Source organism: Amblyomma mixtum, chromosome 10, assembly GCF_055824585.1.
Source record: "Amblyomma mixtum isolate Tamu chromosome 10, ASM5582458v1, whole genome shotgun sequence".
In the NCBI taxonomy this organism is placed as follows: Eukaryota; Metazoa; Arthropoda; class Arachnida; order Ixodida; family Ixodidae; genus Amblyomma; species Amblyomma mixtum.
In genome coordinates, this window is record NC_143021.1 from 17,692,274 (window position 1) to 17,814,169 (window position 121,896).

Sequence of the window (121,896 nt, forward strand, 5' to 3'; positions counted from 1 at the left end):
GTGTTTTTTTCAGGAAAACAGTTATCTACACTAGAATCCTTCGCGAACACCTGGCTACATGAGCTTTCATGCTGGCTCCGGATAAACCAAATGCAATTGAACGTTCGGAAAACAAAGTACGTAATGTTTAAGCCGCGAAATAAACCTGAAGATTTTAATATCCAGGTCAAGTACCAAGACTCAGCCCTTGAACGCGTTTCCATTTATAAGTTCCTAGGTGTCTTATTTGAGGAAAACTTAAGCTGGACTTCTCATATAAATAAGGTTCACACAAATATCTCTAGATCTCTAGGCATTTTGTATAAAGTGAGATATTTGGTTCCCAGCTCTATTAAACGTCAGTTGTATTTTGCTTTAGTACAGTCTCATTTACATTACTGTCTGTTAATCTGGGGCACCACTACCAAGACAAACTTGCACAGGCTTGAGATATTGCAAAAACGAGCTCTGCGTTGCATAGAAGATGTAGGTCCGCTAGAACATACATACCCATTATTCTTAAAACATAATTTACTCAAGATAAACGAACTATTTCAACTAAAGCTTGCATATCATGTTTATCATGAAGTCACCCGTGACCCAGTTTCCTTTTATGCTTTATACTTCCCTAACAATAAACCTTATGATTTCAGGTATAGTCATTTTCAAATGCCTCTGATGAGAACGAATTATGGTATGCAGCACATTGATTACTTAATTCCTGATTTACTTAATAAACACCCACGTATTATGGAACTTCTGCAGCAGCCTCGTTCCCCCCGTAACTTCAAGAACAATGTTAAAATGTACCTTCTGTCCCTATCTCCTCCATAAAATGTCCAGTTTCTAGTTTTTTTTTTTTTTTTTTACTCGCTGGGTGTATGTCCAGGTTCGCTATTTTTGGTTTTGTTGTCCTAAAGACGTAGGAGGCATCCAATGCGGTTTTCATTTTTTTGGTTTGCGTGCTATTTCTCCCCTTGCCTGTATGTTAATTCTATGCATCTCATTGTTTGCTATTTCAATTTTTTTGTTTTGTCCTAGCTACATTTTAGCTATGCGTTGTTTTTTCCTTTATTTTTCATTGCATCTGTGTTAATTATGTGTAAGTCATTGATCGTTACATATAATTCATGTAGTACGTATGCGATGTTGTTACTTTTCTTGTTTTTGCTTTGTGTACTTTACTGTGTAATTTGCCACCCCCCTGAGCAATGTAACGGGTGACGGGGCCACGTCAGGCAAAAAATGAATTGCCTTTTGTCCCGTCACCTCTGACAAATCGATGTCAAAATAAACTTCACTTCACTTCACTTCACTTCACAAACAACGCCCATTCTTGCCCATTTTGACGAGGAGGCGGACACAGAACTTCACACCGATGCCAGCAACGTTGGCCTCGGTGCAGTCCTCGTCCAGTGGCAAGATGGTGTTGAGCGCGTGATTGCTTACGGCAGCCGCACGCTGTCTCGGTCCGAGGCGAATTACTCAACCACTGAAAAGGAGTGCCTAGCTGTTGTGTGGGCGATAACGAAGTTCCGGCCTTACTTGTATGGTCGCCCGTTTCGGGTGGTGAGTGACCACCACTCACTGTGTTGGCTTGCGAATCTTAAAGACCCCTCGGGCCGGCTAGCTCGGGTGAGCCTTCACTTGCAAGAATTTGATGTAACAGTTGTCTACAAGTCGGGCAACAAACACAGCGATGCAGACTGCTTGTCCCGTGCTCCTATCCCGTCCAGCTCTGATGACCTCGAAGATGACCCTCTATTTATTGGTGCTCTGACCACGTCCGCCCTCGCTCAACAACAGAGGGACGACACGGAATTGCGGCCACTCATCGATTATCTTGAGGGTACCGCCTCGTTACCGCCTCGTCTATTCGCGCGTGGCTTGTCGTCGTTTTGCTTGCGAGATGGCGTCCTCTACAAACGAAATTACAGCCCGACGGACTCTGGTTACCTGCTCGTGGTTCCAACTGCGCTCCGCTCTGACGTTTTGCAGGCATGCCACGACGAGCTTCCTTCCGGCCACCCGGGATTTTCTCGAACGATGGCACGAGTTCGTCACCGTTATTACTGGCCCAGGCTTTCTGCGGCTGCCAACCGTTATGTACGCACTTGACGCAAGTGTCAAGGTCGGAAGAAACCACCTTTCAAGCCGGCTGGCTTGCTCCAACCCATTGCTCCGCCGAGAATTTCTTTCCACCAAGTCGACATGGACATACTGGGCCCATTTCCCACGTCATCATTGGGTAACCGGTATATTGTGGTTGCCACCGACTACCTCACCCGGTATTGTGAGACGAAAGCCCTTCCCCGCGGCACTGCTGCTGAAATTGCTGACTTTTTCACCATCAGCATAGTCCTCCGCCATGGCGCCCCTTATGTTGTTTTAACTGACCGAGGCACAGCGTTCACGTCCACGCTTACTCAGGAAGTTATGCGGCTCAATGGCACAAGGCATTGTAAGACCACAGCTTACCATCCTCAAACCAACGGCCTAACCGAGCGCCTCAATAAGACTATCGCTGATATGATTTCTATGTACGTCGACGATGACCATAAGAACTGGGACGAAATACTTCCGTACGTCACGTTTGCCTATAATACTGCCCTTCAAGAGACGACGGGGTTCACGCTATTTCGTTTGGTACACGGTCGTGAAGTCGTGATTATGTTGGACACGATGTTGTTGCCCGATATTGCGCGCCCATCCGTTGCCGACGCTGATGCATTCGTTCACCATGCAGAGGCTGCCCGCCGGCTGGCTCGGCAACGAACCTGCGTGCAGCAAGAAGTCGATGCTCACCGCTATAACCTTCGTCACCGCGAAGTCATTTTCCAGCCTGGTGATCAAGTGTGGGTTTGGAGCCCCATCCGTCTGCGCGGTCGCTCCAAGAAGCTTTGGCGCCGTTATTTCGGCCCCTACGAGGTACTCCGCAAACTCAGCGACGTTACGTATGAAGTGCGCCCGCAAGGGAGTGTTCGTTCTTCCAGACGCCCGCCGACATCCTAAATTGTGCATGTCACAATAATCAAGCCATACCATGCCCGCTAGGACAACTCTCAACACGTTCAGTGCCTGGGATTGTGTTAACGCCCACACGTGGCTCCCCCTCACTTTCAGGCATCGAGTCGATGCCTTTCCAGAGGGGAGGGGCAATGCCGCACTTAGTTTAGACATCACTCTACCGGCCCTCCGTGCGGTCTGTCTTCGACCTTTGTCGCGCGCCGGACTTCGTCCTCTTCTGCTCGGTGCTAGGGCCTGCCGGCTGCGCTCTGCCCAGTGTGCTCGCCAGGTACTGTTCTGCCAGGGATAGAACATCCTACCGGCGACCGTGACAATATCATCGAGATGATCGATTAGCCGCTGTTGTGAACGTGAATTTCTAACACCGGAACGCTCCCAGTGTTGCGCGTTCGGCCGGTGAGCTACATAGACGCTCCTCAAGGACGGCGTCCAAGCCGGCGTCTCTCCGAGCCTGCGCGTCGTCATCGTGGAGCGCGTTGTGCGTTCGGGCCAGACAGCTACGGGAACGCTACCCGGGTTGGCGTTCAAGCCTTGCCGGCCAATCAGCCAACAGGACGCTCCTGATTGGACGAAAAGGGGCGGGAGTCTGTGCCGACTCTATTTAAGGGCTCCCGTCTCCTGTGTCTGTGTCTTTTTCCTGTTCAGATACATCGTGCCATGTATCGTGCTTCTCGCTACTTGTAAATATGTAAATACATATACCTTTTTTTTTTCACGCTGCTCCTTAACCCCCCGTCTCTTCATTGCTCCGGCTGGTCGGCGACAGCGGACCCGCGTCCCGACGGCAACTGAGAGCCCGCGTCTCAACACCGCTAAAGCGAGGGACATCAAAGGCCACTCGAACTACTAATATAATCAATGCATCCATGGCATATACTGGTAAGAGTGGGCTTAGATGGGAAAGAATGAACTGGGATGATGAATGCTATAATGTCAGCCACTTGATCTAAGCGCGGCATACCACTACAGCTGTTGAAAAGCATCTGGGAAGAGTAAGCATGGAAGTCCAAATCGAGAACATCGGCTAAATGTAAGGTCACCTTGAGTGAGGGTGGATGAAAGTTAAGTGTTCATTTGTGAACTGCTCTCTCCAATACTATTGCCCTCATATGCAATTTGTCTATAAGACAGCAGGCGGTGGTACTTTCTTTCTCGCCGTTAAAATGTCCGCCACCGCTTAGACAAGGACGAAATTATTGTAATGCTGTAATTTCCTCAGCGACCTGGAGATAAGCGTGCAGTGATTGGCGCCGTGTGGAGTTAATTGACTTTGGCATGGTTAATTTTTTGTTGATAACGTTTAGGATGTGCACTTCTTTTATGGCTTCGAAAAATTAATCGGCATCATAACTTTCCCTACCATTTGCAATGTACCTCTCAAGTAGATCCGACTGTAACCCCAATTATTCAATCTGGGCAAGGACAAGTTTTTGTGCAGTGGCTTCTTTCTATTTCAAATTTTCCATATCCTGGTAGATTCGCATGTTCCGGTTTAAACAACCTCTCTATTTTCCCAATTACATTTTCTGTAATGGAATTTTTGTGATTTTGGCCGTCGCTCGATGACTACAAAGGCAAGCTCTTATCAAGCTCTTGTATTCATTAGAACACTTCCACTGCTTTGTCTAATTTCAGAGCGAACTACGTTTGCGATGCCTGATGTTACGATATATTGCAACTGGAAAAAGCTACTGCCGCATACTGAAGCGAAAATCTTGATCTTCTACCCCAAATGTGCTACACTGTGCCTTAAATGCCAAAGTGATAGCTCATATGTATCGATATTACTTGAGTACACCGAAAATTAAGAAAATCGCCCTCTCAAAGCAGTTTTGCGCTGGGCACGAATAACTCCCCACGTGACCCTTTTCCGTGCAGCCCATTTATTTCCTCAGAATGAGAGTATCGGTAATTGCGATAAAATACTCTCGTGTTGAGTTCAGCAAGGCGATTGTTTATTTAGCATCATGATGGAGGCCGCGTGCATCATGTTGGTGCCCACCTACAATATTTTGATTACATTTATATTCTGTTACCTTTATGTTAACAAATTTGAGACAAAAACTTCACGAATATTTTAAGTATGACACATTAATTATCAGACAGTACACACCAAATCGACGATCCATGTCACCTTTTTCAATTGGGGTAAAATATGACCATGGAGAGCCGCACTTTCATGCGAGGAATTTTATTTTCCAATCTTGCCTTGTTGAAAAATTGCGAGGAAGGCATCTCCTCCAAAACTTCACTGTTGAAAAATAATTGCCGTGGTTCTCAGGGATTCTCTAATTGCTGAAAGCGTAACCTTACACACCTCAGCCTGAGAACGTGCATCGGGACGTCGTTTATTATGCGTAATTCTTTCGGAATTTACATACGAAGCCAATAGTTTCCTATCAGACGGATATCCGAGTGACGTAGCAGTTGAATGCTAAGCCATCAGATTTCATACGCGGCCACTGCACGTCTCAAGAGACACCTGTGCCCTGCCCTCCAGCTCCCTAAATATGGGAGCTGTACACAGCTGGCGCATTTCGTCAGCCGGTGGCCAACCTGGGCTGCCACAGACAACGGCAGAACTCTTTTGAGTATGCTGACTGCCATTCGCTTCGAGCTGCTCTTAACAACTCTGATATGCCATGGTTGCTTTAGCATATGTTTACAGCTAAATATACGTGCAAGTTGGCTTGGTGTTAGATAAAGAAAAGACAAAATTTGGCCTGATATTTACTACTCATGGCGTAAATACATCAACGCGCCATAAGTAAATAGAATGCTCGCGCATAAAATGCAGTCCTTTGAAACTAGTCTTAGAATGTGGGTACCTTTTTCAGGAGCCCCTCAGTTTGCACTACTCGGTGCGATAACTTGGCTCAGTGTGCGACGACATGTATTAGGACGGCGGCCAAATAATGCTGCTTATGCAGACGGTGATTCCTGTCAAGTATATATAAGACGATCATATCGGAAGACCGAAGATTGGTATGGTTAAGATATTATTATTATTTTTACAAATTTTCAGAGCGCACTTACGCTACACCTTAAGTGTATGATGCTGACGTTTAATGGGTTTAGTCAATCCCAGAAGACACTTTCATAACCTCTGGATGTCCTCGTACAACTCCGGGCGCTATGGTGCAGCGGTTAATCGGTGCGCCACTGACCTGCGGTGGCAGGCACTGCCGTAAGGTATGCCTTTGTGACCCAGGTTGCCTTTGCCAAGCAGCCTCCTGCGAAGTGTCATGAATTTAACCGTGTACAGAGGGCGACGCGGTCACCGTCATGTGTCTAACATTTATGCGCCACACTTTTGTGCGATCAAGGCTGCCTATCTGACTTTTAGGTTGCTTGTCTGGGGGTGTTTGTGGATATTTTTTGCTCTGCACCTAGGAGCTAGCACAGTACTTTTGCGACATGAGCTTCCTAATTTGTTGACCTCAAATTCATTGCGCTATGCACAAAATAAGTGGGTGGGGTTCACAGAAGGAAATAGAATCCTCGCAAACTATGTCGTTACAAGAACGACGAGGTCATGAGGTGCTAAAGTATGAAAGTTCGAAAAAGGGTAGATATAAGTTAAACGTCGCACCTATCTGAACTGGCAATGAGAAGAATGGTTTGGTTTTGTTTATTGCGGTTTACCGTACCAAAGCGACTCAGGCTATTATCGACGCCGTAGTGAAGGGCTCCGGAAGTTTCGACCACCTGGGGTTCTTTAACACGCCCTCACATCGCACAGTAAACAAGCCTCTTGAATTTCGCCTCCATCAAAATTCGAAGAATGGAAATGATGTAAATATATCATCGAGATGATCGATTAACCTGTAAAGCGAGGGACATCAGAGGCCACTCGAACTACTAATCTAATCAACGCATCCATGGCATATACTAGTAAGAGTGGGCTTAGATGGGAAAGAATGAACTAGGATGATGCATGCTATATTGTCGGCCACTTGATCTAAGCGCGGCATACCACTTCCGCTTTTGAAAAGAATCTAGAATGAGTAAGCATGGAACTCCAAATCTAGAACATCGGTTCAATGTAAGGTCACCTTGAGTGAGGTCGGATGAAAGTTAATTGCTCATTTGTGAACTGCTCTCTCAAATACTATTGCCCTCATATGCAATTTTTCTATAAGACAGCAGGTGTGGTGCTTTCTTTCTCGCCCTTAAAATGTCTGCCACCGCATAGATAAGGAGGAAATTATTGGAATGCTGTAATATCCTCAGTGACCTGGAGATAAGCGTGCAGTGATCGGCGCCGTGTGGAGTTAAATGACTTTGGCATGGTTAATTTGTTGTTGATTACGTTTAGGATGTTGTTGTGCCTTAACCCTCATTCCACTGGCCTGTCGGGGAACCAGAGCTGTGCGCCCGCCGTCGCGCAAAGCAGGCACGGACTCGCCGCCAAGGCACGGCGTCATCCTGGCTGGCCGGCTGACCCTTCCTCCTCCTCCTCCTCCTCCTCCTCACTAGCGTCGGATCAAGCCAATCTGAGCGGTGGCCTGTGGCGTGACCTTATCGGAGCAGAGGAACCCCAGGTGCAGAGGAACGCAACGGTCACCGGCGGTTATAAGAGGAGAGCCGCACTGAGACGTGGTAGCAGACGGGCAGCAGACACGCCATCGTGCCAGAGAGATGCTCTCCGCAGGGCCTCGTCCAAGCCCGTTGTGCTCATGGCCCTTGTACATATCTTGCAAAAAACCTTGTGAATATTGTGCATAAACTTCAGTTCACTAACCGTCGCATCGACCGTTCTTCGCTCAGGTGTGCTCAACAGAGGCAGCAGACTGAGACGCACCAAGTCGTAACAGTGGATGGCAGCTGCGGGATCGACCGGCGTCAGCTACCTCGGCGCGGTGAATGCCTGATGTTTTCCCCTCAATTCGCCAGACTGCTCTAGCACACGTGATTGTAGTCTAAAGTAGGGCTTTGTGTGTTGCACTTCAGAGAGCTTTGCTGTTTCGAGCCCAGTCGGAGCGCTTTGAAACGAAAGCTAGTGCACAGGTAGTTAACAAGGCTTTCTTGTAAAGAATTGCTTGCGCGTTTTATTCTTGTAGGGCTATAGTATTGAACGGCAAGAGAATTCAAATAAAGCGCGAACAGCAAGAGGCCATTGTGTGTGATGGAGGACCTTAGAGTGAAGGAACTCATCGAAATTTGCGAAGAGTTGGGCATTGATTTGGGCCCCACGAAACGAAAACAGGCGATCCTTGAGATCATGCGGGCACAGGAAGTAACGGCTGAGGAATCCAACGAGGCCTGGGATGAGATCAAAGAACGCCGTGAGCGCGAAGACGCAGCAAAACGGAAGCAGCCTGAGATAAAACGGCGTGCTCGCGTCAGGAAACTTATGGACCTAGAGCTTGAAGCGCATCGGATAAGTTGCGAGAGAATTGAAGCACTGTCCGTTCTGCATGAGTCCAACGGCCGGCCGCCGAGAGACAGGCCACGGCCCTTCGTGATCGGCGAAGATATGGCGAAGTATCTGGCGGAGTTTGAGCGCGTCTGCGAGAGAAAGCGCGTTGAGTGGAATAGTTGGGCACAGGAGTTGGTAGGCCTTCTTTCCAGCGAAGCGTATGAAGTTATCAAGCGCTTGTTGGATGGCGGCTTGGCAGACTACGATGGGCTGAAAGGTTGTTTACTGATGAGATATGACGTGTCACCGGCGGACCTTCGCCAAAGGTACCAGCGAGAGGAAAATAGTACCAAATCGTTTTACGATTTTCCTTACCAGCTAAAAGCCGACATTTTAGAATGGCTGGAAAATGCGGAAGGTTCGGACGATTGTGACACAGAGGTGGAGTGCGTAGCTGTGGAGCAGCCCTGCCAGTGCGGCGCAGAGGAAGGTAGTCCGTACGTGGCAGATGTAACTGCTGCTTTAACAGTGGTAGATTCCCCGCATTCGCGAACTGAGGAAACCTTTCTATCCTCGGATAAGGTAGCCACAGTGTCGGACGATGCGGTTACAGAGGTCTCGCCTATTGTGATTGAGGCGGAGTTGAAGGAAATTCGATCTCCTGGCGTTTCAAAAGCAGGAGCAGTTGCAGGGAATGGCAGAGAGGATGTTCGGCTGGACATTAATAAAAACGCCAGTGCCAGTTCTAGCGAAGTCAAACAGGATGACGCTCTGTGTTGTGCATCGCGTTCGGCAGAAACGCAGGCCAGTGCCAGTTCTAGCAAAGTCAAAGAGGATGACACACTGCATTGTGCATCGCGTTCGGCAGAAACGCAGGCCAGTGCCAGTTCTAGCGAAGTCAAACGCGATGAAACACTGTGTTGTGCATTGCGTTCGGCAGAAAAGCAGGAACGTAACACTTTCGGTCAACGGATTCGGATGCATATAGAGTTTGCGGACGCTAAGTTGGACGCTAGTGTTACGGCGATCGATGAAAAACGAGTCTCGAGCGTTCGCAGCGCTGTGAGCTTAGTCAGACTCCGAAAAGCAGCCGCAGTAGCGGAAACGCCGTATCTGATTGCAAGGCAGACCGTCATCTGCATTCGGCTGGAACGCGTCAGGAGCGTGGCGAGAGCTGCGTGCCAGCACTCATGTCGAGAGAGAACGCTAGTTCGTCTGCGCCTGAAGTAGCTAAGGTGCGGGACGGCAGTGGACTTCAGAACCTTCCAGACGACGTGGAGGTTCTAGGCGTCATTGTATCAGAGAAAGATGAGGACGGATGTCCACTAAGGGACGCTCAGGAAGAAGAGCAGTGAATTGAGGAATTAAGTGCAGGCGCCATAGATAGACGTGAGCCAGGTAGCGCACGTGAATCGGCCGAGAATTAGAGTGAGATTATGAGAGAGAAGCAACCTAGGCGACAGAAGCAGCATGCGCTTCCAGAAGAGAAAATTAAAGGAAAGCTCAAAATAGAAAGCTGCAACCTGGAGGAAAGGAACCGCCAGTTAGGGAAAGTGAACTTTCACACACAAGGTGGTAGACAAACAGGAGGAACAGTGGTGCTGCCGAAATGAGAGGAAAGCCACGCACAAGAAAGAGAGTTGCCGCCGAAAGATGAAAGGCAGGCATAAGAAAGAGTGGTGCCTTCGAAAAGAGAGAAAGGGCACGCGCGCAGAAACGCGTTGCCGCCATCGGAGGCAGCAGCGCCTCCGGCAAAATGTCTGCAGCAAAGCCCGTCACTTTGTCAACCCAGAAACTATCGTTAGAATCGGAGCTAAAAAATGTTCGAGGGCACAGGCTGTCCTGCAGGCTATCATTTTCCACTGCGGTCACGGGAGAAACCACGGTCCCACAGAACACGGCACGCGCGCGCAGTGAAAACGCATGTGTGGCTCATGAAGCGAAAGATTGTACGGGGCCGTAGTGCCAAAGATAAGTTAACTGGCCAGAAGGAAGCGTCGAAGCGCTTCGCCAAGCATAGTTATCGCGTTGGACAGCCGCGAGCTGAGAAGCCGCCATTTAATAGGCGGAAAATCAAAAGGCCGGGTAGATGCGGACCTCGTATCTAGCGAAAACGGCGGGTGCGCGTGAAATTGAAGATTCGTGAAAGGTCGCACTTGCCGTCACGAAAAAATGGCTGAGGCTTAGCTTGGTTAAGCCTGGAGAATGCGAAACATCATCGTGTCGCGTAATTTGGAGGCGCACAACCACAGCGACGGCGCGAGGTGGGCCAATACCTCCTAGAAAGACTTGAGGCCTGCGCGCTCCCAAATGTCACGTGAGCAACGTCATTTTCGGTAGGCGATCGCCTCTTCGAGGGTCGGGAGGCGCGCGCGCACGAAACGAACCGACGAACCCCGCAGTCGGCGCGCGGACCAGCGGCAGGAAGCCTGCCGTTGCGTGCATCGTTCTGGTGTTGTTCTGTGTTTCGGCACTGGGTGCGCGTTCCTGCGCATGATCGGCGCGCGTGGTGGTTGTCAAGGAGTGAAGTGCGGCTATCAGCATGCCTTACAAGTGCTGTGTGCCGAAATGCCGGGGAAACTACGACGAAGACTCGAAAATTCAAGTCTTCTCATTTCCGAAGGACGATGCCCAGCGGCACAAGTGGCTGCGTGCAATACCACGCAAGGACTACCAAGTTACAGCTTCTTCAAGGGTAAGAACTGCTTTAATTAGCTTGTTGTGTACCTTCATGCCCGCTTTTACGCTGCGCAAAGTTCATTGTCAGTGCGAGCATATTGAGCGTTAGGCCTAGAATTCTTTCGTGTTCATATTAAGGCGAAAGCCTTTAATACCTCATACTATCGTTAGTTGCGCGTCTGCAGGAGTGTCGACAGACGCATCGGCAGGAGTATCGACAGACGCATCGGCAGGAATTTCGACAGACGCGTCGGCAGGAATTGCGACAGACGCGTCGGCAGAAATGTCGACAGACGCGTCTGCAGGAATTTCGACAGACGCGTCGGCAGGAATTTCGACAGACGCGCCGGCAGGAATTTCGACAGACGCGTCGGCAGAAGTGTCGACAGACGCGTCGGCAGGAGTGTCGACAGACGCGTCGGCAGGAATTTCGACAGACGCGTCGGCAGAAGTGTCGACAGACGCGTCGGCAGGAGTGTCGACAGACGCGTCGGCAGGAATTTCGACAGACGCGTCGGCAGACGCATCGGCAGGAGTGTCGACAGGCGCGTCGGCAGGAATTTCGACAGACGCGTCGGCAGAAGTGTCGACAGACGCGTCGGCAGGAGTGTCGACAGACGCGTCGGCAGGAATTTCGACAGACGCATCATACCATGTGTTTTCTGCGAAAAGTGTTCGTTCAGCCTGTGCTTGCATCAGGAAAGAATCTGCCAATACCAAAAATACCTTGAGCACGTATACATAATTAATGTCCTTTCGGAGATACTGTGATATCTTTTTGTGGTACAGTCCCCTGTTTTCGTTTTTGCAGGTCTGTGCGCTGCACTTCCATGAGAGCTTTATTAAAAAAAAAACAGTCTATCATAACCCAAGGACTGGAAAGGTTATCGAGACCACTTTGCCGGTGCCACGACTGGACCCTAGCGCTGTGCCTTCAATATTCAAGGACTGCCCATCGTACCTGTCCACACCACAATGTTCCAAAACAAGAGAGGAGCCACACGATCGACGGCAGCGACTGGAGTCCTCCCACCTTGCAAAGGCATTGGCGGACTCATTGTCGTCATATACGACGGAAGCTGGCAGATATCAGTTCCAGACAATAACGGAGCTAAAGGCATGTATGCAGGGAACCTCTTTGCCAGAGAAGTGGTCAGTAGTGCATACCTCAACAAGTGTAATGTTCCTGTTGATAACCGGAGGCACCATGCCAAGCATTGAAGCTTCTGTTGTGATCAGTGACAGTATGGACATAACTGTGTGCCATCAGAAGGTCAAACTTACAAAAGTAAATAACTGTCCTGTCCCCAGTAAAGTTTCGGATATCAGATGCATCGTAGAAATTCTAGAGAATTTGTCAAGTTTTGAAACACAGTGTATTATTTCTGAGGATGTGGTAAAAGCTATCGAAACCCTCCTCCATGTTTTGAAACAGCAGCTACCAGTGGAAACTCGAAGTGTCCTTAAAGCGCTGAAAGAACAGCTGGAAATAATCACTACGAAAATGCCCAGGTATTCACCACATTTGATGGTTATTGCTAGTCTGCTCTTTACAATATCGCCACACGCTTACAAATTCCTGCGACACGCAGGTGTTATTGCACTTCCTCACCCTGCAACTATCAGAAAGCTTTGTGCGTCATGTGAGCTGTCGCCGCAAGTAGAGGAAGGTGAAAATTTTTTGTCTTACATGAAGAAGCGTGTGAAGTGTCTCCAGCCTTACGAGCGCATAGTGACTTTGATGATTGATGAAATTCACTTGAAACCATTCTTCGATTATAAAGGTGGCAATGTTTGCGGAACTGCCTTTAACTCGTCTGACGCTGCCACGACGGCCCATGTTTTTATGGTACAAAGTTTGGCTTCGTCTTTCAAAGAAGTCGCTCACATCCTTCCTGTTAAAACCATTGATGCTGCTATGTTGCATAGCATCACCCAAAAAGTGGTGACTGGTTTAGAGTCGCACGGATACAAAGTAGTATGTGTTGTTACTGACAACAATGCTATTAATAGAAAGACAATGTCGATCTTCTGTAGTCCTCCAAAGCTGCAGTTTGTGTATCCTCATCCCTGTGACCCTACGAGACCCCTGTTTTACATTATTGACACAGTCCACCTCTTGAAATGTGTGCGAAATAACTGGATAAACCAAAAAAATCACGGCACCAATTTCTATTACCCGAAGTTTGAGATCACTAGTTATACAATTGACAGTGGTCACATCATGTGGGCTTCGTTTGAAGCTCTGCGAAGATTACACAAACTGGAAGAAGGGTGTTTGCTGAAGTATGGGCACCAGTTAACCTCTAAAGCTCTGAATCCGTCAAAGTTAGAGCGGCAAAATGTCAAGATCGCACTGCAAGTATTCAATCAATTTACTGCAGAAGGGCTTCTGGTACATGCCAATGAAATTGACAGAGCAGCAGAAACTGCGAACTTTATCAACATTATCGTTCGCTGGTGGTCAGTGGTCAATGTCAAAACACCTTCGAAGGGCTTCCAAAAACGTGACCCTTTTCAAGAGCCAGTGAAAGGAATGGAAAATGACGAAAGAATCCAATTTCTTGAGAAGTTCGCGGACTGGTTAGACATATGGATTGCACTACGTTTTGACAATGGCGTTTTCACTCGTGAAACGATTAGTGCCTTGCGTCTTACGTCCTGTGGGCTTATGGAATTCTCTCGCTACTGCCTTGAGGAGCTTAAGATGCACTACGTGCTTCTAGGAAAGGTTCAGACCGACCCACTTGAGGCGAAGTTCGGTCAATACAGACAACTTGCGGGCGGCCAGTTCCATGTTTCTATTCGACAGGTGTACGAGTGCGAGGCAAAACTTCGTTTGCAAAATTCGCTGCCAGTTCTACCAACTGAAGAACTCAGGCTCCCTCAACCGAGGACACGACAAAAGCAGAACTTTGATAAAGCCTTCAGCATTGAAGTCACAGATTCTGACCTAGATGCTTTGTCTTCAAAAATCCCAGTGATTACATATGTAGCTGGGTATTGCGCTCATGCTGCTTGTAAGGCACTGAAATGTGAAGAATGCAAAAGAAACCTTGTAGTGGCAAGGAACATGGAGGAATCCCATGAAGAAAATAGCCTCATCGACGCCCTTAATAGAGGTGGCCTTTGTTTTCCAGCACCAGTTGTTGTAAATGCTGTGATGTATGCGCATGCAGTGATAGAACAACTTCTGTCTAAAGAACACTGCCTTAAGTTCTTCAAGTTAGAAGACCAGCGAACGGCTCTGATATGCTTAACAACAGAGGTTTTACCAGAATGTGAAGACTTTGACACATGCCTAAATGGCCACAGACCTGAACAAGTCATGGACCTATTAAGGCGGAAGCCTTTAATGCCTCATCGTTGTAAGCAGGAGTTGTCGACAGAAAATGTCACGCTTTTCAATTGGTCGAAATGCTCGTGACGTCACAGTGCGCGAAATTCAAATGGGGCCAATTGTACTTTGGCTAGTAACCATGCAACCAATCAAAGGGATCTTATAGTGATGCTCCAACTAAGTAGGACTGAGTTTAGTTAATTGCTTAATTAATAAATTAGCCTAATTAAGATAGAGGAGAATGAAGAGGTCAGAAGACAGAGGAAAAGAAAATAAAGACGCGCGTCGCAGCGACAACAGCGTCCGCGGAAGGAGACGCTGCTGAAAAAACAGATGAGTACGATGAGGCATTAAGTACGAAGCCGCGTTCGCTCCACCACCACGCACTTCCCCACTCAGTTCGACGTTGCTCGTTTGATATACGTTGTGTCGAACATCCTAGACAGTTCCGACATTTGACAGGTGAATGACAGAACACGATGGATCGAAATACAATGATATAAATATGAAATAGCCTAATTAACCTTTCTAGTTAGACCGCATAAATCAATAAAACCGAGAACGAAATTGGTCAGCCGCCGCGGTGGCTCAGTGGCTATGGTGCTCGGCTGCTGTCCCGAAAGACGCGGGTTCGATCCCGGCCGCGGCGGTTGAATTTCTTTGGAGGAGAAATTCGAGGCCCGTGTACTGTGCGACGTCAGTGCATGTTAAAGAACCCCAGGTGGTCGAAATTTCCGGAGCCCTTCACTACGGCGTCTCTCATAGCCTTAGTCGCTTTGGGACGTTAAACCCCATAAACCAAACCAAACCAAATTGGTCGAGTTGGGGAATCGAACCAGGGTCTCCGGAGTGCGATACGAGCACGCTAGCCACTCCGTAATGCCAGCTGAATGGTTTGGAATGATCAAAGGCGCGTCTAGCTAATACGGCGTCTTCGTTCACTCCCATCTTCCCCCTTTCCCTTACGGCGAGGTGCAGGTGTCCACCCAGATATGCGAGAGAGATACATTTCCTTTCCTCAAAAAATAAATTTACCGTCCAGCAAGGCGTACAGCCGAATTGGCGATGGCGTTCTGTGGACTCCCTGGCAGCGTTGCAAGACGCTGTCGCGTTCCACGAGTGCTTACAGGCGAAGCTTAACATGTTAACCACACATCAGTAACACACGCAGACAGCCAATGGACGCGTCATTCGCTGGTAGCACTTGAATCATCATTCACAACCACATTCGTGGCAGAATGCTGTACTCAGGCTTTCGCCTTGCACCACTTTAGTCGCCAAAGTGACTCCTACATTTTTTGCTGCATTCAGCAGCAAACATTCTTCTAAACAACATGTGTAAAAGAAAAAACGACCTTCTCTCGGCGTCATCTCATGATGCAGAATCAAAAAAAAAAAAGGAAACTAACTGTCTTTTCGAAAAGCTAGGTTGTTTCATGTCTTTCTGCACCTTTGTGTTTGCAATTTGTTGTGCTTGTTGCGGTTTTTGGATAATTTTATATTTGCAGTTTAATACATTGATAGTTAGTATGTTGTTTGTATTTCACTGTGCATGTGCTTGTTTGTATGTGGAGTGCTTATTGCTTCGATTTGTTCTCGCAGTGCCATATTATGTGAAGTAACCAAGTTTCTCATTCGAGTCGATTGCAATTGTTTTTCATCACATATGTTTTGTGCTTAACCGTATGTTGCTAATAGTTTTGTGTTATTTTGGACTGCAAACCGTGACTGCCTTCGTTTCCTTGATGTTTGTTGCAGTGACCTGTTCTACTGTATGTGACCAAAATTGATGTGACATGGTCTAAGTCTTAATTGTGACCATGAGTAGAATTTATGTTTTCATATTTAAAGGGTATGTTTGTTTTAAAAATCTGTGATTACTACCTGCCAGTTCAATTTTGTTACCTTGATGCTTCATTAGTTCTGTTTACTGTATGTATATTATGTTCTCTTATATTTATTTATAGCGCCTTTGCATGCCCATGACCAATAAACCGAAATTTGTCTTTTGGTTGACGACTAAATTTTGCCTCATTCTTGAATTTTCAGCAAACAATAAACATCCCCATGGGAGCAGTAATTGTAGAAAGCTGCAATAGGCACCATTACACAGTTTGCGTGAAGGTGACGATCGAGTTGCTGTTGCCTCCATCATCCCGAATTCACGTGACGCACGCCGCTAAAGCCGAAGCCAGCGAAGCGAAACAACTGCACTGCAGAATTCTCCTCGCGTTTTGTATCAGTTATTCACTCACCTAGAGTAGTTTGTCAATCTTACTTCTCTAAAAAGTGCACTGCAGCTGACCAGGCCCCTAGTTATTTCACAGCAGACTCTTCCTTTCTTTATAAATGAGCGCACGCCTATCTTTTTGTACGCTTGTAAAGCGGTCGCACTCGCGCTTAATACAGCGGTTGATAGAGAGCGACTAACGGTCGGACCCCATTGGCTGTTCTGGTCAGCGGCACGGGAAAAATAGCGCCCGGACCCATCGCTTTGCGGGACGGCACAGCAGCCTGTCCGCGGGAGAAAAACCGGCTTGTGCGGGAAGCGGCGCGCGGAAAACGTCCTGCGTTGCGCGAGCGACGCGGCCATCCGCCTACAGGATGTGACGTCACTCGCGCAGCGCGCAGGCCTCAAGTCTTTCTAGGAGGTATTGGGTGGGCCCCCGTTTCTCCACTATCGTGACGTCATCGTGTCACGTGGTGTGACGTCATGTATCACGTGATTTGGAGGCGCATAACCATGGTGAAGGGCTGAAGTGGTAGCTAAAGTAGTATGCTTCGCATAAAAGGAAAGAATGGTCCCATCGGAGGCGTTGCGCACTCGGAATTGAACGCCGCGACTGGCGTGAGAAGCGTAACGAAAGGGACAAGTTGTCAGTGAGGGAAAATAACTCGTTCTGGTCTTCTTTCCGTAGAAACTGGAACGACAAGTATGGAGAGAGAGGAAACCGCAGCTACAGCGAAAGAGGCAGGGACATTAGTTTGCACGGTAGTGAGTATTGTCTGACGTCCGTTAGAAGCGAGTTAAACGCTGACGTAGACGCACTAAGCCGTGCGTTCTGAGCAAGGCTGCCTTCGACCTCCTTGTGACTTAACATTTTGTCACTTTGCGAACAGCTGTCAAGTTCGCTCGTAGATCGGGGCAAAATTGATGTCCTCATTTGCGGCCTCAGCTGAGCGTTTTCTGAACCAAGTGATCTCAAGGGACCAAATTTATTTTGCATACATTTCATTCAGTGTGTTACGTGTATTTGACACTTGTTTGAGTTGTTACTTTAGAGTTCTGGTATCCCACATGTGCCTCTTGTTGAAGAGGGTGCAGAAAGGGGACAGAACTATAGCTAGCAGAGTTTTTGTGGCATTGAAGTCTCGCATTTTGGCGGGTCGCAGAGGGCACTTGCTCGTGTCGTGTGTTGCCTGTTTTCGGTCGGTTCTTGCCAAGATGCAGAAGATCAACGACAGGTGCTAAGAGGCAAGCTATTCAGATGGACCAAGCGACAAGGGCAGTAAACAAGCCTCTTGAATTTCGCCTCCATCAAAATTCGAAGAATGGAAATGATGTAAACATATCATCGAGATGATCGATTAGCCGCTAAAGCGAGGGACATCAGAGGCCACTCGAACTAATAATCTAATCAAGGCATCCATGGCATATCCTGGTAAGAGTGGGCTTAGATCGGGAAGAATGAACTGGGATGATGCATGCTATAATGTCGGCCACCTGATCTAAGCGCGGCATACCACTACCGCTGTTGAAAAGCATCTGGAATGAGTAAGCATGGAAGTCCAAATCTAGAACATCGGTTAAATGTAAGGTCACCTTGAGTGAGGGTGGATGAAAGTTAAGTGCTCATTTGTGAACTGCTCTCTCCAATACTATTGCCCTCATATGCAATTTGTCTATAAGACAGAAGGCGGTGGTGCTTTCGTTATCGACCTTAAAATGTCCGCCACCGCTTAGACAAGGCCGAAATTATTGGAATGCTGTAATTTCCTCAGCGACCTGGAGATAAGCGTGCAGTGATCGGCGCCGTGTGGAGTTAATTGACTTTGGCATGGTTAATATTTTGTTGATTACGTTTAGGATGTGCACTTCTTTTATGGCATCAAAAATTAATCGGCATCATAAATTTTCCTACCATTTGCAATGTACCTCTCAAGTAGATTCGACTGTAACCCCGATTATTCTATCTGGGCAAGGACTAGTTTTTGTGCAGTGGCTTCTTTGTGTTTCAAATGTTCCATATCCTGGTAGATTCGCATGTTCCGGTTTAACAACCTCTCCATTTTCCCAATGACATTTCCTGTAATGGAATTTTTGTGAGTTTGGCCGTCGCTCGATGACTACCAAAGTCAAGCTGTTATCAAGCTCTTGTATTCATTAGAACACTTCCACTGCTTTGTCTAATTTGAGAGCGAACTAAGTTTGCGATGCCTGATGTTACGATATATTGCAACTGGAAAAAGTTACTGGGGTATACTGAAGCGGAATTCTTGATCTTCTACCCCACATCTGCTACACTGGGCCTTAAATGCCAAAGTGATAGATCATATGTATCGATTTTACTTGAGTACACCGAAAATTAAGAAAATCGCCCTCTCAAAGCAGTTTTGCGCTGGGCACGAATAACTCCCCACGTGACCCTTTTCCGTGCAGCTCATTTATTTCCTCAGGATGAGAGTACCGGTAATTGCGATAAAATACTCTCGAGATGAGTTCAGCAAGGCGATTCTTTATTTAGCATCATGATCGAGGCCACGTGCATCATGTTGCTGCCCACCTACAATATGTTGACTTCATTTATATTCTATTACCTTTATCTTAACAAATTTGAGACAAAAATTCACGAATATATTCAGTATCGCACATTAATTATCAGACAGTACGCACCAAATCGACGTTCCATGTCACCTTTTTCAATTGGGGTAAAATATGTCTATGGAGAGCCGCACTTTTATGCGAGGAATTTTATCTTGCCTTGTTTAAAAATTCCGAGGAAGGCATCTCTTCCAAAACTTCACTGTTGAAAAACAATTGCCGTGGTTCTCAGGGATTCTCTAATTGCTGAAAGCGTAACCTTATACGCCTCAGTCTGAGAACGTGCATTGGGACGTCGTTTATTATGCGCAATTCTGTCGTAATTTGCATACGAAGCCAATAGTTTCCTATCAGACGGATATCCGAGTGACGTAGCAGTTAAATGCTAGGCCATCATATTTCATACGCGGCCACTGCACGTCTCAAGAGACACCTGTGCCCTGCCCTCCAGCTCCCTAAAATGGGAGCTGTACACAGCTGGCGCATTTCGTCAGCCGGTAGCCAACCTAGGCTTCCACAGACAACGGCAGCACTCTTTTGAGCATGCTTCCTGCCATTGGCTTCGAGCTGCTCTTAACAACTCTGATATGTCATGGTTGCTTTAGCACATGTTTACAGCTAAATATACGTGCAAGTTGGCTTAGTGTTAGATAAAGAAAAGACAAAATTTCACCTGATATTTACTACTCATGGCGTAAATACTTCAACGCGACATAAGTAAATAGTATGCTCACGCAAAAAATGCAGTCCTTTGAAACTAGAGTTAGAATGTGGGTACCTTTTTCAGGAGCCGCTCAGTTTGCACTACTCGGTGCGATAACTAGGCCAAATTTTCGGTGCGATAACTAGGCCAATAACTCGACCGGCCAAATTTTTCGCCATTCACGACGACATATAATAGGACGGCGGCCAAATAATGCTGCTTATGCAGACGGTGATTCCTGTCAAGTATATATAAGACGATCATGTGGGAAGGCCGAAAATTGGTATGGTTAAGAGATTATTATTATTCTTACAAATTTTCAGAGCGCACTTACGCTACACCTTAAGTGTATGATGCTGATGTTTAATGGGTTTAGTCAATCTCTGCTTTACTTTCATAAGCTCTGGATGTCCTCGTACAACTCCTGGCGCTATGGTGCAGCGGTTAATCCGTGCGCCACTGACCTGCGGTGGCAGGCGCTGCCGAAGGTATGCCTTTGTGACCCAGGTTGCCCTTTCCGAGCAGCCTCCTGCGATGTGTCATGAATTTAACCGTGTACAGTGGGCGGCGCGGTCACCGTCATGTGGCCAACATTTATGCGCCATACTTGTGTGCTACCTAGGCGGCCTATCTTACTCCTAGGTTGCTTGTCTGGGGGTGTTTCTTGATATTGATTGCTCCCGCATCAAGGAGCGGGCACAGTACTTTTGCGACATGAGCTTCCTAGTTTGCTCACCTCAAAATCATTGCGCTGTGCACACAAGAAGCGGGTTGTATTCAGAGAAGGAAATAGAATCCTGGCAAACTATTTCGTTGCAAGAACGACGAAGAAGAAAAGGGTATATAGGTTAAAATTCGCAACTATCTCAACTGGGAATTAGAAGAATGGTTTGCTTTTGTTTATTGTGGTTTACCGTCCCAAAGCGACTCAGGCTATGAGAGACGCCGTAGTGAAGGGCTCCGGAAGTTTCGTCCACCTGGGGTTCTTTAACGCGCACTGACATCGCACAGTAAACAGTCCTCTTGAATTTCGCCTCCATCAAAATTCGAAGAATGGAAATGATGTAAACATATCATCGAGATGATCGATAAGCCTCTAAAGCGAGGGACATCAGAGGTCACTCCAACTACTCATCTAATCGAGACATCCATGGCATATGCTGGTAAGAATGGCCTTACATGGGAAACAAGGAACTGGGATGATGCATGCTATAATGTCGCCCACTTGATCTAAGCTTGACATACCACTACCGCTGTTGAAAAGCATCTGGAATGAGTAAGCATGCAAGTCCAAATCTAGAACATCGGTTCAATTTGAAGGTCACCTTGATTGAGGGTGGATGAATGTTAACTGTTCTTTTGTGAACAACTTTTCCAATAATATTGCTCTTACACGGAATTTTTCTACGAAATTAGCAGGCGTGGTGCTTTCTTTCTCGCCCTTAAAACGTCCACCACAGCTTACATAAGTGAAAATTACTGGACTGCTGAAATTTGCTCAGCGAGTTGGAGATAAGCATGCAGCGATCGACGCCGTGTGGGGGTAAATGGCTTTGGCATGGCTAATTTTTTGGTGATTACGTTTAGGATGTGCACTTTATTGTGGCATCAAAAATTAATCGGCATTATAAATTTTCCTACCATTTGCAATGTATCTCTCGAGTAGATTTGACTGTAACCCCAATTATTCTATCTGGGCATGATCTAGTTTTTTGTACCGGCTACTTTGTATTTCAAATTTTCCATAACGTGCTAGATTGCCATGCTGCGGGTAAAACGAGCTCTCCATTTTTCTAATTACGTTTCCTGTAATAGAATTTTTGTAATTTTGGGCCTCGCTCGAAGGCTACCACAGGCTCTTGTATTCATTAGAACACTTTCCACTACTTTGTCTAATTTCTGGGCGGACTACCTTTACGATGCCTGATAATACACTTGACTGCAAGTGTAAAAAGCTACTCCAATATACTGAAGCGGAAATCTTGATCCTCTACCCCAAATCCGCTACACTGTGCCTAAAATTCCAAAGTGATAGCTCATATGAGCTATCAATATATATGCACCGTCTTTACTTGAGTACACCGAAAATTTAGAAAAGTGTCAACTCAAAGCAGTATTGCGCTGGGCACGAACAACTCTCCTTATGACCCTTTAACGTGAGGCCCATTTCTTTCCTCAGAATGAGAGGATGAGTAATTGCGATAAAATACTGTCCAGATGAGGGCAGTAATGCGATTCTTTATTTAGCATCACGATCGAGGCCGCGTACATCATGTTGCTGTCAACCTACAATATGTTGATTTCATTTATGTTCTTTTACCTTTATCTCAACAGATGTGACCAAAAGAATTCACGCACATATTCAATATCGCATATTAAATATCAGACCGTAAGCACCAAATCGACGTTCCATCTGAATTCTTTCAATTGGGGTAAAATATGACCATGGACAGCCGCACTTTTATGCGAGGAATTTTATGTACCAATCTGGCCTTGTTGAATCATTGGTGAAAGCCATCTCTTCCAAAACTTCACTGTTGAAAAATAATTGCCGTGGTTCTCAGGGATTCTTTAAGTGCTGAGAGCGTAACCTTGGACACCTCAGCCTGAGAACGTGCATTGGGACGTCGTTTAGTATGCGCTATTCTTTCGGAATTTACATAAGCAGCCAATAGTTTCCTATCAGACGGATATCCGTGTGACGTAGCAGATGAATGCTAAGCCATCAGATTTCATACGCGGCCTCTGCACGTCTCAAGAGACACCTGTGCCCTGCCCTTCAGCTCCCTAAATATGGGAGCTGTACACAGCTGGCGCATTTAGTCAGGAGGTGGCCAAGCTGGGGTTCCACAGACAACGGCAGCACTCTTTTGAGTATGCCGCCTGCCATTCGCTTCGAGCTGCTGATAACAACTCTGAAACTTTACAGCTGAATATACGTGCAAGTTGGCTTGCTGTTCACAAAAGAGGACATAAACAAAATTCAAATTTGGCGTGATATTTACTACTTATGGCGTAAATAATTTAACGCGACAAAGGTAAGTGGAATGCTCACTAAAGAATGCAGTCCTTTGAAACTAGCGCTAGAATGTGGGTACCTTTTTTTTCTGGAGCCCCTCACTTTGCACTACTCGGTGCGATAACTAGGCTCAGGTTGCGACGACAGGAAGTAGGACGGCGGCCAAATAATGCTGGTTGCGCAGACGTTGATTCCTGTCAAGTATATATAAGGCGATCATAAGGGAAGGCCCAAGATTGGTATGCTTAAATGATTATTATTATTCTTGCAAATTTTCAGAGCTCACTTAAGCTACACCTTAAACAGAGCTAAACCACTGCCTTTTTTTGTACTAATCGTGTCTTTATTTTTTGCTGCGGGCATGTAGGATTATTTAATTTTTCTGCCGCTCCTGCCATCCCCGTTTGCCGCACAACCGGACAACGGCAGAAGCTTTTGCGAGGAATGTACGAGCATAGTTTGCCTATTTGCCTGCTGTACATTCTGCATCAGAGCACAGATGTGCACCACTTCAACCACGGTATTTTGGTGCAGCTCTTTACGGTTTCAGAATTGAGTCCTGCTTGCGGACACTCACATCTGGAGTAGTAAGTTTCGGCTTCTGTGGAAATTCCGATGCTCCTCGTGAATACGGTATTATGCGGAAAAATGTCGTTGAGAAAGAACAAAATATGCAGGTTCTAGTGCAAGCTGGTCTGTGTTGCTGCAGTCTTTCGCAGGGACCCTCAGATAACTCTCTGTATTAATATTCTATGACTGTGTGTCACAAACTTATTTAAAACAAACAGTGATTTTTTTGCCTGAAACAGTGAATGTTGATGATGATGATGATGTCCTCGGGCTGAATGGCACATACCCACGGCGGGGGATTGACCAGGGTGCATAGCGGATACAAACGCACTCATGTACAGGGAATGGAGTATAATTAAATCTAAAATTTGGGACACAGAGCTAGAATTTGTACAATACAAAAAATACGGAGAAAGAAAAGTTGTGAATTCACATTCTAGCAGAGGAATCTACCACATGAAATTATATAATTTTGAATAGAATCGAACACAATGTTGCCACATTGTTGCAGTTTTCCTTTTCTTCAGTTGAATCGTAATTTCAGCCTAAGATAAACAAAGTCAAAGCAATAGATGAAGTGGTACCAAAATCTAGACCTTCCAAAATTATCGCCTTTCCGTAATCAAGCTCCCGTACTTCTGCGTGAGCCTCACCTAGTCACATTCTGACGCATCGCGAACCGGAGGCGCGTGAACTCGTGAAGGACTCCCGTGCCTTGCGCAGTGACGGAGGCTATGCGTATCCATAAACACGACCAGGCATCGACTGTTGCGTCTTTCTATAGCCCAAGGCACTAAAAAAGAAGACAGCTACTAATGCTGGCGCGGCTTTCGAGGTGTCTCGCCTGCACCCAGTAACGACGCTGGGGTCCGCAAAAGCGCCATAAGTCTTTCCAGACTCCGGTCGATCAGGAGCAGCGTAAGCATGTAACAGCTACTCATTAAGCAGCCTTTCTTTCGCTCCTACATCGAAAGCAACAAGAAAACAAGAAGGCGCGCTGCAAATTCCATGCTCTCAGGGACATACAGCCCACGCACGCGAGTCCTACCATTTATCTGGAGCCAAACTGCAAGACCCTATGAAGCAACACCATGGCGTAATTTATTTAGTGTAGTCGTCCGTAGAAGTAGCACGTAGTGCAAGTTCTCCCACTAGCTCACTGACCGCAAACGCTTACCTGGAAGTTTCATGAATACAATGAGAAGCAGCGAGATAACCAAAATGCTGTGAAGCAGTGGTAAAAGGGGGATGCATTTGTTTGTCTAGTGGCATTAGTTTGGCATCCACGCGGTAGAAGCCTCACAAGCTATTGTGTTAATACGTGAAGGAAGACAGGACGTGGAAGGATAGTCACGGAGGTAAGCAGCACTTCTTGCTTTGATAGCTGCACCTGAGCTGCACTCTAACACGATCGAAATACAAAGTCGCTGTTCGGACCTGTTCCCACCATAATCGCTACACTGTTCCGTCCCCGTCAAAAGCTCGTGCGTCATGAATGCGCGTGAACAGGCAAGCACCTACAAATAGCATTCGCTTACCCTCTCCTTTATAGCGGGCACGCCAAATAGACTACCCTCTATTGAACAACAAACGCGAGGTACTGCTCTTCGAAGTAACATAAAAGCACCAACATGATAGCTACTTTTTCCTGTTAAAGATCAGCACAGAACAATGATTTCTGTGGTAAGCTAGAAGAACAAGTTTTTCTTCTTTTTTTTTTCATTTCAACTGCGTTATCTTTAGCCGCTTAAGTAATTTGAACACTACCCATGATCTTTGATCAACCAGCGCAAAAAGACAACTAGAGTAGAAAGCAATGAGCCGTCAAGTTTATTTCAGGCGAAATGGGGACATTTTTGTGGAGTTTTCTAACAAGACCAATAAAGCATAAAGCTAGGGAAAAACCACTTTGATATGAAAACTTAATAGATGATACCAAAACAGGCAAAACACTTAGTTATAACTTGGATCAAGTTTCTTTAACCGAGAAAAGAGAGAGAGGCACATGCCACAAAAATCTGCAAAGCTCTTTTGTATCGCGCATCAAGCAAAAAAAAAAACTAAAGGTTGCGAAGAAGAAAGGCCGAAACAGCTCCAGCAGCGCTTTCCTCGGAGCCGTTCTGGTTATTGTCCAGTCTGCTGTATTTTGACGCTGATTGGTCAAAGATCATGGAAGACCAACTAGCTCAACAGCAAGTGTTGCTCAAATATACAACCCGTACCAGGTAACTACGATGCTTGCACCTTAAGTATTGAAAATGTTGTCGTAGCTTTATTACCTCACTTATGCTCTTCAAATTGTAAGTTATTGTAGCTTAACCCATTAGGGACCAAGAAAAATCTAACAGAGGGATTTTCTTCATTTTTAGCGCATAATACTCTCATATAAAGAAAAAGAGATTGCTGAAATTTCGTCACGATTGCTTTATTCCTTCCAGAGGTTACACAGGTGTACTTTTTATAGTACACTGGGTCTTCCCCATAGCACATGTGGCTACTTCACTGCATTCCTATTGGTGGCGTGAATTTTGTTATGTCTACGATTTTTACGCAGGGTGATATAACACTTCTTGCAGGCCCTCATGAATATTTTCTGGCTATACTGGCAACGAAGTTATCCTACTTTGGACGGAAAGCTTCCTCCTTTTCAAAGCAGCATCATATACGATTGAGCCAGAGTGTCTGCGAACCGCTGGTTACTGCATGTCAAGGTATAGATAGTAATGAATAACGTTCTTACCAAAGCAAAAATAGTCAGCAGGCTCGTCTCTAGCAATTTGGAAAATTGTTCAGGCTTTCACAATTGCAAAGTTGAGCTTCGGTGTCAACAACCACTATCACTTTTTGTCCCTGATGCTGATATACTAGCAGTAGATGGATTGATGCGGAAGGTTAGCACCTGCCATACCACTGTTGTAAAAGGAAAGAAATTTTGGCTTTAAAAAAATCTGTTTTTCTTGTGCTATAGGCAACCACCACTCTACAAAACACGTAGGCTCACTGCTGTTATAGTTGCAAGCCATAGTTACTATACTGTAGATCGTAGACTTCAATAAAAGCATGTAACCTATACTACTGAAGCAAGAATCGATGTTTCATAGCTGCTATTTCATCGCTTTCTTTGGCCCGAGTGGACACTTCCTAAACCCGTTTTGGCGAACGCTTCCTCTAGCCCTAGACTCCTCCCAGTGGAGCGCTACAAGAATGTCTTGAGAGGTAAAAAAATTCCAAAAAAAAGATGAAATGGTCACTAAGCGTTGAAATCACCTCAGGTGACGACAGGACAACAAGCGCTACCAAAAGTTTCATTTCTGATCTCAAGTACTTTCCGCAGACTGTGTGAATGGCATAACAGTAACTGTCTGCTCTGCAGAACCTTCAGTTCTTATAACCAAACTTTATTACAACCAATTAAAATCATACCATCATCATACTGAAGACTGCTAGCGGCAAGTACAGCAGCCTCCGAGGCCTTGCTGAGCAGACAAAGTGATTTTTTCCAAAAAATTGGAAGGAACCATAAGATCTATGAACTGGAATAAATAGGCGCCGTTCTGCACACAGGAAGACCCAGTGTACTATAGAAAGTACAGCAGTATATAAATCATCACAGAGCAAAAAACGCCAAAGGTGCGGGACATTCAAAACATCCGTTGTTTACTTTCGTCTTTCGTGCTGCTCTATACTTGAAACTAGCGTAATATGTACATAAATGCGGCCGTGAGAAAATTATAAGCAAGCAACTACCGGTGCAGTTCGTGGGAAACAAACATCCTGAAGTTTCACCACGGAAAGCTGACATACCGAGCAGAGGAAGTGCGCCAAATTAGTTAAGGGTGGTTGGCCAATCCCCTGTTGACAAAAGCATGCCCTACTTGAAAAGAAAATTCCAGTCTTTGGTGGTGAAATTATAAAAAAGTTAACTGTACTTTTAAAAGTACGCTGGGCGCTAATGGGTTAACTCTAATTTTATAATTACTAACATTTCGTTCTTGCAGGTAACTAAAGCAGTTTTTGCTGGTAAGAAATCCACTTTTGCACTTAATGTGACAGATGTGAACGATTCCAGGAGAAAGAGAAGACCATCACTGAGCTTTTCAAGAAGGAATGATGCAAGCTGTCTCACATACACAAAAAGCTTCGGAATGCTTACGAACATGACAATATATAGATAAGAACAATGCGATTCGATGGATTAAGAAGTTAAAGGAAATGGTACCAGGGTTCACGGCCTACCATGCAGTAGGCGAGCTTCAGAAGGAACCGCTTACATAAATCATCTCCGAGTAGACGAATTGACGGCCGCCGAAATGCGCTGGTTGCGCTGGAGAACAGATTGATTAGTATCTTTCTATTTCGGAAGAGTTCATCTACAGGCTACTAGAATTTGGCCGATATATGTCATTACCAAAAAAAAAAAAAAAGGTTGTGCCAAGTTTTCTATTACGTTCTGTACAACCGTCGTACAAATCCAAAGCATAAGCAACTTTATTTCGTTTCTCTTCGTACCCTGCTGAGTACCGCACCAGGTAAATTTTGGCGACCTTGTGACTACAAATCGCGGTTTAATGTGCCGGAAAATTAAAGCGCACGAGATAGTCTATTTCCCATCGTCGGAATGAGCCATGGGTTGAATGCCGAGCTTCGGCAGGTAACCGGAATTCTTGCTCGTGAAAGGCGACCAACCCTGTGTACAATTATTCCTGCTGCACGTTAAAGATGTGTTTTTTTTTGTGTGTGGAAACTTAGTGTTAGCACTCCAGCAAGTAGTTTATAAATTTCCTCGAAGTGCTTTACTACTTGTATTCACCGTTATTTCACAGTCTACTATCAATATCATTAGGTGTTCCTCATGCCCGTCAGGCGCTAAATCTTTAGAGGGAAGGAAATTCAATTCTATTCAAGTATCACGAAAGGATGATGTATTTTACACTCATTTTGACTGATTACAATGATAAGAAGGTGTGATGTAAACGAACACATGTTAAGCGTTTTAAACATGTCTACAAAGGAAAGCTATACAGCTTTCTCAGAAACTTCGCAGTTAAAGAAAAATTGGTCCTGGTCCGGGATTCGAACACAGGACCACCGCTTCACCGGAGCAGTCGCTCTACCAATTTAGCTAACCAGGACGGCCAGCTTATGGTAGGGCGAGAGCGAATTGATCAATAACTCGAAGTGGGAACTGTGTTGGTCAAATGTTTAGGGGAATCCCCCAAGGTGGAGTAGATTTGCAATAAGGGAGTAATTACCAATTGGCATCCACCCGAGCGCAGCCATACGGCTACAAAGGAAAGCTATACAGCTTTCTCAGAAACTTCGCAGTTAAAGAAAAATTGGTCCTGGTCCGGGATTCGAACCCAGGACCACCGCTTCACCGGAGCAGTCGCTACCAACTGAGCTAACCAGGACGGCAAGCTTATGGAAGGGAGAGAGCGAATAGATCAATAACTCGAAGTGGGAACTGTGTTGGTCAAATGTTTAGGGTGTTGAGGATTTTGCGGGGTCGCAGCGGAGCACCAGACAGAGACGACCAGCGTGGCAGGCTTCTAGTTCCGGACTGCGCGTGCCGGGCGTGCGCGCCCAGCACGCGCTGTTCATCTTTATTTTTCTCTAGCGCGGGAACGCCGATGTCAGCGCCAGTGCCGCCGGGCGCTACAGGGCCCCCCGCCTAGACGGAACGTCGGAAGTGTCCAGTAAGTTCATGTCAGGGGCCGGGAAGAGCTGTCGGGTGGAGTGCGCGGGCTCAGGTGGACGAGCCTGGCTGCTGCGCAATGGGCGAAGGATGCAGGGTGTCGAGCTGACAATGGACATCGGGGCAGGGGAGGCCATGATTGGGCCGTCACCGACTGTAGTGCTGCCCGCGGACACAAGTGTCGTCGGTGTGGGGACGTTGGAGCTGGTGTCGGTGGGAATCCGGCGCGCCGAGTACGTCGGCACAAGCGCTGGAGTGGGCGAAACGGCTCCGTGGCCTGACAGCAGCTGTGTTTTGACCATCGACATAGCGGCGACAGCTGTGACGATGCCGGAGCAAGTTGCTGGGCTCAATGCCAGGTGCTTGGGCGAAGCGGGAGTGACAGTCCGGAGCGACTGGCCAGTGCTGATGTGCGTGTGGGCACGGTTGGCTGTAGGGGGCTGCCAGGAGGTTGTGGCAGTGACATGCCGTGGAGCGGAGACTGCTACATCAGACGGCTGGCGGACAGCAAGAGACACAGCTGGTGGATGGACAGTTGCCGCACTACTCGGTGTGGGTAACGTGATCATTCGGTGCTGAAGGTTGCTCAAGTCAGGCACCAAAAGAGGCGCCTGCTGCGACAGTGTCGAGTTGCCAGGGTCAGACGCCGAGAAGTGGGTGACAGTACCGAGGGTTTGGAGCGTGGCCCTTTGGGCAGGCGGTGTGGCTGCCTGGGTAGTGGAATTGGTATCTGACAGATGCTGTGGTGGCGGCTTCAACCTCACAGCAGAGGTCTGCAGAGCTGTTGACGGTAGTGACGAGGTAGGTGGAGATGCCGGAAGCCTCGGCACGGCTGCTGCCGCAGAGTTGTCCTTGGCTGCAGGAGGCTCTGGCGACAATGCCACTGAAGCGCAAGGAGGCAGAGCTAGAGACGCGGGTCGGATAGTAGTGGGAGCAGGGCGCGAGGCGGAGCTCGTGCGGATCCCACCTGGTGTGGCGTCGAGAGAGACAGCCGGGCTGGAGACGCTGGACGGGAGTGGCGGCGATGCGGCGAGGGGCTGCTGAGGCGGGCCGGGTTCTGATGAAGGCTGCGTGGGCGCGAGCGAGGCCGGTGCAGGGCCAGAGGCTGGCGGCGGCGAAAACGGGTCCGCTGCGTCGTAGAGCGGCGGCGGAACGTAGTAGGCGCCGAAGTACGCCAAGACGGCCGCACGCAGCTCATCGTATGGCCGGCCGCCGAAAGCAGAGTAGGTGAGCCGACGCAGGAGGTCGGCCGGGAGGATGTCACAAAGGACTTCGTGTTTGAACGGCTGGATGGTGATGCCGTTCAGGTACATCGCAGCCTCCAGTTGGGCGAACCACCCGCCGACGCCTGCAGGCCGGAACGCCGGGAGCGGTGGGTCGAAACTTGGGTGCTGCCAGTACGCCATGCTGGAACACCGCTGCGATAGAAGGCACGGTTCGCCAGGTCACCACTGTTGAGGATTTTGCGGGGTCGCAGCGGAGCACCAGAGACGACCAGCGTGGCAGGCTTCTAGTTCCGGACTGCGCGTGCCGGGCGTGCGCGCCCAGCACGCGCTGTTCATCTTTATTTTTCTCTAGCGCGGGAACGCCGATGTCAGCGCCAGTGCCGCCGGGCGCTACAAGGGGAATCCCCCAAGGTGGAGTAGATTTGTAATAAGGGAGTAATTACTCATTGGCATCCACCCGAGCGCAGCCATATGGCTACAAAGGAAAGCTATACAGCTTTCTTAGAAACTTCGTAGTTAAAGAAAAATTCGTCCAGGTCCGGGGATCGAACCCGGGACCACCGCTTCACCGGAGCAGCTTTCCTTTCTAGCTTTCCTTTGTAGCCGTATGGCTGCGCTTGGGTGGATGCAATGAGTAATTACTCCCTTATTACAAATCTACTCCACCTTGAGGGATTCCCCTAAACATTTGACTAAACATGCCTTGTTTGAAAAAGAAGGGACACTAATATACAATCATTTAGTTGTATCGGCAGATATCAAGAACGGAAAGAAGCAGGCTTGTGTCAAGTTCGAAGAGTGTTTAATGGGAGATATCACAATGTTCCACAGAATGCAATTCGGTGGCGGCAACAACAGGAAGCGCGCTTGACGCATTTCGGGATAAAGAATAGATGTCGCCTTCAGCTGCGAAAAATTTAATATGACTGAGAGGCAAGATAAGCTTCACACATAACCCATTAAAATCTCGAGCATAACACTAAGAGATGAGTGCGGTTTTAGTATTATGAGGGAGACTGGGGGCAGCATTTCTAGCTATTTTCTTTCCATTTCATTTTACACGCACGTAAATTGCGACACCGCCAACAGCAGGTAGGGAAGCAAATGACCGGGCCTAATTTTGCATGCGTGAGAGAGGTGGCTGATATTTCTGCATAAAAATACCTGTTTTTGAAATTTTTAAACATTGAGCCTTGTATAGGACCTTTCCATAGCGTGGAGTTCGCGCCAACCAGTGCAGTGTCGGAAGAGTTTAGTATGAAATGGAGAGCTCTAAAGCAGAAATTTGTCCAGTGGGATTATGTAAGCGGCAAGCATGTATTTGGTTCACTTAAAGGGAAACTGCGTAGGTTTTAAGAAACCAACGAGCTTAAGAGGGTCGAATGTGTGAAACTTGGAGGTAAAGCATGCGAAGTCTTTTTGGGCTAGCACTTCAAATAGGGAAGTAATCGCCGATTAAAATCCGGAAGTCCTTCAAGCTTCTCCACAGCGCACAACGCCAAGTGTGGTGTGCATGACGACGTCATCGAAGGTATCGGTACATTTCCAACGCACAAACGACTGCTTTGAAGGAAAAAAAAAACAGCGCCATCGAAGGCGAACCCTGCCGAGAGTTGTTTGGCAGCGTCCAACGCGTCAAGGCAGGGTGTGGCTGACGACAGCGGTAATTTGAAATCATCGGTCATTCTCTTCAAGTTTTGCATCCACGTGGCCGTACCACTGTTTTTGCCAACTCATTTTTTTCTCGTGCAGCAGCTGACTGGAACGGCCTTCCCCATCATATTGCTGCCATAACATGTTCATCATCATTTTCAAGCACTGTTGATTCCTGCATTTTGTAAGCCCCACCCCTTATGTAACACCCTGGAAAAGGGTCTTTAAGGAAAATAAAGTGATGTGATGTGATGTGATGTGACACCTTCCGTGACGTCACGCTGAGTTTTCCTGCACTCCCCGGGTGCACTGAGGAGAAGCTCAAATTTCAATCGTCGATTACTGAACTATTTTAAATGTTTAGTTTAGTTTATGGGGTTTAACGTCCCAAAGCGACTGAGGCTATGAGAGACGCCGTAGTGAAGGGCTCCGGAAATTTCGACCACCTGGGGTTCTTTAACGTGCACTGACATCGCCAGTACACGGGCCTCTAGAATTTCTCCTCCAAAGAAATTCCAGCCGCCGCGGCCGGGATCGAACCCGCGTCTTTTGGGACAGCAGCCGAGCACCATAGCCACTGAGCCACCGCAGCGGCCTATTTTAAATGCTAGTGCAAGAACACTTGGCATGCATTACCTCCAGCCTACATAGATTTTTATCCTTGAATATCGCGAAATTCTCAAAAAAGTGCTGCAGCTGCCCTTTAAGCGTATACGGGTTTCTACATTCGTGTAAGGAACTGAGAACTGCAACGAAACCACAGCCAAAGTTATTACGGCTTCAGCTTCTTATGAACTTATTCCCGTACATATCAAGGCATGCACTAAAAAGGTGCTGACTCATCGCAATGATTCAGAAAGCTCGAAATAATGATTTTATTTTTTCTGCGCGAAATTAAAATGCTATTAAAGCCTTGCTCGAGCCTTTGATCGTGCTATCGTCCTTCTCGTCTTCAATAGAGTCCCTAACTCCGGCGCTCATTATTTAAATGGCGGAATGTTGACTCGTTCGGCTGCTGATCTGCTTTGAACTAAGTCTCGAGAGATGCGTCCTCCTTGCGTCAATACTGTACATTTTATGCTTAAATGAATGATTTCAAGCTTGCCTTGATGGGCCTTTCTATAAAATTGTTTGCGTTGAGATTTTGAAATCTAAGCATTTCGATAGTGCCACCAAAATATTGTCAGACACTGGTTTCGAAGCTATATATTTGTGTGCGTTTTTGTAGTCACTTTAATGTCCCACATCATTAGATAGGGCGTACTTCAACAAACATAGCCTGGTTTGAATGCGAAATGTCACGCCCGCTATGTTCAATGCGCTGGAAGTTGATCGCAGATCAAAGGATTTACCCGGTGAATGGAACATTGTTAGGCTGCCAAGACACACTCGAATTTCAGGCTCTAGTTCCGGGCTTCCTAATGGCAAAACGTCCGTTCGCAAATGACATCAGCCGCCTTCAAAGCTCACTAAAGAAGCCACAAGGGCTCCTGCTTCTGCTCAACCGTATCTGCTATGGCGATGTTTTATCGAACGCCGTGGCACCAACTTATACAAAGGCGCGCATTCCTGGTTTCAATGCGAGAACAGATCACGCCGGCTACGTCCAATGCGCGGCAAGTTAATCATTAAAGCATTTTGCCACTGGACATAACATTTTTAGGCAGCGAAGACACACTCGAATTTTAAGCTCTCATTGTTGGCTTCTGAACGGTAAAACGTACATCCTCAAAGAGGGCATAGTCGCCTTCAACGCTCATTGCATTTGTCACAAGCGTTTTGCCTTAGGGGGAACCGCATCCGCTGTGCCGAAAGTTTGCCAAGCGCAGTGGCACCAACTTACACAAAAGCGGTCATTCAGCTTTGTGCCGACATTTGGATTCCCCCCTTTCCTTCGTGTGCGTGCAATCGATGCGAATGAATTCGTTCTATCGCTCTACAGCAGCGTAAACTTCGGGACAGCCGCCACCCATTCATTTCACTACAGGCACTCTTTCACTGTATGTCAACGGCCGGCACCACTGTTCAAGGGTTCACAGAGTGGCTAGCTGCATTACCCATTCGCTGAAACATTCGCAGCCTGCGATGGTCGCTCTGAGCGTGAAGAAATGAGATCCGTATGCCACCGTTGGGTAAGCACGCTCAATGTACACAGGTTGCATACGGTCATACGGACGGATGGATATATGAAAGGCTGTGCGCTAAAAAGACATTCACAGGAAAAAGGATAGAGATGACAGGAAAGAAGCGCTTTCTTTCCTGCCGTCTGTATCCTTTTTCCAGTGAACGTCTTTTTAGCGCACAGCCTGAAAAATATGAATATGTAAAAACTAGCCCGTCAAAAAGGCTTCTTAAGCGTGGATGGATGCATGGATAGATGGATGGACGGGTGGACAGATGGACGGAAGGACGGACGGACGGACAGACGGACGGAAGGAAGGACGGATGGATGGATTGCCACCATTGTCGCATTTTTTTGTTTTTATTTCTACAACGACGCTCTAAAAACTCGCTCTGGAAGAGGCTGTCCAATGTTTTGCTTTCGAGTGTATTTTTGTTAGATGTAATTCAACCTTGGGAGTATTTACCAGCTCGACCCTCGACTATAATGGCAGACGTAAAGCCATCTATAACACCGTAAGTCCCACGCTCTCATTGTTCTAATTTTTAAAACTTATCTTTCAAGCAAAAAATGATGAAACTGCTAATTTTCTATTCATCAACACCACTAACAAAAAGTAAAAGTCGCTTACGTGTCTACTCATTCAACGACTATTGCCTTTCGTCATATCTAATAATCCACTCCTCTTTATCACTGCCCTTGTCTCCTCAATTCCTCAATGAGGGTACAATCTCTCCATTTTCCCAATTACATTTCGTGTAATGAAATTTTTGTGATTTTGGCCGTCGCTCGACGACTACCAAAGGCAAGCTCTTATCAAGCTCTTGTATTCATTAGAACACTTCCAATGCTTTGTCTATTTTCAGAGCGAACTACGTTTGCGATGCCTGATGTTACGATATATTGCAACTGGAAAAAGCTACTGCGGTATACTGAAGCGGAAATCTTGATCTTCTACCCCAAATCTGCTACACTGGGCCTTAAACGCCAAAGTGATAGCTCATATGCATCGATTTTACTTGAGTACACCGAAAATTAAGAAAATCGCCCTCTCAAAGCAGTTTTGCGCTGGGCACGAATAACTCTCCACATGACCCTTTTCCGTGCAGCCCATTTATTTCCTCTGAATGAGAGTATCGGTAATTGCGATAAAATACTCCAAATATGTACCACTCATGTTGTAAATACTTCAACGCGACATAAGTAAATAGAATGCTCACGCAAAACATGGAGTCTGAAACTAGAGTTAGAATTTGGGTACCTTTTTCAGGAGCCCCTCAGTTTGCACTACTCGGTGCGACAACTAGGCTCAGCGTGCGACGACATGTATTAGGACGGCGGCCAAATAATGCTGCTTATGCAGACGGTGATTCCTGTCAAGTATATATAAGACGATCATATTAGAGGGCCGAAGATTGGTATGGTTATGAGATTATTATTATGCATACAAATTTTCAGAGCGCTATTCAGCCACATCTTAAGTGTATGATGCTGACGTTTAATGGGTTTAGTCAATCTCTGCTTTACTTTCATAAGCTCTGGATGTCCTCGTACAAGTCCTGGCGCTAAGGTGAAGCGGTTAATCGGTGCGCCACTGACCTGCGGTGGCAGGCGCTGCCGTAAGGTATGCCTTTGTGACCCAGGTTGCCCTTGCCGAGCAGCCTCCTACGAAGTGTCATGAATTTAACCGTGTACAGTGGGCGACGCGGTCACCGTCATGTGTCTAACATTTATGCGCTACACTCTTGTGCGATCAAGGCGGCCTATCTGACTTTTAGGTTGCTTGTCTGGGGGTGTTTTGTGGATATTTTTTGCTCCCGCAACAAGGAGCTGGCGCAGTATACTTTTGCGACATGAGCTTCCTAATTTTCTGACCTCAAATTCATTGCGCTATGCACAAAAGTAGTGGGTGGGGTTCAGAGAAGGAAATAGAATCCTGGCAAACTATTTCATTACAAGAACGACGATGTCATGTGGTGCTAAAGTATGAAACCTCGAAAAAGGGTAGAGAGGTTAAAAGTCGCAGCTATCTTAACTGGTAATTATAAGAATGGTTTGGTTTTGTTTATATTGGTTTACCGTACCAAAGCGACTCAGGCTATTATCGACGCCTTAGTGAAGGGCGCCGGAAGTTTCGACCACCTGGGGTTCTTTAACGCGCACTGACATCGCACAGTAATTTCGCCCTTGAATTTCGCCTCCATCAAAATTCGAAGAATGGAAATGATGTAAACATATCATCGAGATGATCGATTAGCCGCTAAAGCGAGGGACATCAGAGGCCACTCGAACTACTAATCTAATCAAGGCATCCATGGCATATCCTGGTAAGAGTGGGCTTAGATCGGGAAGAATGAACTGGGATGATTCATGCTATTGTGGAGGCCAGTGTTGAGGTCGCCCAGGAGGCGACCACGGCCACGTTTATTTGAGGCTGCCTGGTAAGAGGTAGCGACAGAGCAGCGGCGGCAGCGTCCGGCGAGGCCGAAGTCCAGAGCGTTCTCTTCTGCGCGAGCCGGCGTTCTCCTGCGCGTGCACCCACCGCTTCGTCGTCTTCCGCGTGCCGAAGCGGTGGCGCTACAGAGGCCCCCACCCAGCACGAACGTCCGGTTTGTGCGAAAGGACAGAAAACACGAGAGGAGAGGGTGGAACACAAGAAAAATGTAAACTGGGAACGAAAGGCCGGTTAGTTCAGGTCGGTAGTCCGGGAAGGCAGTCAGGCTGGAGAACAAAGCTCAGGCGGTCGAGCCTGGCTGCTTCGCAACGGGCGAGGGAGGCAGAAAGGGGAAGGCGAGGACAGGGGCAGCAGACATGAAAAGTCACCCACTAAGCGTCGGCGAGATGGTCGTAAAGCAGTCTTCAGAGAAACTAGTAGTGGTGGCAGTGGGCTCGAGGATGGCCTGAACATCAACCAACGTACAGATGTCCGAGCGTGTGAAGTGCGTTGCCCCAGCCGGCGGGGCAGTAGGTGCCGCCTGATACAGCAGCAGTGGTAGAAGCGGAGGCGATGGCGCAGTCGCTCGTGGCAGCGAAGCAACGGCATGGCAGGCGAAGGCGGAGCGAGCAACGGGCGGCTGCCATCTGATTGGAAAGCCGGGACTGCTTGGGTAGTGGCAGCGGTGGATGCAGGAGTAGGGCGCACATCCGGCACGTGAACGTCGGAAGAAACGGGGTGCGCTGGTGCTGCTACGACAGGCAGTGCTGGAGGGGGCCCGCTGAGGCGCGTCCATGTCGCATGCATGCCATCTTCGGTGACTGTCTCGTTTGGCGCAGAGGCAGAGTCACTTGCGAAGCCGCCAGATGACCAGGGAGCCGTGGGAAGCAGTGCGGGTTGCGCATTAGCAGTGACAGGGTCCTGGTGTGGCGTGCATGCGTGCCCCGCGACAGGAAGGACAGATTGGCTCACCGGAGAGAGGCATGAGGGGACAGGCGAACATGTGACGAGGAGCGGGGCTGCGCCGCAGGTCGGGTTACTTTCCGAAGAGGTGGGGCACGGGTCGAGAGAGACCTCTTCGGGTGGTGGGCCCAAGGTAGACACCACAGCTGGCAAGCAGGGCTGGGCAGGAGCCGTGGGACGGGTGCTCGCACGTGGATCGGCGTCTAGAGCCGAAGCTTGTTGTACCGCGTGGGACGCAGGACGGGGAAGGTTTGAGCCGAAAAACTTGAAGAAGGCGTCCTTCAAGTCATCGTAAGGGTGTTCACCCGGCGGCGGAAGGTCAAGCTGGGTAAAGAGATCGGCGGGCAACTCCCTTTTCACGAGGAGGTACCGCCAGATCTGTGATCGGACGCCGTTCACGTATAGCTGAGCGTCCACTTGCAGAAACCAAACGATAGGGCTGTGGGGGCGGAACGGCCACAGCTGCAGACGTGAAGGGTCGAGAAGCTCGGGTGGCTGCCACTCGTCTTGAGCCAGGTCCTTGGCGAGAGGGCAGGAATTCGAGGGTGCGGTCGTTGTTAAAGCAACCGGGCCGGAGACGCTGGACTGGGGCGAAAGAGGACTGGCCAGTGACGGTTGCGGAGTGCTGTTTCTCGAGGATGCAGCCGGAGACGAGTGCGATGCTGGTGCGGGCGCAGGCGCTGGCGGTGGCGAAAGCGAGTCCGCCTCATCATTAAGCGGCAGCGGGTAGTATGATGCGCCGTAGTAGACGAGGACGGCAGCGCGCAACTCGTCGTAGGGCCGGCATCCCGAGGCAGGGCAGGCGAGTCGGCAGAGGAGGTCAGGCGGGAGAATGTCGCAAAGGACTGCGTGTTTAAACGGCTGGATGGTAATGCCGTTCAAGTACATCGCAGCCTCCAGTTGGGCGAACCACCCGCCGACGCCTGCAGGCCGGAACGCTGGGAGCGGGGGATCGAAATCCAGGTCTTGCCAGCTTGCCATGCTGGGACGCCGCTGGGATAGAAGGCGCGGCTCTCCGGGTCACCACGATGAGGAGGCCAGTGTTGAGGTCGCCCAGGAGGCGACCATGGCCACGTTTATTTGAGGCTGCCTGATAAGAGGTAGCGACAGAGCAGCGGCGGCAGCGTCCGGCGAGGCCGAAGTCCAGAGCGTTCTCTTCTGCGCGAGCCGGCGTTCTCCTGCGCGTGCACCCACCGCTTCGTCGTCTTCCGCGTGCCGAAGCGGTGGCGCTACACTATAATGTCGGCCACCTGATCTAAGCGCGGCATACCACTACCGCTGTTGAAAAGCATCTGGAATGAGTAAGCATGGAAGTCCAAATCTAGAACATCGGTTAAATGTAAGGTCACCTTGAGTGAGGGTGGATGAAAGTTAAGTGTTCATTTGTGAACTGCTCTCTCTCCAATACTTATTGCCCTCATATGCAATTTGTCTATAAGACAGCAGGCGGTGGCGCTTTCTTTCTCGCCCTTAAAATTTCCGCCACCGCTTAGACAAGGACGAAATTAGTGGAATGCTGTAATTTCCTCAGCGACCTGGAGATACGCGTGCAGTGATCGGCGCCATGTGGAGTTAAATGACTTGAGCATGGTTAATGTTTTGTTGATTACGTTTAGGATGTTGTGTCATGAGTTAAAAAGACACAGGCTCCGGTTGCAGCAAGGTGCTACGCCGACCCACGACCATCTGTCCTCGGCGGTTTATTTCGGGCCTTTTATCAAGACCACGGAACGAAAGGAGGGAAAGGGATTGGGAGGAGGAAAGGGGCAAGTTGCTTTGATAAACTGCTGATAAACTGCAATCTGATGCATCTTCTCTTACCAATAAAAAAAATTATGAAACTTGGTGAAAGTTGCTGTCATAATGAAGCCTGCGATGCTCCGCACGTTGCCTAGTTGTTCTTCGTAGGCTGGGCGAGTAGACTGAATGATCTGTGCCAGGCGTCGGAGTAGTGTGATCTACCGTGCTTGGTCCTGGCCTTTGCGATTGTTGAGGGCTGGCGGCATCCCGGCTTGATCCGTGAATTACGGGTGTCGGTTCCACCATATGTTTTTGGTCCGTGTCCGCGTGTCCCCCACGGCTGTCGATAATCTGGTCTTCACTTCCTTGAGACCGTTTTGCAGGGCTGCCGACGTTTTCGGGATTGGGTAGTAGGTGTTGCCTGCTCCGTCGCAGGAGCCGCTGGTCCTCCGTTTCCACCACGTACGACCTCGGTGCTGCTTTCCCGACTATCGTCGCCGTGCGTGCCCAGTTGTCGCCTTGGAGACAAACTGAAATTCCTTCTTTGAGTGGTGACAGTACCTTGCCTATCGACGACTGGCGATGCTTGAGCACTGCGACACTTGGCTGCTCGTTGTAAAGAGGCAGGGAACTACGGAGGTGCCTGCCTTGTAGGAGTTCGCCAGGAGAACGGCCATCTTCCAGGGGAGAAGAGCGATACTTTAACAAACCCAACCAAAAGTCACTGCGCGACTCATTGGTCTTCTTAAGGATGCGCTTGACTATTGGGAGCCACTTTTCTGCTAACCCATTAGACCTCGGGAATTCAGGACTCGACGTGATGTGGTGAAAGTCATACTTTTGCGCAAAGAGACGAAACTCTCTCGATGCGAACTGGGGCCCATTGTCTGTCCAAACTTCTACAGGGAGTCCGTGGCGCGAGAAAATAGCAAATATTTTCCCTATGACCTCTATTGCCGTTGTGCCTCTTAGCTGCTCCACTTCAGGGAAATTCGAGTGGGCGCCACATAGGAGGCGCCTCCGAACTGAAAGAGGTCAATTCCTACGCGATGCCACGGGCTATCGGGGGGTAGGCTGCATGAGGAGAGGTTCATTCTGCTGCTTGTATGCATACTTTTGGCAAGTACCACACCCCCGAACGAGCGCATCAATAGCACTGTTCAGCCCAGGCCAGAATACCAATCTGCGTGCTCTGGCCTTGCATTTGTTCAATCCGAGCTGCCCCTCCTGAACTCGTTGAAGGATTTCTTCTCTCATAGCTTTAGGTATGACGGCTTTACAGCCCTTCAGCAGTATTCCGTCCACAACTGACAGCTCTCCTGCAAATGGCTTGAGCTCACCGTCGATGGCCGCACCCTGCGAAATTCGCTTTCTCACCTCGCTTAAGTACGGGTCTTTGCAGCACTTCTTTTCCAGCCGCACTTTCATCGGTGTGCTTACGATGCTGGAAACGACCTGCACTGCATGCACGTCGCCGTCTGTTTCCCATGACGCACTCGGCAACTGGGTTGCCACCGGTGCACGCGACAGCATATCCGCCAGCAACAAGTCCTTGATAGGCAGGAACTGCAAAGTATAGTCATACTGTAGAAGCCTAATAAAGAAACGCTGCAATCGTGGTGGCATGTCTCCAATGCTCTTCTGTGAATTGGCAAGCAGGGGTCTATGCTCAGTTTCGATCAGGATCTTTCGGCCACAAACATAATGGTGGAACTTTTCGCATGCGAACACTATCCCAAGCGTTTCCTTTTCAATTTGAGAGTAGCGTGTTTCGCAATCTGTTAGGGTCCTAGATGCGTACGTCACTGGGCGCCAGTCACTGCCATGTCTTTGAAGTAGCGCAGCGCCTAAAGCAGTCCCCGAAGCGTCCGCCGTAATCTTTGTTTCGCTTCGTCAAAAAGAGCGAGTAACGGAGGGCTTGTTAATGCGTTGCAGATCTCTGCCCACTCCCGCTCATGCGCGGCCGTCCATTCAAAAATGACGTTTTCTTTTGCGAGGCTCCGCAGCAGGACTGTCTTATCACTAAGGGACGGGACGTACTTTCTGAAGTAGGTGTTTGCAGCGCACACGAAACACTGACGGACAGAAAAGGGAACGAAACACAGCGCTGACTTTCAACTGAGATTTATTAGAAAAATAAGCGACTTTTATACAAAAAATTTTTAACATCTGACTCAGAAGATGTCAAAACGTCCTACTACATGTGCCATCTAAAATCACTGATACTCTAGATAAAAACCCTGAAAAAACATGAATGGAAAACACTGACAGACATGTGCCGCTTAAACCAACTAAAGGGTGTCATGGGTGTCATGGTGTCATGGTATGCATAGGGTCCTAAAACTAAAGGGTGTCATGGTGTCATGGTATGCATAGGGTCCTGCTTGGCACCCATCCTCAGTGACATTTTTTAGGCCATCTTAACAACATGTTGATGTGTCACCTGGCAGAGTTCAACGCCGTAGAAGTGTTTAGATATGTAGATGATTATTTAATTCTTTTTGATGATAGCAATGATTCTTTCCAGGCAGATGTAACGCAAGCATTGTTAGTCTTTCAGAGATTGTTCGAACCACTCGAGTTAACGCATGAGCTGCCGACTAACGACACAATCCGGTTCCTAGTTTTAAGTATCACATGTACGAGAGATCATATCTTCTGGACATACGATCCACGAGGCAAAAAAAATTGTCCTCCCGTTCAACTTGGCACATTCTAAACTAGTAAAACGTTCTATTATTAACCTGTGTTTGACAAATGCTTTGCAAAAATCCTGTCCACATACCATGGAGCGCAGTTTTTATCAACAGACTGCAAGGTTGAAAGAAAGTGGTTATCCGGAGCAGATCATCATCTCGGTGGCTGAACGAATTTATTTATTTATTTATTCAAAATACCCCCAAAGGCCCTGACTCTACAGGGAAGTTAAGAGTAAAAGCAAGGGAAGTGTGAAAGCTTCGGCTGAGAGTCAACAAAAACGAAACCTGGTTGTAGTACCCTATTTGCACAGCATCTCCCACAATTTGAAACGAATAGGCAAAAAAGTGAAGTTGAGCGTATTGTTTTCAGCCCCGGAAAAGCTGTCAAAGCTTTGCAAGCTTACTCAGACGTGTGGTACACCACGTGTACAGTGCTCCAAAAAACACCGGTCTCCGTTTGTACCTTGTACCAAAGGTGTGGTGTATCAGATTCCGCTAAGCTGCGGGAAAGTCTATGTAGGACAAACGGGCCGATGCCTTAACGACCGACTCCGAGAACACAACAATAATTATGACAATCTGCGGAAGAGAAACATACGACAAGGAAATCTCGCTGTGCACTGCAGCGAATGCAATAAGTGCATACCACGGTTCCAGGACACTACGATTTTAGGTAGAAGCAGCGATTTGACCACGAGAGAGATTATCGAGGCAAAATCCATCCAACAGAAAGGGGACATGTGCGTCAGCGCTGTGTCCTTAGTGCTCCTGGATAAAGAACTTGGATTCTTGCAGGCCGCAGGCGCACCCCTAAATTTCGACACTCTATAAATAATGGGTTTTATGCTGTTTTAGTTAATGTGTTTTTATACCGTTTCAGTCCTGTTTTTTTGCCAATTTGTTTTCTTTTCCTTTTACTTTTTGTGACAACGGGAGCCCATATACAGCTTCACCCTGCTTTCGCTTTTCGGTATCATAGTTTTTGTTAGTTTTTTTCGATTGTTGTTCCTTCACCGTTGTTGATCATGACACCCTTTAGTTGGTTTAAGCGGCACGTGTCTGTCAGTGTTTTCCATTCATGTTTTCTCAGGGTTTTTATCTAGAGTATCAGTGATTTTAGATGGCACATGTAGTAGGACATTTTGACATCTTCTGAGTCACATGTTAAAAAGTTTTTGTATAAAAGTCGCTTATTTTTCCAATAAAGCTCAGTTGAAAGTCAGCGCTGTGTTTCGTTCCCTTTTCTGTCCGTCCGTGTTTCGTGTGCGCTGCAAACACCTACAGCATGAAAATCCAACTAGCCCAAGAAAATACGTTTCTGAAGTAGTTTACAACGCCCATCATTCTGCGCACCGCATGCTTATCTCTCGGGGCCGACAGCGACAGGACACTGTCAACAAAGCTGCGATTCGGGCGTATGCCATGCTCACCTATGACGTCGCCCAAAAATTCAATTTCCTTCGATCCAAAAACACACTTCTGCAGGTTAAATGTCAGCCCCGCTTGTTCTGCCCGCTTCAGTACGGCATGCAAGCGCTTGTTATGCTGCTGCTCACTGTCACCCCGCACTAGAATGTCGTCACTGTATATGCGGACGCCTGCCAATCCCTCGAAAATGTCTGTTAACGTTTTTTGAAAAACTTCGCTTGCTGATGAAACTCCAAAGCGAAGACGAAGAAAGCGGTATCGTCCGAACGGGGTCGCAAACGTGCACACTCGAGATGTAGCTTCGTCCACTGGGATTTGATGGAAGCCTGCGTTCGCATCCAGGCGGGAGAGATACCTCGCACCCGAAAGCTCTGCCTCAATCTCTTCCCTTGTTGGCATGGTGTAGTGCTCGCACTTTATGTTTTTGTTGATCTCTTTCGGATCCATGCAGACTCGAAGCGCTCCATTCTTTTTACTTGCCATAACCAAAGGACTCACCCATTCTGTGGGTTCATCCACCTTCTTGATGATGGAAGACGTTTCCATCCGCTCCAGCTCTTGTCTGAGAGGCTCCTTGAGAGCCAGAGGTACTCTCCGTGCCAGATGCACGACTGGAACAGCATCCGCTCGTAGAACCATCCGGTACCGCCTTTCGACACAACCCGTGCCCCGGAACAAGTCTGGAAAAACCTTTTCCGGTGCCTGCTTAGTCCGCTTCACTGAGTCCACAGCTTTTGGAATTAACCCAAACTGCTTACATGCCTGCAGTCCTAATATGGCCTGACGGCCTTTCTTCACCACGAAGAACGTCACCGCCTGCGCCACACCGTTCAGAAAAAGAACCTCTGTGTCGAGACCGACATGCTTGATGGCACTGCCATTGTAAGCTTTCAGCACAGCATTACTTTGTTCGAGGCTCGCAGTTTTCTTGAGATGGCGGTAAACAGTCGCAGGAATTACGTTCGCTTGCGAACCTGTGTCCACCTTGAACCTGATTTCGTGGCCACATATGTTTCCGCTAACCGTCCATTCTGCACCGGCCCCTTTTTCGATGCCACAAACACCGATACCTAAAATGTCGAAGCCGTCCTCTGCCTTATCTTCTTGAACCTGATCTATCTGTCGGCTCGGGCGACGCTTGCAGCATACCGCAAAGTGGTTTGGCTTCTTGCAGGTATAGCATGTCTTTCATACGCCGGGCACTCTTTCTCTGCATGCATTCTGTTGCATTGCCGACAACAAAAAGCTATCCGCTTCTGCTCAGATTTTTGGGTGTAGTCTACCTGCAGGGTATCTTTCGACCAAACGGCATTCTGCCGTGCTGAAACCTCGGCCGCTTTACACATTTGCTCTGCCTTCTGTAACGTTAGGTCTTTTTCTCGCAGCATTTTTTCCCTCATCTTCGGATCGTTAGTACCAAAAACAACCTGATCTCGTATCATGGATTCTTCCAGCACGCCAAATTCACACAGCTTCGCCTGCTTCTTTAAATGCCGCAGAAATTGCTCAAATGGCTCTCCTTCATCCTGCATACGAAGGCGAAAAACGTATCTTTCATACACCTTGTTCCCGTCATCAGCACAGTACTCCTCAAACCTTCGCAGTACGGTCCGGTAGTTTCCATTACTCTCACCTTGTGCAAATGAGAAGTTGTTATAGACGTCGAGGGCCTCTTCTCCAGCGACACTGAGAAGGATTGCGGTCTTGGCAGCTTCCGTCCTGGGTGGCGTGGTAGGCGTTGCCGTGAAGAAAAGCTCCAGTTTTTGCTTGAACACTTGCGAGTTTCTTCGTAAGTTTCCTGCCAGGTGTAGCGGTTCTGGAGGCTTGACAACATCCATTCTGGCGCGGTTTCTATCCCACTTCTGGCACCATGTATCATGAGTTAAAAAGACACAGGCTCCGGTTGCAGCAAGGTGCTACGCCGACCCACGACCATCTGTCCTCGGCGGTTTATTTCGGGCCTTTTATCAAGACCACGGAACGAAAGGAGGGAAAGGGATTGGGAGGAGGAAAGGGGCAAGTTGCTTTGATAAACTGCTGATAAACTGCAATCTGATACAGATGTGCACTTCTTTTATGGCATCAAAAAATTAATGGGCATCATAACTTTTCCTACCATTTGCAATGTACCTCTCAAGTAGATTCGACTGTAACCCCAATTATTCTATACGGACAAGGACTAGTTTTTGTGCACTGGCTTCTTTCTATTTCAAATTTTCCATATCCTGGTAGATTGTTATGTTCCGGTTTAAACAACCTCTCCATTTTCCCACTTACATTTCCTGTAATGGAATTTTTGTGATTTTGGCCATCGCTCGACGACTATCAAAGGCAAGCTCTTATCAAGCTCTGGTATTCATTAGAAAACTTCCACTGCTTTGTCTAATTTGAGAGCGAACTAAGTTTGCGATGCCTGATGTTACGATATATTGCAACTTGAAAAAGCTACTGCGGTATACTGAAGCGGAAATCTTGATCTTCTACCCCAAATCTGCTACACTGGGCCTTAAACGCCAAAGTGATAGCTCATATGTATCGATTTTACTTGAGTACACCGAAATTTAGGAAAATCGCCCTGTCAAAGCAGTTTTGCGCTAGGCACGAATAACTCACCACATGACCCTTTTCCGTGCAGCCCATTTATTTCCTCTGAATGAGAGTATCGGTAATTGCGATAAAATACTCTCGAGATGAGTTCAGCAATGCGATTCTTTATTTAGCATCATGATCGAGACCGCGTGCATCATGTTGCTGCCCACCTACAATATGTTGATTTCATTTATATTCTACTATCTTTATCTTAACAAATTTGAGACAAAAAATTCACAAATATATTCAGTATGGCACATTAAATATCAGACAGTACGCAACAAATCGACGTTCCATGTCACCTTTTTCAATTGTGATAAAATATGGCCATGGAGAACCGCACTTTTATGCGAGGAATTTTATCTTGCCTTGTTGAAAAATTGCGCGGAAGGCATCTCTTCCAAAACTTCACTGTTGGAAAGTAATTGTCGTGGTTCTCACGGATTCTCTAATTGCTGAAAGCGTAACCTTATACGCCTCAGCCTGAGAACGTGAATTGGGACGTCGTTTATTATGCGTAATTCTTTCGGAATTTGCACACGAAGCGAATAGTTTCCTATCAGACGGATATCCTTGTGGCGTAGCAGTTGAATGCTAAGCCATCAGATTTCATACGCGGCCACTGCACGTCTCAAGAGACACCTGTGCCCTGCCCTCCAGCTCCCTAAATATGGTAGCTGTACACAGCTGGCGCATTTCGTCAGCCGGTGGCCAACCTGGGCTTCCACAGACAACGGCAGCACACTTTTGAATATGCTGCCTGCCATTCGCTTCGAGCTGCTCTTAACAACTCTGATATGTCATGGTTGCTTTACCACATGTTTACAGGTAATTATACGTGCAAGTTGGCTTGCTGTTAGATAAAGAAAAGACAAAGTTGCGCCTGATATTTACTACTCATGGCGTAAATACTTCAACGCGACATAAGTAAATAGAATGCTCACACAAAAAATGCAGTCCTTTGAAACTAGAGTTAAAATGTGGGTACCTTTTTCAGGAGTCCCTCAGTTTGCACTACTCGGTGCGATAACTAGGCTCAGTGTTCGACGACATGTAATAGGACGGCGACCAAATAATGCTGCTTATGCAGACGGTGATTCCTGTCAAGTATATATAATACGATCATATGGGAAGGCCGAAGATTGGTATGGTTAAGAGATTATTATTATTCTTACAAATTTTCGGAGCGCACTTACGCTACACCTTAAGTGTATGATGCTGACGTTTAATGGGTTTAGTCAATCTCTGCTTTACTTTCATAAGCTCTGGATGTCCTCGTACAACTCCTGGCGCTATGGTGCAGCGGTTAATCGGTGAGCCACTGAACTGCAGTGGCAGGCGCTGCCGTAAGGTATGCCTTTGTGACCCAGGTTGCCCTTGCCGAGCAGCCTCCTGCGAAGTGTCATGAACTTAACCGTGTATAGTGGGCTACGCGGTCACCGTCATGTGTCTAACATTTATGCGCCACACTTTTGTGCGATCAAGGCGGCCTATCTGATTTTAGGTTGCTTGTCTGGGGGTGTTTGTGGATATTTTTTGCTCCCGCACCAAGGAGCTGGCACAGTACTTTTGCGTAATGAGCTTCCTAATTTGCTGACCTCAAATTCATTGCGCTATGCACAAAAGAAGTGGGTGGGGTTCACAGAAGGAACTAGAATCCTGGCAAACTATTTCATTACAAGAACGACGAGGTCATGAGGTGCTAAAGTATGAAAGCTCGAAAAAGGGTAGACAGGTTAAAAGTCGCAGCTATCTGAACAGGTAATTATAAGAATGGTTTGGTTTTGTTTATATTGGTTTACCGTACCAAAGCGACTCAGGCTATTATCAAGGCCGTAGTGAAGGGCGCCGGAAATTTCGACCACCTTGGGTGTCTTTAGCGCGCACTGACATCGCACAGTAAACAAGCCTCTTGAATTTCGCCTCCATCAAAATTCGAGGAATGGAAATGATCAAAACATATCATCGAGATGATCGTTTAGCCGCTAAAGCGAGGGACATCAGAGGCCACTCGAACTACTAATCTAATCAAGGCATCCATGGCATATGCTGGTAAGAGTGGGCTTAGATGGGGAAGAATGAACTGGGATGATGCATGCTATAATGTCGGCCACTCGATCTAAGCGCGGCATACCACTACCGTTGTCGAAAAGCATCTGGAATGAGTAAGCATGGAAGTCCAAATCCCATCTTCCTCCTTTCCCTTACAGCGCGGTTCAGGTGTCTACCGAGAGATGCGAGACAAATACATTTCTTTTCCCCCAAAACCAATCTGCCGACGAGCAAGGCGTTGAGCCGAACAAGTGCTGGCGTTCTGTGGACTCCTTGGCAGCGTTGCTAGGAGCCGGCGCGTTCCACTCTTAAATTCAAAGCTTAAGCGTTCTCCAAATTATTTTGGTTCTTGCGACTGAACGAAAATTTAATGGGCCTGCCGACTGGGTCGAGCTGGGCTACCACCGCTCCCACGTGCATATAGAGGAGAGCTGAAAGATATCAAAAGAAAGAGTGAAAGAACGGATGTGCATCTCAACAAACGTGTCCGCCGAAGCGATGAGCCGGCTGTAGCAGATACCCCGGTGCCTCCTTCTGTTTCTAAAGCGAAAAGCTTCCCTATTCTAGTCAACACCGAGGCTAGCGTGGGCCCCGCCGTCAGAAAAAGCCACAGGTGCGCATGCGCGAAGTGTGTGACGTCACGGTGGACACCCGAACCGCGCCGTAAGAGAAGGACAATGAAAAGAAAATATAAAGAAAACGTAAGGAAAGCAAACGAAGCCTGTCCCTCCCATATCTCGGAGGATACCTTGAACCGTGCCGTAAGGGCCTTAAGGAAAATGAAATGAAATGAAAATTGGTGTTAAGGAAATGAAATGCCATTCGCTCATATCTTGGTGGACACCCAAAAGGAGTGACGTCACACGCTGTACAAATAAAAAAAAAATAAAGAAAAGACAAGCAGTGCGTGAAGAACCTCTCATATCTCAGTGGACACCCGAACCTCGCCGTAAGGAAGGGAAAATGAAAACAGGATTGGTTTTAAGGAAAGGAAACAACTCCTGCCTCTCTCATATCTATGGCTACCCGAACCACGCCGTTAGGGCCTTAAGAATAATGAAATGAAAGGAAAATTGGTGTTAACGAAAGGAAATGCCTGTCTCTCATATCTTGGTGTACACCCGAGAGAAGTGCACTCCAAGTACATATCTCTAGAGCAACCTTCTAAGAAAGCACCGTATTCACTACACCCGCGGCTCAACCTCCGTCTTGCCGCAGCTTTTCGCTTCGATATATCCAGGCTTCTTAACCTTAGCTAAGCCACAGCCAATTTTTTTTAGAGCTCCGCTCTTTGGCACCCGTTTCTGCGTTTCGCAGCGTCGCCGTCGCTGTTGGCCGTTGTAACCAGGAGTGGACACAGCCGTGCATTAAAGGGGTAGAGACACCACATTTTTGTGTTGTACCTCAGGGTCGCAAATAATGCGTAGTGATTCAGTGAGCATGGAACATCATCTTAGAAGCATGAACTCCCATTATATAATTAATAATCGTATTATTTGTACCCAGCAGTTTCGGTTTCGGTTCGTAGTTGCCAGGTTTTGCCAGGCTTTTACATGACGCAAAAAACCAGACAATGCGTTGTCACGTGGGTCCGGAAAGCCGTGACGTCGTTGTAGGCTTGTCGTCTGCTTGACACGCACGTGGTGCGCGTAAACACGGAGAGCCCGGCGGAGGGCAAGTCGCAATGCCGAATAGCTCCGAGTCGGACGCTGAATAAAAGTTTTATTTCGGCGAAGACACCGATTATGAGGAATCGCGGGATGACGCAGACGAGGAAGAAGGCGCCGCGGTTCGAACCCCGACAGCCACTTCATTTCTGATCCGCTGGCCAGCGATTCGGAAGAGGAGGCAGGCGTCAGGCCCGACGATCTTGCTCGCTCCGGCGAGAGGGAGTATCTGCTCTCGCTTCGGCGAGCGCGGCTTCGGCCGCTTATCTGCTTTTTGAGCAGCGTCCGCTCCGGCGGACGCAGTTGTTGCTGCGACGCGGGTCTTTTCTTTCCTTTTTCTTTTTCCTCTGCTCTTTTAACTAGGGGTGTGCGAATATTCGAAATTTTCGAATATATTTCGAATATTATATTTTTAGTATTCGAATTCGATTCGAAATACAAGTATTCGTGTTATAAGGGAGTAATTACTCATTGGCATCCACCCAAGCGCAGCCATACGGCTACAAAGGAAAGCTATACAGCTTTCTCAGAAACTTCGTAGTTAAAGAAAAATTCGTCCTGGTCCACCTTGGGGGATTCCCCTAAACATTTGACCAAGTATTCGTGTTGTTTCGAATATTCCACCCGACGCGAAAATTCGTATCTAGCCGAATATTCATTGAGAGCACCGGCGTTCATTTCGGTCCGGAAGCCCTATCGACAGATATATAACAACATGGCGGCGCCTACACGGAAGGAAAATTCTTTCTTCCTCCGAGGGCCATGCCGTAGCTGACTGCGCTGGTGAGCTTTTTTGTGGCTATACCTGCGAAGCTGGTACTGTCAGAGCTGTGCACGAAGTACCTCGAAATACGTGCCAGGTCAGTGCCAAGTGAGAGAGCATTTTCTGAAGCTGGTATAGTCAGAGCTGTGCACGAAGTACCTCGAAATACGTGCCAGGTCAGTGCCAAGTGAGAGGACATTTTCTGTGGCTGGAGGAGTCGTTTCAGTTAGAAGGGAACTACTTCTGTCTGACCATGTGGTGCAGCTGGTTTTCTTTCACGACAACCTTTTACGTCATCCCAGCAACGCGCTTTTGTGGTGATGGCAAGCTAGCCTTAATCAATGCTGTGTACTAGCCATCTTCTCTGATATTTCCACTCTTCTAAGAATAATGTTCGAGACTTTGATACTTTTTGTGCAGCCACACACACCTTTTGTGTTCATTTAATCATCGATAGTTGAACTGTGATGTTCTTAGGTGCCCAAATAAATGTTTTGTAGTGATTAAATGCGTCTGTCCTTGATTATTCGATATTCGATTCGATATTCGGAACTAAGTATTCGTATTCGATTCGTATTCGAAAAATTTGATATTCGCACACCCCTACTTTTAACTCTCCTCTATCTGCATGTGGGAGCGGTGGTGGCTTGGCTCGAGCCAGTAGCAGGCCTGTGCAATTTCCTTTCCATCCTTCTCTCAGTCACAACAACAACAGCCGCCGCGGTGGCTCAGCGGTTATGGTGCTCGGCTGCTGACCCAAAAGACGCGGGTTCGATCCCGGCCGCGGCGGCTAGAATTTCTTTGGAGGAGAAATTCTAGAGGCCTGTGTGCTGTGCGATGTCAGTGCACGTTAAAGAACCCCAGGTGGTCGAAATTTCCGGAGCCCTCCACTACGGCGTCTCTCATAGCCTTAGTCGCTTTGGGACGTTAAATCACATAAACCAAACCAACAACAACAACAACAACACGCAGCTCAGATTGTGCCAGAGAACGCCGAGCGTGTAGGCAACGTTCACACTAGGCCGACGGGACCCCGATGCCGACGCGACAGCGACGCCGACGGTCGCGTCGGCCAACCTGGTCGTTGCCCGACTAGCCAGTCACACTGCACCGACGACGACGACGACGCCCCAACGATCAAGCGTCGTCGTAGTGTGACAACGCCGACGACCAAAGATGCCGACGAGACCCGTCGGCCGACGTGTCTTGGGCAGATCAGTGGCCGAGCGAAAACATTCGCCGACCAAAAGCAAGTAACGAGCTTAGAGCGCGAAGTGCAGTCATTATTTAGACAAATAATGCACGCGCATCAACATTCATCAAGCCATATGGCCACTCGGCCGACGCGCCGCACCGATCGTCGCTTGCGAACTGCCGCCCCACTGTAAGCAGGGACACACGGAGCGGTGAGCATCGCTGCGCCGCTCTACCCAAGCTCCGCCCACAACCGGCGTCGCACTTCGCCGCCGTGCAGCAGTGCCTGAGCGCTGCTTGGGATGGTGTACAAATCTCATAAGAAAAGACAAAATCGCCTTGTTATCAGAAAAACTGCTCGAGCAGCGACAAAGCATGCCTGCTTATGTTTCGAGCTTTCGGCAACGGCATCGCTCGCGGGCGCTCCGGGCGACGAGCACTTCTGGTGCCTTGTTGCCGTGGTCGTCGCTAGGCCTATAGCCTCTTTCGCATCTAAGCCGCAGCGGCCGGAGCTTCGGAAGTCGCTGCGCTGTAACAAAAGGCCTACTCTACACATCGCTTTACTGTCAACAGCATCATCTCACAATAAAATAGTAGTATGGTAAATCTCCGCGACGCCTTCAGCAGCGAAGCGAGCGGGCGCCAGGCGAGCCGGACCCCAACGTCGGGCCAGCGGCAGCTGCGAGGCGGTTGTGGCAAGAAGTTTGCTCGTATCACAGTCGTTACCTTTGCCAGCAGCTCAGTATTGGTCAGCGATCCTCAAAAATGACACATTTTTCACATTTCTTATCCCAGGGTTTCTTATTTACGTCAAGAACACACCTTAGCTCGTTTTTATGACCCGGCAGACGGGATCCAAGCTGGCCGGCCGGCAGGCATGCTCGGCGTACTTCACGTTCGCACAAGAAAATACGTAACATCCATGATACCAGAGAGGACGCTTCCTAGATTAGAGCACCGGCAATATGCCTGTGCAAAAGTGGATCTTCCGGCAACGACATCGCCTGCAGCAACGCCGGGCGTAAAGCACCGTCGCACTCGCGAGCGTGCAGAAAAAAAAGACTCGTGAGCACTCGTAACCAAGGTTGCTAGGCCGCGAAACCGCAAAACTTGGTCCCGTACGTCAGAAAACTGTGCAATGACGTAGGAAATACTTGCTTGTGTTTTCTTCTCTGCTCCTACGTCACATTGATGCACTAGCGATGGCTCAGACTTCAAGAGTGAGCATTTTCACAAACTTTAAAATGAAATTAAAATATGTTCTAGACCTCCCTTCAATTTATTACTTCGCTCCTATGGTCTTCACATACAAAGGAAACGTACGGCAGTCTTTTGTAGAATCTTGGAATTTGATGTCTCTACCCCTTTAAGCTGCGAGACCAATGGAGCGGGAGCTTGGAAAGCAAAAGAAAGGCGCATAACTGCCCTCTTGGAACAGTGGACTCCCCATTCGTTCTTTAAGCTGCGTGGCGGTAGTCGCACACGTGCGCTGCATGCATTGGCACTGACATTGTCATGCCCTTTTAAGGAAACAAAATGTGCAAAACTGGCTCCCTGGGTCAGTGGACGCACGCTGACAGCGGTGAGCAAATTGTCGCGATCAACCATGAACTCCCACCTACCAGGGTGGCAGGGTGGGTGGGGACGTTAATCTACATATAAAGACAAACAGGAATTTCTTAGAACTTATGCGGGATAACATCCCGTTCCTTTTTCTCGTAACACCCCCCAAGGTTGTTCCAACCTCGCGATATACTGCATAGAGCAATGCGACTAGTTGTGCAGCGCAGTCGATGGCCAACTACACAATGAGAAATCGTGGAACCTGCTCATGTATGTGTTGGACGAAACAAAGACCAAGTCCCACCAGAGGAACTGCCTCGCACGTCTATTACACAGGAAGCTCGAGAACTACGTTGAAGATGCAGTGACGGTCCAGTTACGAGCCAAGTATTTGCCGCATACATGGACTGCACAACACGGCCTCCATGAGGGGGTTCCGAATGTGGAATTGGATAAGAGATCAGGACGGCGCTGCACAACCGCCACATCAGATTGGCGCGAGGCCCCAACGGGGTGTCGAATCGGGCCCTCAAGAAACTCGACGACAAATCCGTGCAACAGTTAACGGCTTTCATCAATGACTGCTGGCAGTGCGGCACCCTCCCGAAATTATGGAAAACTGCGAGAATGATACTAATCCCGAAACCCGAGAAAGCCCGCCGAACCTCGACAACATTCGCCCCATATCGCTAACGTCGTGCGTCGGCAAGACCCTGGAGCACGCACTGCTTAACCGCTGGCAAGCCCACTTAGAGCATAAAGGAGCATACCCACCATCCATCTCAGGATTCCGCCCAGAATTGTCCACGCAAGAGGCAGTGATGCAACTGATGGACCATATGCTTGACGGCAAGACGAGAGTAAATTGATAAATTAGTTCTTCAGATAAGGAAATGGCGCAGTATCTGTCTCGCATATTTCGGTGGACACCAGAGCCTTGCCGTAAGGAAAGGGAGGAAGGTAGGAATAAAAAAGGAAAGAGAGAAAGAGGAGCCGTAGTGGAGGTCTCCTGAATAATTTCGACCACCTGGGGATCTTTAACGTGCACTGACATCGCACAGCACATGAGCGCCTCCTGAGTTTCGCCTCTATCGAAACTCGGCCGCCGTGGTCGGGTCCGAAACCGGGTACTCCGTCTCGGTAGGCGAGCGCCTGACCCCTGAGCCACCGCGGCGGGCGGCGTCGACCTTTTAAGTGCGCGTTCCAAAGAATAGCGCACTCGGCGATCTTACACCAGATATCGCGGCATAACCTAGGTGTACGCACGTACAACTGCCACTCAAACAGCTCGCCTGTCTGTCAGGAAATCTTTAACGTATACGTTAAAGATTTCCTGACAGACAGGCGAGCTGTTTGAGTGGCAGGGGACCTCTAGCTAGAAGAGCAAACACTGGGGAGCACTGACACTCCGCAGGGCTCCGTCATCTCGCCCACGCTCTTCAACCTGGTCATGATCGGGCTTGCCGAGAAGCTAGAACTGAAAGACGTACGGCACACCATATACGCCGACGATATAACCATTTGGCTGCACAAAGGCTGCGACGGTCACATCGAAACGACACTGCAACTAGCAATCGAGAGAATGCAGGAATACCTTGTGCGCACGGGATTACGATGTTCGCCGAAAAAGTCGGAACTCCTGCTCTATCGCTCCACGCAGTGGGTCACGCCACCCATGTGTAGTCGCAATGCGGCAACGGCCAAGCGCGATAAGGAAGACATCAGACTACGCGCGAGAAATGGGGCAACCATGACGATAGTACAAAAAATTAGGGTCCTCCGCATGATAATTGAGGCCAAGGGCGTCAACGGCGAAACGATCCCTAAATTAAAACACAAGACAGCTAACGCCATGCGAAGCCTCAAGAGGGTCACTAGCAGAAGAAACAGAATGAGGAAGAAGAGTCTCACACGACTCATACACTTTCGTCATTAGTCTTATTGCGTACGTTGCGGCATTCCACAACTGGTTCAAGCGAGAAGAAGCCAAGATCAATGTCCTCATCCGCAGGGTGTACAAGATAGCACTGGGTCTACCCGAGCACACCAGTACGCAACGCTTGCTCCAGCGAGCACTTCACAACACGCTTGGCGAAGTCGCCGAGGCGCAGCGCACTTCATAACGAGAAAGATTAACGGGAACGACAGCAGGCCGCCAGATAATGCAAAGTCTATGCATCAGTGACCACGCACAACAAGGCCAGAAAGTCGCCATTCTGGACGCGATCAGACAAACGCTATGAGTGGACCCGATTCTATGGAACGTCCACCCGCAACACAACCGGGGAAGAAGAGTGGCCAGGGCGAGAGCTCTCCTACACAGCCACGGAGACGATATAGGGACAAGGTTTGTTGACGCCGCGGATAACGCAGAATGCTCGCGATTCGCGGTTGCGGTCGTCGATTCGTGTGGGAAAACGCGCATAGCCGCAAGTGTAGCGTGCGAACTCGCAGAAGAGGTGGAAGAACCGGCCTGAGCCCTGAGCGGCCCGCGGCCGAGAGCGCCAGAAAGGGGCACGAGCCCTGAGCAATCGAGAAGTCCAGCAGGAGGCACAATTTCGAACCAGAATTCGGTGGATCCGACCATCGCTATCGAGACGCATCGCTATCGAAACAAGATGGCACACGCCAAGGCGCGCGAGCTCGCGAACCGCGCCGGTGACCGTCGTCCATGGAAAAGCACCAAAGACTGCTTGACCAGCTACAACGAAATTACCAAGGCCCTCGCCTGCCCCGCCGAACCGACAGCCTCATGTGAAGCCGTCCCACAGCAGTGGCTGCCGGCTCCAGTGCCGCGGGGGGGTGGGCGGGGGGGAGGGGAATAATGTCGAAGGACTGAAGTAGTCGACCTATTCGGAGAGGACCTAGCTAGCATGCTTATCGAAGACGTTGTTGGCACCGTCCGTGTTGGCGCCGTCTGGATAGAATGCAGTTCCAACACCGATAGAGTCCTCTAGCTCGTGCTTCGCTGTGCAGGCTGCAATCAGACCAGCTAGCTGCTCCTTGAGCGCGGTCGCGTTCTCGGCGAAATTGATGGGGATCACATCGCTCGCAACGTATTGTCTAGCACCTGCATGTCCGGTGTCAGGGGTGAGCGATGTTCGCAATGTCAGAAAAGATATCACCGCCTGATAGGGACGAGGATGCCTGCGAAGAATCGTGTGGGCTAGCCGACACCGCGCTGGTGTCTCTTGCGACGGCGTCCGATGGGGAAGGGGACGGTGAGCCACTGTTGCGAGGAACGCCCTGCGGTTCCTTTTTTTGCGGCGCTTCCGTAATGGGGTTGCAGTCTTTGAGAAAGGCATCGAACTCGTACCGATGAGCCAGGGTTAAGGTGCTTCTCATCAGCGCAGCTTCATTTGCAGTAGGCGTCATCACACTGTGATGACGAAGTGTCTTCTGACACCAAACTGTCTCGGTAAATTTCGAGGCTGCCTGTAGGCGGTTTCTGACCATACGACAACAGCGAGGGTGCTTGCTCGCCGTCGGAATGTGGTTCCAGTAAGCCGGTAATCTCAAGCTTAGCCCGTCTTTCGGTTCCCGAGGCACAGTCAGGCGACGGCGCTTTTATTTGCTTTTGCGTCTCCGTGTTAGCTTTTCGATGCGCATTGCCGTGCTTGCCCTCGCCTAGTTTTCCAGTGGGCGACGGGTTTGGTTCCATGCGCGCAGTCTAGACGACCACACCTCGAAACTTGTGATTGCGCCCATAGCACAGCGCTCCACTTAAAGGGACACTGAGGAGAAATTGAAGTTGGCTTGTATCGACAGAATACCAGCTCCTGATTACAAAAACGCCACTCATACTGACAACAAAGCTCTTGTAACGTAGAAAAGAGCAAGAACCAAAATACAGGTATCGCCGCCACAGGCCAAACTCGCAAGTACAAGCGTCATGACGTCATATAACAAAACAGTGTTGCTGGAAGCAATGGTTCTAGCAACGCTAGGACACGAGAAGCACAAATCACTGAGGCGCAGCCAATGCATGCGCAAATCTCCTTGACGTCGCCAGATGGCGCCACGTGCCGGGCAGCTACGCGCTCGCCTGAAGCATCGGGACCAATCAGCGCCTGCTCGCCGGCGTTAGGCGCGCTCCCGGTATTCCGCTAGCGGTATCAAGGTACACGGTATGCTAAAGGTGTCTATTTGCGAGAACTTCGTTGACGACTTCGAGAACGAGATCCATCGTAACGCTCGCAAAACGCCGGTGCAAATGTAAGCGAAGCGACTGTAGCGACGGCCGCAATAGCCGATAGATGCCTTCAACGTGCGGCCGGCGGTAGCTTTCTTTTCGGCTGCTGCTAGGCCGCACTGCTGGCAGCCATAAATCACGGAGTCTGCATCACGTCATGTTCCACGTCACTTAGTCCTCTGTCGTCATAGCCGAATCCCAAGTTTGAATCACAGCGGCGGGAAAAACCTTTTCAACTTCGAATCCAAATTTCTTAGAAATAAATGCATTTTTCGCTGCCGGCCAAGTGGCAACAAAGCCATGACATGCCGAACTATCGGATTTTGCTATAAAAAATATATTAATAGTGCTCTCCTCAGTGTCCCTTTAAGGGGCGGCATTCTGGGAGGGAGGCGTGGAGCCAGCAGGCGGCGGCGGCATTGGTGAGGGGGTGGGAGCCAATAAGCGTGTTCCGGTAGTGAAGTCGGGATCACTGCGGGTGCCGGAGACATATCTCTTCATGTTCGAAATATTTTGAGGGAAAATGTGTGCACACAGCGTCGGCGATGCTCATGCAGATCTTCGAGTCGGTACGTCACGGGGCCGAGCCGGGCAACAACACGGTAAGGCTCGCGGTACCGGGGCAAGAACTTTGCTGCACAGCCAGCAGCGCGGATGGTGCGTCCTGACGAGGACCAAGTCGTCAGGTCGGAACGAGCGGGGTGGCGTAGCTGCCCCATTGGCCGCCTGTCACGCTCATGGGCCCAGAGAAGGTTGCGTTGGGCGTCGAGGCGGGCGTGACGAAGTCGTTGGGCGGAGTCAGATGGTGACGCAGTAGGATGGGGAAGGCCCAGCTGCGCGTCGAGAGGGGTGGAGGGCTTTCTGCCATAGACGACTGAGAACGGCGTGACATGCGTTGTTTCTTGCGCCGCAGTGTTGAGTGCAAAAGCTGCAGCAGAATCAAAACGATCCCAGTTTGTGTGGGACGGAGCGACGTAGGAGGCGAGTATATCCGTGAGGGTGCGGTTAAAACGCTCCACGAGGCCATTGCACTGGGGATGATTGACGGATGTAGTGGAATGCGCAATGCCTAAGGAGCGGACGGCGCGATCAAATTCATCGGACATAAAGCAGCTCCCACGGTCCGTGATGAGGCGTCCGGGCACACCGTGCCGAAGAACATGTTGTTCCACAAACAAGACGTCATAAGCGGACGACGCGTCTGGAACGGGCAGTGCTTCGACCCGCTTGGAAAAGTAGTCGATCGCAACCAGAATATGCCGGCGCTCGTCTTCGGAAACGGGCCCAAATGGTTCACTCCAACCAGTTCGAAAGGTGAACTCGGCGGCGAAAACGCCTCCGGGTGGTACCTGGGTTACTCGTTCGGACGACTTCCTGAATTCGAACGTCTGGCAGGACGCCGCGTGTTCTTTGACGCCTCTGGACATATTAGGCCACCAAAAGCGCTCCGATACTCGTGCGTAGGTCTTGCCGCGACCAAAGTTACCAGCCGTGGGAGCGTCGTGTAGGGCGCGCAAGATTTGCGACCGCAGTTTTGCCGGCACAACTGGCAACCACACGGGTGGTCGACCACGGAGCCGCTTCACATGATACAAGAGGTAATCCTTCATTCGATAGACCCGGCGCAGTTTGCAGAGGCCTGCGCTGGCGGCGGTTCCAAGAGAACGTATTATGGCAGCAACGTCGGGATCCTGCGTTTGCGCAGTCCTAAGGTCCGTCAAAGCCGTCACGGAACAAGGGTGGCGAGAAAGGAAATCGGCATCTTGATGGCCAGAGCCGCGCCGATGCACTATGGTGAAATCATACTCTTGAATTTGCAGAGACCAGCGTGCAATCTTGGCATTCAAGTGTTTGGCAGACTGCAGCAAAATGAGAGCGCTATTGTCCGTGACTATGGTAAAGTGACGGCCATATAGGTAGGGGCGGAACTTCTCGACGGCCCAGACATAGGCGAGGCGCTCGAGATCTGAAGAGTGGCGGCGGCGCTAAACGTCGGAAAGCTGGCTGCTGGCATAAGCGTGGACTTTGTTGTCACCCGACTCGTCCTCCTGCAGGAGGACCGCCCCGAGGCCATCTTGGCTGGCATCCGTGTGGAGGACGATGCAGGCCGATTCGTTGTAATGGGCCAATGTAGGAGGCTCGAGGAGGGCGGGCTTGGCGTCAAGAAACGCGAGATGTTGCGCCGGTGTCCATCTCCACGCTGCATTCTTCTTCAGCAGGGCAGGCAACGGAGCGCGTCGCTTGGCAAAGTCGGGAATAAAACGACGGAAATGCGAAGCGAATACAAGGAAACTTTTGAGCTCCTTGGCGGTGGTGGGAGCTTCGTAAGTCGTAAGCGCTTTTAGCTTCTCAGGGTCGGGACGGATGCCTTGGCGGCTCACAACGTGACCCAAACACCTGACCTCTGCGAAACCGAAGAAACATTTCTTTGGTTTTAAGCGAAGCCCAACAGAGGTACGTGCTTCGAGGACGAGTTTGAGTCGCCGTTACATCGTCCAGGTAGACCAACGCCATAGTACACTTCATATGGCCTAAGCCGCGGTCCATGAGACGCTGAAAGGTAGCTGGAGCATTAGAGAGACCCAAGGGCATACGGTTGAACTGGCAGAGGCCTTCGGGAGTCACGATAGCTGTCTCTTCCGCATCATCGGGGGGAACAGGCACCTGCCAGTAGCCCGAGAGCAGATTTAGGGTGGAAAAATAACGGACCCTTTCGTGCGGTCAAAGTGCACTGTCGAGGCGGCGCAGCGGGTACGCGTCAAGACGAGTAATAGCATTTAGCCTGCGATAATAAACGCAGAAGCGGAATGTTCCATCCTCCTTGCGCACAAGGACGACGAGGGGGGACCAAGGGCTACAGGAAGGGGGAATGATTACCTGGTCAAGCATGTCGCATACGTGCTGCTGGATAACTCTCCGTTTGGCTGGCGCCACACGGCGAGGTTGCTGATGAATGGGCTCGCGGTTTTCAGTGTTGGGCCCAGGTAGTGCACTCGAGTTCACCGGCGCTTAGAGCAAGGCAACTGCGATGCTCTAGCAGCAAGACCTTCAGAGAGCAGCAAGACCTTCAGAGATCTGTACACAGCTGGCGCATTTCGTCAGCATGGGGCCAACCTTGGCTTCCACAGATAACGGCAGCACAATTGCGTTTGCTGCCTGCCATTTGCTTCGAGCTTCACTTAACAACTCTCAAACGTCATGGTTGCTCTAGCATGTGTTTACAGCTAATTATACGCGCCAGTTGGCTTGGCGCTCACAAAAGAGGACACAAACGACAAAATTCGTCTGGTATTTAGTACTGCTGGCGTAAATAATTCAACGCAACATAGGTAAATGGAATGCTCACACACTGAATGCAGTCCTTTGAAACTAGTGTTAGAATATGGGTACCATTTTTTCTGGAGCCCCTCAGTTTTGTCTACTCGCTGCGATAACTGGGCTCAACCTACAACGACGGGAAATAGGACAGCGGCCAAATAATGCTGGTTACGCAGACGTTTATTCCTGTCAATTGTATATAAGACGTGCATATAGGAAGGGCGAAGATTGCTTTGTTTTTATCAATATTGTTATTCTTACAACTGTTTAGAGCACACTTTCACTGCGTATTAAAGGTATGTGCTGAAATTTAATGGATTTAATCTAATATAAGCATAATTTGTCAATCGTTCCTTTACTTTCACACAGCTCTGAATGTCCTCATACAACTCCTGGTACTATTGTGCAGCGGTTAATTGGTGCGCCACTTCCCTGTGATATCAGGTGCTGCTGAAAATTATGCTTTTGTTACCCAGGTTGCTCCTGCCGGGTGTCACAAAATTCGGCGCATTTTAGGAACAAAGAAAGAAAAACCGCCGCGCGCACGGCGTCTCGCCGGCGCGAGCCCGACGGGGGAGAGGGAAAGCCCCGCCGAGCGCATGCCTCTCTCTCCACCGCCGCGGCGTGCGCCGAGGAAATGAGTCATCCCCGCCGAATTCTCTGGAACAGACGAGTCGGTTCTACAGCTGACGGGGGGGAAAGGGCGCAGCCTTGCGTGCACTAAGACACGTCCCCCCTCGCCTGTCGGCGTCGGCGCCACTCAAGAACACGCTCGAAACTTGGAGATGCGACCCGCGACCTCTGACCAATGGGGACGCGCGGCCGGTGAGAAGAGGAAAGGGAGACAGCACTGCCAATGCTGCGTGTATGTTCGCGCCTACTCGGGCGCGAACAACAAACAGACGGGAGAGCGAGCCTATAAAGAAGGACGTTGACCGCTATCAGTCAGTCCGGACCGCCGTTTAAGCTTCATCGAAGCGCGCCCGTTCGACTCCCGGGAAAACACCACTCGGCCAGCATCGGCCCAACGAGGCAACGGTCGCCAGTCTGCGGGACGGCATCGTCGTGGAACTCTGGTCGTCGGTCTGCCGCAGTGCCCGGTGAACAAATTGTGTTTTGTTTGTTTACCTCTCTCTCTTGTGTTAGTGCACTTTAGGTGCAATATTGCCTTTGTAAGTGTATTCTCTCTCGAGTTTAACTTTGCACGCGTTGCATTCTTTTGTTAATCACTTGTATGTGCTTGTACTAGTGATTGTGTAACCCTCTGTATCGTATCTTTGCTGCATAAACTTTGTTTTGTTTTGTAAACCTCTGGCTCCGACCCATTATCTGGCTTGCGACCAGCGAAAGCTGGGCACCGAACGCCCAAAAACCTCTTGTCACTTGGTAGCTGGTCTCCGCTGAGTTTGCCACGCTGAGTCGAGGGCATCTCCTTTGAGTCCGAGACCGCTGCCCCCACACGCTCTAAGGGTGTCTGGGAGCTTCCCACTTAAAAGTGCGCGAAGTGTGGGTGACAATATATTCTGGCGTCCGCGACAGGACGTTTGGTGTTGGTAAGCACAGAGAACGGAGAAAGAGTCAGAAGGAGTTTACGAATCGTAAACGAGTGTTAGCAGCAGAGCGATATTGTGAGGTGCCGCGCCGAAGCGGTTAGTGATGTTCAACGTGGAGAGGTATTCATTGCCTTGAATGTAGAGTTCGGTCTCCAAACATGAGCTTCAAGGAGCTAAAGGAGCTAGTAGAGGCCGGTCTCCAGATGGGGATGACCGGAGCCGAACTGCGAGAATGGGTGGACCAAGAGAGAGACAGAGCTGAGAAAGAAAGAGAGAGAGCTCGAGAAGAGAGAGAAAGAGAATGGCAGAGACAACGAGAAGAAAGAGAGAAAGAAAGACAGCGCGCTAGAGAAGCCGCTGAGAAAGAGAGGCAAAGGAAACGAGAAGAAAGAGAGAGAGAGAGACAGAGCGCTGGAGAAGCCGCTGAGAAAGAGAGGCAAAAGAAAAGAGAAGAAGAACAGAGAGAACGGAAAAGGCGCGAAGAAGCGGCCGAAAGAGCTTTTGAAAAAGAAATGGCAATCATTCAGAAGAAGCTTGCCGAAATTCGGCGTTCGAGGAGCGTCAGAGATCCAGTGGAGCTTAACCCCGGAGAGGCCGGGTGGAAGACTAACGAGTCTAATTTGTTGACAACCACGGAAGAGGTTGTAACTAGCTCCACTAGTGAGAGTGTGGTTGTGGAACAGCCTGTTCCTGCAACTGAAACCACAGAGAGTGAAGAACAAACCGTAGTGCCGCTTCCTCTAGAAATTGATTGTGTAGCTACTACCGAGGTAGTAGGCATTGAGGTAAAGGCCGACCTGACGCTGCAGTCAGAGGGGACCCTAGAGCAGCCGCCTGAGGACGAAGAAGCAGTTGAGATCTCTATGGAGAATTCCGAGTGGAACGCGTCTGAGTCTTGCAGTGCAGACCACGAGAAAGACTGGTTAAGGGGCACTGAGTGTGAAGGCTCAGACGTTGTAATAACGGAGGAGAGCGCACTCAGTGAAGACCCGGAAGCCGCTCCGAGTGAACCCTCGAGTAGCGAGGAGGGCTTTCCCGATGAGGAGGGCGAGGAAATTGATGCCTATAACGAAGGCGAGGAAATTTTTGCTTCCGAGGAAAGAGTAGGGGCAGCGGAAGGAAAGGAACAGACTGGGGAAAAGTCTGCTTACGACTGCACCGAAAATAACCAACTGACGGAAGGAATGGAGGCAGGAGTACTGAAAAGTGAGGAGAATGATTCTCCAATGACTCCTGAGCCATGCTCTGAGCATTGCGCTCGAAGAGTAGTCAGGAAGGAGAAAAGGAAAAAGGACTTGGAAGAAGAAAGTTCAGTCCCCGATGAACAAAAAGGAGCTGAACCAGTGGATTCATCGCGAGAGAACAACTCGGATGACGCCATTGACAATGAACCGGATGTACCCCGCAGAAGAGCTTGGAAGGAAGTAAAAAGAAAGAGAAAAGAGTCGGACACCACCAAAGCAGGTGAAGCCGAAAAGCAGACCCCCTGGAGAAAATTCAGGAAGAAAATGAACAGAGACAGAACTAAGCTGAAGACAGCTGAGTCGAGTCCAAGTGAACTGCGGGAACATCGCAGCAAAGTGAGAAAAAAGTTCACACGAACGAGCGCAGGGTTCAACAAGGACTCAGTCTGGACGCGCAAACGCAAACACAGGGGCGCACGCCAAGAAGGAAAGCACGAGAAGTGGAGCCGTCATGAGCGAACTGGCGTAAAATTTGTTCGCAACAGACGCGCTAGCCACAGGAAAAGAGCAAGAGCTCGAAGCATGAACCGATGCACAGAGAGCGGCACGAATAGGAAGCTGGGCCACAACAGCGTTCGCAAGAGAAGCCTCAGCATGAGGCGGAAGAAGACTAGAACGCACGACAGGAAGAAAAGTCAGAGTCGCGTGCGTAAGAGAATTGAAAGTGCGACTGAAAGATTGAAGGAAGCAATCCTGCTCCGAGCCCGCTGTGTCAGCCAAACTTGGAAGTATAGGCGAAAGTGTGTCCTGTACTTGCGTGCTCCATGTTTGTAGCCTTGTGTTAATGTACTGCCCAATCGCGGCGTGTTTTTATGTGCATTGTGAACCCTGCATTGAGTTGTGTATGTGAAAACATCATGGTGTTGATGTAGATATTTTCACATATAGTTTGTGAGCGCATGCATGTGCGCGCGAATTGAACCGCCAAACTGAGGCGTGCTTTGAAGTGCAACCTGTCTATTGCACTGTGTTATGTATGTGAAGGCATCAAGGTATTGATGTGTGTACTTTGGCATTCGCCATTGACTGTGTGAGCGCATGCATGTGCGCGCGAATTTTGTGGTTTGTGAATATTGTTACACAATATTCTTAAAGGAAGGGGCAGTGTCACAAAATTCGGCGCATTTTAGGAACAAACAAAGAAAAACCGCCGCGCGCACGGCGTCTCGCCGGCGCGAGCCCGACGGGGGAGAGGGAAAGCCCCGCCGAGCGCATGCCTCTCTCTCCACCGCCGCGGCGTGCGCCGAGGAAATGAGTCATCCCCGCCGAATTCTCTGGAACAGACGAGTCGGTTCTACAGCTGACGGGGGGAAAGGGCGCAGCCTTGCGTGCACTAAGACACGTCCCCCCTCGCCTGTCGGCGTCGGCGCCACTCAAGAACACGCTCGAAACTTCGAGATGCGACCCACGACCTCTGACCAATGGGGACGCGCGGCCGGTGAGAAGAGGAAAGGGAGACAGCACTGCCAATGCTGCGTGTATGTGCGCGCCTACTCGGGCGCGCACAACAAACAGACGGGAGAGCGAGCCTATAAAGAAGGACGTTGACCGCTACAGTCAGTCCGGACCGCCGTTTAAGCTTCATCGAAGCGCGCCCGTTCGACTCCCGGGAAAACACCACTCGGCCAGCATCGGACCAACGAGGCAACGGTCGCCAGTCTGCGGGACGGCATCGTCGTGGAACTCTGGTCGTCGGTCTGCCGCAGTGCCCGGTGAACAAATTGTGTTTTGTTTGTTTACCTCTCTCTCTTGTGTTAGTGCACTTTAGGTGCAATATTGCCTTTGTAAGTGTATTCTCTCTCGAGTTTAACTTTGCACGCGTTGCATTCTTTTGTTAATCACTTGTATGTGCTTGTACTAGTGATTGTGTAACCCTCTGTATCGTATCTTTGCTGCATAAACTTTGTTTTGTTTTGTAAACCTCTGGCTCCGACCCATTCTCTGGCTTGCGACCAGCGAAAGCTGGGCACCGAACGCCCAAAAACCTCTTGTCACTTGGTAGCTGGTCTCCGCTGAGTTTGCCACGCTGAGTCGAGGGCATCTCCTTTGAGTCCGAGACCGCTACCCCCACACGCTCTAAGGGTGTCTGGGAGCTTCCCACGTAAAAGTGCGCGAAGTGTGGGTGACACCGGGTAGCCTGCAGCGAAGTGTCATGAATTTATCCAGCTACGGTGGGCAATGCGCTCACAGTCAAGTGGCCAAGTATTAGGCGCCACAATTTTGTGCGATCTAGGCGCCCTATCTGACCCCTAGGTTGCATTTTGGTGATGTTTGGTGATGTTTTAGCTCCGGCTCCGGGCGTTGACATCGCATTTTTTGCGACACGAGCTGCTTAGCTCGCTCACTTCAAAATCATTTCGCCGTGCTCAATAGAAGCGGATGGTGTCCACAGAAGACGACAGACCAGTGGAAAACTATTTCATTACAAGAATTGCGAGGTCATGACATGCTGAAGTAAAAAAGTTAGAAACAGCATGACTTGGTTTAAACTCGCAGCTGTTTGAAATGATAATTAGAACAATGGAAATGATAGAAAGATTTTATCGAAATGATCGGGGAACATTTTATGTACTGGTTGTCACTTTTCGAAAGTGAATTGCCAGGGCGCTACGATTCCTTATTGGAAACAGGTTCAAGTTTTGTATGAATGGCTTCATGAAACCCACGCCTGGTTTGAGTAAAAGCTTCAGAACAAATATACAGCACATCACGTAAAAATATACGCCAAAATCTTGTCAGAATTAACACGTACCACCTCTGTCTTGTAAGCTAGATTTTTGCGAACGATGTTTTCGCCTTTCCGGCATTGAGAAGTCTACGATTGGAAACCAATTCTTGCTACAGACATTCCTTTTTAACTACCAACCCTGCTGGTAGAGCCTGCTATCGCGCTCTTTGGTGCAATTCTTCAGACATGATAATGTTCTGCAAAAAAAATTCCACCCGACAGGAGCCCGGAAATTTATCACTTTTTGCGTAATTTGTGTCCCTATTTTTACGCATAAGTTTCTCGCATGAATATCGCCTGTCGTTTTAAATATTTCTTTCGTCCGTGTGTTCCTTTTCAAGACTTTTTTTATATATCCATAATCCGGACACAGGGTAAGCGCAAATGTGTTAAGTGTATGGACGTTGCATCTCACTGCTTCATGTATGATGCTAACAACCTAAGTCATGTGTAAGCATGACACTGGAATCAGCAATAGCCGCCACCATTTCCTGGTGTACAACTTTCCTCTGTATACGTAGGGCGAGTGCCTCTCAAATACATCCTTATGGTTCTTGCGCTTCGCCGTAGTTCCTGTGCTTCATACTGGCATTCAAGGAACCATATCAACCCCTTTTAACGGAGATTACGCGGTATGCGCCGCGACTCTATCGGTCACCAAGGGAGTACAGATGGTCTCAGTAGATATCACAAAATTCTGGCAAAGAACCAAAAGGAACTGAGCTTTAAAGTACAGGCAGCGACGGAGACGCACGAGGCTCCTGGGAGCCTTGATACCGCACAGTACAAGGGCCTCATTAAAACTTCACCCCCATCAAAACTTCCCTGCCGCAGCAGGGATACATCCCGCGTTTTTCAGGCAGCAGCTGAGTGCCGTAGCCACCACAGAGTTTCTTACTATTACCTAGAGGGAAAGCTGGCAGCCCGTCTATGGGAGTTTGCATGGCGACCCCTCAAGACCACTTCAGCCACCATGGGCGCTCAAAGCATCATGGGGCGGTGAGCTACTTGTTGCGGAACTGCAGCTTTTGGCCAAAAAAAAATTTAAAAATGTAAGCTGTTTGATAACTACAAACGTCCTAATATTCAATATCTTGTCTAATGATTGCAACAAACGAGCAGAAAAACATTTAAGTGCAAAGTTTGCCCAAAATAAGAGACGACTCGCTCTCCTATTGGCCTAGTAATAAACACTATAAAAACTAATATTTCGTAATTAACAGGCGCACTTTTAATAGTAAATATGTTTTCAGAAAACTTGTTGTTGCTTAAATACTATAAGAGGTTTTTTAATGGCATTTCGGAAAAGTGAAACCTTTTATTGGCGTCGTGAGTCGTCGCGTTTTCACTACTATGGTTTTTGCACACTGCGTTCGCGCGAAAGTCGTCTGCGCACACACGAACAGCGTTTTTGGAATGAAACATCTTAGTAATGACACTCCATGGTCCTGAAAAACTACGACCGTCCCGCAACAAGTAGGTCACCGCCCCATCATGCTTTGAGCATCCATGGTGGCTGAAGTGCAGCGCCGCCAGCTTACCCTCTAGGAATAGTAAGAAACTCTATGGTAGCCACTGAGCCACCACGGCTGATTATGCTTTTAGCGAAAGGAGTTTCTAAAAGTTATAGATAATTTAATACTGCAGATGCTAGGCGCACGAATTCGCTGAAACCATCTCTGCAAGCGCAAGGCGGAGTTTTTATGCGCTGTTAGTACCAGACGGTTATGCCAGCTCTTCCCAGGCTACTCCTGAAGCTTGGCAGGTCTGGTCATTGCAGTCGCGTGTGCTTATAGTATTGCGCCGGCCGCGACTATTGTTGCGTTTGCTGCAGAGTGTGTTTCACATAGTGCAAATACGACAATACGTGAAGTTACTGCAAAATATGGCATACATCGATTTGACTGCTCTAAGGTGCGCCTTTATATAGTGTTACGGGGAAATACTATTTACATTTATTTACAAGCCGTAGGTGAATAGTTCCTAGCAGGGAGCACCAACGCGCACAAGAAACACCATCAACCTCTTCTTCTTCGTTCGTCCCTTTCGCGCGGGAGTTCACTTCGTCTTCCACTTCGTCGTAACATGACCCCCGGCGGCACAAGCGCCGTCCCGGCGCTAGGCCGATAATAGAGGAGCTGCGTGGTAGGGCTTGAGGCGCGTAACGTGAACAATGTCGGTGGATGGTCTACATGATGGGGATGCAGGTGTATGAGGAGTAACTTCATAGGTGACGTCGGTGACCTGACGCACAACACGATAAGGACCATGGTAGGGGGACAAAAGTTTCTCAGAAAGACCGACGCGGCGGAAGGGGACCACAGAACGAGGGACCCCAGTTCGTACGTGACATGGCGATGGTGATTATCATACAGAGACTTCTGTACTTGCTGGGACGCTTGTAGCCGAGTACGGGCGATTTATCGAGCGTCTGCAGCTTGAGCAATGGCGTCACGGGCATAGGCGGTGACTGGACGGTCAGCAGATGGGACGAGTGTATCCAAAAGGCAGGCCGGCGTGTCTGCCGTACAAGAGATAGAAAGGAGAGTAACCAGTTGTGTCATGCATCGAGGTGTTGTAAGCGAACGTGACGTAGGGCAAGGCGAGATCCCAGTATTTGTGGTCGGGGGAGACGTACATAGACAAATATGTCTGTCAATGTTCGGTTCAAACGCTCGGTTAGCCCGTTGGTCTACGGGTGGTATGCTGTGGCAATCTTATGCTTGGTGGAACATGAACGCAGGATGTCGTCAACAACTCTAGACAGGAAATAGCGTCCGCGGTGTGTGAGTTGCTGACGAGGGACACCATGTTGCAGAATGAGATTGTGCAAAAGAAAGTCTGCCACATCGGTCGCGCAGCTCGTAGGCATTGCACGGGTGATCGCATACCGAGTGGCATAGTCTGTAACTACTGCCACCCACCTATTTCCGGATGCCGAGGTCGGGAATGGTCCAAGGAGGTCGAGCCCTACACGGTGGAACGGTTCCACAGGCACGTCTATAGGATACAGAAGACCAGGAGGTGGTGCCGAAGGCTTGTTCCTGCGCTGACAGAGGTCGCAAGTGGTGACGTAATGCCGCACTGTACGGTATAATCCAGGCCAAAAGAAACAGCGCCGTATCCGGTCGTAAGTTCGTGCCACACCAAGGTGGCCAGCCGCAGGCAGGTGATGGAGTTCTGCCATTATAGAAGACCGCCGCTGCTGGGGAATCACTAGAAGGAAGGAGGGCCCGTCAGGACGGAAGTCGCGGCGACAGAGGATGTCATTTTCGGTAACGAAGAGCTGCAGGGACCGCTTCGAGCTTCCAGAGCTGAGGCCCTCGATGATGGTTTGCAAATAAGGGTCTTTGCGCTGCTCCTCGGCGATGTTGTGTAGATCAGAAATGCCAAACAGGGAAGGGATATCGTCAGTGTCACTGAGAGCAGGTGGCTCGACAGGGTACCGAGACAGGCAGTCAGCGTCTTGATGGAGACGTCCAGACTTGTACACGACAGTGTACGAATACTCCTGAAGGCATAGCGCCCAGCGGCCAAGACGCCCGGAAGGGTCTTTCAGCGAGGACAGCCAGCAAAGGGCATGGTGGTCCGTGACAACAGAAAAAGCACGCCCGAACAAGTATGGCCGGAATTTAGCAACAGCCCAAACCAGGGCGAGGCACTCACGTTCGGTAATGGAGTAATTTCGCTCGGCAGGTGACACCAGGCAGCTAGCATACGCAACCACGCGGTGTGGGCCCCGGGAGCGTTGAGCCAGCACGGCTCCGATCCCGTAGCCACAGGCGTCCGTGCGGAATTCAGTAGAGGCCGCGGGATCAAAATGTGCCAGAATTGGGGATGATGTCGGCAGGCGGACAAGCGTGGAAAACGCATGTTGTTGATCACTGCCCCAGGTAAAGTCTGTGCCGGCCTTCAGGAGGTCAGTGAGGGGACGAGCGATAAGAGCAAAATCCTGAATAAAACGGCGAAAGTAGGAACACAGCCCAAGAAAACTGCGCACGTCTTTCTTGGAATGTGGACGAGGGAAGTGTTGCACCGCTGCAATTTTAGCTGGATTAGGACGTACACCGGAGGCGTCGACGAGATGTCCAAGAATGGCGAGTTGCCGGTGGCCGAAGTGGCATTTGGACGAGCTGAGCTGTAGCCCAGCCGTACGAAAGACAGTCAGGATACTCCTGAGACGGGCAAGGTGCGAGGCAAATGTGGGCGAGAAGACAACATCGTCAAGGTAGCACATACACCTAGTCCACTTAAATCCGCGAAGTAGTGAGTCCATCATCCGTTCGAAAGTAGCTGGTGCATTACAAAGTCCGAACGGCATGACTTTGAACTGGTATAAACTGTCAGGTGTGACAAAAGCTGTTTTTTCGCGTTCCTGCTCGTCAACGGTGATTTTCCAATAACCGGAACGAAGATCAATGGAAAAAAAGTATTGAGATCCGTGGAGGCAGTCGAGAGCGTCATCGATCCTAGGGAGTGGGTACACGTCTCTTCTTGTGATGCGGTTCAGGTGGCGATAGTCGACGCAGAAACGCAAACTGCCGTTTTTCTTTTTAACAAGGACGACCGGAGGGGCCCAAGGATTGGACGACGGTTCGATGATGGCCTTAGCGAGCATCTTTTCGACTTACTGTTGTATCACTTGGCGTTCGGCGGTGCAGAGGAGCGGCGTCACCGATTTGGGTACGATGCTTCACATTAGTCGTACGAGCCAAAGGGCGGTCATTGAAATCAAATATGTCCTGAAAAGATGATAGAAGATGGGTAAGCGCCTCTGCTTGGTCGGAAGAGAGATCGGAAGCGATCATATTGGCAAAGTGGTCAGGTCTCGAAAGAGCTGTGACATAATTGGCCGGAGAGGACGATACACAGTTTGTGATTGCGGCGATCACTTATTCGTCGGTGGGGGGACACCGGGGCGAGGCGCATGCCTTGAGGAAGCGTCTGGACGTGCTTACTGAAGTCGAGAACAGGTAGACATGCTCTGTTTGCCGAGACTGTGACAACTGTATGGGCAAGGGCAGCATTCTTTGTGACGGGCAAATCAAGGACAGGAGTGATGATATACTGGCCGTTAGGGAGAGGTGGAACAGATTTAAACAATACGTAAGTAGCGGCTTCAGGTGGCAAGCGGATGAACTCGGCAGTACAGAGACGGTGTACAACTGGGGCAGGTGGGTCTGAGAGGAACGGTAGGTCCAACTCAACAACACTTGTAGCACAGTCAATAAGGGCTGCGTGCTCACCAAGGAAATCAAGGCCGAGTATGATGTCATGAGGGCACTGATTCAGAACGGTAAAGAGGACGATGGTTTGTCGGTCAGAAATCATCACACGAGCAGCCCACAGGCCGAGGACTGGGGACGTTGTGCCATCGGCAACTCGAACAACGGCTGTAGGAGCAGGCGTCAGTATTTTGCGAAGGCGGCGTCGTAGGTCGAAACTCATCACAGAAATGTGGGCGCCCGTGTCAACCAGAGCAGAGACGGCAACGCCATCGACTTGTATGGTTAGTAAATTGCGCGGGGCACGAATAACTAAGCGAGGATTTTTGGCCCGGGTCGTCACTGCAGCATCACCTCTAGACGCTGCAGAAACTAGTTTTCCGCCTGTGATCGTCCGTAGGGGCCTGGAGAGGAAGCGCGTGGTCGTTACGGCGAACGGGACTGCCGGCGTTGTGGGGATGGTGAGCGGCTGAAGCAGGGCGGCGAGACGTCGGTGGTGGGGCTTGATGGGACCAAGGGTCGCGAGAAAGAGCTTGAGTCTGCAGCGTCGGGGCGATAAGGTGGGGTCGAGTAACGGGTCCGCTGGGAGGAATACCATCGACTACGGCAATGACGGGCGATGTGATGGACACGGGAACAGTTGAAACGGATGGGCCTGTCGTCACGCGTACGCCACTCGGAGGGGTTGCGCGGTTGAGGAGCGGTGTAAACGGGCCGGACAGGGTAGAGAGGAGGGACTTTGGGTACACGGGAGGGATGAAGAGCGGTGACAGAGTTTAAACCGAAGTTAGCAATTTGCTGGCGCACGACGGCTTGAATAAGTGGAAGGTGCAGGGGCTGGTTGGCTACGGGTGTTGGTAAGGAAGCCGGAGCAATGGCTTGAAGCTCACGGCGCACAATACGAGTCACGGTCTCAGGTGAGGTCGGCTGGTTACGAGAACAAAGATCTTGGCAGGACGAAGACGAAGCCGTGTTGGGCAGGCGTGCGATATGCTGACTGATTCGTCGGCTTTTGGCGTCCTCGAAGCGGCAGCATTCTTTTATGATGTCTGCAGTCTTGTCACAGTTTTTGTAAACGAGCAGATTGAAGGCGTCGTCTGCGAAGCCCTTGAGCACATGTCCAACTTTGTCAGCCTCACTCATCTCTGTATCTACCGTATAGCGCGGAGCCAACAAATCCTGAATATAGGAGACGTAGGACTCCGTGTGTGACTGGGCGCGACTTGCGAGATCTCTTTTTCCGGCCGAGCGGTTTCCCGAAAATGTCGATAATTTTCTGTTTACAGTCATCCCAACTGGTCAATGTCTCTTCGTTGGTATCGTACCACTTGAGCGCCGTGCCCTTAAGGTAAAAAACGACCTTCGCAAGCATGAAAGTTTGGTCCCACCGGTTGTTAGCGCTGCACCGTTCATACTTCCGAAGCCAAGTATCGACGTCTGCGTCGTCGTCCCCAGAGAAGGGTCCAGGATCACGAGGGTGTGTGAGGACGACGGAGGACGCCGATGCTGCCGAATCTGGAGGAGTTGTTTCCGTCATTGTCGGCCGTGGAAGGTAGCGGCGGCGTGAAAGGTAGGTCGGGGGTGGAAGGTAGCGTCCGCTGCGTAGTTCCGTCTTGTCGCACCTCCACCAAAGATGTTACGGGGAAATACTATTTACATTTATTCACTTCGTCTTCCACTTCGTCGTAACAATATTCTGCAGCCGATGTTTGGGAGCTATAGCATGAGCGATATTGATTGCATCAACCCAGTCTACGCCCAAGCATCGCTAATGCGGTCTTCTCTTACGTGCGCGGCTCTGTTTGTATAGTAGGAGTGAACATTGGTCCTCATAGGCAAGTGTAAAAATGCTGCGCTGTAGTAATTTCCTCACCATGTTGGTGCTGGATGTGCAATGATTGCCGTCCTGTGGAGGCATTTTATTTTGCTATGGGTCATTTTTTTTACAATGTAGGCTGTGTACTTTGTAGCATGAAAGACTGTCTGTACGCCATACCTTTTACTACAAGTTGCGTCGCACCTCTGTATTAGATTTGATAGTCCGCGAGTTTTATAACATCTGGGCGATAATATGGTTGCGTGTTTTGACGTTTCTTCAGATTTGGTGCATCGCTCTGTGATTTGGTGCATCGCTCGACGACTTAAAACAGGCATAAAGTTCTTGAAGTCATTCGAACATTTGCACTGCATTGTCAAATTTTTGAGTCCACTAAATTCCTGCAGCTTGATTGTTAGGATTTATTGCAGCTGAAAACACCCACTGTAATAAAATAATGTAAAGAAGCGAGTGGTATGTTGCTCTATAGGATTCCAAACTAATTCATTATAAGACGAAGAAACGAGACGCTTAAGTACGAAAGTTTGAAACAATTTCTGGAGGTTCAAACTCGCAGCTGTCTGCGTTGATAATTTGACGAATGTAAATGATATAAAGAACTTATAGACATGTTTGGGCAGCCTCTAAAGGGAGGGAATTCTTAGGTCACTCGAACTACTATTCAAATCAAAGCATTCTTTGGTATATTCATGTAAGCAGGGGTTTAAAAGGTAGAGAATGAATTAGGATGTTGCATGCTGTAACTTCGGCAAGTTGAGGAAAGCGCGTCTTACCACTGCAGCTGTTCAAAAGCAAACTGCCATGAGTAAGCATGCAAGTCTAAAACTAGAATATCTGTCCAATTTGAAGGCCACCTTGAGAGAGGGAGGACGAAAGTTCAGTGTTAATTTGTGAACTTCATCCTCCAATATTACAGACTTCACCTGCAAGATGTGCATAGATTCGTAGGCATGGTGTTTTCTTTCTCCCACTAAATATGTCCGCTACCACATAGATAAGTAAAATTCTCAGACTGCTGTAGTTTACTCAGCCTGCTGGAGATAAGCGAGCAGCTATCGCTGCCGTGTGGAGGTAAATGACTTCGTTAAGGCTAGTTTCTGGTTCATTACGTTAAGCTATACTTTTCTATAGCATGAAAAAACACTCATCATCATACCCATTACAACCACTTGAAGTACACAACTGAAATAAATTTGATTATCATCCAAAATATTCCATCTGGGCAAAGAGGAGGTTTTGTGTAGTGGCGGCTTTTTTTTCAGAATTTCCGTCCCCTGCTAGAGTGACGTGCTCCAGCTGAAACAAGCACGTCATTTTTCCTAATGCGGTCTATTTTGGGCACCGCTCGATGATTACCACAGAAAAACTGGAATAAAGCTCTTGTGGTCATTAGGATACTCCCACTGCTTTGCCAAATTTCAGAGCGGGCTACGTTTCTGTTGCCTGATGTTGCTATTTGTTGGAAATTTAAAAAGATACACCAATATACTGAAGCGTAAATCTTGACGCGCCACCCCACAACTGTTATATTGAGTCCTAGATGCCACATTCTTATCTCATATGTAACTTTTATTTGAGCATACCGAAAATTATAAAAAAATCTTCTCGGTGCACTTTTGAGCTCGGCACGAATAACTGTACACAAGACCCTTTTCCGTACGGCCTATTCATTTCTTTAGAAATATAGGATCGCTGGTTGCGGTAAGTGCTATCATAGTCCAATGCTTTTGTGGTCATGAAACTTCTTCGTAACGCTAAGGGAGAGCTTCATATGTTGACCGCGCTTTCCACGAGGCGGCGCTAAGAGTCCTGTGGGGGCAACAACGCGAGGAAGCGAGCGACTCTACATCCGCGAGTCTACGGGCGGAATGGGACGCCGGTGATGCGGCAGTCACTATTTTCTCATTTCACTTTCCCTTCGCTTGCAAAATAACTACAGTGCACGTGACGTGCAAGCCTGCCGGCTACGGAGGCACGCAGGAAAAGGCTTCGCTGCTCTCTCGGCCGAGCGACACCGTCGAGCGTAAAATATGGAAATGGGCGATGCCCCGACAGGAAAGAAGTGGCTTTAGCTTAGACTACAAGCATATCTGTGTCTGCGAGAGGCATTTTGCCCCGCGCTTTAATTCGGCCTCACGAGTTCGTGATCAACGCAGAAGCTGTGTCGCCGCAACGCGAGACGCTGAAACTCAGGGCCGGCGCCGTCCGACGGATATTCGAAGCCCTACCAGCGTACTTGAGCACGACTCTGTGGCGTTGTTGCATTTCAGACACTGTACTCTTCAATGTGCTTATGGCTTTTGATGGGAAAGCAATTCTTCAAGGGGTCAACCAGAACCAAGAATCTTGTCTCGTCTCTGAATTTAAGGGTGCATAAATAAAACAAAAAAATTACAGAAGACACTTTTGAAATTGTAAAGTGTGCTTGGCGAAAGCCTTGTGGTCAACCCACCGCCGCTTTCCCGAACCACTTGGCGCGTGGCGGCCATGTGGAGGGGGCGCTGTCGTAAGGATTAGGCGGAAATGTAGTTGAGCAGCGACTCCCGGGTTTAATGTACGCGGACGATACTTTACTTTTAGCAGATAGCCAGAAGAGTTACAAATTTTGGTTAATTGCTGTGGAGACGAAGGGGAGGCTCTAGGATTCAGTTTTAGAGGAACTAAATCAGGTGTGATGATTTTTAACGGTACAACTGATCAGGTGCTTACAATACAGGCAGATCGGGACAAATTTTTTCTATGATAACTCCCGAGGCAGTGCCCTAATTTTTGAAGCTAGGTCAGAGTGTCTTAGAACGCGCAGCTACAAATTGAAATTTAGCGAAGATGACACATCGGCAGTGTGTGGTAGAACGGTGGAAACAATTCAACACCTCATACTCAAATGTGATGGTATCCATACGGATGTCGATGCAGGCAGAGTCACTCTTCTGGAGGCCCTTGCGTTTAAAGATAACAATGGTCATGTAAATAAATCTGCAGTGGAAGTTAGCAAAAAGCGATTGGAGGATTGGTGGCTGAAAAGCAGAGATGTGGCATGAGGTTAGAAGTGTAGGAAACCGTAGGTAAAGATGATGGCGATTCTTAATGAGAATTGAACCCACACTTAAAAAAATAAAGCTGAGCATGGTGGCAATTGGCACAACTCCCATCCATCCATCCATTATTCCACCCATCCACCCACCTACCCACCCACCCACCCACCCGTCCGTCCGTCCGTCCGTCCGTCCGTCCGTCCGTCCGTCCATCCATCCATCCATCCACCCACCCACCCACCCACCCACCCACCCACCCACCCACCCACCCACCCACCCATCCACCCATCCACCCATCCACCCATCCACCCATCCATCCATCCATCCATAAATCGTGAGAGGACGTACAGTGCATCGGCTCCGCCAACTTTTGGCTGGAGCCATGGAACTTCGACCGCAACCCCGTCATCACAGCCGCGTCTGTCTTCGCGAAGTTGACAGCTACCTGTGTATACCAATCGCACACAGGTCGGGCAAAATTTTGGCTTTTTAGGGCCCATCTCCACTTGGGTATTGTGGCGGCGGCGCTAGGCCTAACGCCTACGCCGGCGCCCGGCCGTGAGTGAGTCGCCCATCCGCGGCAATGTGGCTTCCCCAAATCCTACAATGTGCCGCAGAGTCCGGGTTATCAGGCGCTGGATTTGCTGGAACCTCGGACGATGCCATGGCGTCCGGGTCGTAGCCACATTGTAGGTTTGGGGAAGCCACATTGCCGCGGATGGGCGACTCGCTCACGGCCTACGCCGGCGCCCGGCCATGAGTGAGTCGCCCATCCGCGGCAATGTGGCTTCCCCAAACCTACAATGTGGCTACGACCCGGACGCCATGGCCTTGTCCGAGGTTCCAGCAAATCCAGCGCCTGATAACCCGGACTCTGCGGCCAACGTGAACTTGAAGCTATTCAAGCTAGTGGAACGCCGCTCCCGTCTGCGGAAGTCTACCTCCAAGAAAGCGGACGCCACGTCGGCAGGCCGCTCAACACGGCACAACGCTGCTGCGCGCGCTGCAGCGCTTCAAGGTGGGCGCCAGAGTAAGACCGGACCTGCTTGGAAACGAAAGCCGCTCAGCCTGTTCCCCGCATGGGAGCGAAACCTGATCGTGGCAGACACCCGAGAGCCGCCCGTCGCAGACAAGCTACTGCGGGACTTCGAACTCACAACACCGAAGGGCCGGCTCTCTCTGTACGGCAAGTTGAAACTCACTGGTGACGTGTGCCGTGGCGTCATCACCGTGGCCAAGCACGAGACTAGTGAGTCCCTCCAAAAGAAGATCCAGTGGCGTGCTGGAGAGCTTGCCGATATCCGCAAGCATGGAAAATCAGACGTTGCGGCGCTCACCTTCTTGGGAACAGTGGTGCCGCGATACGTTCACTACAACTCAGAAGTCACCCTTGTGCGTGCATATAAGAAAACTCCCGGGACTGCACGGGGAAATTCTGGCAGCTCAAGGTGCCCGGCCGCAAGGCTAGGCGCCCAGAGCTCCCAGGAAAACAGCGACCTGGCCGGCAGCCAAGTCATCCCAATTCAGGTGCCGGTGGCGGAACGCCGCGTGGGGCTGATGGCATCGACCGCAAATCGTCGTCATCTTCATCCTCGGTGAAGTCACCGCCCGGGAACAAGACTGCGCCCCCACCGCTACCGCCCAACGGCCGGGACGCTGGCCACTTCCCGGCCCTCAAGACAAATGGCGCTGCCGGCGCCCGGTCATCAGCATCTCAATACGGCAAAAAACAGGTGAGCAGCTGGGCTGAGATCGCCTCCTCCTCCTTCCATCCCCCCTCCTCCCCAGTTACTGTCTCCGCCCTCGACGCGGAATACGAAAAACATATCGACGTGCTCCGGGCTCACAATGATCTTTTGCTCAACAAAATTGAAAATTTAGAATCAAAATTGGCGTCCGCCGCTCCGAGCCCGTAGAACTCGGAAGCAATGGAGAGCGACGCGGAGATCTTGCCTGCCCTCGCGACAGCCATCTCCGCGATGGAGGAGCGCTTGACCTCTAAACTGCGATCTATGATCGAGACTGCCATCGACCAAATCTTGACCAAGGTCAAATCTGCCGTCCCCGCGGTAGTCTCAAAACACATCTTGGACATCCTGCGTCGGACGGGGCCTATTATGAAAGTATCCCGTCCTTCAAAATTCAACCGTCTGATTATTCATTCGGACAATGAGGACAGCTGCCCCGCTCCTTCTGTCATTACCCCCTTGAGGGCGCAAGTAGCTGGCTCTGGGGCAGCTCCTCCTCCCCGCTAAAAAATTTAAATCATGGCGAGACACCTTAATCAAAGGAGTTCCGCCATCTCCAATTCGACCTTAACAACTTCAATAACACAATGGCACTGTAGAGGCTTTAAAGACCGCACTAAGCGGGCCAATTTCCGCCTCTACCTTGAAACCTTCGGAGGGCAACCACCAGCCGTGGTTGCCCTCCAGGGGCCAGGCCTGGGCGCCACACTTTCAAATTACACAACGTTCCAACAGTACTCCGTGTCTTGTCTTCTCGTTCACAAACACTACACAGCCAACCTAGTGGATCTCGACCTCCAGCTCGAGTATTCCTGTGTAATGGTGGCTATCCTAGCAATCCGCAGCAGGGACCCGCTGTTGCATATACTCAACGTGTACTGCGCTCCCAAACTCATGCGAATGACTTTTGCGGAGCTCTTTAGCCGCGCGTTTAGAGTAGCGGGTCGCGATCCCCTGCTGATTGTGGGCGACTTTAACGTTCCCAGTCAGCTGTGGGGGTATTGCAAGGAGGAGTCGCGCGGGCGTAGGCTGGCGGAGCTTGCGTCCACGTTGGGCCTCACTCTCCACACGGACCCCGTCCCCCAATACGGCTAGGAAACTCCGTGACCAGGGATACGTGCCCGGACTCAACCTTCACTCCCAACATACGACACGCAGACTGGCTCAACACCGAGGAGACCCTCGGTAGCGACCACTGCATCCTTAACACTAAACTACGCACACGCCCCATCAAGCGTCCCGGAACACAAGCCTGTATCCCAGATTGGACGATATTCAGGCAAAATTTTAACTGACTTGATACTACACCGATTTCCGTGCAAGGCTACCCAGCATGGTCCCAACAGCTGCTGACACACCTTTCCTCGCACGAAACACACATCCAGCTCTCAGAGGCGGTCACGGACGTGGATAACCACCTTCTACACCTCTGGGAAGCCCGTCGCAGCCTCGTCCGGCTTTGGCGACGCCAGAAACACAATAGAAAGCTTAAATCACGAATTGCCGAGCTTACCCAGGAAGCGGAAGAGTGCGCAGCTCAACTCGCCGACTCCAGCTGGGTGGATAGATGCAACACGGCCGCGCGACAAATATCCAGCCTAAACACGTGGCGTCTCTTTCGAGCCCTAATCGACCCAACGCAAACACGAACCGAAACACAAAAACATTTGCAGCGAGCCATGCACGCCTTTCCTGGCAACACGACTTAACTGGCACAGAAACTTCTGGACCAGTATCTGTGTACAGCCCAAGACCCCCGTGGATCTGCGTACTCTTATGCAGACAGAGAGAACACGGAGCTGAATCAACCTTTCCAGCTCCATGATCTGTGGGCGGCTCTCGCCAAAATGAAACGGGGCACTGCGCCAGGAAGGGATAAGGTCACCGTCAAGCTTTTGACGAACCTGCCCGACTTGGCATACCAGTCCCTCCTGGAATACGTCAATGCGATTTCGCGCGGAGACACCCCCCTGCCAATCGAATGGAAAACGACTCTGGTCACTTTTATTCCTAAAGCTGGCAAACCAATTGACACAGATAACCTCCGCCCCATCTCTCTCACCGCCTGTGTGGGCAAACTAATGGAGACGATGGTGCGGGATCTCTTATCTAAATATCTTGAACACAAACATGTCTTTGCGAGCACCATGTTCGAATTCCGCCCACACAGATGCGCACAGGATGTGCTTCTGCAACTCAATCGGGAAGTCCTTGACCCCCTCGAATGCCCCCATAATGACAGGGTAGTACTCGCCTTGGATCTTAAAGGGGCATTTGACAATGTAGCACATGAGATCATACTCACTGACCTAAGCCACACCGATTGTGGCCTCAACGCATTCCGATACATAAGCCAATTTTTAATGGATCGTCAATCCTACATTTGAATACAAGATAGAGGGCATGGTCCTTACCTACTCGACACGCGGGGAACCCCCCAAGGCGCGGTACTTTTTCCGCTGCTCTTCAGTCTGTCCATGGTGCACCTGCCGGCCCAGCTGGGTGGTGTCACCGGCATGCAGCACGCCCTGTACGCCGATGACATCACTCTGTGGGCCACGCAGGGCAGCACAGGGAACATTGAAACCAGCCTGCAAACAGCGGCGACGATAGTAAACCGCTACGCCCGCCGCTGTGGTCTTCAATGTTCCCCTCAAATCCCCAGAACAAATTACACAAGTGGGGGTGCATTCATGGGCCTCGTCAGGGTCGCGAGCTCCGTAGTCAGGACACTTGGAGAGCTTGGGAGACGAGCAAACGTCCTCTCGGTGTCCCGTTTTGCGACAGTTAAGGCAGACTTCCACTTTGTTCTTGAAGGTGTAGCAGCGCACAGCACTGCCTGCATAGGGGACTTGGCGGGGGACCTTTGTCCCTGCGAAAGTGATGACAAAATGTTGGGTCTTGCCTAAACGGCGGGTGTAGAGAATGCAGTGTTCTGGATTCTGGGGTATCAAGTACTCCATGATTTCCTCCTGTATCTCATCCACGTATTGGTGGTGAATGATACCTCGGACGTATGCGCCTGGTGGGGCCAAAAAGGGGGCAACTGGGTAGCTTGTCGGACCCAGGATGATTTCCTGTAGCTTCGTGTAAGTAATGGGGTGCTAATGGTGAGGGTGTTGTGAACAAAATTCACCCGAAGGCGGTCCTCTGCGATACCGGAGGAAGTCAAACGAAGGCTTGAGGTGAATGCTCTGCAAAGAGCGTTCACGCCCCAGGCACCCAGATTGAGGCCCCCGCGAGGGTGAATGATGACTTTAAAGTCTTCAAGAGGGAGACGTGGCAGCGACGGAGCGCCTCGAGGTAGCTTACGTGACGTGGAGGGTGGTAGCTGCTGGGACGCGGTATGCTGGACGGACTCGGAAGGCGACTCCGTCAGCGGTGGCTTGGGAGGGCGTTTCGATGAAGAAGCGGTCGAGCCGCGTTCGTAGCAGCGGGCTACGTAGGTCCAATTCGTGGGTATATAATCTTGAGGGGCTATTTCCTTCCCCTCCACGTTGACGACGTCCATGCTTGGCGAAGCACTGGGCCCGGCTGCGAAGCAGAGCCTATCGCCAGTGGCGGTAGGCTTAGCGAGGCTGGCGCTAGGCTCGGTGGAAACAAGTGTCCATGCAGGTCACAAAAACAGAGTGCCGGTCACGAAATCGGGCTGGGCAGGTGCCGAGCACCTTCATGAACTTCGGGAGACACAATAAAATTCGGCGGATGGTCAAAAGTCGGTCAAAATAGAAAAATGGCCGGAGCCCATATGCACACGCGTCTGCACACCAGGCCAGGAACGCCGACTCCTGTCTAATAAAATTGTTTCCATCCGCCTCTCTCGCTTCTGAGAGGAGGAAAGGCGCAGAGCTAGTTCACTTTGTTGGTGGACACCTGAAGCGCACCACGAACGCCAAAAGCCTTGTACACCTGTGCTTCAGACTGCATTCGTTGCGCGCTTGAGGTGTCCTCCGACCAATTGAACTAGCTACGCGGCTCTCAATCTAAAAACTGAGAGAAATTTTGCACCACTAATTAGATTGGACTGGGTTTTGCGAGCAGCAATGGCGCATAGTCAGTTCACTTTCTGAGTGGACACCTCCAGAGAACTACGAAAGTCGACTAAAGGGTTGGTAATAGTGTTTCAGTCGGCGTTCGTAGCACCCTTGCGGAGTCCACCGACAGAAAAAGTGATGTTGATGATGATGAAAACGTTTATTAAAGCCACAGTGCCTTAGTTGAAGGGAAGGCTGATCGGGTCCGTAGTCCGGGACGCCGTTGGTAAAAGCAGCTGCCCGCGCTCTGGCGGCGAGGGTTTGTTGTTCCGCGAGGTCCGAGATGGACAGGGCCCCCTCCCAGCCCTCCCGCGTTGGCTGATGTATGATGTCAATGCTGTCATTTTTCTGACAAGCCCATACCATATGGTATAGGTTTGCCTTCTGGCCACAAAATTTGCACTGTGCCGAAAAGGACTCGGGCTCAATGGCGTGAAGCGTAGCTGGATTATTGAAAGACATAGTTTGTAGCCTGCGAAGGTGACATTCCTCTGATTTACTGAGACCCTTAGCGAGCCTCGGGAGTGTCTGCCTTTGAAGGCGCAAATGTTGTAATATTTTTGAATATGTTGTTAATGGAGAGGGGGAGCCTGAATCAGGAAGGGAGGACGTGGAAGGATTCCGGGGACGACATGGGGGTCCCTGGCCGCCGGCAAAAGCACGTCAAGCGTCCTCCTCGGCGCTGTGCGCCGTATCAACGCCGACACGGAACATCACCACCAGCTGAACTCCATGCTGCACTGATGGCAGCAGCGGCAGCGGCGGGTCCAGCGGCCCCTGTAGTTGCGGCTACAGACCAGGGCCCGGCAAACAAGAGGCTGCGTGACGACCAAGCCAGCAACGAGCCTCTGACCGACCATCCAGAGGACATGGACCAAGCATCGTTCACAGCTGTCTCGTACAAGGAAAAGAGAGCTACCGGTGTTCTTGTAGTCTTCAGGCCCACCGAGGAAGGAGGAAGCCTATGGAAAGCCAACCCCAACACTGTGGCTTCGGCGGTTGTAGCATCGGCACAAGAAAAAGGCCTCAGCCATCGCATTCACAAGGATGGGAGCCTGATGGTTACAGTATCGACGCTGCCCGCCGCCAACCGTCTGCTCACGGTAACTAAGCTGGCTGGAGTGGCCGTAGAGGCCCGAGTCCCATACTCTTACATGGCAAGCTATGGCAAAATAAAAGATGTACCTGTCACCTACACAGACGAAGATCTGAAGGAATATCTACGTGACCAAGGTGTCCTTTCAGCAAGGAGGCTAACCGCCTACACTCCTGAGGACGGTGGAAAGATCAAAGAGGTACGCCGTCGCGCAGTTATATTGGAATTCGCAAAAGATGCGCCGCTACCAAAAAGAGTAACGCTTGGGTTCTGTAGTTACCCTGTAACTGAATTCGTCGGAGCAGCAACTCAGTGCCATAAATGTCAGAGGCATGGCCACATATCAAGACATTGTAACGGCCCCGTGCGCTGCAAAGTGTGTGCTGGCCCCCACTCGCACAAAGAATGCACTTCGAGAGCACAACCTAAATGCGCTAACTGCGGTGGCCCTCACCCTGCTTCCTATGGAGGGTGTTATAAAAAGAAAGCAGCCACAGTTGCTCGCACGGCAGAGCAAACACAAGGGAAACCCCCTAAGCGCCATGAACCACCACCTAACCCCGACGTGGTTTTCACGACTACGGCAGCTCTTTCCGAGAATCAGTCAACACAGCGTGGGAAAGCACCTGACAAGACATACGCAGATGCAGTAAAAAAGAAGCATGGGAAGTTCGTTGGTTCTTCTCCTTCATCAAAGCTGCTGCAGCGCACTGCACAAGACCCGACAAACAGCGTCGCTCGCTCTGAGCCTAAGGCGCCACAACATGACAGGAAGATCAGCGACAGGCAGCAAACCGGAAACTCTGAACAAGATATCACAAGCCTACTCATTCCTATGCTGTTTGCAGCCATCAAGGCTCTTATCCGTGCAAACCCCTCGTCAGGAGGACTCCCAGAAGTAGAAGCTGTCCTTGCAATGGAGCCGTTGGTGTCGGTCTCCTACGCTCCGCAGGGGCGTAATACCACACTTCAGTAATCATGGCTTCAACAGCGAGAACTTCGCCGCAGCTGACAATTCACAACATCTTTCGTACATGCACCATTTTCCAGTGGAACGCTCGCGGGCTACTCTCTAAACTCTCAGATTTCCGACAGCTCGTGCGAGCGTACCGCTTCCCCTTCATAGTCATCTGTGAATCACGCGTCGAGGAAACTTTCCGACTCCACGGATACTATTTCCATCATTCACAACGACCAGATAACGTCAGCAGATTGCTGATAGGCTTTCGCAAGGATATCCCGGCCTCATCGGTTGATGTCCCGCCTCACAGCGACAATGAATACGTGTGCGCTGTCACAGTTATTGCCGGACAACAGTACACTCTGATTGGAGTATATCTTGAGCCAGGCACGCCTTTTGATGCTATGAGACCTGATAACTTGATAGCAAGGACGCCCTCACCGCATATTATTTGCGGAGACTTCAATGCTCATAATGAAATTTTGGGCAGCTCACATACATGTGCCCGAGGTGCCAAGCTTGCAAAACTTCTCTCCAAGCATTCAGTTCAGCCATTAAATGATGGCAGCATCACCTACCTCCGAGGCCCGACGACTACCAGCAGCATCGACGTGACATTTGTCACAAGTTCATTCGCCCACAACTTTGGCTGGTGCACTGATTTGGAGACACGCGGAAGCGACCATTACCCAATCCTCATATCGGCTTTCCATGCGCAGAGGAACCCAAAGAAATTCCTTACAAAATCTACAGACTGGGAAGCATACAAGGGCGCTGTAAGCAGAGGAATTAATGCGGCAACTCGCAATGAGGAATTAGCATCAACAATGGCGTATTGCCTGAGAGCGAGTACACAAATTACAACTAAAATGATAGCCTACCTTCAAATGATGACACATTTCAAAGGCTCTGCGCTATACGCAGGCGTGCTGAAAGGAAAGCTCTGCGCACAAAAAGCCTCGATGACCTACGTGCATGCCGACGGGCACAACGTCACATACGACGCTATATGGATAAACTCAATCGGCAGAAGTGGCGTGACTTTTGTTCTACGCTGGATGTGCGCCAACCAGTAACAAATATTTGGCGGATAGTTAGAGGTATGCGCACGCCACCTCAACAACTCCACCCCTCGCTGCACTCTCCCTTCACGAACAAAAATCTATAAAAGAAGTCTCAGAAGAATACTGCAGGCTACTGTCGGCAGGGTCAGGGCATTCGACACACTCCGCAAATGGTCAATCAGGCATCCCAAAGGCGGCAGTGCCAGCGTTAGACCTGCCTTTCACAATGGAAGAACTATCCACAGCTATCGCGGAGACAAATAGACACACGTCTCCGAGTCATGATGAGGTGACCTATGAAGCCATTGCAAAGCTACCCCACACCTCCCGTCTTCGACTCCTGGAGTATTACAATTCTTCCTGGATGACTGGTGAGGTCCCCACGGAATGGAAGCTGGCGACATTGTGCCTGTTTTGAAACCCTGTAAGCAGCCAACAAGCTACGCATCATTCCGGCCCATTGCCCTACTGAGCTGCCTAGGTAAGCTGATGGAGCGCATGATCTGCAAACGCATAACTTGGTTCCTAGAAAGCCGAAATGAGTTCCCCCAAGAAAAGAACGGGTTCCGACAAAACAGGTCTGCGACTGACAATATCATCTCCCTCGTCTCATCAATTGAGGAGTACCTTCATGTTGGGTACATCCCGACAGCCGTTTTCCTAGACATCAAGGCCGCCTTTGACTCTGTCTTTCACCATGCAATTCTCGCCGCCTTTGCCAGTCTTGGCCTTGGAGGAAAGCTATACAAATGGATTGGGCATTATTTGAAAGAACGGAAAATTTTTATGACCACTCCAAACGGTCCAACACGCTTTCACGCAGTAGAGAGGGGAGTACCACAGGGAGCGGTGCTCAGCCCTCCCCTGTTCAATATTGCCCTTATACACGTAAGAAGAAACCTTCCGCGAGGGGTCCGTATAACAATTTATGCTGATGATATCTGCATCTGGACCGCACCACGCTCGCGCTATATCACCCAGCAACCTCTACAGAGAGCGCTATTGCATATTTCGATGTACCTGGCTTCCAGAGGTCTTCATCTCTCGCCAGAAAAGAGTGTTGCAATGGCGTTTACAAGAAAAACGATGACCCGATATCCGCTGCTCCTAGGCGGACGATCGCTACCATATGTACGATCTCAGCGATTCCTGGGTGTTGTAATCGACTATAATCTGTCATGGACACCTCAGATCAAAAAACTCCGCGAGAGGATCACTGCAGCATCGCAAGTGTTTAGGTTCATGGCTGGAACAAGGTGGGGTAGCAACTGCCGATCAATGCTTCTGCTTGAAAAAGCCTACGTTGAAGGAACCTTGCGCTTCTGTCTACCAGTGTTTCAAAGATTATCTACATCAAGCAATAAGTCTCTCGTTGCCGCACGGAACAACTGCCTCCCAATATGCCTTGGCCTCCCAAAGGGTTCCTCTGCATCAGGAACAGTAGCGGAGGCAGGATGTCTCCCACTAGAGGTGATTGCCGCCCAGGAAACTATGCGTACCCATCTCCGCCATGTTCTTCAAGGGAAGAAGCCCTTCCTGCACCGTGTCCACCTAACTCACAGCAACTCTAGCTTTGGCCAGGCAGTGCAGCTCCTGCCCATCCCTACTATTAATCAGCCACAGAAACTACTACCTCCGGCCTTTCCTCCATGGGCACTCTCTCCTCTAAAGGTGAAGAAGTTTGTTCCAGGTGTGAATTCAAAGAGCCGCATGCCACAGGCAGCGCTTCTGCAAACTACTCTCGCCTAATTAACGGAGGAATATAGGCAGCACACCCATATCTTCACCGATGGTTCAACTACTAAAGAAACCTCTTCATGTGGCCTTTATGTGCCCTCAACAGGCCATGCCCTTTCTTACCGGCTGCAGCGGAGGACATCCTCTACGACAGCTGAGCTGCACGGCATTAAGGAAGCTGTTTCTTACATCCTGCGCCGAACCGCCGACCGTTGGGTTATCTTCACCGATTCGAAAGCATCTCTCCAGATCCTGGCCAACCTGCTGAAGAAAACGAATCACCAGCCAGTTTCCCTGGACATCGGATATCTACATCATTTAGCTATTGCCGCAGGCCACTGCATAACATTTCAGTGGGTACCTGCTCACTGTGGCATTCAGGCTAATGAAAAAGCAGATGAAGCGGCCCGTAAGGGCCATCAACATCGGAGATACATTAGAACTTTTTTTACGAAATCTGATGCGTCCCAGGTGGCCAAAAGTTTTGCTTCCGAAGAAATGTATCGGCTTTGGAGTTTGCCGACATATCAGTGCCAATTTCTTCACTCAATCGACCCACATCTTAGATCAAGACTCTCACCCAGAATTCCTCGACATCTGGAAACACTTTATCATCGACTCCGTCTTAATGCTGCATATACAAACGGCTTACGATACCGTTTTAGACAAATGGACAGTCCGCACTGTGACAACTGTGCCGCGATAGAAACTGTGGAGCATATCTTGCTTGAGTGCCCTGCATATGCTAACGAGCGTGCGTACTATGAACTTTGCATGCAGAAGCTCTGCTCAGTGCCCCTTACAATGGACAAAGTTTTAGGTCCCTTAGCCTGTCTTAGGCAACAGAGACTTGCAATGACTTTTCTATTCAGATATTTAAAAGACATTGGACATCTCGATAAGCTTTAAATTCACTAGCACGTCACCTTCATGCATTCTTCATGCAGTGAACTTCGTCAGCCCATTTGACGGACTATGCACTCCATCACTCCATAGGTTACATCAATACTCGCCATTGCATCCTTAGTACCCATTTCATGGCGGCATTTTATCTTCGTTTTTTTTTTACCTCTCCCACTCTGCTCTCCTTCTGTCTTTATCTCCCAAATTCCCCTCCCTACGCAGAGTAGCATGCCAGCGATTTTTAAGCGCCGGCTAAATTCTCTGCTCTTCATTAAAGAGTCTATCTCTCTATATATTTAGATGCGCAGCGCGTTGCGGCTTGGGCTATCGCTGCCTCCTCCATAGCCTGTGTATCCCCGTTGCGAACTAAAAGCCCGTGCCCGACTTGCATTTGGTGCACCACTGAGATTGTTGATATTCCTTGTACAGGACCCGCAGCGTCCACGAAGAAGGCTCCTTCGTCTGACGCAACTGCAAATGCAGATGCAAAACCAAATGACACAGATGCAGCAAAAAGTAGCGCTGCAAGATCAGAACTTCCGAACATATGTCAAAAGCCAAAACACAAAAAAAGCCACAAATGACGCCAGATACAGGCTTTTTAATGAAAGAAGATTCGGAGCAGAAAACCAAAGTGGAAAAAGTAGTGACGCAACATGGCAGGACAGAACCAACTAGACATATGGCTGTGGAACTGCAGGGGATACCGGCACAAGCAGGGACTCCTCCAGCAGTTCAATAACACTAGACACACACCACCAGACATCATCATGTTACAGGAGACTAACACAACACCCACCCTGAGGGGCTATACATACTAGAAAAGCGGCCGCACCGCCACCCTCATCAGCTACAAGCTGGTCACCATAGCACACAAGGAGATTGAGGGTACACAGATAGAACATGTAATAACAGAGATTATCCCCAAAAAGAAACACAAGGCCAAAATCCACTTTCATAGTTAACCTTTACAGCCCCCCCAGACAAAGGGATGGCGATTTTAGCAAGCTTTATTCTGAGGCGAATAAGCTAGCCAAGACGAACACCTTAATAATCGCGGGTGACTTTAACGCAAGGAGCTCGAGCTGGGGATGCCAAAAAACCGAGAAAAAGGGGCAGCAGATATGCGTAGCGGCGGAAAACATAGACTGCGACCTCCTAACGGATGAAAACCAACCAACTAGGCGAGGTAACAGTGTGAGTCCAGATACTTGTCCTGACCTCACCTTTATTAAGGGAGCAAAGCAGGCCGAGTGGAAAAACCTGCTGGACGACCTAGGCAGTGACCACTACATTCTGAGAACGGCAATCGAAGCAGACAACGTAAAGAAGAAAGAGAGAGAGAGAGAGAGACTCTTTAATGAAGAGCAGAGAATTTAGCCGGCGCTTAAAAATCGCTGGCATGCTACTCTGCGCAGGGAGGGGAATTTGGGAGATAAAGACAGAAGGAGAGCAGAGTGGAAGAGGTAAAATAAACGAAGATAAAATGCGGCCATGAAATGGGTACTAAGGATGCAATGGCGAGAATTGATGTAACCTATGGAGTGATGGAGTGCATAGTCCGTCAAATGGGCTGACGAAGTTCACTGCATGAAGAATGCATGAAGGTGACGTGCAAGTGAGTTTAAAGCTTATCAAGATGTCCAATGTCTTTTAAATATGTGAACAGAAAAGTCATTGCAAGTCTCTGTTGCCTAAGGCAGGCTAAGGGACCTAAAACTTTGTCCATTGTAAGGGGCACTGAGCAGAGCTTCTGCATGCAATGTTCATAGTACGCACGCTCGTTGGCATATGCAGGGCACTCAAGCAAGATATGCTCCACAGTTTCTATCGCGGCACAGTTGTCACAGTGCGGACTGTCCATTTGTCTAAAACGGTATCGTAAGCCGTTTGTATATGCAGCATTAAGACGATGTCGATGATAAAGTGTTTCCAGATGTCGAGGAATTCTGGGTGAGAGTCTTGATCTAAGATGTGGGTCGATTGAGTGAAGAAATTGGTACTGATATGTCGGCAAACTCCAAAGCCGATACATTTCTTCGGAAGCAAAACTTTTGGCCACCTGGGACGCATCAGATTTCGTAAAAAAGGTTCTAATGTATCTCCGGTGTTGGTGGCCCTTACGGGCCGCTTCATCTGCTTTTTCATTAGCCTGAATGCCACAGTGAGCAGGTACCCACTGAACTGTTATCCAGTGGCCTGCGGCAATAGCTAAATGATGTAGATATCCGATGTCCAGGGAAACTGGCTGGTGATTCGTTTTCTTCAGCAGGTTGGCCAGGATCTGAAGAGATGCTTTCGAATCGGTGAAGATAACCCAACGGTCGGCGGTTCGGTGCAGGATGTAAGAAACAGCTTCCTTAATGCCGTGAAGCTCAGCTGTCGTAGAGGATGTCCTCCACTGCAGCCCGTAAGAAAGGGCATGGCCTATTGAGGGCACATAAAGGCCACATGAAGAGGTTTCTTCAGTAGTTGAACCATCGGTGAAGATATGGGTGTGCTGCCTATATTCCTCCGTTAAGTAGGCGAGAGTAGTTTGCAGAAGAGCTGCCTGTGGCATGCGGCTCTTTGCATTCACACCTGGAACAAACTTCTTCACCTTTAGAGGAGAGAGTGTCCATGGAGGAAAGGTCAGAGGTAGTAGTTTCTGTGGCTGATTAATAGTAGGGATGGGCAGGAGCTGCACTGCCTGGCCAAAGCTAGAGTTGCTGTGAGTTAGGTGGACACGGTGCAGGAAGTGCTTCTTCCCTTGAAGAACATGGCGGAGATGGGTACGCATAGTTTCCTGGGCGGCAATCACCTCTAGTGGGAGACATCCTGCCTCCGCTACTGTTCCTGATGCAGAGGAACCCTTTGGGAGGCCAAGGCATATTCGCAGGCAGTTGTTCCGTGCGGCAACGAGAGACTTATTGCTTGATGTAGATAATCTTTGAAACACTGGTAGACAGTAGCGCAAGGTTCCTTCAACGTAGGCTTTTTCAAGCAGAAGCATTGATCGGCAGTACCTACCCCACCTTGTTCCCGCCATGAACCTAAACACTTGCGATGCTGCAGTGATCCTCTCGCGGAGTTTTTTGATCTGAGGTGTCCATGACAGATTATAGTCGATTACAACACCCAGGAATCGCTGAGATTGTACATATGGTAGCGATCGTCCGCCTAGGAGCAGCGGATATCGGGTCATCGTTTTTCTTGTAAACGCCATTGCAACACTCTTTTCTGGCGAGAGACGAAGACCTCTGGAAGCCAGGTACATCGAAATGTGCAATAGCGCTCTCTGTAGACGTTGCTGGGTGATATAGCGCGAACGTGATGCGGTCCAGATGCAGATATCATCAGCATAAATTGTTATACGGACCCCTCGCGGAAGGTTTCTTCTTATGTGTATAAGGAAGATCGGAACGGCCCACCTTACCAACTGGGACGCCTTCCGCAAGCACAGCGAACGGCTAAAAGGGGTAATCACTTCCAAAGAGAAGTGGAACCAACAGCTGAAAAAAATACAAGAACTCTATACAAAGGAAATAGATAGAACAGAACAAGCACCGGAGGTGGACAGGCGGCTACTCGGGCTATGGAAGGCAAGATGCGGGCTCACCAAACGCTGGAAAAAACAAGAGCTAAACATAAAACTCAAAAAGAAGATTGATAAAATCACGATGAAGGCGACGCGACGCAACTGGCCAGGCAGAGATGGCAGCAGTTCAGCAGCTCACTGAACGGCACGCTCAGCACGGCCAAGACGTGGCGTATACTCAAGGCCCTCATGGACCCAACCACGGCAAAAGCAGAAAGTGGCAAGGCAATTGAGAAACTGGTCTACCAGTACGAAGGATCGGACGAAGAACTGCTAGAAGCAGTCCGCATCAAATGATACGGCAAGGACAACCCCCAGGGCTACAACGGGGAGCACCAAGGAGCAGACAATCCTGCAATGGACAGGCCGATCACAAGAGAGGAAGTCCAGGCGGCGATAAGCGCGACAACAAGAAATACAGCTCACGGCGTACCTCAACACGCTGTGGGCAGAGGGGGTGGTGCCGAAGGAGTGGACGCACGCTGTCGTGGGTATGATACCCAAACCCGGCAAGAAGCTTCAGCTTGAGAACCTGAGACCCATTTCCCTCACGTCGAGCCTTGGCAAATTGTACGAGAGAATCGTCACCAGGCGAATCCAACAATACCTGGAGGACAAAGAACAGTACCAGCACAGCATGTTCGGCTTCCGGGCAAACCTGTCGAAGCAAGACGTCCTGCTGCAGATCAAGGAAGACATCATAGACACGGCACCTAGAACTGGCGAAAACAATATCATGGCCCTGGACATCAAAGGGGCCTTCGACTATGTTAGCCACGAAGCCATCATGGAAGGCCTAAACAACGCCAACTGCGGAAGAAGAACGCACGACAATGTAAGGTCCTTCCTGTCAGAACGCACAGTGACAGTGGGATTGGGAGACCTGCGAAGCGACACCTTTACCACCCCACGTAAGGGCACGCCGCAAGGATCCGTAATCTCACCATTGCTTTTCAACATTGCAATGATCGGACTGGCCAGAAGACTCAGCAAGAACGATGGCATCCAGCACGCGATGTACGCCGACGACATTACGGTCTGGGTGAATCGAGGCTCGCTAGGACAAAAGAAAGAGAGACTGCAAGAAGCAGCAACGTGTGTAGAAGTGTACGTGAGGGAAAGGGGCCTAGCCTGCTCCACGGAAAAGTCGGAACTTCTTAGGGTAGGGTCCAACCCTACGAAGGACGAACTGACAGTAAAGTTAGAAGGCCAAAATATACCAGAAAGGGACATGATACGCATCCTGGGCATGTGGATCCAAGGAAGCAGGAGATGTACCTACACAATTAGCCTACTCAAGAAACAGAACAAATACGCCGCATGATAAAGAGTTCATCACAGAACAGACGCGGAATGAAAGAAAGCGACACGATCAAGCTCGTCAGAAGCCTGATAGTCAGCAGAGTCTGGTACTCGTTGCCATACCACCGCATGACCAAGAAAGACAAAGAACAGACGGAGGCGCTGCTAAGAAGTCAGGCCAGGGCAGACTATGTGCAGCGGTCTATCCACAATGGAAAACACAGTATACACAGACGCGGCCCTCTATCCATGTGACCGCAGGACCCGAAAGTTCTGAGTCGCGGCAGCAGTGGCAGACCACATGGGGGAACCAATTAGCAGCGCGACATTAAGAAACTGTACGGTAACGCAGGGGTAGGAAGCTGCCGTAGCTCTAGCGGCGGCCGAAGGTTACCGTAGGAACAAGTCTTTGATAATCCTAACAGACTCCAAAGCAGCATGCAGGAACTACATACAGAGCAAACTAAGCAAGGAAGCGCTGAGCACCCTCCTCGAAGCAAAGCTTCCAAATAAGACCTTAAGAAACAGGATTTTCTGGATACCGGCACACACCGGGATAGAGGGTAACTCGAAGGTAGACAGCCTAGTTCGCGAGATCACGAGCCGAGCAGGGCAGTCAGAAACCCTGGAGGACCCCATGACGGTGGAACCAACGTATGCAGAAATATTAAACTACCACAGAGGGCGGAGATTCAAATACCCACCACCCCACGCATCATTAACACAGCACGAGGCGGTCTGCTGGCGGAGACTTCAAGCAGGGACTTTCGACAATTTATACATACTACACAAGATGTTCCCTACACAATACAGGGACACATGTCCGTGGTGCGTAGCAACCCCCACGCTATATCACATCACATGGGAATGCGAACGTAACAGAGCACTTCACAAACTAAATGACCCGAGTGCGGAACAATGGGAGGGCCTGCTGACCAGGAGCGAGCTCACGGCCCAAAGGGCACTGGTGCAGCACGCTGTTGGGTTTTGGGCATCCCACCGCTGCCACCACTGTTGGGACTGGGAGTCCGAGCCAGGAAACGGTCGAGGCGACGGTGACTCAAAGGAATTTTATGTACAGTATGTACAAGGGCTTTTACATGATACAAGGGTCAAGAGCACCACGGGCTAGCACAAAGGGCGGCCCCGGCGGCGAGCGTAGCTCCGGCGTGATGGCTCTTCTGCTGCCCGTCTGCTGCTCGGGCTCAGCGCGGCTCCGTTTTTAAAGCCGCCGGTGTCGGTTGCGGCAGCCAGCAGTTCAAATCCTCCAATCAGGTCACGGCACTGGCCACCGTTCAAATTAGACCAATGGTCGAGAGGCGACGGCCGGCGAAGCGTCGTAGGAGTTCGCACCGACGGTGAGGACAGGAGGAGGAAGGGTCCGCGTCGGCGCCGGCGAGGCGGGATGATTCACGCTGCACGCCGCGACATGTACGAGGGAGTCTGGGCCTGCTTTGAGCGACGGCGGGCGCGCAGCGCTGGTTTCCAGAGAGGCCAGCGAGCGAAATGTGGGCTCCGGCAATACGCCTGCGAAGCAGCAAGACTCAGCGGTGCCCTGGAATAGGGGCGCCGACCTTGTGAAGAGGCCGAAGACATGAAGACATCAGCCCACCGCTAAAACCTGATTTTTGGAGCAATAAATGTTTTTCACTCACTCACTCTGTTGAATAGCACTCGTTCATCATCTTGCTCCTCGCCACTCGTCTAGCATGATGATGCTCCGGGTGCATGCTTTTGGGAAGCGGAAGCGTAAGGAATTTGCTCTTCTACTCTTTAGGTATATCTTGTCTCCCAGCCACTTTCTCCGGAAAGCTAATTTTTAAATATTCTAAGATCCTGCTGCCGGTCGTAGTTGTGGCCAGTCGCATTACCTGGCTTGTAAGATGGGCGCTAATAAATTGATCAGCCATGTTGTGTACGCATTGTTTTAGCAGACGCTCCATAGATGCTTTCATGGGTAAGCCGAGTGCCTTCTTAAAAGCCGTTCGAATGATAACGTCCAGGTGGTTTAGATTGGTCTTCCTCATACGAAGGTACGGGCCCATGTACACTATCCTGCAGATGACAAAGGCCGGTATTAGTCTAAGGGTATCCTGTTCTTGCATGTCGTTTTTCTTGCTTGTGATTAGAAATATCACACGGATAACTTTTTCGCACACCGTTTGGAGCTTGGTGATCGCTGCTGAGTTCCCACCCTTGTTGTTAATGAGCAGCCCCAAAATCCGTGTTGTTTCCGCCTCAGGAATAGGTGTATCAGGGACCGAGATTTCCAGCGATGCAGTATCCCCCTTCCCTCAGAGGAGCAGGAGCTCCGACTTGTCCGGGGAACAGCGCAGTCCGCATTCTTCTGCATACTTTTGAACCGTACTGGCAGCCTCTTGGAGTGCCTCCTCCATCTGTCACAAGTTTCCCTCCGTTGTCCATATGGTTATGTTATCCGCGTAGAGGGCGTGGCGGATTCCCTTTATGGCATTAAGTTGTTCCGGCAGGTGCATGAGGGCAACGTTGAAGAGCAGTGGAGAAAGGACTGCTACCTGAGGCGTCCCCTTGGTGCCCATCGGTGTCGCCTCGGCCCTCGTGTCGCCAATCCTGATGTGCGCTTGCTTATCTTGCAAGAAAGCCTTGATGTAAGTAAAGGTACGTTTTCCACAGTGAGTACTCTGTAGATTGTCCAGAATCTTCGAATGCTTCACGTTATCGAAACCCCCTTAAGATCGAGTGCTAGTATGGCCCTACTGTTTAGTTTTGCGCGGGGGATCGATAACCTCCATCTTCAGCTGCAGTAACACGTCCTGGATTGAGAAGTGTGCCCTAAATCTAAACATTGTGTGAGGTATAATATTGTGGCCTTCTATATACGTCGAAAGCCGCATGTGTACGGCCTTCTCCATTAGTTTCCCGGCGCACGACGTAAGCGAGATGGGCCTGAGGTTATTGATGTTCACCTCCTTTTCAGGCTTGGGAATAAAGCTGACATCAGCCGTCTTCCATGCCCTGGGTAACTGTCAACTTTTCCAGCACTCGTTGATATACTGCGTGAGATGTTCAAGCGCTTGCCGATTGAGATTGACAAGCAATCCCAACGTCACCCTGTCGTTCCCTGGCGCCGTGCCCCGCCTCAAGGCCACAAGCGCCGTCTGTATTGCCTCGACTTCGAACTCTCTGTGGAGGTCCGGATTGTCCATACCCTCATAATCCCGTACTGGCTCGTTGTCTTTCACTGTACAGAGTTACTTGCTCGCGAGGGCTGCAACTAGCTGCTGGTCCGTGCCCGCGAAGCCGTGTAGGGCTCTCTTGAGGTTACGTTGCTGATGCCCGAGAGACCTGCAGGGTTCTATCAAACATCTAAGAAGACTCCACGCAGCCTTGGTGTTAAGGTTGCCTTTCATGGAGTCGCATTTGGCAAACGAGTTGTTTTTGGCCACGGATCGTGCATACTCTTCTGCTTGCAAACTTAATTTCGCTACTTCTTCTGATGTCTGAAGCGTACGTGTGAAGCGGTCGGAACAACGACCAGTACATGAGCCGGGCATTCCCTCTCGGTTTGCGATGCTTATTATAGTCGAGGCAGATCTTGATAACGCAGTGGTCACTCCCTATGGTTTCCTGCGTGTTGTGCCAATCCTGATTTCTCGCTCCTTTAATCAACGAGAGATCTCGACATATATCTCTGAGACACTGTTGCCAATCCTCGTGGGATGCTGCGGGTCAGCAAAATCGTCAGTGCTAGGTCCGATATGGCCGCAGCGAGTCTCGTGCCCTTAATATCCTCCTTACTATATCCCCACACGAAGCTATACGCGTTAAAATCCCCCACAATGATGAGAGGTGCACTTTTTGCCAATTGCGCGGCCTTGTGAAAAATTTCATCGAAAGACGCACCCCCGTTATTCGGTCGACTATATATGTTCAACACATACGCACTTCTGCTAGTGCGTACGTTCGGCAAAAGCTGAATAAATGTTCCACCTCCGTGAGTAACTCCAGCTCAATTGTCACAGCCGTGCAATCCTTATGCACCAGAATGCAAGTGGATGAGCTGTTTTGATGCGTGCTGTATGGTCTGAGTGTGGCTTCCGTATTCACGTCCTGCAGTGCAATAATACCTGGTAATTTATCCAACTAATCTACGTATTGCTGTAGCGAATCCCTCTTCTTTCTAAACCCCCGGCAGTTCCACTGCAAAATCTGCAATTTAGGAGGGCGGGCCATGTTGAACACTAAAGGAAATCGCTCTTGGTGCGTCCACCCCGGCGTCGGGCGAATCACCAGCTGCAAGCTGCCTATTACCCACCCGGCCAGTTAACTTTGGAACCTTCGTCCGCGTACACTCCGCCAGCCCCTGAAGTTTGCGATCAATTCTGATTTCAAAGGCTTGCAACTTAATCAGACGGGGCTCCAAGATGCCCTGTAGGACCCGCTCTACCGCTGCCTGTATGCCCCTCTCAATAGCTGCCTGAACGTTTTTCTCAATAATAATTTGTAGAGTTCCTTCGAGGCTCGCCTGTATATTTTGCCTTATGCGAGCTTCCAAGCGCGGAAGGTCGTTCAGCAAACATCAAATCAAATCAAATCAAATCAAATCTTTATTTCGGCATCGCGAAAATGCTGAGGGTCGTGGACAAAAAGCCTCTTTATGGGCTTGACTAGGCCCACGGCCCTTTTCTACATGGCAGCATGGCATACAGCAAGAGAAAATTGTACACAGCTCTCAAAAAAAAAAAAAACATCGCTCCACAATTGCCTCAAGCCTGGCTTCTTTCTCTCTGGCACCGGGCCCCTTATCGGTCTCCGTCGCCACTGCGTTACTGTTTCTCTCCCCTTCCTCCTTTTTCTCACCCTGGGGGACAGGAGTTAGTGCGTGCTGAGAGGCAGGGAGGAAAGCATCCGTCTCCATTGCAGATACACCAGGCGTTTCTGGCATATTTTCTCCCCCTGCCGATTTTCTCAGTTTCTGACTTTTATACTTCGTTAGTTCCTCTTTTAATCTGCTATTTTCCTCCTTAAGTTTCTCAACAGCCAACGTGGGAGGCGGGGAGGCGGTCACCTGTGCCCAGCTCACATTGCTGCCCGTGGTTTCCTCAGATCCGGCTCTTCCCGATTTCTTGTCACCTGGACGACCGCTTCCTTCAGGCCCCTGCCGGGACGCCCCCGTTGCGATCCTCGCTTCGTGACCCGGCGACGGAGTCCGCATCCGCTTCTTCTGTGATTGCGGCCGAGGACCTGAATTCTTCCGGTCCTCTCTGGTTTGACGCTGGTTGCTGGATTTCCTTCCGCCAGGCTTCCGCCCGGCTCCGGCACCATTCCTGTATTTCCAGGTGCAGTCCGCTGAGTTCGTGAGATGGCCGCTCCCCCAGACTAGGCATCCGGGCTGGCACTCGTGCCCCTCTTCTTGGATAATGGTCCCAAAGGCCCGGCAGAGCTTACCTCGTGGATTAGGGCAAACGTCCGCTCTATGTCCCACTGTTCCGCAGCGGGTGCAAGCTGGTGTGGTCTTCCGGTATAGACGGACGAGCACAGCCTCTCCCCCAGTAAAACGCGTTGAACGGCACTTTACGGCCCTCGAACGTAATCACCGCCGCGTTCGACTATCCTAATTTCCTCACACCCACCACTAGAGTGCCTGGGGAGTAAATAGCTTGAGCAATATCTGCTTCGGACACTTTGGAAGCAACTTGAATTACTCCACGGCACGTATTTCCGGACATCTTAAGGTAGACTTGCACCGTTTGTAATTGGCCGCAAATCCGTGGACTCTCCACCGCGAGGACTTGGCGAATAACCGCTGCGTCTCGGATTCCAACAGTGACTATGTTCTGATCCCATGCTGGCCATATTGCAAGCGCTTGTGATTTGCGTTCGATACCGGCCGCACCATATATAGCTTCAACTATCTGATGGGTACCCTCGTAATTTGACAAGTTCAGCGTTCCCTTGGGTTTCACGACGACAGCCGAGTCCTCAGTGCCGAACTTGGGCACCACCTCTGGTCTCCAATGCATCGGTTCAAGCGGTTTGCTTGGCATCGAAGTGGCGTCAAGGCCGTCAGCAGCGTCTCCACCGCGCAACCGTTCCTGGCGTTCCGAGCTCACGCGCCTCGCAGACGCTCGCTCTTGCTCTTCTAATTTCTTCCGAATAGCATATTCGGTGGCTTCATCGAAGACTGGTCTCTTCGCAGCCTGTAGCTCCACTACTTGCATGCTTTCCGGGTCGTAGCCCCGTGCAAGACTCATGGTGGCCGCGCCTAGTGCCGCGTCAGCGGCCCGCGGCGTCGTCGCCAAGCCTTAGGCTTAGCAGCGGCGCCAACGTGATCGACAGACACAACACCGTAAAATCGCCAAAGGCAGGCCCACCTGGATGAAAAGGGTGTCTACGGGTGCCTGGTAACCTGCTGGACACACCTCAACTAGTGTTCAGCGATGCAGATTAATGGTTTGGCAGTAGGACATCCGTTTCGCGGAGCCGCCGTGAATCGCGTCCACTCTCCTTGACGGCTCGCGGCACCCTCCCCCGACAGACAAATTCAAAAAGAAGACTGGGCATGCATGCGAAAAGCTGCAGTTGTGCTTGTTTTGACGTCATGGCTGTCGCAGTAGGCGCACAATGCACTGGGAGCACTAGGATAACAGTGGAGGTTTTCGGCCGTCCACACACTGCTTGTATGGAGGCGGACGAGGAGACGCGCCTGTTGTGAATACGGTGCTACAGTGCTCTAGAACCTTGGGCAGTGTGTCGTCCGGGCTGGGAAGCAATGGAGGAGGCGCGGCCGTCGCAGCGATGACAGGCGCGCCAGGCGGCCAGGGGGCGCTGCTAGTAAGAGGAGTGCCAAGGAGTGGTGGAAGCGCAGCTCGAGCGCGCAGTCGTTTCACGTGCTGGCAGAGAAGAATTTGTGTTTTGTTGTTGTGCGCGTTGCATCGCCGTGTGTTGCGTTTTTCTGGTGTATTGTTGACGTCTGACTGTGCTTAAGAGTTGGATTAAGCGAGTAATGCGTGCACAATGACGGAGAGACGACGAGACAAAAGGGACACCACATGTTTTGTGCCGGGCTGCAACAGTGGTTACCGGTTGCAGGATGCAGCCTTTGTGCACAGGATGCAGCCTTTGTGCTGAATGCTTGACAATTTCCAAGGTGGCTGCAAACCAGATCTCGCAAAATGAGTTTATCCGGCAGTTTGATTGTGGCGGCCTATTGTATCCGTCTGGTCAACTTGCAAAATTAATCACCACACTGGAAGACTCATTCACTATTTTTTTTAGCACCAGAAAGATTAGTGCAGCAAGCATGTCTGATTTTGCTTCCTTTCTGCATGGTATTTCCCTTCCAATGGTTGGCTGTCCTGCCCATGATAGTGATGTCTCCCTTCGAATTGTTAAGTTTTATGTGCTCCTCAGGTTCAGATTCTACACGAAATCTTTGAACAAAGACAGGAGCTCTCAGCGAGAACGACTGAAGCACCTTAAGCTGAGGAGGTGCAAATGATTGTGGTGTATGTAGCCTGCCAAGGCTCTGCTTTGCATGCTGTGTCATGTTTGGAACTTGAATAAATAAATGTCAGCACATTGACCCGTTGTTTTCGCTCAATGCGCGAACTTTCTAAACCAATGAAAATGTCCTGGGCGTGAGTTTCAAAACGCCGCAGGCTTCGAACAATTGCCTCCACGCAACGAATTTACCAGCTTGTGTGCACAGTATCGGAAACGTGAGGTCCAGCAAGCACACGCTGAATGCGACCTGTACTTTAGCTCATGGCTAACGGCCGTTAAAGCGTGCACCGATCAAAATTCTCGTCGTTGGTATTATCGGTTTTCTACTGCTGCGCACTGCACGAAACAACGCATTATTGTTGAAATGTTGCACCTGCTTAGGTAAATGTGCCATCAGCAGCCAGCAAATACCTCAAAAATGCACCACTCAGTACTTAAACAACGTACCGCGGCCCTACCGCGGCAACGCAGCGGACGGCTCGCGGAGCAGCCGAGCAGGCCTTGCTTGGCACACCTATTACACGCAGCGCCCCCTGGCCGCCAGCGGAGCAGTCATCGCGAAAAGAGCCCTTCCTCCGCCGCCGCACGGCACACTGCCCAAGGTTCTAGAGCACTGTAACGGTGCTGTTGTTAAGGCGAAAGCCTTTAATGTCTCATCGTTGTAAGCAGCAGTTGTCGACAGAAATGTCACGCTTTTCAGTTGGTCGAAACGGTCGTGACGTCACAGTGCGCCAAACGGGGCCAATTGTACTTTGGCTAGTAGCCATGCAACTAATTGAAGGGATCATATAGTGATGCTCCAATTAAGTGGGGCTGAGCTTAGTTAATGGCTTAATAACTCAATGAGCCTAATTAACTTCTCTAGTCAGGCCATATAAATAAATAAAACCGAATAGGAAATTGGTCGAGCTCGGGAATCGAACCCCGGTCTTCGGAGTGCGAGACGAGCATGCTATCCACTCCGCCATGATAGCTTTTTTTTCTTTATTGCATGAATGAATACATCAATAAAATATCGTAGTTGTCGTGCCCCTTGGCAGACAACCGTGTCTAATGGACTTTCATTAACACAAGTTGGTCCATCAGACTCAATACATCATCCGCGCAATCTTGTTGCTTCAAGACTTCTCTTAACTTATACACATGTTCCACAAAATAACCACATACCGATCGTGCATCCAAGTCACAATGTCTTACAGCCATTCTACTCCTCCTAATGCTGTGAAGGCCCAATAACATAATCTGGTCATACTGTGCAACATCACTTTCAGTGGTCAAGTACCGAATTCCGCGCGGTGTCAATGGCAAGTCCTTTTTTAGGGTTCTTTGCAAAACATCCCAGTAGAACACCGCATCCCAACAATCGAGGAACACGTGTTCTACCGTCTCCGGTTTTCTACACAGGAGACAGTTCGAGCCCCAAGGAACAAAAAGGCCCTTTTCCTCTAGCCATGTTTTTACTGGTAGCCATATTGAAATATACCTGCGCTTAAAAGACACGGACAGAAAGAAAGAGACACACACACAAAGCGCTGGACTTACAACTGAATTTTTATTCGGGAAACACTGCTCTTTATGCACACCAGCAGCTGATAAAAATGGAAGATGGTAACACCCGGATGATAAAAATTGACAACTGTCTCGTCACATGTCCAGTCCTACCTTCCCTTTTGTAAAAATGCCCTTTCCTTTGATAGTAGTGAAAGGGACGTGCTACTCACACATGCAACCCCACTGTCCGCTATGCTCATGGCTTCAATTATTTCACGCGCCGTTTGGTAACGGTTCCTGCTTACTATCTTCGTCTCGTTATAGGAAGGTACACATTTACACTCTTGACAATGAACAACCAAATTCCCATCGCCCTTCCGTTCCATGTTCTTCCGATGTTCACGGAGCCGCTCGTTCAAACATCAGTGTTTCCCGAATAAAAATTGAGTTGTAAGTGCAGCGCTTTGTGTGTGTGTCTCTTTCTTTCTGTCCGTGTCTTTTAAGCGCAGGTATATTTCAATATGGTAAACCAACTCGCCCAAGAAACCACTCTGCTTACTGGTAGCGTTCCTGTGTGTAATTTAAAAAAAGAATGTCTTGACGCCAGGTGCAACAGTCATCTTTTTAACTCGCCTGAGAACATCTTTCCCAGGGCCTTCACAGTATAAGGTTCTGTACAGTGGCGCTGGAAACAACTGTTCAATAAGATCCTTGTATAAGCGCTTCGGCGTTACATTCGCTAAATACTCTAGCGAGAACCGCACTTGCAAAAACCTGAATGACCAGACAACCTCTCGCAGGAAGCGAGACTCCGCCATGATAGCTCGATGGTTTGGAGAGAACAAAGGCGCGTCTAGTGAATACGGTGTTTTCGCTCACTGCCATCCTCCTCCCTTCACTTCCGGCGAGGTTTAGGTGTCCACAGATATGTGAGACAGTTACTGCGTAATTTCCTTTCCTCAAATACAATTTTCATTTTCTTCATTACGGGCCATCTTTGTCTTTCCTCTTTCACTCCCACTTCCTCCCTTCGTCTACGGTGCGGTTCAGGTGTCCACCGAGATGGCAGAGAATTACTGCGCCATTTCCTTTCCTCAAAAACCGTTGCGTTCAAACGGCAAGGCATCGCGCCGAACGGGTGGTGGCGTTCCGTGGACTCCCTCGCAGCGCTACAACACGCTGTCGCGTTCCAGTCCTAAAGACAAAGATTAGGCATTAATCAGTAACATACCATTAATTAGTGATTTGTCATCACTTAGTAATTAGTACTCAATTACATGTGACGCCACCAGTGCCACAGAAGCAGTCAAAGTGGTGTGGAAAACGCTGTTGTTGTGACTGAGAGAAGGATGAAAAGGAAATTGCACGGGCCTGCTACTGGCTCGATCCGAGCCACCACCGCTGCCACGTGCAGACAGAGGAGAGATAAAAGATCAGAGGAAAGAGAAAAAGGAAAGAAAAGACGCGCGTCGCAGCAACAACTGCGTCCGCCGGAGCGGACGCTGCTCAAAAAACAGATAAGTGGCCGAAGCCGCACTCGCCGAAGCGAGAACAGATGACACTTTCGCCTCTACGCACTTTAGGCAGTCAAAGTGCCCCCTGAATTTTTGTTGTTGTTGTTGCGACTGAGAGAAGAATCAAAAGGAAAGTACACGGACCCGCCAACTGGCTCCAGCCGAGCCATCACCGCTGCCACGTGCAGATAGTGGAGAGTTAAAAGATCAGAGGAAAGAGAAAAGGAAAGAAAAGACGCGCGTCGCAGCAAAAACCGCGTCAGCCGAAGCGGACGCTGGTTGAAAAAAGAGATAAGCTGCCGTAGCCGCGCTTCGTCACCGACTCCTCTACAGTGCTGTCTTATGGAGCATTCGGTTGGCGGGACGAGAGCAGAGGCGCCGAGCAGTGCGGAGCAGTACAGTAGCACGCCGAGCAAGGGGGTGACTGCCCTCCCACGGGAACGCTCTCCGAGAGTCGAGAGCAGTGCGCCACGACCACGTGACCGCACTTCTCTTCCCAGCATTCTCCGCCTGCCCGCAGTGGCGGCAGTTGCAAGCCGAGGAGGCCAGCGCGCTGTGAAAAACCACGTGTTTTGGACATACGCGATGGTGGCTTCCATGCCCTTGTTCCCGCAGCACCACGAATTGCCTCCAAGAAGAACTGGTACAGAAATTACACGAAAAATCGGAAATAAAACCTAAATTATAGTTCAAATGTTTGCTCTTGGGAAATAAAAAAACTCTGCCTCTCCCGTAACCGAGAGTAGAGTAAGCATGAAATGTTTACGGGCATAATGCGAAGCGCGCGCGGACACGACGAGTCGCAGATCTGACAAGAATGTATATGCAGCGCGTTCGAAACTGTCCGAAGTGCGTAGAGGCGAAAGCGTTTTCAGCACCACTTTGCGTATGTGACACTGGTGATGTTACCACTGGATTACGTCACACATAATTCATGACGAAGTAATGACAAATTACTCATTAGTGTGTAATGACTGATTAATGACTAAATACTAATAAACTGCTAATTAATAGCGCTTAAGCTTCGCCTTTAGGAGTGGAACGCAACAGCGTGTTGTAGCGCTGCCAGGCAGTCCGCGGAACGCCACCACCCGTTCGGCGTGTTGCCTCGTCCTTTGAACGCGACGCTTTTTGAGGAAAGGAAATTACGCAGTAATTCTCTGCCATCTCGGTGGACACCCGAGCCGCACCTTACAGGAAGGTAGGAACGCCACCACCCGTTCGGCGCGATGCCTTGCCCTTTGAACGCAACGTTTTTTGAGGACAGGAAATGGAGCAGTAATTCTGTCATCGCGATGAACACCCGAACCGCACCGTGTCGCCAACAAGAGAGAAGGAAAAAAAAAGATAGCGCGGATATGACGCTTTATGCCATGTGACTTCCTCTACACTCGCTTTACAAGAGAGAGCAGCCGGGACTGCTCCCGACTGCTCTCAGCGCAGGGAAAGCCCCCCTCCTCTACCAATGGAAGAAAGTGATTCTACTCCTGCTCTCCCACTGGAGGGCGTTCGCTTGTCTGAGAGCACTTTTGAAGTGCTCTCTAGTGCTCCTGCTCTCCCACTCGAATTCGCCATTAGAAGGCTGCTTTAGAGACATGTACTGGGGGTGCCCATTCCTTTCGGGTGTGCACCAAGATATGAGAGACAGGCATTTCCTTTCCTCGTCCGCAGCGGTGGCTCAGTGGTTACTGTGCTCGGCTGCTGACCCGAAAGACGCGGTTTAGATCCCGGCCGCGGAGGTCGAATTTCGATGGAGGCGAAATTCTAGAGGCCTTTGTTCTGCGCGAAATCAGTGCACGTTAATGAACCCCAGGTGGTCGCAATTTCCGGAGCCCGTCACTACGGCGTCTCTCATAGCCTCAGTCGCTTTTGGACGTTAAACCACATTAACCTAATCTAACCTATTTCCTTTCCTTAAAACCAATTTTCATTTCATTTCATTTTCCTTAAGGCCCATACGGCGCGATTCGGGTATGCACCGAGATATGAAAGAAAGACAGGCGTCGTTTCCTCTCCTTAAAACCAATTTTCTTTTCGTTTTCCTTCCCTTACAGCGCGGTTCGGGTGTCCACCGAGATATGAGTGTCTCCTGGCGCCCTGTTTATGTTTTATTGATTTTTTATTTGTGCCGCGTGCGTCACTGAGTTTCGCGGATGCGTAGCTGTGGCAAATCTTGGCTCCGGCGGCTCACGCGAAGCGCGGTTAGGGTGCGGGTATTGAAGCTTTTCACATCAAAAGGTATGCGCCTTTCCTTTCTCAAAACCGAAAGAGGTCTTACACCGCGAATAAGATTAGTCTGCGAAGAATGTCTGTTGTCTCTCTTTCTCTCGCTCTCTCTTCGTGATTTGAACTGCGAAGGCTCATTGGCTAAGACACCTCTTCGTGCGTCTCAGCCAATGAGAAGGCGGAGCGAGCTCAGCTCCCGGGCTTACCCGAGCTAACCCGCAGCCATTTATTCTCCTTCGTTTGTTTATGCTTGTTTATGAGGTTTAACGTCCCAAAGCGACTAAGGCCATGAGAGACGCCGTAGTGGAGGGCTCCGGAAATTTTTTTATTCTCCTTCGGGCAGCGAAGCAGACGTGGAGCAGACGAAGCAGCGCTCAGATGCGCTCAGTACTTCGTGAGTAGCATTGCATATTTGTTTCTTGGTTTGCAAAAGGATAATTATGAGCTGCTTTGCCTGTCGCCTAAATTGCATGGGAGTAACGATGGTTAAGCAATCAGGAAATGTCGGCGAAAATTACCCGTGTGTTACGTGGGCGTTAGTGGCGCCGCGATTACTCGGAAAATATGTCGCGTCAGGAGTTGCATGGTGGTGAAAATATTTTAATGAAATGGTTTAGGAGGTTGTAGCCGTGGTTGGAGCTCTCAGTCCGGAACCCCATTGGCGTAGGCTGCTGTCCGGGCTCTTTCGATGAGTTGCTTTTGACTCTTTCCGTCCGAGCTGGACAGAGCTGCCTCCCACCCCTCCTGCGTTGGCTGGTTATTAACAGTGATCGCCTGATTTCGTTGGCAGGCCCATACCATATGGTACAGGTCCGCCTTCTCCCCGCAGAATTTGCATTGTGAGTCAAATGACTCCGGGTCTATGGCGTGTAGTCTTCGTGGGTTATTGTAAGTGTTGGTCTGTAGCTTTCGGAGGAGTTGTTCCTCCCCTTTATCTAGTGTCTTAGCCGGCGGAGGGTAGACCCGACGGGATAATCTTAAGTGCTGAAGTATGTCATTGTAAGTTAGTAGTGGGGTAGGAGGTTCCACGGCATCCGCACTGGGTGCCCGGGGGAGAAATGCTCGGGCTGAGGCATGTGCGCTCTCGTTCCCTGGGATGCCCTGGTGACCTGGTACCCATATTAAGTGTTTGTGTGTGGGTTGGTAGCCACGGAAATAGCTATCTTGCAGGATTTTAGCTGCTAGCGGTGCGACCCTGCCCCTGAGGTAATTGCGATACGCTGTCTGTGAATCTGTGAGAATGTATATTGAGCTAGTGTGTGTTGCAGCTAGAGCAATCGCCACTTCTTCCGCAGCCAGTATGTCCTGGCTAGCCAGTACTAGTCCGTCGACTGTTGTATTTTGGTGCACTACCGCGACGGCCGTCATTCCCTGCTCGGGACCCGCAGCATCGACATAGAACACGCCCTCGCGCTCGCCGTAGTGTCTTTTCATGGCTTCGGCTCGTGCTTGTCGTCTTGACTGGTGAAAATCAGGGTGCATATTCCTGGGTAGTGGAGCTGCCTTGAGTTGTCCTCTCCATGAGGCTGGGATGTCGGTTTTGGTGTCTAGCTGTCGGGGGCAATTGATGTTTAAATCACTCAGGACTTGTCGGCCAGTTCGAGTTGTGGAGAGCCGTACCACCTGCGCCGTAAGGTGTGCCTCTATCAGCTCATCGATCGTGTTGTGCACACCCAGTCGCAAGAGCCTGTCCGTCGATGTCGCAAGAGGGAGTCCCAGGGCCTTCTTGTAGGCAGTTCTGATTATGATGTCGAGGTTTTTTATGTCACGCTTCTTAAGGCGGAGGTAGGGCGCTACGTAGACGACGCGGCTTACAACGAAAGCCTGCACCAGTCGCAGAGTATCGTCTTCTCGCATCCCTGATTTGCGCGTCGTTATCCTGGCGATCATCCTGGCGACTTGCTCGCTCACGAGCCGTAGTTTCTGTAGGGCAAGAAGGTTGTTGCCGTCGCAATTTATGTACAGACCCAGTATCTTCAGGGTCTGAACTTCCTTGATGGGTGAGTTGTCTACGCGGATATTGATGGTGTCTTGATTCTTGCGTTGACGGAAGACTATGAGTTCGGATTTTTCGGGTGAGCACGTTAGTCCACACGCCCGGGCATAATTTTGAACTGTTGTCGCCGCGGTTTGTAGTTGTTCTTCAATCATTCCCATACTTCCCGTGGTTGTCCAGATGGTTATATCATCAGCGTACAGGGCGTGGCGTATTCCCTGTACCTGATTGAGAAGAGGTGAGAGGTTTAGGAGTGCTATGTTGAAGAGAAGTGGGGATAGTACTGCCCCTTGCGGAGTGCCTCTCGTGCCCATCTTCACTTGCGTTGTGTGTTTTGAGCCGGTGCTGATGTTGACGGTTCTGTCCGTAAGGAAATCGCAGATGTACGAGTAGGCTCGCTGTCCGCAGTTCATGCTGTGGAGGTTGTTGAGGATTGTGGAGTGTTTGACATTGTCAAACGCTCCCTTGAGGTCAAGTGTTAGAAGCGCTCGGTTACTGTTTGTGCGTGCGGGATCAATGACTTCACGTTTGATTTGCAGAAGCACATCATGGGTGGACAAGTGTGCCCGGAATCCAAACATCGTGTGTGGCAGTAGCTCATTGTCCTCAAGATAATTGGAGAGACGGGTGTGGACTGCCTTTTCCATGAGTTTGCCTGCGCACGACGTGAGGGATATGGGGCGCAGGTTTTCAATGCTGATTTTCTTGCCGGGTTTGGGAATAAAGTGTACATTGGCTGTTTTCCATGCTTGTGGAATGGTGCCGGTACGCCAACATTCGTTTATGTAATCCGTGAGTTGCTGCAGAGCCTCCGTGCCGAGGTTGGCCAGAAGTCCGACAGTAATTTTGTCTTGTCCCGGGGCTGTGCCTCGGCGCATATCTGCTAGTGCTGCAATGATTTCCTCTGAAGTGAAATCTCTGTCTAGGTCTTCGTTCGGTTCCCCACGGTACTCCTTATTGTAGGGTTGTGGGTCTCGCGCGGTGCAGATATAGCGACGCGTGAGTTCATCCACGAGTTCATGATCCGTGCCTTGAAAGCTGTGTAGGGCTCGATGCAAATTTCTGTGTTGTTCACTCTTCGCTTTCGGAGGGTCAATTAGGCATCGCAGAAGGTTCCATGTAGCCTTGGTGTCTAGGCGGCCTTTGAGGGATTCGCACTTCGTTAGCCAATTGGTGCGAGCGAGGTCCCATGCGTATTGGTCTGCTTGAATAGTAAGCTTGGCTATTCGAAGTCTTAGTTTCCGATTGTGTCTTTGTTTTTTCCATCGTTTTATAAGACTACGTCTTGCTTCCCAAAGGTGTAGGAGGTGGTTGTCAACAGCTGGGTGGTCCTCCGTGGTGGCAAGAGACTTTGTGAGCTTTTCTTTAAGGTCGAGAATGGAAGCCGCCCAATCTTCGTAGCTGGTTATTTGTTCGGATGTGGTTAGTTTGGTGTCCTTTCTGAATGTCTCCCAGTCTGTAATTCTGGCTTGCCCTCGTGGTTTGCTGTGCTTGTTGCTTTCGAAGATGGTCTGCAGCACGTAGTGATCGCTGCCTAGGGTCTCTCCTGTATTGAGCCACTCATAGTTGCGGGCATTGCGGACGAGCGTGAGGTCGGGAGAAGTATCCCGCGTTACGCTGGTGCCGACTCGCGTCGGGTGCTGCGGGTCCGTGAGTAGGGTCAGGGCCATGTCAGCGATGGCGGATGCTAGTTTTCTGCCTTTCGTGTCTTCCCTGGGGTATCCCCATAGGGGGCTAGAAGCATTAAAGTCGCCAACTATAGCTAGGGGAGCTTTTTGGGCTTCTCTTAGGGCTTTAAGAAAGATCACGTCGAAGGCTACGCGGTGCTGTTTGGGGCGACTATATATATTGAGTATATAGGTGCCCTTGCTGTTTCTGTGCTGTGGCAGTATTTTTTTGAAGGTATATTCAATGTCGCTGTCTAGATTAAGGTCTACAGTGATTGCCGTGCATGATTTGTGGACCAAGATGCATGTCGAGGGATTTGTTTGATGTGTTGAGTATCCTCTGATCTTAGCCTCCATATTCACTTCTTGCAGGGCTATTATTTGCGGCGTATCGGGATGAGAGTCTATGTATTGCTGTAATGTTTCCCTCTTCCGTTTTAGTCCTCTGCAGTTCCACTGTAGGATAGTAAGTTTATGTCTACGTTGTGGAGCCATGCTGAACACTAGAAACTTGTGCCTCATCATGTGGTGCGCCCTCAGGTTGTTGATCTGGCTGAGTGCTTGGCAGACGACGAGTTCCCATTTTACCCTGCAGCTTTGTGCCTCTGTTGTGAGAAACATCTGATAATTCCTGAAGTTTGCGGTCAATTCTGATCTCCTGCGATTGCATCCTTATTAAAACTGGTTCGAGGTTTTCCATCATGGGTTTAATAACTGATTCGAACATACTTTTGATTGTCGTCTCGATCATAATTTGTAATTTATTTTCAATGAGGTCTTGAATTGTTTTTTCCAAGCGAGTGATGCGTTCCTGGGTTTGGGGGTGCTCTGTATATTGCTGCTTTAGTGCCTGCGATGGTGGTGCCTGCGGAGTTGGTGCCTGGTGGGGTGCGTCTGGTGTAGTTGCTTGCCTCTCGGGGGTGCTAGCATCTAACTGGTGTGGAGACGGAGGGTGTAGCTCTGCCCTATCTTCTTCCATCGGACATGCCTGTTGCGTCGATGGAGGTAATGTGTTGTTTGGATTGACTGCGATGACTAACTGCTGTTTCAATGTGCTATTTTCTGATTTTAGTTGTTCAATCTCTGCTTTAAGTCGTTTGTAAGCCAACGCTTCGGGGGAGGAGGCAGCTACATCTGCCCAGCTCACCTTGCTGCCGTTGCGCTGCTCCTTGTTATGGGGTCCTGTTGTCTTCTCGGCTGGACGACTGCCGTTGTTGTGCGTCACATTATCGGTAGTCCCCGGTCCATTGCTTGAAGAGCGTGAGCCGGGTGGTGCTGAGTTGTTGCTGGACTGGTCCTGGTGGGTCAGTCGGTCCCCGCTGCTCGATGGACCTCTGCTGCCGGACCGGTTCCGAAGCCTGGATCTTGACCGGTGGTTGAATTCTCCTGTCTTGGGCTTGGTTTTTTGTGATGTTCGGTACTTGTACTTGCACTGATTCGACCCCATGGGATGTGGACCTTCGCAGACCGTGCACTTGGGTTGGCAGTCGTGGGATTCTGGAACATCTTGCTGACCGCACTGCGGACATCTTGACTTCGAAGGGCAAGGGCAAACATCCGCCCGGTGTCCAAGTTTCCCGCACAGTGCGCAGGCTGGCGTTGTTTTCTTGTATAGGCGTACTGGAACCGCTTCACCGTAGTAGAAGACGTGAAACGGAACCTTTCTTCCTTCAAACGTGATGGCCGCCACGTTGGAGGAACCTAATTTTCTCACGCTCACCACTGGTGCGTCCGGGGAGCGAAGCGCGTTCGTGATGTCTTCGTTGGAAACCCTCGGGTCCACTTGTATTACTCCTTTGCAAGTGTCGTCGGAGGGGCGGAGGTAGGAGTACACTGCCTGTGCCTTGTCCCCAAGCTGAATTTCGTGAATTGCCAGGATCTTTCTGATTATTTGGGCGTCTCGCACCCCGACGACGATGATGTTCTGTTCCCATATGGGCCAAACGCTGAGCTCGGCTGAGCCCTTGTCGACGCCAGCAGCAATGTGCAAGGCGTTTCCGACCGCGTTGCTTCCCCTGAATTTGCTGAGATCCAGCGTTCCTTTAGGTTTGATTATGATCACTGCGTCTTGCTTGTCCAGACGCGGCTGCGGAGGTGGCTTCCAACGCTTGACTTGCGTGCGGGGCGTCTGCTGCAGCGGCGTATCCCCTGCCGCGGTGACGCGTCCGTCTGGCGTTCGACCTTTTTGCCGTGCCGAGTGGTCGTCACGGGCTGATGCGCGTTCCCACTCTTCTATCTTGCGTTGGATAATCGCCTCCGTAACCTTGTCGAAAACTGGGGTTTTCGCCTGCGGCATGGTGACAATCTGCATCCCCTCCGGGTCGTATCCCATCAGGGTCGTCATGGTTTGCGGCAGAATTTGCCCGCGGAGCCGCGGCGGGCAGCTGAGTCGTGGCCTAACTGTTAGGCTTAGCAACTCGCGCGATCCGCTTGGTCTTCAAATTCTCGAAGGATTTGAGAAAACGGTCCCACCTGAACAAGGGTGAGTGGTCTCCTCGTTGTTCTGGAAGTGTAGCCAGATGGTGTCGCAGCGCTTCGGCAAATGCTTCGGGAAAGGATCATAAAATTCGGCGGAGCCGACGTGAGACACGTCCGCTCGTCCCGACTGCTGAGGCGCGTCCTCCAGGAGTTGCATGTTTGTTCAGAAAATGTTGTTGCGTGAACACGACTTCAGATATTCTTATGTTCTTTCAGCACTTGTATATTCTAGCGTCTTCAAGCACCCAAAGCAAACCCAGCCACCGGTACCGGAAAATTATTTAGCGGAATGTCTTTAAGCGCATCGCTCGTAAAATTCATGCTACGTCGACGCTAAAGCCAGCACTAGACAAAATATTTTCGGATGTGGACGATCGATGGTAAAATTTGCCTTAAGCGCACGTTCAGAAATTTGGCTGCGTCATCGTTGTGCATAATAATGCAAGTCTGTGCTACGGTCTCCACGGGCACTACTGGCGCTGCCGGGCTGGCAAACCCGGTGCGAGCGCCGAAGGGACGCTAAAAGTGGCACACCTCCATCTAATGACTTCACAGCAGCAGCATTAAGGCCTTGAAAGCGTGGACGTGAGGCGCCCGAAACGCTTGTAAGCGTCTCTCAGGTGCCGACGCTTATTAATTTTTTAATGAGGGATTAATGTGCCAAAGCGACTCGGGCTGCGTGCATTAAAGGCTTCGGAAATTTCTACCACCTGGAGTTGGAGAGGCTGGCTGGACGTGGCGTGGATCGGACGCTCGTGCGAACGCTCCTCGCTTCACCCATGCCCACCGCTGAATTCAGCGACGGTCAACACCGCTCTCGCCTGGATTTGGTGTTTGAAGCTCGGATAACGCCGTCGAACGCATCGGCAAGTCCCTTTTTGCCTGTTTGTGCGGACTTTTTTGCGATTCGGCTCTCGCCGGTACGCACGGCCCGCTAGGCCTACGCCAGGCCTAGCGACCCCGCTCTGACGGGGCTGTGCCGCATTTTCTGAGTGGGATCTTCGCCCAACATTGGATATGGAAGTCACCGTGGAGGGGACTGATATAGCCCCCGAAGAACTTTCGAACCAATATGGTTGGTTCACCGTCGGTGAATCTCAACGATCCGGTCACGAACGCCGAAGGACACCCCGCGGCACACAATGGAACCGATAGCGCCCAGGGACAGGGCAGCATGCGGCAATCTGCCGACTCCTCTGCGAAAAAGATTGGCCGACGACTTGCTCGACAATCGGTGGCGTCGAACCTACCTCGCCTACCCAAGGGCGCAACCAAAGTGATACTCCGGCCATCGGGCGGCCTCCGTATACTCGAGAGCTGTGGCCAACTCGGAATCTTTCAACTCATTCGTGACGCCGCGGGTGTAACCTTGGCGGAATCTTCTGAAGACTGCATGCTCCTCAACTTCAAGCAACACACCATACTGGTGGCCACCCATTCCGCGGCACGAGTGGAACGCTACTTAAGCATCCAGGAGCTCACCTACGGCGAGAACAAGATCGCCATCACCTCGTATGTCGCCACGCCGGACGGCAGTGGTAAAGGAGTGATCCAAGGCGTTCCCAAACATCTATCGGACGCTGTCATCCTAGCGAACCTTCAGCATCCCAGAAATCCTCCAATATGTGGTGTCCGGCGCATGGGTGCGCAGTCGCAGACGGTCCTCATTCTCTTCAACGGTGAGAGAGTTCCCCGTTAGATCAGCTTCGGCGGTGGCATGATTCGTTGCTGCCTCTACAAAAAAAAAAAAACGAAGTGTGTTCTTTGTGCGGACAACTCGGACATCGCAGAGACGTTTGCCCGGACCCGAAAAACGCTCGCTGCCGCGGATGCGATATGGCCAACCCTCCTGAAACGCATACCTGTGAGCCTAAGTGTGCCTTGTGCAGTAAGGGCCATGAGCTGGGCAGCAACAAATGCCGCGAGATCTACCGCACTCCATACATTGTGACCAAACGCCGCTGGGAACAGGAACGCCAACATCAGACCCAGAATAGCCAAGAGACGCCGCAGTCTAAAGAGCGACGCAGCCGCTCCAAAAGCAGGGGGCGGACGGACTTTAGACATCGATCCAGCTTTTTTCCACGACTGCAACAGAGAGGCCGGTCCGCCTCCAAATCCAGGACTCCTTCACACCAGGCACGGAACCCCGGTTTGAACCAGGACGCCGTCGGCACGCAAAAGGTAGGCTGGGCAGATAAAGCCTCCCAGAAATCTAACTCCAACCCCTCTGAGCTAGCAGACCTGAAAGTGCTGGTAGGGAAATTACTTCGCGAGGTGGAGGAACTAAAGAAAGAAAATGCCGCTCTAAAACAGCAACAAATGCAGACTGGGTCACCGCCTATGACCGGTGGCGCCAATAACCCTACCCCCTCTACCTCCGCCGGAGCGGACATGCATGTTGAATCACCGCGGGCACCGCCGCCTAAGCGAAAAGCGGGCGGTTCCCTCTCCGAAGACCAAAAACTAGCCGACAGCATTCACAAAATTGAAGAAGCGCAAACGCAGACTACTAACACCCTCATTCAAATGCAGCTTACAATGACTTCCATCATGGAAGAATTATGCACACACCGGCAGGAATTACTTAACTTAGGCACCTGGCAGCAGGAAGCAGAGAGTAGGCTTTTTCCCGTCAAAATTCGCAAATCCGCTTCTTCTGAAGCGGTATCAGACTAGCACAATATGGCGCCACAACCAAACTACACCATCTGGCAGTGGAACTGCCGAGGATTTAGCCGCAAACGAGCTGTACTCCAACAATTCCTCCACAATAGGGATGGACCGGACTTAATCGCACTACAAGAGACACAAACCAATAGCAAGCTAGCTGGATATCAATCCTTTTCATCGGGGGGTGAAACGCTTGGAGTCACGACTCTCGTGAAACGAAATATTACGGTTGTCCAGCACGATACCCCAGTCACAAATGTCACACACGTGCTAGTCGAATTAATTCCGCCTAGGAAACCTGACCACAGTCTGTTTGTGCTGAATGTCTATAGCAGCCCAAAGTTACGGAAAGCAAGCTTTGGCCCGCTCTTTCAGGCGACCCTGAAAATTGCAGGCAATCACCCCGTCATTTTCACGGGAGACTTTAATGCCCAACACCCGGCTTGGGGGTACCCACAGGAGGACATTAAAGGTAGAAAATTGTGGCTCACCGCACAACAGTGTGGGTTGACTCTTCTTACAGACCCAGTAGTCCCCACCCGCTGCGGCAACAGTGTTTCCAGGGATACGACTCCCGATCTGACTTTTGCTAAACTTTCGGGCACTCCAACATGGATAAACACTCAACAAAATTTCGGTAGCGATCACTACATATTGGAAATAGTGGCTTCAACTGGCCCCAAGCGTCGTAGCGCTCGAGCTCCCACCCTTGTCGATTGGGACATGTTCCGCGCTAAAAGGGCCGCCCGAGAAGCTGATACCCCCGATATACTAGAGATAGATATCTGGGCACAGGATCTTTGTCAAGATACCAAGGCAGCCACCCGTACGTTAGAGCAGGCTGACCACCTGGAGATTGCGGACAGCCGGCTTCTTCACCTATGGGAGGCAAAGAGAGGACTCGAGAACCGACTCAAACGACAGCGGTGGAACCGCAATCTGCGCAGAAGAATAGCTAGGCTAAACAAGGAGATCGAGGATCATGCGGTCAAACTTACTCAGCAAAACTGGGAGGACATATGCAACCGCATGGATCGCAATATGGGAGTCTCTAAGACTTGGAACTTGCTCCGTCATCTACTTGACCCTGCAGGTAGCAAAACCACCCAGAGGCAGAACCTGCAAAAGCTTGTGCATGCATACGCAGGCACACCAGAGGACCTTTTCCTTGAACTTAAAGACAGATATATTGGCAATGCTCCTATCGAAGCCTTCCCAGATTATGCTGGTCCGGAAAACACGCAGCTCGACTCCCCGATTACTGTGGATGAGGTTAGGGCAGAGATTGCCAGGCTAAACTGTAAATCCGCCTCTGGCCCAGATGCAGTATACAACAAGATCCTCCGCAACCTAGATGAACAGTCGCTACAATCACTAACTGAGTATATGCAGAAATGCTGGTCGGAGGGCTCAATCCCACAAATATGGAAAACGGCAGAGATCATTCTCATTCCAAAACCTGGGAAGGCACTCAGCCTTGAGAACCTCAGGCCAATTTCGCTCACGTCTTGTGTGGGTAAGCTCATGGAGCACGTAGTTCATACCCGCCTCAACCGGTTTATGGAGGAGAACGAGCTTTACCCCCAAACCATGATTGGCTTTCGACCAAAACTTTCTACGCAGGATGTAATGCTTCAGCTCAAACATCAGATTATTGAGGCAAAAACGCGGGACACCAGAATAATTCTTGGACTCGACCTGGAAAAGGCCTTTGACAATGTCAGACATGATGCGATCATGGAGAACCTTCATGAACTCGGGGTGGGAGCCCGCACCTTCAACTACATCCGCGACTTTCTCTCAGGTAGAAAGGCGCATTTTCAAGTAGGAGGTCTCCGCTCGCGTGACTTCCCCCTCGGCAACAAGGGTACCCCACAGGGATCGGTCCTGTCACCCTTTCTCTTCAACGTTGCAATGTTGAAACTTCCACACCAATTAGCGCAGATCCCGCAACTCCACCACAGCCTCTATGCTGACGATATCACCTTGTGGACCGCCGAGGGCAGTGATGCCGGAATCGAAGAGAGACTCCAGCGTGCCATCGATATCGTGGGGAGCTACGTAGACCCCAGGGGGCTGCGGTGCTCTCCAGCCAAATCTGAATTTCTCATATACCGCAAAATCAGATCCCTTGCGCAACCCCCACCGGCCATCGAACTCAGTATTCGTGGAGTCCCCATTCCACGAGTACCCAAAATTAAAATCTTGGGCCTAATTCTACAAGAACACGGCTTCAATGGTGACGTAATTCAGAAGCTTCAGGGAACCTCGCAGCAAATTATGCGACTCATTCGCCGCATTAGTAACCGCCACTCGGGCTTGAAGGAAAGCAATACTCTCCGTTTAGTACAAGCCTTTGTGATCAGCCGCATCGCTTACGTATGCCCTTACCTACATCTCAAGTCAGCTGAAAAAGAGAAAGTGGAAGCCATAATCAGAAAATGCGTAAAACAGGCAGTTGGGCTACCCATGCACACAGCGACTGAGAAAGTCTTAGGTCTCGGTCTTCATAACACCCTAAGTGAGATTATTGAAGCGGTAACCGTCTCCCAGTACGAACGACTAACGGCCACCCCAACTGGCAGGCACATTCTGTCCACACTCGGCATAACATACGAACGACAAGGCGGACCAACAACTGACCTTCCAAAACATATACGCCAGCTTCTGGTCATTCCTCCACTACCTCGGAACATGCACCCCGATTTCCACGCTGAACGTCGTGCAGAGGGAGCCAAATCATTAGGCAAACGCTTCCTTAATGATACCTCTGTGGTATATGTTGATGCAGCAGATTCTTCGGCTGACAAGATGGTAGCTGTGGTCACCACGGAATGTGGTACACTCATAACGGGGGGCACTATACGCACTCAGCACACACATGTTGGAGAAGAAACAGCCATTGCTCTAGCCATTGCGGGATCCTCGGCAGAAACCATTGTCAGCGACTCAAAATTGGCAATACGTAACTACACGTTTAGAAGAATCTCTCCACAAGCGGCACGGATTCTGCTAAATTATCAGCCCACGCGGCGCATTCGCCTAATCTGGACGCCTGCTCATGCCTCCCTTGCTGGTAATGAGGCGGCTCATAACCTAGCTCGAGAACTATCCCGCCGAGCTGGGTCGTGCAGTACACCCGCCCTATACTCCGGCAAGGACAGGTTGTTTTCTTACAGAGAAATCCTGCAGCACTACAGGCTTGCAAGACTCAGATTTCCCCCAGCAGATAAAACGCTTTCCAAGCAACAGGCGAAAGCCTGGCGTAAACTTCAAACTAAAACCTATCCAAATCCCCAATTGTGTAGCTTCTATTCGGATGGACTGTACTCAGACAAATGCAAAAATTGTGATGCCAAAGCCGATTTAAATCATATGATCTGGAACTGCCCGCAGTCCCTACCCGCGAGTCGCTTCATTACCGACTCTGATAATTGGGAGGCTCTATTGCTCAGCCCTGACCCGGGGACACAGATCAAGCTCCTCCAGCTGGCTGAAGACGCCGCCGCTGCCCAAGGGATAGCGGCCGCCGTTTAAGCGGGGGGCGACTTCGGGTCGCTCCTCTATATCCGCTGGAAATAAAGTTCCACCACCACCACCACCACCTGGAGTTTAACGTGCACTGACATCGCACAGCACACGGGCGCCATTTGCGTTCCGCCTCCATCGAAACGCGGCCGCCAGATATTTTTCTGCGTTTCGTGCAGCATGCACTTACTAGTTGCGGTCTCACTCACGGCAGGGATTCGAACCGCGACATATGTTAGCTGTGTAAACGCTGTATATTTGATGGCAGCCTCAGCGTCGGCTCATTTTCGTTACTGCGTAACACTTCACCATTACAAGCGTTCAAGTGCGGGCTAGTTGGTTGCTCATTAGAAAAAACAGCGCGAAGGACGCAGACGAAGAAGAAATGACGCTTCACCCGCTTTGGCATCATGGCATCACCCGCTTTGGAATTAAACAAACCAAAAGATAAAACCGTGAACCCACCCTCTTTGTCCGCGGGAATAGCACTTAAGGAATGCTCCTTAAGAAAGTTCACGACACGTTGAACAGGAGGGCGCGACATACCAGGCTTGCATTTGACCACAGCGTCGACTCCTTGAGATATGCACCGCTCCTTTTCTTCCGGAATTTACTTGAAACCTGTCTCACAAGTGACAGGAGCTCAGGCGCACTTTTCTTCGGTTGGACAGCAAATTTCGGTCCAAGGGCAAGAACCTCAGCGACGTCCTTAGGAAGCTGCAGGTTTTCATGGTTGTGCACCTGCTCACTAACAGTACGAGTCGTACGAGTAGCCTGCTCGGCTCTGTGTAAACTGTCAATGCTTAGTTGCGTCAGTAATCCCGGTACTGAGCCAACTCTTGCTTGCAAGAGAAAACATAAAAATAAGTTCGTTGACTGCACTGAGGGACTAGTATATGAGATTCCTCTTTCATGCGGGAAAGTGTATGTAGGGCAAACGGGACGATGCCTGAACGATCGATTAAGAGAGCATAATAAGGATGTCGAAAATTCCAACGACCGTAACCTGCCTCTTCACTGCCTCGAATGCACTAAGGAACGCAAAATAGAATGGAAACCGCTTTTCGATAAATGTCATGCTAATAAGAGAAACAAAGACCGCATCACAAGGGAGATAATAGAAGTTAAAAGAATTTTGGAGCTTGGGGACAGTTGCGTTAGCACTCCTTCCCTCGCGTTATCTGACAAAGAGCTGGCGTTCTTGGCAAAGCGAAAGACTAGATCATTTGCTTCATCTTCGGCATGCGCATCACATCAACTGCTTTTGTTTTTCTGTCGCGCATCAAGCCATGTATATGTATTTGTACACTTCTGAAAATAAATATCAGTTGTCAGTCAGCGCTGTTTGTCTCTTGTGCCTTCTCTTGTTCGTCTGCGTCCTTCGCACAGTTTTTTCTAACTTCACCATTGGCAGTCCGAAGCCCGGAGTGGCTCGCAAATGTGTTTATGGAAAGGCGCATAGCTAGTTCACTTTGTCGGTGGACACCTCAAGGGCTCCACGAATTTTAAAGCGAAAGCCTTTAATGCCTCATACTGTCGTTAACAGACGATGACGGCAGCCGTGTCGAGAGACGCGTCGGCAGCGGTGTCGACAGACGCGTCGGCAGCCGTATCGACAGACCCGTCGGCAGATTTGTCCGCCTTTCGGCGTCACTGCTTAAAAAGAAACTGCGCCGAGGGTGGGAATCGAACCAGATCCTTTGGCATTTGAAGCGGAGATGCTACCACTTTGAGGAAAAACACAGCGCACTCCTAAGACACGGACAAAGAAAGGCAAGACGATACAGCGCTGATACTACCACTCCGCCACGGAGGCTGAAGGTTTGAGCATGAATAAAGACGCATCTAGTGAATGCATGGGTTTCATAAATAAATTAAAAGAAATAAAGTGAAGGAACGAAAAATAGAAATAATCGAAAATAAAAACTAAATAAAAATGACATGTGGAAATAAAGAAAATAAAACAATAGAAATAAGAAAAAGAGCAAAAACAAGAAATAAAAAAAATGGCTGAGGCTTAGCTAAGGTTAAGCCTAGTCAGATGCGAAGCATATTAATGGCTAGGCTTGGCAATACATGGCTTTCCTTCGTTGAATACTTGGTCATTTTAATACAACCACTAGAAGTGTAGCAAAGATTGCTGTGGCAGCTATATACGGGATCATCGGTGAATTCAATGAAGAGTGTACAACCGCTGCCCCAGGACAGGCTACAACAGCATTCTTGGCACCCATGGAAAGTACATTGGAAACACCCTTAGTTATTCCACCACCGCCACCATTCCCTATAGACTGTATTGATGTACCCCCAGCAGCCGCAGGCAGCGCCTCTGATGTGGAGCCTCCACCGCCGCGGCCGACCGCGCGAGCCGGCAGCCCATCATCATCATCATCATCAAAACGTTTATTTCCACCGAAATGAGACTCCTTTTTGGACCCCCCGGCACGCAGGCCTAAGGGAGCCCTACTTAGGAGCCTCGCAAACTAAGGTCTGGTGAAGACACATTGTCTCTTCACGGCCTCAGCCGCCAGGCGGATGGCTTGTTGCTGCTTAGCGGGGTCCTCGCTCCGCAGCAAGGTCTCCCAGGCTTCTCTATCGTCTATGACATGGTCGAGAGTGCCCCTCTCCCCACACGTTATACAATATTGGTCTTTCTCCTCTTTGGAGATTGTTATGTATACCCAGAAGGGGCTTATATGATTCCCCCCTTGCAATCTTCTCCACGCAATTGCCTCCTCTTTTGCGAGGGAACGGTCGGGCGGTGGATAGACCCTCCTGCTCAGCTTATAATGTTCCGTGATCTCGTGGTATGAAATTAGGCTATCTTTCATGTCTATGCGGGAGGGCTGCTCTGCGGCCGCCCGGTGATAGAGAGCTCGGGCAAGCTCGTGTGCAGCCTCATTTCCTGCAATAGACTCATGCGCTGGGATCCATATTATCTCTATGTTACGTTCTATCGGCCTCGCCTCGAGGACGTGTTTGGCCTCTTCCGAGATTCTTCCTTTCGCGAAGTTTCTTACTGCAGTTTTGCTGTCACTTAAAATCGTCGTGGCCTTGGTACCGACGCAAGCAAGCGCTATCGCCAACTCTTCCGCCGCATTGGCATCTCTCATGCGGCTCGAAGCCGCTACCGTTGGTACTCCTGCCCCGTCGACCACAGCGGATACAGCCGCCCCGTGCTGTCCGCACGCCGCGTCTACGTACGCCACCTGGTCTGCCGGTCGCTCCTTCATCTTCCTCTCGCAGGCCTTAGCCCTATGTTCTCGCCTTTCCTTGTTATATACGGGGTGCATGTTCCGCGGCATAGGTGGGACGCATATCTTGGCCCTGATTCCTGCCGGGATGTTTACCATCTTGTGCGTGCTACCTTCTGGCCGGATTCCTACCCATTCGAGTATTGTCCTGCCCGTTTCAGACTGGCCGAGCCGTTCTAATTGGGATATCCTCACCCCCTCTGCCAGCTCAACCCATCTGTTGTGTACCCCCATTTTTTCAAGCCGCTCCGTCGACGTAGATATCGGAAGTCCCAGAGCTCGCTTGGCGCATTTCCGCAATATTCTATCTACCTTCTCTATTTCTGCCTTGTTCATGTTTAGGTACGGCGTCGAGTAGCAGATCCGACTTATTACGTACGCCTGCGACATTCTCAGGAGATTCCTTTCTTTTAGTCCTCGCCCTTTTACCGCTACCCTCCTGAATATGCCTACCACTTGGTCTGCATATGTCGCTAATTTCTTTATGGTATTGGTGTTGTTGCCTTTCTTGTTGATAAACATGCCTAGGATCCTCATTTCCTCGACCCTGGGCACCTCCAGGCCTCCCACCACCACTTTAATTTCTACGTCTCTCTAGTTCCTGCTGTTGCTATTGTACACGAAGAGCTCCGACTTCTGCGGTGAGCACGCCAGGCCTCTTTCGGCCGCGTACTTCACCACTAGGTCTGCTGCCCTTTGAAGACTCCACTCAATTTCCGCGTCGCTTCCGTTATTCATCCA

At 49.9% G+C, this 121,896-nt stretch overlaps 1 protein-coding gene, 1 long non-coding RNA gene and 2 pseudogenes across 2 annotated transcripts; 1 reads left to right on the top strand and 3 right to left on the bottom strand.

The window, feature by feature from the left end:
* Nucleotides 1–10,338: 10,338 nt before the first annotated feature.
* LOC149325246 (uncharacterized) lies at nt 10,339–12,867 on the top strand. The gene is made up of 2 exons (XR_016286445.1): nt 10,339–11,063; nt 11,859–12,867. It is a non-coding gene; the product is annotated as an uncharacterized LOC149325246 (long non-coding RNA).
* A 26,955-nt stretch (nt 12,868–39,822) lies between these two features.
* Nucleotides 39,823–44,100, bottom strand: LOC149325247 (uncharacterized; annotated as a pseudogene).
* Nucleotides 44,101–58,163: 14,063 nt separating this feature from the next.
* On the bottom strand, nt 58,164–99,076 carry LOC149325248 (uncharacterized; annotated as a pseudogene).
* Nucleotides 99,077–120,208: 21,132 nt separating this feature from the next.
* Nucleotides 120,209–121,692, bottom strand: LOC149325249 (uncharacterized). Its single transcript, XM_089565086.1, has one exon. It carries the CDS (start codon nt 121,690–121,692, stop codon nt 120,385–120,387), a length of 1,308 nt encoding a protein of 435 aa, XP_089421212.1. The 3' UTR covers nt 120,209–120,384.
* Nucleotides 121,693–121,896: the final 204 nt, after the last annotated feature.

Bases quoted from the DNA above. Each gene is read 5' to 3' on its own strand.
- LOC149325249 (XM_089565086.1), bottom strand. From the start codon at position 121,692: ATGAGGATCCTAGGCATGTTTATCAACAAGAAAGGCAACAACACCAAT.